This window comes from Mytilus galloprovincialis, chromosome 2 (assembly GCF_965363235.1).
Source record: "Mytilus galloprovincialis chromosome 2, xbMytGall1.hap1.1, whole genome shotgun sequence".
In the NCBI taxonomy this organism is placed as follows: Eukaryota; Metazoa; Mollusca; class Bivalvia; order Mytilida; family Mytilidae; genus Mytilus; species Mytilus galloprovincialis.
The window spans coordinates 32,368,382-32,495,289 of record NC_134839.1 but is presented as its reverse complement, the minus strand read 5'-3'; the positions used below and the strand labels follow the sequence as shown (position 1 = coordinate 32,495,289).

The 126,908-nt window shown below is 31.8% G+C and overlaps 3 protein-coding genes across 8 annotated transcripts; 2 read left to right on the top strand and 1 right to left on the bottom strand.

Annotated features, from left to right (window-relative positions):
• Positions 1-34,689: 34,689 nt before the first annotated feature.
• LOC143063393 (nuclear receptor subfamily 5 group A member 2-like) lies at positions 34,690-71,054 on the top strand. 3 transcript variants are annotated; one of them, XM_076235522.1, is made up of 8 exons: positions 34,690-34,813; positions 36,998-37,108; positions 56,659-56,787; positions 57,405-57,545; positions 58,061-58,725; positions 63,742-63,846; positions 64,435-64,588; positions 65,619-71,054. In XM_076235522.1, the coding sequence occupies exons 2-8, from the start codon at positions 37,009-37,011 to the stop codon at positions 65,864-65,866; spliced, it is 1,542 nt and encodes a 513-aa protein (XP_076091637.1). In that variant the 5' UTR covers positions 34,690-34,813; positions 36,998-37,008; the 3' UTR covers positions 65,867-71,054. The 3 variants fall into 3 exon arrangements, with proteins under 3 accessions (XP_076091637.1, XP_076091636.1, XP_076091638.1); XM_076235521.1 differs by lacking the exons at positions 34,690-34,813; positions 36,998-37,108 and adding an exon at positions 52,843-53,090; XM_076235523.1 differs by lacking the exons at positions 34,690-34,813; positions 36,998-37,108 and adding an exon at positions 53,982-54,099.
• A 25,507-nt stretch (positions 71,055-96,561) lies between these two features.
• Positions 96,562-107,404, bottom strand: LOC143063392 (uncharacterized). 4 transcript variants are annotated; one of them, XM_076235518.1, is made up of 10 exons: positions 107,309-107,404; positions 105,390-105,706; positions 102,596-102,763; positions 101,957-102,129; positions 100,878-101,048; positions 100,484-100,596; positions 99,597-99,654; positions 98,338-98,568; positions 97,712-97,844; positions 96,562-97,200 (listed from the first exon to the last, which is right to left on the bottom strand). In XM_076235518.1, exons 2-10 carry the CDS (start codon positions 105,695-105,697, stop codon positions 97,110-97,112), a joined length of 1,446 nt encoding a protein of 481 aa, XP_076091633.1. In that variant the 5' UTR covers positions 105,698-105,706; positions 107,309-107,404; the 3' UTR covers positions 96,562-97,109. The 4 variants fall into 4 exon arrangements, with proteins under 4 accessions (XP_076091633.1, XP_076091634.1, XP_076091632.1 ...); XM_076235519.1 differs by having other exon boundaries at positions 107,320-107,403; XM_076235517.1 differs by lacking the exon at positions 107,309-107,404 and adding an exon at positions 106,992-107,145.
• Positions 107,405-113,092: 5,688 nt separating this feature from the next.
• LOC143062211 (membrane metallo-endopeptidase-like 1) lies at positions 113,093-115,505 on the top strand. Its single transcript, XM_076233990.1, has one exon. The coding sequence runs from the start codon at positions 113,102-113,104 to the stop codon at positions 115,436-115,438; it is 2,337 nt and encodes a 778-aa protein (XP_076090105.1). The 5' UTR covers positions 113,093-113,101; the 3' UTR covers positions 115,439-115,505.
• Positions 115,506-126,908: the final 11,403 nt, after the last annotated feature.

Below are 126,908 nucleotides of genomic sequence, written 5' to 3'. Positions count from 1 at the left end.
ATCAAAAGATATATTAACACATGAACATACACTGAACGATAAAACTTGATCTATGATATGATATCAATACAAAATCAATAAAATAAGGAATGAGAAATTAAAGCAATAGTATTATATACCACTGTGAAACGTTAAACAATTTCAGAAAAAAAAAACAAGTAATATTGAACAAGCCTGGTCAATCAACTTTCTGCTAGGACACTGGTGACATAGTACTTTTAGTTGTAGCTGCAAGCTCTTAAATACCGAAAAAAAAATGGGGAATGCATATCTCATCCAATACAGTTGTTATCCATTCGTTTGTTGTGTTTGAGCTTTTGATTTTGCCATTTATTAAGGGACTTACCGTTTTGAATTTTAATCGGAGTTCAGTATTTTAACGATTTTACTTTTCATCTAAAAGATACTTTAATGTATCTGCTTATCCCACTTAGATTACCATGGAGTTTGGTGGGGTTCATGTTCTTCAGTGTTTAGCGATGTGTTTTGGGTTCTGTTGGGGGTGGGGTTCGTGTTCTTCAGTGTTTAGCGATGTGTTTTGGGTTCTGTTGGGGGTGGGGTTCGTGTTCTTCAGTGTTTAGCGATGTGTTTTGGGTTCTGTTGGGGATGGGATTCGTGTTCTCCAGTGTTTAGCGATGTGTTTTGGGTTCTGTTGGGGGTGGGGTTCATGTTCTTCAGTGTTTAGCGATGTGTTTTGGGTTCTGTTGGGGGTGGGGTTCGTGTTCTTCGGTGTTTAGCGATGTGTTTTGGGTTCTGTTGCGGTGGGGTTCGTGTTCTTCAGTGTTTAGCGATGTGTTTTGGGTTCTGTTGGGGATGGGGTTCGTGTTCTCTAGTGTTAAGCGATGTGTTTTGGGTTCTGTTGGGGTGGGGTTCGTGTTCTTCAGTGTTTAGCGATGTGTTTTGGGTTCTGTTGGGGGTGGGGTTCGTGTTCTTCAGTGTTTAGCGATGTGTTTTGGGTTCTGTTGGGGTGGGGTTCGTGTTCTTCAGTGTTTAGCGATGTGTTTTGGGTTCTGTTGGGGGTGGGGTTCGTGTTCTTCAGTGTTTAGCGATGTATTTATGGTTCTGTTGTTAGTCTTTTGGTCGTTTTTTTTTTGCCATGGCATTGTCAGTTTTTTTTTTGATTGATGAGTTTGATGAGTATCTTTGGTCTCTCTTCGAGATATTAAGGGGACTTATAATTTTGTATAACGAAAATTAAAATAACACAAAAATCTTGTAAAGCAAATAATATATAAAGAATCGAACCCAATTTGTTGTCCTAGTATGCAGCTTTTATTCTAATTAGAAAGTGTTTAATGTAAGACTGAAGAATATCATTTTTTTTATTTAAACCTCTAACTGGTTCATTATTTAACACATTTTACCTCCAGGCACTGTGAAAGATAGGGCATGTTAAATTTCTATAAATTTTAAAAACCGTCTATACATTATAATTTGTAAACAGAACAACGTGTCCACAACTCAAATATATATGTCTAATACATTGTTCGCTAAATAAAAATATCAAAAGTCATACATTTCATAATTTTCATATAGTCATACAATATGCGTGACTTGAATTTAAAAGAAATTAAGATATTCTGATCTGAAAAAGGAGACATCATAACTTACAAACGCGATTGCAAGGACTATTTGTTGGAACCATTAGTCCATTAAGCAAACGTTTGAAAGATGAATTATGAGTTGTCTAATAGCATACCTTATCAAAAGCGCTTTGACAAATACAACCATTAAATATTTGCACATAACAATCTGCTAAGCAAATCGCCGTTTTAATTTAGTTTGTGGTATGATTTCATTTCACATAATCTGCATATGGTTTAGATAATGGGCACTTCAAACCTTCATTAAATATTTGATTAAGACGTCAGGCCCACATCTGATGTACTTTTATTTGTTTGAGAAAAGTTAAAAAAACTGTTAGATATGTCATTAATTTTCTAAAACAAAATTAAGTAATGCGTTTACATTTTTTGGTAAAAATGTTTATTTAAACTGATTTTTTATGAAATAAATCAAATTTCGTGATTTTTAGAGGGATCCATTTTTTAGGCTCATTAACTAATAGAAATGTTATTTTTTTTCGAAATAGTTTTATATTACACATTGTCAAATGAAGTTTACTTAGCTAAATGAAATACTGTTTCTCAAGTCTTTTATTAAACAAAAGAGTGTACAATACTGTTACGACGTAACACTCTTTTTTTATATTATAATATAACGTTTATGAGACTGTTTATGTTTTTAAACTACTTATGAAATTTTCATATAAAAACCTTAAGATTTAATAATATGGAAGAAATGACAAACACATGACCGATCGGAGAATAAAATGTTGGATGTTTTTCTAGTAGCCGCTCTGGATACAGGTTTGCTTAATATATTTGTGAAAAAGTGGTAACAGCGAAGTTCCCATTTATGTTTTTAACTATGAACCAGATATGATAGCTATATTTCCAGATTAATTAAACTAAACATTTTTCCTAATTATATGAAATAATTAAAATTATTGATACTGCAATTCAATGATTTTCTATATGAATAAAAGGAGGTGTAAGGTACGACGACAAAAAAAAAAAACAAAAACAAAAACAAAAAGCATTTGTTTCTCAATTTATTGTTTATAATGATCTTTTGAGACCCATCCAAGATGGGTTGAAAGAAATAATAAAAATAAAAAGAAAAGTCCGTTTTTAAGTAGCAAAATCAAAATCTTTAACACATTCAAAGAATGGAAACATCTTTCATAGTTCTGACTACAGACATTTTCTTATCCATTGCTAGCTAAACCTTTTATATATAAAAATATTTTTGTTTTAACTATTTATTTATTCATTTCAGTTAATAATACTAAACAGAAAGTGTGTTAAACCTTGACATATTAAATGAAGGGAAAATAAAATAACAAAAATTATCGTAACCTAAAGTTAGCGTGCAATAAATTCCAATATTGCACTAGTGCAATAAATCTTAAAAATTCATGACGTCATCAACGACGAAATCTTACTTTAAGCCAATTTTAACTTTCAAATATTATATTACTATACAATAAAAGGGTTATTGCATGAATATTGGGGAATATTGTCCCTCGTAGAACATATATTGCACTCACAAGCTGGTGCAATATAAAATTCTACTCCGGACAATATTCCCCAATATTCATGCAATAACCCTATATTACCATACTCCAATGAATATTCATATCGGATATTCATTTTTCAGATGGCAAAATTATAAGCGCGAACACATCAAACCAATGGAAAACAACAGTCATATTCATTATTCGGGAAAGGCAGTGCCTTGTCTTTTGTTGAAAACTGTTTCCTGCTGATATACGATACTATTGTTGTTATCATCGACAGTGTCAATGGTGTAGATTTTTCTAGTTGCATAGATTAAAATTTCATTCAAATGTGAAAAAGTCAAATCAACATATACTTATTCAACTAATTTTATAATCATTCAAGAAACCTCTCGCCATCGAAATCATTTAACATATAGCTTATTTAGAAAAAACGTCAGAAAAAATAACCAACCACCTTTGAAAACTTTGATAATAAATAAAGGCAACAGTAGTATACTGCTGTTCGAACGTCATAAATCGATTTGGGAGAAAACAAATCCTGGCTACAAACTCAAACTGAGGGAAACAAATCAAATATAAGAGTAAACAACGAAACAACAAAAACACTGAAGTGCAACAAAAAACCAAACGACAATGCAACACACACAGAAACGAACTATTAAATTTTTATATTTAAGCCAAACAGTTTTTAAGGACCTGATTCTGATAAAGTGATATATAAGTATGTCAATGTTCAATTCATTAAACCAAATATTTTCTGATTTTCTGATTTGTTTCCTCCCTTTAAATCTGTTTTTTTCTACTTATCAAAATGCCTTCTATCGGAACACCTGAGCTTATCTTTGGTTTTTGTGTGTTTCATGTTGCTCAGCTGTTTCCATGTTGTGCTGTGTGTACTGTAAAGTGTCTTTTGGTTGTTTACGAATTTGCCATGCCATTGTCAGTTTGTTTTCGACTTATAAGCTATACTATCCCTTTAGTATCTTTTGATTCTATCAGGAATAGATTACCTTAGCTGTATTTGGCAAATATTTTAGGAATTTGTGGTCCTCAATGCTCTTCAACTTAGTTTTTTATTTTTGTTTATTTAAGCGACACTGATGAGTCTTTTACTTATGGTGCAAATATAACATTTTAATCCTGGTATCTATGATGAGTTTACTGTTTTTTAATGAGGTGAATGTGGGAACGGAAAATACAACATTAATGCAAAAAAAAAATATTTAGATAGTTGTAGGGCCTGGTATTGTAAATCAGGTAAATAAGCATTTGTAAAATGACGCTTATCTTTTCTGTGTAAAATTCAAAAGGTTGCAGCTGAAGTCAATAATAAAAATTGATGCTTTCTTCTTAATCACTTGGTTAACCAATTGAAAGAAATTTATATACAGATATATACTCCATTATACTAGAGATAACAATTGATTTCTTCCTTTAGTAATATTATTCAGATACACACAATATAAAGAAAATTTCAATTAATACAAAACTGTCAATTTCAGTTCAGAGAGGTGGCAATTTTACCAAAATATTTAAATAAATGTCTAATTTTTCTCTCTAATTAGTATTTTACCCAATTTATTATAAACATGGCTTTGTCTGGTCTGCGCAATTTATGGTTAGAATTTAAATAATTATGTAATATCCTAATTTCTAAATATGATATTTAAGTTAAACGTACTATTAAACCCGATTCACGATCCGTATCTTGGCATTAACAGCAAACAATACAATTTCAATACGGTAAAATTGTACTCATTTCAATAAATTTCTCATCACTTAATTGATTATCATCAAAGTTATCTGAATCCAAGCTTTTCATTAATTGGTCCACTTTAAAACGTTAATGGTATTATTTAGAATATTCCACTCCATCATTCACCTGGTACGTTTAACCGGAAAAGAAAAAAAAATATATAGGACAAGAGTAAATCAGTCAAAATTTATGTAACACTTATTGTCTATTTTTAGATCAAAATCAATTAGTAAGTAATTAAACTTATAAATACAGTTTATCAATAGACTGTGTAGCAATTAGATTAATGACGTTAATATTTATTGCCTAAGTATGAATGTAATTTAGAAAAAACTTAATATAACGTTGATCATTGTGGATGTGGGAAACCAAATGACATTCCCATTATTTACATAGGACATTGACGATCATAACTCTCCTGTTGATTGTGCTAAATGATTGGAATATCAGTGCATTTATCTCTCCAAATCTTTATATATCTATTATATATCTCCCGATTTTTAGTGGAGTTCGTGTTGTTTCTTATTTCTTATTCATAACTGTTGATGTAAATGTCCTTTGGTTTTATGAGTCTTAGTTTACTCCTTGGTTTTGATTGTTATTGTCTATGTTAACATACTTAAATAATTCATATATACTTCTTATACGTTCAGGTATTTCACATCCAATATTTTATGGAAATATTCTTTATAAAGCACAAAAATGTCAGTATTCACCTCAGAAGCTAACAAAACCTTTAAATAGACTTATTAAGAAGGGATATAGTTACGATACTGTTGTCAGGTCATTAAAGATTGCATATTTTGGCTTTAATATTATAGGGTCTTTGCATCGGAACTAAACACATTTATTCTTAATAAACCAGTTGTTGGCATGACACGGGTTATGTTCTTCTCATATATGTTATGATGGTATGATACTAAACCCCTCACGGGGAGGATTGTGCCTGATATTCATATGATGAAGACATCAATCAGTTTAATTGAGGTCCGGAGCTGGCATGTCAGTTAACTGCTAGTAGTCTGATGTTATTTATGTATTATTGTCATTTTGTTTATTTTCTTTGGTTACATCTTCTGACATCAGACTCGGACTTCTCTTGAACTGAATTTTAATGTGCGTATTGTTATGCGTTTACTTTACTGCATTGGCTAGAGGTATAGGGGGAGGGTTGAGATCTCAAAAACATGTTTAACCCCGCCGCATTTTTGCACCTGTCCCAAGTCAGGAGCCTCTGGCCTTTGTTAGTCTTGTATCATTTTAACTTTTAGTTTCTTGTGTACAATTTGGAGCTTAGTATGGTGTTAATTATCACTGAACCAGTATATATTTGTTTAGGGGCCAGCTGAAGGACGCCTCCGGGTGCGAGAATTTCTCGTTGCATTGAAGACCTGTTGGTGACCTTCTGCTGTTGTTTGCTCTATAGTCGGGTTGTTGTCTCTTTGGCACATTCCCTATTTCCATTCTTAATTTTATTCTGTTATCAATTTGATTTGATATGTAATTTCTCTTTTCTAAGGAATATCTACACGTTTCACCGCCGTTACGGTATGTGCAAGTGGATGTATTCTTTTTGCACTCTCTGTCATGGTTTTTGTCTAGAGATTGTCAGAGATCAATGCAAAACAGATATGCATGTTTACCCTTCACAGAGACGCCTGATCATTTGTGCATTCTCATTGATGAACCTTTTTAGTTTACCACTTATTTGACGCAATTACCTCTCCTGAACATGAATGATCTGTTTATTACTGATTTTGCTATAAAGATTGGTTTTGTACTTATGTGCGGTTTTCAATGACTGTTATTCAACCAATCAAGGATGAATCGAGAAACATTTGGCAACAACAAAACTAGTTTAGTTAACCAAATATGCATAATGACCAGAGCCTGAAGCTTTATATTTATGTTTTGTTTGATTTGGTATTTCGTTTGACTTCAAATACTGTTCTTCCCTGATTTATCAAATAGGGATGAATTGAAAACGTCTGTCTTTTTTTATTAGTTTTAACAGCAAATGGTCACTGAAATAATTTTGTTTTGCATCTAAATTTCATTTAATTACATTTTTTTCCAGTTTACTCTTTAACCAGGTTTAACCCAACATTTTCTTCGGAAAATGTCCATATCAACTGCAGAATAGGACAGTTATTTTCTATTTTTTAAATATCAATGTTTGGTAAAGTCTAACGTTTTATTTTATCAATTTTATGGACTTCTCTTTTTTAAGTTTACCTTGTAGTTCTGTATATTCGTTACTAATTTTACATACTAATATCTGTTTGTCATGGGAATGCTGATCCCTAAATTTTAATGTTTATGGTTTTAACATTCACTCTTACATGCTGAATAAACGAACTTTCATGTTAACAAAATTACGGGGGAAAAGGTACATTACTTTATTGGAAACTACTATTTATACATATGGTTATTTTTTAGTGTCCTAACAGTTTTCTTTATCAGGTAAATATCGATGAAAACAAGACTTTCACTTTTTGGAAAGATCGGTATTTGGACATTACCCTGTAGTAGTTTCCCTCACAGGATCAAATTTAAAAGTTGTCAAATTCTACTAGAAATTGAATAAAAGAGTGTTTATCATAAACTTAAAATCTAGTTTCACATTTTAACATACCTTGTTCTTACACGAATACTACGACAAGTTGAATATGTGGAGCTTGATCTGCTCACCATTCCGGAACAACTTAGTTCAACAGTGGGGTTGCTCAAAGTTTGGTTTTCTGTGTTTTGTTTTGTAAACTGTTCCATGGAGTTGTCAGTTTGTTTTCGACTTTGAAAGTAACTTTGATATCTTTCACATCTCTCATAAAATCCAATCGTTTTTGCTAAAGACATATTAGTAAAAAAAATATTAGTTTTTGACACAAATATTCGTCAAAGCTATATCAAAAGACAACACTAAGCATTACTACCACCATAAGTCAACAATGTCCTTCTGGTACATTTTTGGGATAATTAGACAAAATCAGTGTTTTTGGCATTTGTCAGGAGTTTATAGTTCGACGAAATGTTTTGAGACAAGCCAAATTATTGTTAGAAACCCTGTTTTTTGTGGGTTGTTCCTCAGTTTTTAGTTTTTCTGTTGGGATTCGTAGACTTTTATTTATCTTTCAGTCGTTTTTATTTTTTCTGTTGGGATTCGTAGACTTTTGTTTATCTTTTGGTAGTTTTTAGTTTTCATGTTGGGATTCGTAGACTTTTTTTTATCTTTTGGTCGTTTTTAGTTTTTCTGTTGGGATTCGTAGACTTTTGGTTATCTTTTGGTCGTTTTTAGTTTTTCTGTTGGGATTCGTAGACATTTGTTTATCTTTTGATTGTTTTTAGTTTTTCTGTTGGGATTCATAGACTTTTGTTTATCTTTTGATCGTTTTCAGTTTTTCTGTTGGGATTCGTAGACTTTTGTTTATCTTTTGGTCGTTTTTAGTTTTTCTGTTGGGATTCGTAGACTTTTATTTATCTTTTGGTCGTTTTTAGTTTTTCTGTTGGGATTCGTAGACTTTTGTTTATCTTTTGATCGTTTTTAGTTTTTCTGTTAGGATTCGTAGACTTTTGTTTATCTTTTGGTCGTTTTTAGTTTTTCTGTTGAGATTCGTAGACTATTGTTTATCTTTTGATCGCTTTTAGTTTTTCTGTTGGGATTCGTAGACTTTTGTTTATCTTTTGGTCGTTTTGAGTTTTTCTGTTGGGATTCGTAGACTTTTGTTTATCTTTTGATCGTTTTTAGTTTTTCTGTTGGGATTCGTAGATTTTTGTTTATCTTTTGGTCGTTTTTAGTTTTTCTGTTGGGATTCGTAGACTTTTGTTTATCTTTTGATCGTTTTTAGTTTTTTCTGTTGGGATTCGTAGACTTTTGTTTATCTTTTGGTCGTGATATGAGAAATGCACACCATTGGCTGTTATGATATGAAAAATGCACACCATTGGCTGTTATGATATGAGAAATGCACACCATTGGCTGTTATGATATGAGAAATGCACACCATTGAGTGTTATGATATGAGAAATGCACACCATTGGCTGTTATGATATGAAGTTAGTTAAGATTGAAAGAAATGGCCAATATTTGAGCTAAATCAGAGGCCCTTCCGCTTTTGCCAATAATAAGAAATTTTAAGAACAAATAAAATCCATAGAATTATTACAATATGTTAAAAAATGTTGAATGCAGTGCATTTGAACCCGCTAAATTTTAAAGATCTGAATTTTCTATTAATAGAAAAATGCAAATCATACAATGACAGGTATGTCAATGAAAAGACAATTGTCAACGGTCTGTTTTAGAATGTCATATGCACTCGTGCAGTATAAAGATAGCTACTTTAAAAAAAAAGTGATGCATTACCTTTACGTAAAAAATTTGTTATCTACTAAAATCCTCAAAATAGGTTCATTATACTATTGTGAAAAATTAAAAAATAATCCATATTAAATAATTATTACAATAATGAATTCGTAGTTAGTCATTTAATTGAAATCATTATTAATAAAAAACAATAAAATTTTTCGTCTAACGTTGAGAAAAAAATGATATTGATGTAAATTAACGTCTGTAAAATAATAGGAATTTTGGCAAATGGAATTTGTTTTAAAAAAGAATTGTAATGACTATTGTACCATGCAGGAAAACTATGGATCAATACGAATTCATTAGCATGAGAAATAAAAATAACAGAATGACAAATAGAGCTGTTTTTCTGTAAAAAGTAAAATGACAGAAATACCGAACTCTGAAGTAAATTCGGGGAAAGACACAAATTAAGAAAATGATTACAGCACAACGACATATTGGTGGAATGATAAGTACGGAACCACGTCAAAAGGAAAATGCCAAAATAGACTAAAACAGTTAAAGTTATTAACAAATATAAACACAAGAACACGTAATTAAGATGATAAACAAAGTCAGTACTAGAATCTATACTTCAAAAATACTTAGAAATTAAATATTTTAACGAAAAAGGATTATACGTTCATCAACTTTAGGCCCAGCAACTGGTGACGTTAAATAAAGTATGGGTAGCAGCTGTTATAAAACTAATTAATAAAAAACAAATAAACTCGTGTTGAAAAATGTGTTTAATAACACATGTTTTGTTTTTTACTTGTAGAGGCTTGTGAAATTTATTTAGTTATTCTTTCTCCACATTGTTAAATATGTTCTATCATTTTACTATATTTTCATTTTATATTAATATCAGAGTAAAACAGTTTAGCATTTTGAGAATACACGATTCTGTTTGTTTACAACATAAAAGAGAATTTATCCCAACATAGTAGTGTCCAATAATTTTGCTTTGAAGTATTTGTAGCATGTCACATACAAAACTTAAGATAACCTTTTGATACACACTTAACACTCTTCAATTATTATATACAATCACCCAATTAACCAAGGTGTGAAAACTTAAGTAAATTTGAAATAAAGTTATCAATATCTTCATATCATTTATAACTTTGATGTAAGTAACTATATATCAAAACCTCATCAAAGATACCAGTTTATTAGTTTGTATTAAAATAAGATACCATTATCAAATCACTTCAATTAAATTAATTTGAAAATTGATAGTCAAAATATTCGAAGGTAAATACTACAATTAAATACATAGAACTAGATAAATAGATATTACCTTTTAAATTCATTTTATTTCGCATGTGCTTCCGATAAAAATACATAAGTACTTATAAGTTAGAACGTTGACTCCAAACATAGACAAACATTGATTTACCTGTCATTCAATAAGGTAATTGTCAATACTAAATTTCCCACAACATTCAATATATGATGATTCCAATTAGGACTGTTAGAAGAATTTCTTTTCGAAAGAGATACATGTTTATATGAATCCTTTATATACAACAGTCAATGTGAGATGCTTGCAATGAGTTTCGTTTGACTTTATTTTAAGTAACATGCATATAATCGTGAGTACTTATGTTTTATGATATACCTTAAAATTCTGTGCATCCCCTCCCCAACCCCTATTTCTTAACATCATTTATAGCATTTACCAAGCAATAGCTTTTGAAAACCTATCAATAATTTTAGCTAGTTTTTTTCTCAACTGATCCTCTTCCATCTTATAGAAGCGATTTTATATTTTTGTTTTTTTTCTAATTTCACCTAAGTACATCCATTAATACATTTTTAATTGACTGTCTCAAATACTTTTTTTGAATTGCCCCTCATTTTCGAATTTGTTTGATGTCCAACTATTTTGATTCGAGTATCACTGATGAGTCTTGTGTATAATAAACGCGTGTTTAGCGTACAAAATGATTAGCCTGAGTTTTTACTTGCCAATTCTGTCTGCGTCCCCACTCTCAAAAAACACACTAAATGTATTCAGTTTTTAATCTAACTAAACTTCTATGAATATAAAAAGTTAAAACAATATTGGCCTTACATTCTCTCGATCCTTGATGCACAACATAAGGTCATATCATTTCATTTATTGGAAATATACCATAGCTATATATCTTAATCAGGGAAACATGAATTGTTTATTAGTTGTAATTAGCTTTTAAATAACTTTCCGGAACTGTGAATAATCTAAGATCGAAAATTATAGGAGTTTATTTATAATTTATTGTTTTGATTCATGCCGATATTTCGTAAAGGCAATAGTAGTCCACCGTTGTTCAAAGGTCAGAAACCAATTGAGAAAAAAAAACAAATCCGGGTTACAAATTAAAACCGAAGGAAACAAGCCCTTTCCAAATGTTTGTTTCATGTTGTTCTAATTTTGTGTTGTTACGCCACTGAAACAGATGGACCCTGGTATGAATGAGCACTTACACACCCAATTAACCACGTCAATGATTATTGCAAAATTTGCTTGCAATTCAGTAGTTGGTTTTACTTATTCTTATTTCATATTTTTTTTTTAATTGTATTTGTTTTGATTAAGCATTAATCAGCATTTATTTGTAAATCATAAGTACATATTTCACAAACAAGTCTTAACATAGTTGTCGTTTGTTAATGTGATTCATAATTGTTTATCACTTCTCGTTTTTTTTTATGTAGAAAAAAAACGTTGTTTTTCCGGCTTTAAATGGTTTCACACAAGTCTTATTTGGGGCCCTTTATAGCTTGCAGTTCGGTGTTAGCCAAGACTCCGTTTTAAAGACAGTAATACTAAGGCTTTTCTACCTCAGGCATAGATTACCTTAGCTGTATTTTGCAAAACTTTTCGGAATTTTGGTCCCCAATGCTCTTCAACTTCGTACTTTATTTGGCCTTTTTAACTTTTTTGGATTCGAGCGTCACTGATTAGTCTTTTGTAGACGAAATGCGCGTCTTAAGTCCTGGTATCTATGATGAGTTTTTTTTACCTATAATTGGTTTACTTTTACAAATTGCGACTTGGATGGAGAGTTTGGCACTCATAACACATCTACTTATATCTTTAAGAACTTGATTTTTTTATCGAAAAGATATGTTTAATGGTATCATATGGTGTTACGTGTCGGAAGTATTTTCGGTTTTTCTTTTTTTCGATTTAGTTTTTTCAAAGAAACTTCAACTGTTTTGTAAATATTAGGTTTGCTTTAATTTATTGTTTTCTTTATCCATAAAGAAACAGGTTATTATATTTATTTAACCTTTTCGTAATATTCACAATACAACAGATTAAATAAAGTGTAATTGTATATCATTACATTAACAGTCACGGTAATAATTGAAGTGTTTACATACTTTTTTGTTCATTTGAAAAATATGATGTCTTTTCTTTGGTCTATATCATCGTTCTGTAGATGACGGTGCATGCATAGAAGAGAACATATACGCTGTCGGCGTAACGGTTTCAATCCGTCCCCAGTACCTCGTTAACTTTAGCTTTTTCCTTCGGTAAACTAACGCCATGTCATCACGTATCTTCTCAGATCAACATTTGAAAATATATGATTTTTTTTTATGGAAATAAACAAAACATTTTGCACAATGATATAAGTAATAGTTACCAAAGGTACCAGGATTATAATTTTATACGCTAGACGCGCGTTTCGTCTACATAAGACTCATCAGTGACGCTCAGATAAAAATAGTTCTAAAGCCAAACGAGTACAAATTTGAAGAACATTGAGAGATTATCGAAAAAAAAATATTTGATTAACAAATGACACAAAAGCGAGATATGTACATGTAATAGAAACAAATATATAAAAAGAAGTCTGTTGGATATACATCGTTGGAACGCCAATCAACCAACAGAAACACAAAACGATATCTACAAGTCAACATTAGGTCTAGAAGATTAAACACATGCTATATAATTTGTAGAGTAGCTATTGAGTTTTTCATACTTGTACAGATCCAACCGGCGTTGTGACCCTGTGGCAATAATTTTTTTCAAATATAATTATCGTACTCACGCGCATCTTTAGTATAAAATTTTATTCCTGATTACTGTGATTTATCAAACTAAGAATTAAAGCGATAAAAATTCTTAATTTGATGTTTTGAGCACAAATTTTGAACTTTTAAAGGTTGGTTGCTGTATGCTCTGACCTGATTTAAAAAGTGAATCGCGCGATATATTTATAAAATTGATATTATTTACATAATAACGTTGTTAGTTTGTTGCATGATATATCACTTCGTATTAAATATTTTGGTCTATACATCGTACATGCAATAACCATTGTATTATACATGTTCTAACTACGTATGTAGTGTGAATGGATTTTGTTGTTATTACCCTGGTCTATATAATATCGTACATGCAATAACCAATGTATTATACATGTTCTCACTACGTATGTAGTGTGAATGGATTTTGTTGTTATTACCCTGATTAGATGTGCAAAATATATCAATTTGCTATTTGTTCGATTGAGCACTACCATTTTGAAAACTTTCCTTTCAATTCTTAAACATTTCCGGTGTCAACTGGTGCTGGTTTCTTTTTTAATATGTCAATAAACGACTAGGAACAGTTTCACTTTGATCTTTATTTGAAGAGTATTATTTGTACATATTCGTTTTAACCAAACAGAAACATTAATTAAAAGGAAACTTTGGGGTTTGATTAAATTCAACAGATGAGCACTTTAAAAACAAAAGGTATTGTTATTCTTAGACTGGTGTGTCTGCATTGTAAAATTGAATGAAAAGACATCTTAAATGATATTTTGTATCGCATAAGAAACATGTAAATACTGTTTCATATGTGAACAGAAATGCTTATTATTTTAGATATTCTTCTTGTTACTGAAAGATGCTTTATTGGCAATTGGGTGTGTATCTTGTAGTTTTGTTGAATTACACGATATGATTTGAATATATATCTTAACCAATCATATTATATACAAATATTTTTTTTAATACTAAAAGACTTTATTCAATATAACCGTTAACATATCATCGTTGAGCTTCAGATAAAAAGAAATATACAAATATGTATTGTAATCAAATCAAATCAAGTGAGAAGATGTCATTCAATTTGACTGTGTTTTCCACATTTCAAAATTACTGTCATTAAAGTGAGAGGGTTAGCGCTATAGAACCAGGTTTAATCCACCATTTTCTACATTTGAAAATGCCTGTACCAAGTCAGGAATATGACAGTTCTTGTCCATTCGTTTTTGATGCGTTTTGTTTGATTTTGCCATGTGATTATGGACTTTCCCAATTGATCTTCCTCTAAGTTCAGTATTTTTGTGATTTTACTTTTTACTATACTAAGCAAATTGATTTTAAGAATTCATTGAATGAGCTATCAAATAAGACCTAGGAGTTAATGTTTACTAAAATTAATGTTGAAAAACTTAGATTTTAATCCTATTCCAATGTGAACTTTCCGCATATTGGCAAAATGTTCAAATTTACAACAGTCAATTTAAGTTTTAAAAAAGGTGAAATGGATACTGTTGTGCTTTTGTTTTTTCTACATTGGCTAGAGGTATAAGGGGAAGGTTGAGATTTAAAACACATGTTTAACCTCTCCGCATTTTGCGCCTGTCCTATGTCAGGAGCCTCTGGGGTTTGTTAGTCTTGTATGATTTTTAATTCTAGTTTCATGAGTATAATTCGGAGTTTAGTATGACGTCCATTATCACTGAAATAGTATACATATTTGTTTAGGGGCCAGCTGAAGGACGCTTCCTGGTGCGGGAGTTTCTCGCTGCATTGAAGATCTATTGGTGGCCTTTGGCTGTTGTCTACTCTATCGGCGGGTTGTTGTCTCTTTGACACATTTCCCATTTCCATACTTAATTTTATTATTGGTCGATGTGAAATTACGCTGTATTTTTATCCCTCGTCTTTTAATTCTACAGTTGGAAGTGAATATAAAAGAAGGAGGCAGGTATGCTGGCCATATAGATGTAAATGTAGATCCCCGTTCTACCTTCAACAAAGATGAAGCATATAACGCATTGCAAGCTTAAACGTAGATCAATACAAACAGGAAAATCAACGACCTGATCTATGTACAAAACAAACAGGAACATCAACGACCTGATTTATGTAGAAAACAAACGAAAAACAAATGTGATACACAACAACAAATGACAACCACTGAATAACGGACTATCCATGTTACATGTGTAAACTACTGTTGCTTTGATTTAGCTATCTATGATATAACTTTGAAAGTGCTCGATGGTTGACGACTCATTATCCTGTGATTACATGAGGTAAGATTGTTTTCATTTCCACTAATAATGCATGCTGGTTATACGTCAGAGAGATAAGAACTCAACGACATTTCAAATAAGAAACATCTTAGTCTACGATCTGTGATCTTAAAAGCTTATCAATAAATACACTGACATAATGAGTTGGTTTTTACTTGGTGTGTGTCATATTGTTTTCTCTTTTCTTTTAAGCCTATGGTTTAGAATTACAGGCATTTCAAAGAGACACTGAATGAGATCGAAAGTGCTTGGTGGTGATTTATTAAAAGGACTTTATTATAATATGATAAAATTTATAAATTTATTGTTTGGTATCATATTAATTTTAATTGACGTAAAGTGTACATCATATTGGACAGAAATAGTACGTTCCATGTCTATTTAATCCTAATTTATAATAATTATGTCATTTATACCCATTGCTTGACAAGATGAAAGGAAAATATGGTTTTATTTTTCAACTTGAATAATCTGTGATTGAAAACAAGCTATCAACTCAATTTGACGAAATGGCAACTGTTGCAATTTCTATTGTGAAAATAAAAATCGCTTTTGTGTGAATACATATCAAATTATTGATAGATTTATACATAGTTTGTCTCAGAACTATTAACAAGCGGTCTATAATTTCATTTTATTTTTTTAAAGATCTTAAATTCTACACCTTATTATTTTTTCAGCATGATCATATTTTAATTGTTAATCAACTCTTTTCAGGAGTATTGGTTACTGTTCCAATTAAATGTTTTATTTATGAGGTATATACGTTTTTTGTCCTAAGAACACCTGATAAATGCAACTCCGGAAAGACGACTCGTGCGGTCTTTATCATTCGTTTACATTTCCATCATGAAGGGATATAAAGAGACATAAGACTAGACAAATTAATCAAGCAATCAATAATTATATCTTGAACCTGTATCTAAATTTGCGTTTGAATTAATAACTTTGTGTTTTATTTTTAATGTAGACACATAAATTATTTGCAATAACTCACTTACTTTTGTTATCGTTCTAATCAAGATGCCCTAAGATCAACCTATTCAATGAACGCTGAACTGCTCTTGTATTACCACAGTAATTTATTTTTCCAGTGTTGGATAAGAATAAGTAAGAAAAGAATATATTTTCCATTGTCTTTACATAAAATGATACCTGAAAGTGAAACTTTCTTACCAACAAAAGTAAAATAAAAGTTGGACATTTTCAAAAAATTATTCTAAAGACATTAAACGTAATGTTTTCAACCTTGACAATATTAATACAAATGCTAATAAAAATGATAATAAAACAAGCAATCTTAGATAAAGTTAACAATAGTATATCGCTGTTAAAAGGTCAATAATCGATTGAGAGAAACCAAATACAGGTTACGAACTAAAACAGAGGAAACACATCAACTGTAAGAGGGGAACAAGGGAACAGCAATGTTGTCAATATAATAGAATTTGATATGAATGCCATACCAGTGAAATGTTTTGCTAGCTTAAAGAACATATTCAATCCACCATTTTCTATAAAAGAAAATGCCTGCACCAAGAAATATGACAGTTGTTATCCATTCGTTTGCTGTGTTTAATCTTTTGATTTTTCCATTTGATTAGCGACTTTCCATTTTTATTTTTTCTCGGAGTTCAGTATTTTTGTGATTTTACGTTATGCATAGAAGCAAACTATTATATATCAACTGCCATATTCCTGACTTGGTACAATACAATTTGAGAACAAATGGTGGGATGAACCAATCCTCCCGCTTATATGACATGGCTTAAAAAAATATCGCTTGAATAACAACACTTAAACGGAAACACAAACACACGAAAGAACATTCATCCCAAATAACGGCAACAGTAGTATACCGCTGTTCAAAACTCATAAATCCATGGAAAAAAAAGAAAATCGGGGTAAAAACTAAAACTGAGGGAAGCGCATTAAATATAAGAGAACAACGACACAACACACACACAGAGAGAGAGAGAGAGAGAGAGAAACGGACTAAGCATAAGACAAAATCCTATGAGAATAACAAATATAACATCAATACCAAAGAAATGCACAAACAATAATGTAATAGTCGACACATTTTCCCCATTTCCAATCTCATTTTACAACATACAAACTGCAGAACAATGAGGATCTCCAGCTTTCTAAAAAGAATGACTTTGATTCAAAGGAAATTTTCTGAAACTGACATAATCAAGATTCCTGATTTTCTTGAATAGCAACATATTTATTACGTTTGGAGGACGGTTTTTTTAAACAGACAATCGGCATTCGTCTAGCCGAATTATTCCTTTATTCATACGTGAATTTCTTCGAAAGAAAGAAAAGTAGTAAGCAGATCATCTAACTATACTCCCAGCATATAGAAAACGTTCTCTCACTAAATAATTCAAAATTTAGTGACATGATTGGACGAATCTATCCAACTGAACTTGAGATAAGGGATATCAGATAGAGTTAAATCTACTTCATGTCTTGACTAACATCTAGAAAATGGCAATGAGGGTTTATTGAAAACAAAACTTTACCCGGCATACGTATAAAAAAATCTCCATTCCAGGGCTACTATCTTCTTTTATAATTTTCTTGATAGATTGTTGCTACCCACAAGGAGGCTTTTAAACCAAGAGTTCCATGTTGGGTAGATGAAATCATTCCTTCGTAAGTTTTATGGAAGCCATCACGATTTCTTTGACCGTTATGGAATGAAGGCAACAGTAGTATACCGCTGTTCAAAACTCATAAATCCATGGACAAAAAACAAAACCGGGGTAACAAACTGAAACTGAGGGAAACATTAAATATAAGAGAACAACGACACAATATTAAAATGTAACACACACACACACACACACACACACACAGAGAGAGAAACGGACTAAGCATTAGACAAAATCCTTTGAGAATAACAAATATAACATCAAGACCAAATACATAAATTTACCGTGACACGTCTTATAGTAATGTGAATTCACACTCTAAGGAATTACCTTTTAACAGATGATAACATATATGTTCCAAATGTTGTTATTACAGTCGTGTCTCCTTTTCACGAATTATACTCATGAGTCAGTATTTTCTGCATTGTGTTTTGCGAACTATTGTTTGTCTGTTTGTCTAAATCTTTTTAAGCCATGTTGTTGTCAGTTTATTTCCGATTCATGAGTTTGAATGTACCCCTGGTATCTTTAGATCCTCTTATATTACTAGGTATGTTCTAAAAGAGGGACGAAAATACCAGAGGGACAGTCAAACTCATAAATCGTAAATAAACTTACAACGCCTGGCTAAAAATGAGCAGCAACCCTCTAGCACGAAAAGCATGATAGGAAATGCAGGCACGGGGATTATCGTATCAATTTGGAAATATATATTCGGTATGCAGGTGCTACTGGAATGTTGCTACTTAGAAATGGAAAGTTCACAATTGGTAAGCTGAAATCATCTCTTTCGTGGTAAAGTTTTGGTTTCAATCGACCCTCATTGTCAATTTCTAGATGTAAGTCAAGATATGAGGCCGACTTAACTGTATCTGTAGTATCCTTTATCTCTAATTCGATGAGATAGATGCGTTCAAAATAGTCACAAAATTTTGTATTATTTAGTGAAAGAACGGCATCTATATAGCGGAAAGTAGAGTTAAAGGATATTGTTGACTTCTTTCCTTTCTTCCTAAGAAGTCCCTGTATAAAGTTAACCTCATAATAATAAAGTAAGAAGTCGGCAAGAAGAGGGGCACAATTAGTTCCCATTGGAATGCTGACAGACTGTTGAAAAACACGTCCTCCGGACGTAACGAATATGTTGTCAATAAAAAAATCAAACAACTTGATAATGTCAGCTTCAGAAATTTTTTTGTTTGAATCAGAGTGATCCCTTACAAAGTAGGATTTATCCCTCCCTAAGACAAGATACTTGTATCTACGCTGGCCATTCTTTTTATGAAACAAAGTAATAGCAACTATTTCAATTTTTCTTTTAGTTGGGCATGTGGACTACTTGTGTAAAGGGTAGAAAAGTCAAAAGATTTAATACTATTGCAAGATGAAGAGAATTAGATTGTATGTACTCTAAAAGATCTTTGGAATTCTTAAGTATTCACATCCGATTCACGCCACCTCTAGAATAAGCAGTTTCACAAAAACTTTGAAGCCCGTTTTTGATTGGTGATAAAACAGATGTTAATAATTTAGAAAGAGGTTTCGTGGAGCACTGGGAAGACCCAGCAATATACCGTTGTTTGTAGGGACACTTATGTATTCTAACATGAGCATCACATCGGATTGAATTAAACAACCTGTTGTTGGACAAGACGTTTTACAAAAACTACAATTCGACAGTTGATTCATAGTAACTGGACATAAAGGATTTTTTTTTTTAAATATGTCAATGAACTGTTAAAAGACATACGCATTGCAGTGCTTTTATTTTATTGTTGAAATTACGGTTAATATTGTAAATGCTTTTCATTTCATATGGTAGACAAAATACATATTCTTTCTTTGGTGGTTTGTTTGCCAGACTTTTAATTGTATTGTTTTATTACTCTAAGTGGGCTGACAATACCATAAATACATTTGACTGGCTAATATCTTAAATCTCGCGTCGTTTGTTTCTAATACTGCATATATTATTGTGTATAAATACGGACAGAAATCCAATGCCGCGTTTAGAGAGTGTGTTGCTTTCTCTGCATGTAAAGTACCATTAGAACAACTCTTTGAGAGATCCGTAAGTTGCCTGCTTAATTTCGATTCATATCCATTACAACCGTATTTTTACAGTGGCAGTAAAAAAAACCCGACCAGTATTCCAATCAATCCCCACAACAGGACATACAAATTGATAAATGTCATAAGGATATTGAAGCTGTGTTGGAGACCTGTTGGTGACATTCGGTTGTTTTTACTCTTTATTCGGGTTGCTGTTGTTTGACACATTCTTTATTTCCATTCTATTTTTACATTTTTTTTAAATAATTCTTACTTGGTGGAAAACTAGCCACAAAGTCAATCAATCAAGTCTGTCTAAACTTGATTTGCTTTTAGAGATTTATCAATACGATATTAGGCTGGTTAATAACTTATACCTTACAAATTCAAAAACATATATATTAGGCTCGTTAATAACTTATAACTTACACATTTCTATTTAATTTGTTTATTCAATTTATTCAGTTTTTTTTTTCTTTTTTTGTTTTTTGTTTGTTTTTCTTCAATTATCACTTTTATTTACAGTCTATGGCCACGTTAAACATTATGTTTCTGGTGTTTATCAATAAAAACATTGTCGTTGATCTTAGTCAACAAGGCCATACTCTTATCACCCATCTTTAATATCATTAGAATAGCTTTAAATAAAAAGTTCATGTCTAAAATAAAATATTACAGAAAATATTTTCCGAAAATAAAGATTGTTCCTACTCACTAACTATAAATACTAAATGTCAGATATATTAATAAGTCTAGGATCACAAATGAACATTTATATTTAGTAAGTAACACATTATTTGTTCGAATTATATATAACCATTAGGACAAGGACACCCGAATATTGATATGCACAGTGCGTTTATTATTATTATTAAATCTTATATTTCATAATAACAAGTAGATCTTTGTCAACAGCTTCAATATTTTTATAGATGATGTTTGATTATTTTTTCCAATCCCTTTACACTTTGAGCATCAAACTCTTTTTTGTTTTCTGAATAATAAAAACATGTTTACAATAGGGTCACAAAAACAGTAGCTAAATCAACCCAAGGTCCATTTTACCTAAGAAGTTAGAATGTTCATTACTTCGAATTAACGAATTTTTAACCTTATCAACGCATAATTTAAAGAAAACGCATGTTATAAATCAAGTCAGTTCGTAAGCACTGACTATCGCGTTAATCAAACAAGAACTAGCAGTCCACAAGCGGAGGGGGGATCGACCCATTGCTGGAAAAAAGAAAAATAACATTTATAAATTTTGTGAAAGAAGTTGTTACTTGTTACATATAAACCAACCAAAAATACCAGTAACAAAATTGTGTCCACCATACTCGAATTTAATGTACAAAAGACTCGCCCGATTTTTAAAAAAAAAATTCTGTTTATTTCAGGAACATTTAGTATCGAGTACGACAGTAAAAACCTGGCGATAAGTCCAATATAATAGTTAAACAGAAATGGAGTTGTCGTGTAACATATTTGTGGTAATTTTAAAAACAAATTCGTTCATTTCTAGTCAAATATGCTAGTTCTGATTAACATAAACATCGAACATTTAACTTATTCATTGAAAGTATATCATAGATGGATAACGGAACACAAAGTAAAAAGATAATGCTAGCTTCTTTTCAAGTTGTAAAATTGATACCAACAACTTTATAAAGAACACAAAATATACCACACATAGATAATCAAAGATCTATTACATATCTATATAGGTATCAGAATTTCACGCCGATCTTCAAATTAGATAATGTGCTTGACAATTTCATGATGTTTTAAGAACTAGTTAAATAATGACATATAGATCTAACCGGGATCTTTTATGATATGTGCATTCATTATATCGCCTATAATAAACTTTTGTCATATTGTAAAACATGAATACAACCATCGTTAACGAGATAGTTGGCGCATTTAGATTGTCAACTCATCCAGAATAATAACTTTCAAATCTTCAGTCTCGACCCGAATTCTTGTCATAACACAATTTGTGTAAATATATCGCGTAACAAAATGCTCATTTGACCTAATGACGCTGATTTAGAGATATGAATTATTAGAATTGTGATAATTAGGTTTAATTATAATGATCAAAATCTTAATTTGTAGATATTTACTTTAATTGGTGTCTTTATTGTCAGAGATTTTCATTCCGCCATCGTGGTTTAATCTTTAAAATGTGTATAGGAATGATTCATAAGCGGGAAGCATTTTTCAAATAATAAGTAATTACTGATTTTTGTTAAAATTACACGTTTGATCAAGCTGAGCCAGTTAACCTATATGTTAAAACAGATCAGTGTGCAAATAAATCAACATAATTGTTATAAGAATAAAATCAAAATAAAAACTCATCCCTTTTACCTTTAACCTGTTTTGTGGATTGGATATTCTTTTTTTGAGAGAGAGTATGTACTTTATAAAATAGTGACAGAAGGGGGACAAGTTGTCAAAGGAGTTAAAAATATTTTGTTAACAATTTAAAACTTGTTTCATAAGAACGTTTGTGATCTCTAGGTTAGGCGACACTATGCATTTTGTCATTGTCATATCAATCAATGGGGTTCATGTTGCTCCGTCTTTATTTATACTTTTTATGTCCAAAGAGTTTATTTACGGAATGAATGTACAAAGTAGTAACTGTTAATAAATGGATACTTTTTCAAGTTAAATGGTTACTCCTCGTCTATAATGGTCTTCTGTATCTGTTGTCATAAGACTACCGAAGTTTTATAAATTTGTATCTTAGGGTTGCACTTGATTATTACAAGTTGTTTAGCTTTTGAAATTTTACCCCCTGAATACGGTTTGGATTGTGTTGCGCAAGCTCCATTTTCTACATTATTTGATGTGTTGATTATTTGGCCACCATGTTGTCTGTCGATATTTGAATTATTTGTAGAATATATCCTTATTTGGTAAAAACCCTAGAAAATGTTCGAGAAAACTATGAATTATCACTTGTAATAAAAAAGCAACCTTGATTGAAAAAATCTTATACATTTTGAAGACTGTTGGCATTTGAAAATTACAAAAGTTTTTCAGTGTGATAAAAAGTAGTTAACAAGGCTGTTAAACTGACTTATCTAATTTGACAAAACAATCTGCTTGAATTCTAAACCAGCTGTCAATTTCTTCAAAAGGATGAGGTTACATGAACAAAATATTTGGTTAAAGTTTATTGATAAGATTACGACTAACGTAACTCATTTTGAAAACTGTGATGGAAAAAAAATCTTTTCAATTTACAAAAAGATCATGTTTTTTTTCTTATTTGAAATATAGTCATTTGTTTTCAGTCGATGCTTCCTAAATATTGGATTATATCAGTTTATCAGTTTTTTTGAATTGTTATGATATAATTACATCATATGTTTGGGTTGATTGGGGTTTAACAGACATTTATAACCCCGCCGCTCTCATTACGTGTCTCCAAAGTAGCTCGTAGTCCATGCTTCTTGTTTGTTGATTTCTGTTAATAATTGATTTTCGTCAAAAACAATAAAATTATTAGCTTTCTTTGGAACCGCTTCAGTGTTTTGCCCATCGGAAATTTTCAGCTTTCAATAAACTATAGGGTATTTTTGCTTTTTTCTCAATTGATTTATGAATTTCGAACAGCGGTATACTACTGTTGCATTTATTTAATGCTGAAGGTAACACGTTGATCTGAAATGATGTGTGTAAACTTATGTGGTCTTTGTTGTAAATATAATAAGAATACTGGGATAAATTCTAAACGGAAAGTTTCTACGCAAATGGCAAGACATTTTCTTATGTTTGACATGCAATTATTAAACATCGCCTAATTTTCATGGTATTATATGCAAATACATTTGCAGAACGTAAATTTGTGAAACTATGTATATTGATTGCCTGTTTCTTTTTTGCTTTCATATAGCTTTTATTCTTGTTTTTCTTTCGCTTTTCGTAGGTAGACTCGTCTTGGTGATCAAATCGAATTCAGGACTATAAACATATACTAAGAGTATTAAGGACTATAAACATATACTAAGAGTATATATGCATGTTATATAAGATCACCACAATTTTGCTGCTCATTTTTGTGTTTATTATTTTGTGTATTGTATGCTATTCTTTTTCCATTAATCATTAGTTTAGCACATTTTTTTTTCATCATGGCATTATCAGTTGCTATCAACTTATGAATATGAATATCCCGGTAATATCTTCAATCTGTCTTTTAAGATGGTATGGGTGTCTTTCGCCATCTTCGTTTGTAAATAACAGAGAACATAAGGTCTAGATTTTCAATCAAATTAGAAAAATTTGATGAGGAATGTAGATAACTAATCTGAATTTTCATTTAAAAGAAAAAAAAAATAATTATCAATTATAATACTTTTACAAGCGTACATTATTTTTACCTGATTGTTAATGTTTTTAAAATTAGTATTTTAAGGGAAGATTACTCCGAAATAGTGCATTTCTGAAGGAATCTGCATGAAATTTTGCTATTTTATATTAAAGCCGAAAAAATGCACGATGACCATATCTTTTCTTTTGATATCCTCAAAGCATTTCATAAAAGCTATCTTCTCTTATTTTATTTTACAATTATATCATTTAGTTTAGCTTCTAATTAAAAAATGTTTTTTTCTTGTATACTCCATACAAAATATGTCATTTTTCACAACCTGTAGCTTAAGAAAATGCTCAGTGACCTATCAGTGATGCCACGTTTCGTCCCCGAGGGTATCACCAGCCCAGTAGTCAACACTTCGGTGTTGACAGGAATATCAATAATGTGGTCATTTTTATAAATTTCCTGTTTACAAAACTTTGAGTTTTTCGAAAAACTAAGGATTTTCTTATCCCAGGCATAGATTACCTTAGATGTATTTGGCACAACTTTTTGGAATTTTGGATCCTCAATGCTCTTCAACTTTGTACTTGTTTGGCTTTATAAATATTTTGATATGAGCGTCACTGATGAGTCTTGTGTAGACGAAACGCACGTCTGGCGTACTAAATTATAATCCTGGTACTTTTGATAACTATTTATTATATTTTTGAACATATAACACACAATATAAGCTATATTTTGGCAAAATATGAACAAATTCTATCATTTTTAATTTAGACTCCCATACTACTTTAAATGCTGTAGATATTCGAAGATGTTCTTATATCTTATAAGTATTAACAACTTACTGTAGATTTACATTAAACTTTTCAAATCAGTGTAGTAAACCGTTTAAATTTCCATCCTTTTCCGTTTCTTCACTTAAATAGCGGTACATTTTGTTAATTTCGACAGTTTAAAAATCCCTCAATGTAAATATTGATGGTTTTAATTAGTAAGTACATCAATTATATCAGGCATTACTCAACCGAGGAAGAATCAAACAAAAGTTAAGCAATTGACATGTAAGTCTCCAGCTGTAATTAATTGTGGCTTTTTTTATCTGATAGAAAAAAGTTAAGCCAAAGTTATCGTCTCGTTTTAAGATTATATCAAAAGAAATTTTGATATGTCACAAACTCCACAGGGGGCATATGTTGTAGACGATGAGATGCCTCGAGTACCCATTTTAAAATGTAGTCCAAATTACTTATTCTGAAAATTTAAATGTAGCAAAGGAGGAAAAGTGTGAGATTTTGCAAGTTAGATCAGAGCTTTACAATTTAAAATTAAAGTCAACATTTGTAGAAGAAAAATGAACGAGACGGGCTGTTTTAATTTCTGAGTTCATATGTAGTAATTCTATACCATTTTATTTCCTCGCTGTGGTTATATTGCTCATGGGTTGACTTGAAGTTTCTTTCTTAAGCTTTTGCAAGTTAAGTTTACATATACAATACATGTATTGCAGGCTATAAGATTTGTTTCATTGAACTATATGTAGTAATAAATGATATTGTTAAGATAGATTTTAGAAACAGTAGTTTAACGATGCTCAAATCTAATAACTCGATTGAGTGTGTGATACTTTTAGCTTCCTTTAGATATCATATATTAGGAGCACGAGAGATCAACTGGGACATTAACAGACTAGACAAAACTATCTTATGTGAAAGAGGGGACGAAAGATACCAGAAAGAGAGTCAAACTCATAGATCGAAAATAAACTGACAACGCCATTGATAAAAAAGGAAAAGACAAACAGACAAATAATAGTACAGACGACACAACATGGAACACTAAAGACTAAACAACAGAAACCCAACCAAAAACTGGGGTAATCTCAGGTTCTACGGAAGGGTAAGCAGATCCTGCTCCACGGTAGTTCACTTTCATGAAAAGTGAAGTTGATTGTTGGTAAGACATACCTGTAGAGGATAACATTGAAAGACAGTTGACAAGACCCAGCAAACAATACATATCATATCACATAGAAATGACGAAACAAACAAAAAAAAACAAGTCTAAAGATGCTTGTATCGATATCGATTAAAAAAAATGAGGATGAGATAAAATAATTTAAAATAGAAAAAAAAAACGTTTTGACGCTGCAAATGACCTTCGTCAAAGTTTATCTATTTAAATAAAAATTACAAGTGTGAAATAACTCATATACATATAACGTTTTAATGTGTAGATCATCTTCAGTTTCAAAGTACGAACAACTTGATTTTTTTTATAGTGTTTAAGATTAAAACACAATGTTGACTGCTGTACTCTTATTTTAGACATTTTTACCAATAAGGTCTTTTTGTTTTGTTCACACATTAATTCCATTTTATTGGAATTTGATTCGACTGTTATACAATCCTGGTACCTTTGATAAGTATTATACAAATGAGGGGTTTTGCTAGCTTTAAAACCATGTTTTATCCCCTTTTTTCTACACAAGAAAATGTCTGTACCAAGTCAGGTATATGGCAGATGTTTTCCATTCGTATGGTGTATTTAAACTTTTAATTTTGTGCATTTGATTAAAGACTTTTCTTTTTGAATTTTCCTCGTAGTTCCGCAAAGCGAGCTTCTTATCATGATAATTGTATACCAATAATTTGTTATTGTTGAGTTCGATAAACATATGGATTTATCAACAATTTAAAACATGCATTAAAGCATCCCATAATTTCAACAAAAAACAGAAAATAAAATGTTTAGATAAAATACCGCCCTTTCGATGTGTACCACCCAAATAACATTAAGAGAAGTGGCACACGCTGCCACAAGTTATCTCGGCAAACATCAGACACTTTTCACTTGATCGAGATAAGATGTCCGCGCGATAAATAATTTCTACATGATAACAATCTTTTCTACTTTCAATTCTATTTAAATTTTATCCTGATTAGACATAGTTGTATTCATATCAATCTAACTTTTACATATGTCACAAATCTGTTTAAATGTTATATTTTCGGCTTTGTTTACCGAATAATTTAAAAGTTATTTTTCAACAAACGGTTCAAAAAGGAAATTATAATGCTTCAATTATAGATTATATTTTTTTTCTTACTTTTGTATTTCGACAAATCATCGCTAACTTGTTCTGATATGTTTTAAAATAAAAAAAAACACTTTGCACTTGAACATATTGTTACAAGATATAAGATAAACGTTGAAAATAAGAAATATTGGTGTTGCCGTCTCTTTCCGCCTTGACTTTGCTATGAGATGTGAGCTTTTGAAACTTGTAACAATCAGTCTTGTAATACAAAGGTTTTATATTCCTAGCAGCCTAAGTCAAAATTTCTTTTTGAACTCGATTTTATGTAAATAATTTAAATACATCATTTTTTACTTTTCCTGATTTAAATCCAATTACGGTTTGTTTACCGATGTTAAAATCTCATAAAGTAGAACACATTATCTGCACAATTAGAGAGCAGACGACTACACTTACATCTACATTTCTGAGACCTCAAAAACATCTGGCTAGTGTTTGAAGACCCTGACAAATCGTATCGGTCATTCAATTCGTAATAGCTTGATATTTCTGATTTTATATCAATTTGATTCTGAATATCACTGCTACCTACACCTTAAGGTGTAACACCACTAATTCGGGCCCGGCCAGAAATCACATACCAGAAAGTATTACATATTTAACGCAAAATAGTCCCTACGCATGAGTGTAACTTTCAAAATATGTAGGATATTTAGGTATTTTGGCATCAAATGAAAGCTGACGGACTGGTGATCATTGTAGAACACTTTTGGACTTTAAATTTTAAATATTTAAAAAACTGCATCACATTTTAAAAAGAGGTTACATTTTGTCTGTTTGTCAGATCTGAAGTACCTGTTTTGGTACATCCGGAGTTCCGGGAACCAGTTCTTTCTAATATGCTATTAAAGGTATGTTGATTTTTTCACTAGAAGACACTATACAGTGTTGCTTTGACATGCAATGATTGCCACTTTATTTGAACTTAAAATGAAAGAGGTGTGCCTGCTTGAAAAAGAGGAATTTAACATAGAAAGCAATGGGACCATGAATTAGTGGTGTACTTCCTGAACATAGTTCGAAATATGGACTGTAAGAAATTTTTAACGATTTTACTATCATTTTATGTTTTTTCGGTGCTAAAACTCACAATTCAATTTATTTGATATTACTCGTTTTTCTCTGTTTGTTTAAACTGTATTTTACTCTTTATATTCAGTGCACCATCACGACTTGGTTGTCAGCTATGGAATATTTTCCCCATTATCGACGGATATGTACCAATTGTCGTAACCATAATCCTTACTACATCACAACGGGTTCCATATATGGAGCGGAATCTGGTTACCATTGCGGAGATCCTCGGATCACTCCCGGTATTTTTGTAGATTTTGTGTTTCAAGTCTTCAGATTTCTATTATGCGTTTTGTTTAATGCTGATTGTCTTTTGATTGTGTTTTTTTTTCTTTTTTGCCAATGCATTGTAATTTTTTTCTACTAATAAGTTTGACTGTCGCTGTATATTTCATCTCTCTCTCATATATTATTTATAATTTAAAATGAATGAAACGGCTTTGAAAAAACCCAGTATACAAGTGTATACCGTAATGTTAGTATTTGTTTTCTTCCTTTTTCCTTTTTTGTTGTTTTTTTTTTTCATTAAAATTCATTAAATGCAAAACAGTCCAAACAACAACGCTATTTATTCAAACTATTTGGGATTCGAAAACAGAATATTTATCAGTGAACCAACCTCTTCGTTTGAACATGACTTGCAAATAAATTTCTACAAATAAAAAAACCTTGGATACTGCACTGAAAACCTTATTTTTATCATGAATGCCATAGTATTCGGGATAAAATGCTTTGATCGTAAGAAAATAAACGTTGGATGTCCGTAAAACCATTTCGGTGAACTACGATTGACTAGATCAAACTCGATGATAGCTACTGATTACATTCAAAGTGGACAGATTTATGATTTAAAGTTCTTATATTTGTATGAAAAGGTGCAAAATTTGCACCAATGGTGCACAATGATATTAGTTTTTAAAAAGGCATTTTTGATACAATGATAGCTTAATTAGAAATTGATTTATTACAATCGTGACATGATGTACAGATCTCTAAAGAAAATAAAGACAACTAACAGGAAAGCATTATCATCTTAGTCCTTATGTTTTTACTTTGAACTTTGTGGTCCACTTCTTTATTCATATCAAAATTAGAATTAAATTAGTTTAAATAATAACTCCCGTCAATGATAAAACCCTCTTAACATACCTCAAGGTGCATTGGTATGAATTCATTGAGTGCGATTTGTTTCTCTAAATTTGTTTGTAATAATTGTAAATATTCCTCGATTTATGAATGGACAAATCAAATGTTTTCTTACGTTTAATTGAAGACCATGGTATGGATACCTTGCAGCGAACTAGTACAAATAAATAAGTAACCATAGTATAGCAAATAAATTCACATAAAAACTTCCAATTGATTTGTTTAATCCTTTCTTTGTAAAATCATCTTTTTTTTTAATTTGAAGTTTCAGAATGTGCTAGCTACTCTCAATTATTGTAAGATAAATAGTGTTATATGTATAAGGTTCTTACAGTGTGTTTTTTTACTAAAGTAAAATCGCAAAAAATACTGAACTCTGAGGAACATTCAAAACGGAAAGTCCCTGATAATTGTTCTTGTTCTAATCTAGTTTTAAACCTTTGAGGATATGATTGTTAGCACTGGTATCCAATCTAGATATCTATAAATTATTTTTTTCGAATAAATAAGGATTTTCTACCCCGGAACATATTGCCTTGTCTTTAGTGGCAACATTTTTCGAAATATTTGCTCTAAGGTGCTATTCATCTTTGTACTTTTGCATCTTTGTTATTCGAGCGTGAATGATGAGTTTTTTGTGTACGGAACGAATCACGGTTGTACAAAAGTTTAATCCTGGTATAGATGTAGGTCTCAAATCTATGATGGGTTCCAAATATATGGCATATTCCTAATCTATGGTAAATGTGACGTCATGCCATTCCAAATCTATGGCAGATTTGTACTTGTTTGACTTTATAAATATTTCGATATAAACGTCACTGATGAGTCTTATGTAGATGAAACGCGCGTCTGGCGTACTAAATTATAATATTGGTACCATTAATAACTATTTACAACCTAATCTATGGCAAGTTTTGTAATTTTCTAATCTATGGCGGATTTATGTTATTTTTCAAATCTATGGCAAATTTTGTACAAATGGAAAACAATGCAGTTCATTTTCGACCAATGATTTGTCTTAAGCAAGCGGACTTTTACAACAACGGGAGCATCTCTATAATCATTAATGAAATAAACATTTCATAATGGTCAACCAAGAAAACATCACATTTTGTCCCTCTTCGTAATAGTTGGTCACATCTTCCTTTAAACTACCCGCAAATATTTGTCAGTGAAATACCTTCATCTTGAATAGTGTTTAAATCTATGAGTTCCGACATCGTTAGCAGCGACGAAGATGTAATATGGCGTTATTCAATAGTGAAGTTTCATGATAGTCTTTCTTCCAGATCTGCCATAGATTTGGAGAAAACAAAGATTTGCCATATATTTGAGTTGTTTGGCATTTTTAACGTCACATTTGCCATTTATGAGGAATCTGCCATAGATTTGGAACCCGCCATAGATGTGAGTCCTACGTATATAACGAGTATATTATATTATGTTCTGAATGTTTTGAATTTATAGTTAAATATTCATTCAATTGTGAGAATAAAACATAACTCAAAGAAAGATTACCAACATAATGGCTAAACGAACTAGTTATCAAAGGTACCAGGATTGTAATTTAGTATGCCAGACGCGCGTTTCGTCTACATAAGACTCATCAGTGACGCTCATATCAAAATATGTATAAAGCCAAACAATAACAAAGTTTATGAGCATTGAGGATCCAAAATTTCAAAAAGTTGTGCCTGATACGGCTAAGGTAATTGATGCCTGTGATAAGAAAATCCTTAGTTTTTCGAAAATTTCAAGGTTTTGTATACAAAAATGACCACATCATTGATATTCATGTCAACACCGAAATATTTTTCCGGAATTGTAAGGATTGCAACATTCGTATTGGTCATGATGTAAGAAGGTACGAATCTTATGATAAATTAAAACGTGGAAAGCAAAACGTGATTGCTGCAATAAATTGAACATTTCCAGGGTATTAAGTGTCGGTGACGAAGTTTAGCGCAAGTCCGTCTGTCGTATCATGATGAAGTTTGCTTTTTCCTTTAAAAATATGATTCCATCTTTGCCCAAAACAGTCACCAGAATCATTTTATTCATCAAATCATTGTAGAATTTTACTCCCTGGAATTTTGCTGTTACAGGGAGACAAATACTTTATGTGTAATGTGTTTTAATTTATTTGGCTTTGGAGTATGTTAGGAGTCATAAAATTGAGAATTGAAATGAAAAACCCGACTAAAGAGCAGACAACAGCCGAAGTCCAACAATGGGTCTTCAATGCAGCAAGAAACTCCCCGCACCCGCAGGCGTTCTTTAGCTGGCCCCTAAACAAAAATCTATACTAGTTCAGTGATAATTGCCGTTTTACTAAACTCCGAAATATACACAGGAAATTAAAATTAAAAATCATACAACACTAACAAAGGCCAGAGGCTCCTGACTTTGTACAGGCGCAAAAATGCGGCGGGGTTAAACATGTGTTTTTTTTTTTTTAAATCTCAACCCTTCCACTATACCACTAGCCAATGTAGAAAAACCCAACACACAACGATACGCACAGTAAAACTCAGTTCAAAAGAAGTCCGAGTCCGATGATAAATTAATTAACAAAGGACTACTAGCATTTACTGACATATTAAAAAGAAGCTGTGGTATAATTGTCAATTAGACAACTGTCCACAAGTGACCAAAATGACACAGACATTAACAACTATAGGTCACCGTACGGTCTTCAACAATGAGCAAAGCCCATACCGCATAGTCAGCTATAAAAGGCCCCGATATGACAATGTAAAACAATTCAAACGAGAAAACTAACGGCCTTATTTTATATAAAAAAATTAACGAAAAACAAATATGCCAGTTCCAAACCGTACTAACACTAACAGCGGATGTATATCAAATTGATCTTACAGTAACAGCAACAGTTTAAGCTAGTTTGGATTGGCTCTCTTACAATTTCTATTATAACTACTAGAGTGAAAGATATGAGAGCTCCTTTTCCCGTTGAAACCACAATAACTCAATGCAAATTAAAAACGTAGTCATGATAAAAGCATATGACCAATATAAGGACATGAATTGTGTACAAGAAGTATTTTTTTAAAATATATAATTTGCCAAATAAATACCAAATCGCTTACTATAGATACTATGTTGCTGTAAAAAAAAGTACTAGTGTGACTTTATTCGGTTTAAAAAAAGATCCTAAATAATAATTGTTTTAATGAAAACAATCATTTCACTTTTTAGGATATTCGAAAGCAATGTTGACGGTCATCAACAAAAATCCTACCTTTGTTTTTTTTTTTAATACAAAACCGACAGAAACAAAACGCAAACCAGTATATCGACAAAATATTAAATATATTAAGAAATAAAATAAACTGTTTCTGCGTTTTTCTACTTTACATCACAATGGTTATGATATCATTTTTAAAAACTATATTAATTATGTATGTGCTTTTCATGTTCATCATTACTTTGTGATTTATATTTAACCTCAGTATATTATATGTGTCATACTCTTGCATTAATGAAAATAATATTAACATCAGTGATGCAATCATTTGTTGCAAATTTTACAATCATTCGGAAAAGTACCTTTTTCTACTCCAATGCGTTGATAAGTTAAGTTTGACAAATCTATTTTTTTATTGGTTTGAATGCCCTTTAACTTTACTGAGTATGCCTTCCAACTTGCAGATTGCAGTCGTGTGAATTTATCATACGCCTGGTATTTTGGCAGCAAAGATTAAGTAAACAGTAAGGCTGGGTCGTGTTATGGAGATATATATGTTTTAAGTCTTGCATAGTTTTGGTGATTTTTACAAAATTCCCCTGAATTCCTCCATTTATTCGCTGCCCTTTCAATTTAAACTGGGTTTAATATATCATTTTCTGCATAAAAAATGCCTGTACAAAGTCAGAAATAAGACAGTTGTTTTCCCTTCGTTTGACGTGTATGAACTTTTAGTTTTGCCATTTGATAAAGGACTTTCCGTTTTAAAATTTATTTGGGGTTCGGTATTTTTGTTATTCTACTTTTTTATTACTTATATTTTTTAATGTATTTAGGGTTTTCTGGTATCAATCAAGTGAAAAGTGAAAATATTTTTTTTTCAACTTCATAGATTATAAATCATATAGTTTTGAACTATGGTTATATCTCCGTGGGTCAAAACTGACTTTATATTTCTTACTCATTTTGTTTCAATATTTTTTGTCCTTAGTACAATAGTACAATATGCTTTATTTCAAAAACATTCCGTCACATTGACATGTGAAACAAGAGGTAAATACATACAAAATACAATCACATACATCAAAGAAATAAATAAAACAACTTAAAAATGAAATTTAGGCTTCTTGAATTTAAAAAAATCTGAAATTAGTATTTTACGTTCATATTAATGACCATTAATGTTTGTAAATGATTATTTTTCAGAAAAAAAATAACATCAGTAACGACTGAACTTCTGGGTGAGATAACAAAAAAATTAAACAAACTTTATGAAGATTTGCTTCGTTAAAGATGATTTAATTAGCTTCAAAAGAATGAATAAGACTTCTGTAAATCCATTACCCTTTAAATTGTGAAATTAAATAATGGATAGAAAGAGAAAAGAGAGTGTCGGTCGTCTTATAAGGTATGCTATGATTAAAGTTTAAAGCTTTATATGTGCATTGACTGAACGTTAACACTCAATTACCCATGTCATCACTGGCATATCATTTCAAACGATTCATTTTGTCAACTTGTAGAAAAACTCGGTGGAGCATATCTTTAGATGATGTGAGGGGTGGGCACAGATTGATGTCACTTTTGTTCTGTTTTGTCAATATCTTGTATTGAATGGTCACCATGTTTTCATTGGATAAAATTACAATCAGTATTTACAAAACGTATTTGCGTAAAAATTAAATATCACTCAACGACACGAGGTTCTAGTTTGAGCCTCTAGAATAAGTAAGTAGTCATGTTACTGTTAACGTTGAATTGATGTTTGTTTATTGTATTTGAGATGTTATTTTTAGAAACGACAACTTCAATCTTAGTTTATAATATAAGTTAAATGAACTCCTTTTTCGAAATAAAATCATTTTTTTAATAATAATATTAAGATATTATCAAATTTACAGCAATGGAAGTTTAATGATGTTCAAGCCTCGTTTATTCATTTGGAATATACAAATCATGATTAAAAAAAACACATAAAGATACAAAGTTAAATAAGTGTTGAAATGTTTGAGACAAGAGTATTATTTTCATTGTACTAACATTTAAAACAATTTGTTGTGCCTTACATCATGTATTGGTAGTTTGCATTATTCATTTTCTGTTTGTATAATCTTCTTTTAAATTTAATGTAAAGCAATGACAACTTGTGCATCACGTTTATAGCATATTTGCAAATATCACTTAATAGTGTGTGTGTGTGTGTGTGTCTATATGTATACTGAATTCAAATACATATAATGGACATTTTTGTTCATGTAATTATAATGCACATTAGATAGTTTCGGTGGCTGGAGATTGGGTGTTGAAATTGGTCTTATACTATAACCACGTTATCTTGAAATAAAAATCAGTTATTTGCGTTATTTCATTATCTTTTAAAGATGAAATGTAAACTCATTTTACAAAACTTTCCGAAATAAGAAGGATAGTCTACCTCCTAAATAGCTAACCTCATCAGAGATTGACCTATTCGAATTTTATTTGACCTTTTATTCTTTCTATATTCGAGCGTCACCAATGAGTCTTGTGTAGAAGAAACGCGTATTTGGCATACAAAATGTTAAGCTTGCAGGGTATGTAGGATAAGTTTAATTAAAGTGACAGCCCTTTTCATATAGGCGAAACACTGACTGATATGCACATAAGTATAGCGGCTTACAATATAAAATGTACATTTAATTATTACTATCAAAATACATTTAATGTATATGTTTCAGTAATTGTTTATTTTTAGATATATTATATAATGTTCAATAGCCGTCCATTAAAGATACTTATCCTGAAAAACTTACAATTTCAAAAAGTTATGAAACTTACGATTCATTATAGCTCTACGGTATATAATAACAATACTGTTTATTGATTTTTTTGGTACTTGTAATTTCGATATCTTTTATAACGTTATTATAGTGATAAGTGTAATTCTTTATTTATTTTCATTGTATTTTTTTTTGTGTTTTTTTTTTATAAGTCAATATTTTTTTATTTAGATAATTTAAGGATTGCGATATTAATTCTAATACGGTTAGACCTACATATCTATGTATGCCTATTTGTCATAATCAAAAAATTTGTCAGCTGGTGTCTTATTTTATATTTTAATGTTGTTTGTTTCTGGATACATTTTAGAAATTGGTAGAATTCAATTCATCCATACTTTTCTATACCTAAGACAATTAAGTGTTTGACCAATGGTATAGACACCTTTATATCGTTAAAGTATGCATGTTGCCCATTTGAATGTCGTTTTCTTGTTAATTTCAATTGGTAGCTGTCTCCTTGAGGTAAATCCCACATATCATTTGATATCACATCATATAAAATCATAACAGTTGTATATTTTTTACACGGACAAAATTATTTCATTCAACTCATCATACTCATCAGCTTAACTTAAATAAAAGTAATTCTACGTCTATAAATAGTTCGAAACAAACAAATTATAGTAATCTTCCACAATCTGTGACAATAATGGATGCAGAAAATAAATAGGACCAGTTACCACCACTTGGCATTTTTGCATTCATATAGACTTTTAATTTATTTTCCAGCGAAAATCGGTCAAATAATATCAGTTAATAAAAGCAGTGATTTTTTTTCTAACGGTCACTTTATAATCTAAAAACTTCTATAACACAAACAAAAACTCCATAAAAACAGTTATTTGAGAAAAATGAAAATGTAGAATTTTTTTTTCGACCCATCCTCTAGCGTACCACATTGTAACTCTTTTAGACGCTACAATTTGCATCAATTAAAACTCCCTTGATAACTCAGGTGACTATGGGAGATCGTATGTCTAAATCACACGTTTCAAAAATTCGTCTAACAAATTAGCACCTTTCAAAGTCAATAAAAAGACAAGAATTGACCAATTTCCGACATTGTATTTGAATGTTTTCTTTTCAACAGCAGCCGATAATATGCCGGAATATTTGACGAATTATCCCATGACGTCATTGACACTGGATGCTATAGCGTGCAAAGAAGAAGACGCAGTCGTAGTCGACTATATTCTCAAAGGTACTAGTTAAAATTTTTACTTTTATACTTCAGTCGTTACATAATATGCGATTGTTAACCACATGTGTAGCAAACTTTATTTATAAAATATTTGACAATTTGAGTTGTAGCGATAATAGTAAATCAGCTATAACTCTATAAAGACAAAAAAAGCTGACATCTTACCCTTGAACTATTTATTATCGGGTTTATACGTTTCCGAAGCTACTTATTTTTCAACCCATAATTTGTATTTAAAACTTGTGTCATTTTTTTGTTTTTGGGATAATTTGGATCATAAAGCTGTAGTTACATAGTCATGGTTTTGGGAAATGAACGTCCTGGAAAACCATACGTCGGTACCTCATGTGCTCATAAAGGGTAGACAGCTCCTACTCCAGGTTAAACAGTTATCATCGATTTCTCCTCTTTTTTTTAGAGTTAAGTTTTTTGTAATATTTTTAAATGTTATATGTAAGACATTAGAACTTAAAAAAGGCATAACAAGATAAACCAAATTTTCAAAATTCAACTTTGCCTGAAATATCACAAGTAAATCGTTGTTTTCAATTTTAAAAGGAAAGGTATTGAAATCAACTGATTGTTTCAATTTAGCACTCTTTGTTAAAACAATCGGTTCAATTGCAGGTCATTTTCTTTGTATTTTGTACGACGCTATGTTTAAAAGAGACATTTATGTTGGTGTTGCTTGCCATAAAACTAAAAAACTTTTTAAAAGCAAAACCTATAAGTGTTTGTATTCTTTGAAATCGAAAAACAGTTTTTGTTTTAATTCTTTTCCTCAATTGAAATAAAAATTTCAACTCTCTGGTGAGTCTTATACGTATGCTTCGAACAAAAAACTGTCCTATTATAATTTAAAAAAGGGGGTAATGCATTATCAAATATTGCTAACATTTTTGTTAAGACCGAACGTAAAAAATTGCAACCATTTAATTATAAACATTTCAACTAAACGTTGGCCGCCATAATTTATCTTGATTTCAATCTTGTAGTGTCTTTATAGACCAATAAATGATATAAGAAATAAATGGCTCTATAAATATATGCGTATGTGTACTCTTTTGGAAAATATCAAATTGTCAATAAATTAAGATACTGAGTAACAACGTCTTAAAATAAACTCATCATAGATACCAGGATTTGAAAACGTTTCTCAAAACCAGGTTCAACCAACCATTATTTTCTTAAAGTGTCCTGTACCAAGTCAGGAAAATGGCTATTGTTACATTATAGTTCGTTTCTGTGTGTGTTACATTTTAGTATTGTCTTTCTGTTGTGTCGTAGTTCTCCTCTTATATTTGATGTGTTTCCCTCAGTTTTAATTTGAAACCCGGATCTGTTCTCAATCGATTTATGAATTTCGAACAGCGGTATACTACTGTTACCTTTATTTGTCAAACATTCAGAGTACTAATAAACAACTTCCAAAACATATTAATTACAGATAATTACTTTTCAATTATTTTGACCTTTCCCTTTCTGTCTCATACGGCGAGACTTATCAAAAGTGCATGATAATTTCCAATGTGATAACTAACAGTTAATTACTTCCGCTTGTTTTTAATAAAGGGATTATAATAATAAAGATGATAGAGTAAACATGTATAAGTTAACCTTGCGTTGGTCAAGTTTAGAGGCGAAAACAATAATACGACAAAAATTAATTTTCAGAATTGATAAAAATTAAAAATATATTTTCGATTTCTTTTACAACTGAGTTATTAAGCATACAATTTTGCGTGCATAAAAAACACTTCCTATTATACTATCATAAGATTTAACTTTTTCATGAATAATTAGAGTTACAAGTAGCGATAGTCATGGAAAATGGATAGGTAGCGATCTAATTACAATCGCTTAACATATCAACAAAATCCTTTTAATGACAGTTTTGTCTAAAAATTTGGAATCTATGTTTCGCAAATACTTCTCTAAGATTTTTTTTTAAGAAAGAATGTTAGAATGTTTATGATAATTTATAGTCAAGACAGTGCATTCACAGCCAGTGCACACATACAGCGAATTTGCCACTAGTGAATTATCGTATTCGTATCACTTACATTCTTGGTCAATCTCAGGAAATCTAAGAACTAATGGTGTTTTTTAAACCTAAGAAAAATTAAGGAATAAAAAAATATGTAACATTAATTTGATTCTTCTTTTTGGAAGCTTTTACTCCTTTGAACAAACATGTTGATCGTTTCCAGCAAAAACAAAGTTCAACACATTGAAACCCAAAATTAATTCCTTTGAATATTAAAGTATTTGGAGAGCATGATACATTACATTTGTGTTATGGCTTGTTGTATATTCCATTTAAATATTTGGTTAATTATACCAATGCTATATATACATCATAGTCAGAAAACAAATTTTTATCTGTTTTCAAGACATGATAATAAAATAGTGAAGAATAAGTGTTGAAATGAAATGCTAAATATACAGATGTACACTTTAAAATATATATATATTTTATATTTTTGTTCTGACTTATATTACTTAAAAGCACTGCAATGTCAATTCTAATTCTATGTTCAATCATTATATTGTTATGTAATGATATGTCAATAGCAGTCGTTTATTTACAGCTGTATTACATCATTAATTATAAAAAAATTATGTTACCATATTTATCCAGAAAATATAATTGTTTGCAAAAAAGCATATTTATCTGTTTGTACGAATTATCTGATAATAATTCTGCCTGTTGGTGTTCTAATATTTAATGGTCGTTCAACAAATTGTAGGATGATAATTGCTTGATTTATATGTTCGAACTTCTAAAATTCTGCAAAACCATGAAACAAAAATCAATATCATTTCAATAACTAAAAATTGAGATGTTTTGTTAAATATGATTGCCTTTTAGTTGAAGTTTTATTCCAATGATCAAAGTTCTTTAGTAACTGGTATCTGTCATATTATATAACGCCAGTGACAGATTTATTTCATTACGTTATACTAAAATTGTCATTTAAATCCGCGCTTCAAACATAGATGGGCTGTATTCACCATAAAGATATCGCTTGGATAGAATACATTCAATGATTGATGGCACTATAAGGTTTTGCCGTTCTAAAATAATAACTTTTTAATTTCAATAAACTATTAAGTGGAATTTGATCACAATTTTAACAAGAACATGATTTAATTTCTCAGATTATTACGCTTTGGTTTTCATACATACAATTTTCAACTCAAATCAACGAAGAAACGCTTTAATTAGAAACGTTAACAGTTCCATTTCATTTTATGTGTTTAATGTGAAAGGATTTTCCTTTAAATTGCAAGTTATAATAAAGATCCTACTACCTAATGATACGTCTTCGAATATCTAAGTCGTTAAGTCTTTTATTTGACTTATCCGGTTCTCTAGGCCAGATCAGCTTTTCAATCTTGTTTGTTTACGTCCTCATTTTACCATATGAACTTTATTAACAGCATTGATAAGCTCTGACACAAATAATGCTCCAACAGTTTTGAGGTAGAACGACTGAAATTGAAATTGTAAATAACCTTTTTGATTTTTAATTGACATTAAGATTTCCAGACCATAAAGTTTTTTTTTTCTTTTAATATTATGCCTTAAGTTATTGATATTTGGTATTAAGGCACACCATCTGAAAAATCTTTTAGAAATCAGTATACTTGGAGGAAGCACCACAAAATATTTTTCACTGAATGAGTTTGTAATCTATAGTTAAAGTCATTTAGCCTTACATTTTACAACGCCAAACGCGTGTTTCGTTTTTATAAGAGTCATCAGTAGAAAAAAAAACATACAAAAGTGTCTTGGAAAAAGATCAAAACAAAACGTGCGAAATCGGAGTGAGGCAACCTCCATGCTTTGGTAAGAAGGGAAATGTGTGCTTATATCGTTTCCAATTAAAAACTATACTCTTAATAATTATTGGGGATTCAACTCTAACAAACAACTTCCATAAATTGTTCTTGTTTAACATTTCAATATGCTAATGTATCTTGCACCTTCCCTTGTCCAATTACAAAGTTAATTTGAAAAAAAATAAACTTTTATATTGTTTGAAATTTGACTTCTGATAGGATAGATTGCTCTTAATAATGACAATACCACATCGTTAATCAAATCATAGTTGATGGAACTGATTTCATACATCATAATTAATTCCATACAATTTACAAAAAAATCATAAAATTATGAAAGTGCGGAACGATATTAAATTCTCATTACTAATATCATCACAAATGACAAAGCTCTACGTCACTATGATTGAACATGCAATAAATATTCACAAATTTGCATATATTATCTAGGGTTTAACTGACAGCGAATAGACATACCCGACGTTCATTTACAATCTAATAAAGAATCATTTGCCTATCTTATCCGAGTGTCAATTTTCAGGTTATCAACTTCTAAATCGTAATAGAAAAAGCGTCAAAAGTCTTTCATTAATTCAATTTATACCTAGTTTGTCTTATTGCAATTTAAAAGAAAGTTAAAGGAGTTCTTAATGTCTATTTTCACTTAAAAAAATAAAAGTACAACTACGAAAACACGTATTTATTTATCTGAAACAGATTGTATATCACAATTACGAGCAATCACCGATAAATGGTTTCAAAGTTTGTTATAATTGGACAAAATTTACTTTTAGTAGCAAAGGTTCCGGTTAAATTAATCAGAATTACGACCACCATTTACTCCATTTTCAGTAGACTTACTTGTTTCACAATTTGTACCGAAGTTTTTAGACATTCGATTACAGGTAAATTGCATTATTATCTTTTGTTTGTATTCCTCTGGTACCATTGTAAATTTAACAGAAATTAACTACTCGCTAAATAGCAATGTTTTATGCTAAAAAGCATGTTGCTGCGAAATGACACTTTAACTTACAATTTTTAATCCAATTAAAATGTGGACATTATTCTTCTTTATCAGTAAAGAACAGAAAGTACCATAATAACACATGCTAACAAAACAATGATATATACTCGCTGCTTTGTTATATGATACATGTATACAAAAATAATGAAAGCATATTTCAACATGGAAATGACATTATTGAAGTTCGATTGAATAGTCTAGTCGGGTCTTGAATGAAAGGCGTTCTATGAGCTTAAGATATCAAATAACTGTTCGTTTACTCACTTGTATCGAATGACACAGTGAAACGCTTTTCATCAACGCAGAATTGATTACTCAAAAGACACCTATCAGATAGATATATTAAAACCAGTGAACTAGAATGAAAATATTTGTTAAAAGTTTTGGCCATGTATTGATAGAAAAAAAAACCTGTTAAACCTTAGCTTAACATTGGGCATATATTAGTAACGCTTTATTTATGAAACTAAAATTGAAAACAATATATGAAATAGGTTTTTTCAATCTTTTGTCACTACCTACAACAGAACGAACATTTTTTAACTTTGTTTACTGTGAGCGAATGTCCAAGCTGTAATAGGTATCAAGTTACAGTTAATTCATAATACGATTCGAAAATTCTCAACCAATCTTCAACTTTTGTCTTTCAAAACAGTCCGTTCAGAATTCATATCATATTTAACTGTAGATAACCTAATAAGATATAATTATGTACGCCAGACGCGCATTTCGTCTTCGTCTACAAAAGACTCGAATCGAAAAGGTAAATGATTTATCATTATGTTCAAAATTATTTTGATGAATCGAAAACCAAAAATAATATGTTCCCAACCATATGTGTGTTGACCGACTTACATTGTCCATATGCAGCCTTGTGTTTATTGATCTGCTAACAGTAGGCTACTATCTAAATAGTAAATATTATTTTATTGGGTAAATAATGCAACAATGCAAATCATTTCTTAAATCAGAAGACAAGTTTAGATAAAAATTATAATTTAAACTGAAAAAAGTAGCATGCCAACAGCTTGACAATATGACAATATGACACATAAGACGCTAACATTTTCTTTAAAAAATTATTGACCGACCCAATATCTATTCTATCTTCTACGTCAATGCTTATCAATTTTTAAATAGCTGCCCATCAATAACTCTTGTCTGATTTTAGCAGATTTCTTTTATATTAAAGTTCGACATACAAAAAATAAAAAAATTGTTGATATATCAAATCATTAGTATTGCCGGAAGCCTTTAAAGTTAACTATACTGCGTGCATTTTGTGCAGTGTTGAAAGCCGTACACAGCCTTTTAGTTGATAGTTCATATGTTCGCTGTTGTCCTCTTATTGTTGATGTGTTGTCCTCAGTTTTAGTTTGTAACCCGAATTTGTTTTCTCTCTATCAAGTTATAACTTTTGAACAGCGTTATACTACTGTTGCCTTTTTTCCTGTCAGTGTAACTCTTTATTCAATGTTTGATATCCAATATATTTTCATGCAATTTTCGTGTTCAAATTTTGTCATCAGACTTTGAAAGTCCTCAAAAAAGTCCTTTGCAAATCTTGGGGTAAGTTTGTTATTCTTTAACAACAGCATATTCCTCAAAGATAAAAACGAGAGCGAATATATATTTCCCCCGGATTGCCCATTTTTTCAATCTTATACTCGCAAATCAACATATTTAACGTTATTTGATATGACAATTATACCAATTTTTATGTATGAAGACTTTATCTTGTACAGTTAACAATTAGACATCTGATAACTCAAAACCATCTGCCACAGATCTTCCTCCTCTTAATACGACCAGTCAAATGCTGGTTTTCCAAACACAAAGTCAGAGCAAAGCCAAATTATACATAGGAAAAAACTGGGTTGTAATCTGCGATTTTCAAAAATGATTGTAAAATGAAGTAATAGAAATTCTTTGTATCCCAATTCATGGAGTCACGACGTTATATATCTTTATATGAAACGGTTTAATTATTATGATACACCAAACCCCGTATTCTCAATTAAGATTTATGCAATTATAAAACATATATAAAAATGATGAACAAAGGAGAGGTTAAACCTTTGTTTACACTCAATTTTTAAGAAGGAAATATATAGAATACTGTTTGATATCAATACATTATATTTCTCTCCCTTTCCCTATTCCATGTATATAAATAACTGTTATTTTAGGGTTGATTTTATCATTATAATAACTGTTTTTTTTTATTCTGATCTTCTTCCCTATATTAAAATTACAAATATATTGAACCCTATCAGATTTTAGATTTTATATATAAAAATTTTAAAACTATAATTAGAAACCTTTCTTAAAGTAGACTTTAGAAAGATAAAAACATCAGTTAAAAATTAGTTTTTATCTTTAAAATTACATTCTATTGACATGATGTCTTGATAACAATCTGCTGATTAATTATGTTGATTAATAGACCATCAAGTGCGCCTGCTTTGTGTCAGCTATAACATACACTACAGGCGACGAAAACTAGTAACCCAATATACGAAAGGGAAACAAAAGTTTGAAGAGATCTTCATTCTGATACTGTTGACATCTTAGATGTTATTGTTTTTCAAATAATGATAAAAACAAGAGATTTAAGAAAATGAAAGTCTTGAAAGTCATGAAAACAATTAGTATCCGGGCAAAATGTATACAACCTCCTACAAAGCTTTTAAAAAGTAAGTCACAATAATCTGAACTCCGAAAGAAATTCAAAACGGAAAGTCCCTAATCAAATGGCAAAATCAAAAGTTAAAACACATGTAAAATTTAAAGTCAATTCGACACATATGTAGTCTTTAATTTATACCAGTTTCAAGTTTTCCGGCTTTATGTTAGTGAAAAATTCTTTTTTAATGTACATACTTTTACTGTTGAATATCAGTAAATACTATTTCAACCAAATAAATACATTTACTGACATGTATATGTATACTTGATGACATGGTGTCCATGTTTAAGTATTCAGGTTATTGGTTTAATATTAAAAAAAAATTAGTCAATACACTTTTTCAATATGTGATTTTCTGTGTAAAGAAAAACTTGTGTTTTTAAAATGCTTTTTACGAAGTAAAGTAACGGGTGTAATGGATTAAATCAATATTTACTTTTTCATCCATATTTATTATTTTGTAAGATATAACCAGTATTCAAGATTCAAAATAACAAGCCGTACTTCCTTTTAAGTTTTAATTACTTATAATAATGTTGTCATCGAAATTGTAAGGTCTGTGACCTATATTTGTAAAAATAGTTTTAAAGAGAATAAAGAAAGTGTTTTGTATTGATATATCAATTATCAGTGTGTAATATAGGGTATCCCTTTTGCTCTTTACAAAATACATTTTCAATTGCTCTTCTTTTCTACTCTTTGGCACACATAAAAGTGAAGTAGGCGTGGTTTAAGTATTATCAATTTTTTCGCCAAAAGGTTTGTAAAAACATCAGAGAGAGACCACCAGCAACAGTTCAAAAGGGTGACTATATCGTGTGTTCAAGTGTTACCACTTGTACTTAAAATCCTCTATTCCAACTACACTTTAACTCACTACAAAGTCAGGAAATTCTGAACAAAAAATTCTTAAGTCCAAAACATCAAATATAATTCAATTTTATGTATTCTTTAAATTAAATTATATAGTCTCGAGCTTTTTGTGGTTGAAAACAAATGTAGAGTTAAAAACAAATTAAAAATCTTTATAAGACTTTACTCCCTCAAAATACCATAATATACATTTATGTGTATCCTTCTTTCGTTATAAAGAATATAAAGGTTTAAAAGACATTGAAATACTACTTATTATTTTCAAATCATACTTACTCATACACAGTTGTGTATTTGTCTAGAAACAATCAAATTTACATTTTGATTTCTACACAATTCCCAGTCTCATTTTGATTATTATCATTAAATTTTGCAATGGTCATTGTATATATTTACACAAAAACAATAGAAGTCAAGACTTATACCCTTTCAACAAACAAAAATGATATTAGAATTTTTGACTTATGTTATTCAAAAGTAAGATAACAAAACACAAAAATACCGAACTCCAAGGAAAATTCATACCGGACAGTACATTAACAATCGACAAAATCAAAAACTCAAACACGTCACACCAATGTAAAAAAAAACTCGATGGCGGGTCAAAAGAGATCCAGGGTTTCAACCACACCTTTTTTTTTCGATCAATGCTTTTGAAATGGGACATTGGTTGGAACCCATTTTTAAAAAGGATTGATCCGCACCTGCAACTGTGATATTTCTGACTTGGTACACAGGCGCTTCCCCATATTAAAAATGATCGTTTAAACTTGGTATTATATAGTTTTTTTTTAATTTTGTATCAGTTTCACAAGAAGGAAAACATTTATGTTAGTAGATGATATACACGAACATTAGAAAAATTATTGGACAGCATGTATGTTTAATATTTAACAGCCTCAGTGTTGCTTATTAATTGAAAGATTGAATGCTAGTGTCCCAGTGATCACAACATAACACCGATTCATTCCTTTCAATTTACAAAAAGAGTATGGCTTTTGTGTAATTTCAAGTGGATATCAAATATTAAAGTAAACTGTATTCAAAAGAATATATGGGGCTTGTTTTATCTTTTTACATAGAAAATGTTAAAATGATATCAAAGTAATATGGAATTTAGAAAAAAAAGTATTGCACCCAAAGCAGACCACACACTTTGTTTAAGATAATTTTAATGTCAAAAATAGAATTTTTTAAAATGACAATCGTATTTGTCATTTTGTTTCTTGATTTTTCGAAATGATAAATTTAAATAAATACGGAACAATACGAAACCTGACCCCATAATAATTATTGCAAACCCTTTTCTTGAATTTATATCTGATAAAAAATATTATTAGAAGTCTGTCGGTGCGGATTACGTTTAACTAGGAAAAAATGAAAGCGTTATTTTTATCAAAAGATTTAATCAAAATCAACAGAGTGGGAGTACAATATGTATATGTACATGTCATGTATCAGTCAGCTGTATTTCAAATTTATAAAGATATGTCCAATAAAGGCAACAGTAGTATACCGCTGTTAGAAAGTCATAAATCGATTAGGAGAAAACAAATCTGGGTTACAAACTAAAACTGAGGGAAACACGTCAACTTTTAGAGGTAAACAATGTAATAACACAAACACTGTAGTGCAACAAAAAACAAACGACAATGCAACGCACACATAAACAAACTATAAGATAACAACTGCCATTTCCCTGTACATTATTATTTTTTAAAATATATTAGTGACGTGATGTTGACTGTATTGACGTTGCCATTTTTTTTATGTACTACTGCAGCAAAGAAAATTATATTGATATCGTTGATTATACCATATGATACATGTTCTAAGTCAGGAATATGACAGTTGCTTTCCATTCGTTTGATGTGTTTGAGCTTTTGATTTTGCCTTTAGGCAAGAGGCTTTGCGTTTTGAATTTTCCTGTGAATTAGGTATTTTTGTTATTTTACTTTTATATCTTTATATATACGTAAAGTCTGTTTGGATATAACTTTATTTTACAACCTTATGCTGCGGACTTTTTTCATCTTCCGTATTCGCCTTCCGACATTATAAAGATTTATAGAAAAGGGTCGCTGTTTGCCATTTCGGTTGATCGTTTTGTTGTACATATATCATAATATCATAACTTGTATATCAGACTTTACGAAGTTCAAGGACGGAATCTATACCTAATTCTGTTTTAAATGTAACTAATATTTTTGTTCGATTTACAAATATCTGCGGGATACGACATTTTCAATTTAAGCCTCTTTTTATAAATATAAAATAGATGTAATACGTAGATATACCAGCTGCATATGTGTCAAGGATATGAATTAGGTAATATAGCTTTGAAAAGAAAAGTAAACAAATCTCATCTGAAAAAAATACGAATCATATGTTTTTTTCAAAAAATATTAAAAAAAAAAATTTATTGTACACGTTCGGTTTAAATGGATCTTGTGTTTGTATTTTCATATGTTCTATGACACAGATGGATAAATTTAATTTTGACAAACGTGATGATTTCAACTTTTTATTTCTCAGCAGTAACATGCCATCTCGTACAGCTCCTTCAGAGTTCTGAGGGAAAACGACTTAAATCGCCAATGATTTTAGTTACTATCATCGTGACTCGTTTGATCAATAATATTTGTCTCACTCATTAACGACACTATCTCGCAGTCTTGGATTTTTAGATACCAGAATAGTCGGCTGATCTGTAAATTTACCGATTATTTCGAAGTTTTTTACTCAGTGTTGATTCATATGACAAGCGATATATGCATTTATATACGCGTATCCTGTCGATGAAACCGGTCTCACTTCTTAATGTGTGATAAAGATTCCCGTTAGTTTTTGTTTTAACCATAATTTATATGCATATTTTAACATTTGAATAGCGGTAAACTACAGTTGCCTCTAAAACTCGCTTGTGTTTATACAATTCTTTAATTCAGAGTAAAATGTTCGCCTGAGACAGGTTTTAATGAAGGAAAATTCTATACAGATTCATATTAAATAATAATACAGTATGGTTATCTTTTTATCAAATGACGTCACCATTGAAATGAAAGAAAGACCACAAACCATTATCCTAATTCTTTTCATTGGTCCCATTCATGTTTGAATTGATAAATGATGATCTGATGATGTTATCTTTTGGTTATATTTTCAAAATCTGAATATCCTGATTTGTGTTCTTTAACAATGATGCATAATTTAATTTTACAACGGTGCATTCTTTTTATGTTTGAAAAGAATAATGATTTAATTTTAACAGCTGATGCAGCTTCTCCAGAAAAACGATAACAAGGGTTAAGAAGTTCGAAATAGGAATAATATCAGATAATAAATCTTATTGTTTAATGGATTCCATGTAATTAAATCAAACCACGTGTGCACAGAAAAAAATAATAGAAAGAAGTCTGTTTTGCTTGTTTTTGACATCTTTTAAAAGACAAAATTATATTTTATGAAAAAAAAATCTAAGATTCTAATTCTTTTATTTAACAACATAGATGCAGACTCTGTGGAAAGTTCGTCTTATAGATGAAAGCTTCGTACGCTCGTATTTCCTTCTTTAATTCATGAATATTTTCCGTTTTTACAATCTTACAAATACAAAGATATTATTAACATTCAATTGTAAGTGAACAAAGGGGAATAACTAGTCGTAAAAATTGTTATAAAAATCTCAATTTTCATATATTTAATTTCAAGTATATGGATGAAACATGCTGATCATTTAAAGAGTGCAAATTTAAAATGATCTGAGTGTCATGTTAAAAAAACGACCAAAAGACCAACAATCGTCTTCAAAACAGAACACTGAAAACTCAAGACTGAGCAACACGAACCAAACAAAAATCGGGGATATATAACAAGGGCTTTGAAAGGGTGACCAGATCCAGTTCTAAATGTGGCACCCGCCGTGTTATTCATAATTAGAAGCGCAAATTATAAGATAAGTCTAAGTAATGCAAAAGTTCTAGTTATATTAGTGACATTTTAATTTAACAATAATTTAAAGGGACTTACTTTATTTAGGAAATGGGGTATGGACAAACAATTACGGCTGATATAAGATTAGGTTAAACACGTATTTTAAGGCCTAATATATAAAATGAACGATACCAAATGAGTCATAACTACAGGAAAATCTGTCTGTTCGCGTGAGAAGACATAGTGATCATTATCACATTTTTGTCACCCTTATTAAATATAATTTTGTTTTTTAACCTATGTTGAGGATCGATGGTTCAGAAAAGAATAGATTTGATCAAATTGTTGGCTTTTTTACACCATTTTCACGGCTTTATATTGAGAAGTGAGAGGAAAATAGATAGCATTACAAGGGGTGGGATTTAGTTATAATTTGCCTTCTTTAGAAACACAAATTTAAAAGAAGACGGTCTTTAAAATATTTTCTTGTCACTTCTCATCTTTGTTGGGGATCTCTTTCGACCAACAAATAACAATGAATTATAAATAATTAACCTAATTAACATTCAAAGAGGATGCAATCATTCCCCCATGGTGAATCATCGCTCGATTATTTCCCGGTTTCAAATCTGTGATATTATTATGATGTCACAATTCCCGACAAGGCTCATTTATATATACTATAAAAAATACTATATAGCAAAAATACCGAACTCCAAGTAAAATTCAAAAAGGGTCCTTAGTTATTAAATAGCAAAATCACAAGTTCAAACACATCAAACTTATGGAAAACAACTGTCATATTCCACAAAAAAATTCAGAGTAACAACGTATAAAAGAAAATACTTTACTTGGTTGTAGAACAAGAGATCGACATCCGGAACGCTAACAAAAATAAAAATTCTTTGAAAACATGCGATATCAAACGAATCAAGTATAATAAAAAAAGGTTCAAAAAATTCAATTTTAGGCTTTTTTCGTTTTTTGCATTACACTTATTTTCGTGATTATTTGTTTGTCCTTCTTTCCTTTTTTGCGTGGTTTGTTTGTTATAAATTCTTCCTCATCGATAATCAACGATGAAGTCACTTTTCCTATCCTACGTATAACCGACCTTTAACTTGTAACACGTCTACAGTGTTATCCTCCTTCGTCTTGTCAGTTTGTGATTTTCGCTGCATGGGGTTGTATAATCCGAATAATTCAGCCCCTCCCAGATCTTTACTTTTAGGGAGTTAAAGTAATAATCGTAGATCGTCGGAGTATAACGACTGAAATATTCTGGTTAAGGTCAACATAGATTTTTTGCAAAAAAATCTTTATTAATATTATAATTTTCACTAAAGTCAAGTTATGTTTTACCTACTATAGGCTAGTGACTTTTCTGTTGATCTGATTATGACTAAAAGAAATTGTTGAAAACTACGTCTACGTCATTGACACATTAACAAACAACATTTACAAAACAATGTATCTTTTATCTGAACATGGCAAAATTTTACTTTTTCGTTGAATATCTAAAAATTAAGTAGGAAATTTTTTTTTTCATTAAACTACAGATTTCATTGCATCAAATTTTGTACATTTATTGTTTTTATTTTCGGAAGTGTGAATGGTAATGTGTTGTAACTGTTGACTCTTTAATATTGATCGAGGTGCATGATTTGTAGCGTTTATAAATAAAGTCAATCATTTCAGATTTGTTGCATTGGAATCGCTTTCAATTCTTACTTATTCTGTATTTTGAATTTTTTTTTTAATTCAAATATTTATTTGCATACAGAATAGTAAAAACATGATCCTGTTTTAAAAAGGACAGGAAAAATAGGCAAACAATAGGAATAACGGGGATGATATATAAAGAATAGAGAAAATGGTATAAATATGTAAGAAATAAAGTTATAAAGGACCCTGCATGCATAGTATGGCGTTCATTATCACTGAACTAGTATATATTTGTTTAGGGGCCAGCTGAAGGACGCCTCCGGGTGCGGGAATTTTTCGCTACATTGAAGACCTGTTGGTGACCTTCTGCTGTTGTTTTTTTCTATGGTCGGGTTGTTGTCTCTTTGGCACATTCCCCATTTCCATTCTCAATTTTATCCATCCACGTTCTCATAAATGTTCTCCGGGATAGCTCATTGCAGTTTAGTTATAGTTTAAACTATAACCAATACATCTATAGTTGATAGTACGGGACATAACTGAAACATCATACATTTTTCTAGAGCTAGCTTTGTCCGTGAGAGTTAAAACCTTATTTATTATAGTTACCAAAAAGTAACGAAGCTGTTCAATATTACCAGTTTAATTTTAGAAAGAAAAATGAAAATTATCTAGGATCAACAGTTGTTTGTAAACATTGTAACAATGCTAATACCAAAGCGTAGATTTTTGTTATTGTTTTACGTGTCCTCTCAGTATTCTATTGACTTCCTTATGTTTTCTGACAGTTAAGCAAATGTTTGTAGTAATAGGTGGTAGACTTTGATGAACTTCAGACACCTTCATTGCGATAAATAATGCAACTTTTATATAGTGTCAATAGTTCACTTTAATCCATGATGCAATGGTAAAGTGGAATGGCAAAAGTTTCAGCTCCATGTAAAGTGCAATTTAACGTTTGAATGATGATTGCGTAGTAACCGACATGACCCATAATACCTCAGGTTTTTTTTTTCTATAAAGCTTTGAATTACCTTCATTTTAAAACTTCGGATATTCCAGATCTTTTTGGAATATTATTTCTTGTTTTTGCTGACTTTTGCATATTCGTTCCTCAAGAGCCACTTGTAATATTTCTTAACCATGAAGTAGGCACTTCACTGTGCAGACGCTGGGGACACTGATTGAAATGTTTTTAGGTTGGGTTTTTTTAAGCTTTTTGTTTTGTTTTGCTAGCAGCAGCAACAGCCTTTTTTGCTTTGCATCTCCGATCATTTCAAAAGTTAAATAAAAAAATTTAGTTAACTTCTAATACCAAGATTTTCCCTGTAAATTAAAAGTATGTATAGAATTAGTTACCGTGTTTTTTTTTTCTTCTTCGGTGACTAGATTATTATGTTATAATTGTACCTGCAGATAAATTTGCAGTTATAGTTGTCAATAAAGATCAATATTGCAATCTATCGTAACGGTTAAGTACCTTCTCGTACCTTGTTACACCTTTTAATTGAATATCCATAAACATAAGCACTTCAATAATTTACCTTCCATTGTTCATGTCAAAATTAAAACATCTTATCAAAATATATGTATATTTCTTGATATAAAATGCTTAAATGCGACAAAATTTATTATTTTCGGTTTACTGACTAAGTTGTTTACTCTCACTGTCCAAATGTGTCCTACTTTCTGGACTGAGCATGCGCGTTGGTGTCTAGATCTATTTGTTCAGTACTAAAACCTCAGGTCGGATTACAGTTTACAGATGGATTGGTTTTTCTTTCCCAATATTTGGATGTCTTAATAACTAATTAAAATTTAATGAACGTTACTAAAAATGATTCAACATACGGAAAGACTTGATTTAGATATTTCGGCTCAAAATTCCTTATCGAATGGAGAAAATGGTGTTGAATCTGGCTCTACTAACGGGCCTCTCGACGTTGAAGGTAAGCAGGAATACAAATAATTGCGGCATCCTTATATGTTTTAATTTTTAGTTCAAATATTGTTTATTTCTATTAAATAATAGTTTTGGTATAAACATTTTGCTGTTTCATGAGTTGTCATTCAATTTTATTGGTTTTAAAACGGTTTTATCAGCGTCCAAATGTTCGCCGGCATAGATAAGTTTAACATGCGGTTTTCCGCGAGGTCCGCTAAGGGTTGAATCAGCTGATTGAAATTTATTTCGGAATCAGCATGACACATATGCAGATTTCATTTTTTTTTATGATTTTTTTTTTATTGAAGTTATTTTTGAAAACATTTCGTATAAGAAAATATAGTTAAAAAACATAATAAATAAAATTTGAATAGATGACATGAACATTCAAAATATTCAAACACAGAAAATTTCTAAAAGAATAATAATATTGGTCATGTTGTTTGGGGATAAATTTCTGGAATTCGTTGATATTTAGCTTTTAATGAATATTTATGTAGAATCTTTGATATTTTTTACTCATGATTAGTGTTTTTTAAAAGAATTGTATAATTTGTCGTTCATAGTTTATGACATCATTTGATCTGTTGAATTGGCTTATCTTCTGTGTATTAGAACAAATTTTGACTTTTTTAACAGTCTGAAATGAATCTCGTTTACAGTTTGTTTCATTGACGGTCTCTTGGTTATTTTATTTGTTTTGATTGTAGGTTAAATATAGCCCTTTAACTCTGAAATTGATCACTATTCCGATTAGATATATTTTTAAACCAACCTTTAAATAAATCTTATGTATCATTCTTTTTATTTAAAGTATTTCTTTTAAAAACAGGTCTATTGAAATGTTGGCATTTTATTGGTATACAATTTTGAATTATTTCCCTTGAGTGCAACTCTAAAATTGAAGGTGCCCTAATTATGCACTAAAATGGATGCTGTCATTATTTTGATGAAATGAAAAACTCAATATTTCATCAAAATGGACGAAACAGAGGAGCCAGTTAATTTGAAAAGTTAGTAGAAACGATACAGAATTGCTTTTACAGTTGCGTTTATCATAGATAACCTCTCCGTGAAACCCCAATGTGCTGTTTACACAAAGTAGTTCAGAGGTCGTGCCCTGTGTTGGTTGTTCGAGAGTACAATAACCCCGATAAAATAAATATTTAAACTTTCAACAAGTTTTCAATTAAGTATTTTCTGTTGGTTTAAACAAAATTCTTTTCATATCACACTGTAAGCCAGTACGGAAAATATTGTTCTTTCACTGTTTCTGCATCAAGCTGAATTTTAAACATGTTAAAAATAAAAGTACAGATAAATTCTACCACTAAATCTTTGTTCATTATGGTTTTCAGTAGTCCATTGAATGGACATTTTGCACATCTCATGGTCTGTTATTCCTGTTCTCCAATGGAAAACTCATTGTTGAAGGCCGTACGGTGACCTATAGTTGTTAATGTCTGTGTCATTTTGGTCTTTTGTGGATAGTTGTCTCATTGGCAATCATACCACATCTTCTTTTTTATATATATAAATGTTTTCCTTATTGCATGTATCAACATTTTAAGTGACTTATTTCCATACAAAGTCAAAGGTTTGAAATGCATACCTGCCAACTGTCACTATTTGCGGGGGATTTCCCCCTTGGAGGCTCCCAAATGGAAATTTTGAAAGTGCAATTTTCTCCAAAGTTTCAAACAAAACAATTAATCTAACAATGGCTATAGGCTTGTTAAAGTATGAAGAAGCCAAGAAACAATATTAAAATGTATTCGAAGGCCCCCTTGAAGGTTTTCTGGGACTGAGAGCCATTCTGCATGTAAAACCCCCATTGGCATTTTGAAAAGTTGGCAGGTATGGAAATGGTAATTTGGAGATTGTCTTATATATGCTGATGTTATGGGAGCTTTCACATATAGGAAGCCCATACAGATTTATTATTTTAACCCTTTCAACACTATACATGGCATATGCCGCAATGACGTACGTCGTTCGCCACTGCTATTTGCGGCATATGCCGCAGGACTCTTAACCCATTCGGTTTTCATTCGGGTTCTCTCTAATTTTTCCTCGTTTGAATCTAGGATATACAAGGTCTCATTTGCGCTTGAAATCCCGGCAATTTTTATAGTAAAAGCATGCAGTAGAAGGAAAATAGAAGGAAAATAAAAACAAATAGGTAGTACTTCATTTGCCACATCGGCTTAACCCGGGTTAGCCCGGTCAACATTTCCGCTATAGGCACAGTCACTTCCTTTGCTGTAAAATCAGCCGCCGGCGCACATAGGCATACACGGCCATCGCCGGTCTTCACTCACCGGCAAGCAATCAGCCGGTCATAAAAGTATGGCGGGAAGCGTAACTTTAGATTAATTGTCGGAATTTGAAAGGTGAAGATTTAATTTTTTTTTAATCAGACTTAATTATATGATACTGCATTGGTCAACTTTGCCGATAATAAATTGCCTTGCTATATTTTATTTTCAAGTTTACAAAATTTATGTCTGAGAAACGTTTTTATGATGAATAAGGCCTAAGAATAAAAAATGCATTTTATATTTATATTGTTAACAGGTTAATTTTTTATATTCCCTAGCTTAGAGAGAAAAACAGTATAAATTTGAACTCCTGTCGCCATCTTTATATTAGCCGGTTCCACTCATTTTATTTTCAGCCATATTTAACCAGGTCACGTGATAGGGCGAAGCGGGCATAGCCCAACCTAGAACAAATGAAGCAGCCCCAGTTTTTGACAAATGCAAATGGCGGAAATCGGAAACGAAGCTGTAAATATGGAAAATTTCAGCATTTCTATGGCGAAACTAACAACGAGGATTCGTTAAAAAGTTTCTTGTTATCTCAATGTGTTTATTACATTTAATTCGTGTGGAAAATATGATTTGATCGATCATTACGAGACGTAGAAAAAGGGGGGAAAACGGAGGTTGACTGAAATTTTTTCGGACGGAGCTATTTATTTGTGCAACGATTACATAATACGTTGTGTATGGTGCAATACGCTACTGAATCGGTCAACTGGTGTCCTTCTTTATTACATGGCAGATAAAACAACAAAATAAATGAAGACTAAAAGTAGTTTTTATTCAAAATTCAACACAAATGTAATTACACCTTTTACCTGTTAATTACCTGAAAATGCAAGTAACCTGATAAAAATTTCATTAAAATAATTGCCCAACATTACAGCCAATGCTCTCCTGAGCATTTTTTATGCAATAACTTTCTCTGTACATGTATCTCATATAATAAAAAAGATACAGCAGTCTGAAAAGGAAAATACTGTTCTAAAGAATGAACACAAAAAAATGCAGCAGCAGCCATTTTTCAATTTTTGTGTGTAGCGTTGAAAGGGTGAACTGGTAATGTTTAGTTGCTGTTTTGATTTATTTATTTACGTTCAGTTAACACATCCACTGTAGTAAGTGTATGCATATCCTCTACATCTGCCATCTGGATGACCAATTTCAGTCCCCCATTGAATCTATGATTTTACAAAAAATGTGAGTGTTATTGATTATTATAATGAGATAAACTTTTGTTATTTTTAGCTTCGTCCTCTAGTAATGACATGCAGTACTCTGGTGACCTGAAGTTTGGATGGGATGAGCTCTGTCCAGTCTGTGGTGACAAGGTCTCTGGATACCACTACGGTCTACTCACATGTGAAAGCTGTAAAGGTAAATATATTACTTGCAGACTTACAACTCACCTTTCTCTTTGACTGAGTTACGTGTTAGAATGAAATAGATATTTTGGTACATGAAATTGACATAAACTGTACAGGTAAAAATGAACATCAATATACACCTAATGACACATGTGACACAAGAATTAAATCTCTCAATTAGTTTTAAGGTGGTAGCTAACACTTCAGGGAGATAACTCTGTAAAGTCAGCTAAACGTTTTAATTACATTGTGTTGTAAAAGGAATATTAAGCTTCTCAATGATCAAAATTGGTGTTTGTCAAATTGCTATATAACCAGTGTAATTTTTCTGGCGAAACGGTTGGTTCAAAAAATTTTAAATTTTTATATTTTTGTTAAAGTATTTACTTTGACAAAATTTTATGAAAATTTAACGAGCCAAATTAATTTTAGCGAAAGTGTTGGGTACCACCTTAATTGAGCAAAATCTTTGATATCCCAACTTTTTTTTCTGTTATTGTACAAATTGTTCACATATTAAAATGAAGTAAGAAATGTTAAAATGGGAATTTTCCAAAACAAAAAAAATTGTAACCAAACTTGTCTATATGCTGTTCATTTATTTACATATAAACTTAACATTTTCAGGTTTCTTTAAACGAACAGTTCAAAATAAAAAGGTGTACTCCTGTGTGGATAATAGATCATGTCTAATCGACAAAGCACAGAGAAAGAGATGTCCTTTTTGTAGATTTCAAAAATGTTTGAATGTTGGTATGAAATTAGAAGGTAAGTTTTGAAATAATTACATCACTTTAGGCCAAATAAAAATATATGTGTGGTTCCAGTAACCCTACCGTCCCTACTATTTTGGCTTAAAAATCGCCTACCCTAAAGATTTTATTGTCATTTTTCATTAAGCACTGTAAAAGTCAGAATGTTGCTCCCATAGACTCAATGAAAAATAAAAAAAATACCTACCTACCTACCCTAACTTTTTTCAGATGTAACTGCAACCACACACACTTTTTTATTTGGCCTTAATACAATGTGAAAAATAAATGCTTTTGCACTTTTAATAAATAAGTCCTTTATACATTTGTTATAATATATGTTGTGTATTCAAAAGTAAACAGACTTCAGACATGTTGAAAGAAAATTAGAAGACATTCCTCATTGTTCCTAAATGTACATGAAATGCTAAAGAAAAAAAGTATTTAATAGGTTTTTAATGTTTTAATATAATTATTAACTTCCTTGAGTGATTTTACGAATTTGTATATTAAATTGAAAATATTTTTCAGCTGTAAGGGCAGACAGGATGAGAGGTGGAAGGAACAAATTTGGCCCTATGTATAAACGAGACAGAGCACTCAAGCAACAAGCCGTTAGACAACAGCAACAGATGCTGGCACAATGCCAAATACGACTACAGAATGGGATGACAAGCCCAGATGAGGATATTAAACCAGACCCAGCAATGTTACAACATATTTCACAGATGGTCTCAAACAGCATGGGATATAACAGCTCAAACATGTCCGGCATGCCATCACCTTCCATGCCTGATTCTCCTAACTCTGACATCAGCTGTGTGTCCTCCTCCCAGCCATCACCCATTACGTCACACCCACAATCACCATACACCATGACCCAGAACTTCCATCCACCTTCGATGATGCATGACCCCAGGAACCATTACTCCATGCCATCATATCAATATCATCACCAGATGGCACCACCTGTTATACCAATTGTGCCTCAGACTATTATAAATATGAAAGCAAATATGACTGATGAAATGGAAATCAAACACAAACTATTATCATTTCTTCATAATGCATTTGGTGCTGAAGATATTCTTAGTCAGCCAATCAAATTATTGCAGATGATTTGTAAACTGTCAGATCAGCTACTATTTCTAATGGTGGAGTGGGCCAGGACTTCTACTTATTTTAAAGAACTTAAGGTTAGTATACATTTAAATCATGGCCATACAGGCATACATTTTGTACATGTACATGTGAAGGTGGATTCAATTTAGGTTTATACTTTAATATTCTTAAGCTAGATTACTTTAAACATTTGTATGTAGTTGTACAACTGCAAGAGTATCCATTAAATTGTAAACAGATATACAATGTATATTACTGTTGATAATCAGCTATAATTGGTGCATTTTGCATAAGGAATCAGATCTAGTCTCATACTGATTACTTCAACTTACTTCTTTTAATGTGTGCATATATTTGAATAAAAAGAATTAAAGTGACATTGCAGTAAACATGATGAAATGTTGTGGATGCAAACTTTCCTGTTGATGTTAAAATGTAAGCAGACACTTCAGAATGTAATAAGAACATATATTTACATAGAAGAAGAAGATACACATGTATATAGAACATTTTATTTATTTGTTAATCCCATGTCATGTGGATTTGATAGATGGCTAATATGGATTAAAGAACTGTAGTAGTTAGCCCAGTAATTAAGTACACACAAGTTTAAAACTGCTGATCAACTTTACCAAATGATAATGTACCAAAATAATTAATAAAATATAATATATGCTGTAATAAATAAATGTATGTCTGTTTGATTTTCACAATTAATTTTTTTTTTTTGGGAGGGGGGGAGGAGGAGGTCATTCATATACATCATTTTTATCAGATTTATGCAGATTTATTTGCATTAAAATTGACAAAAAGGGAGTAAATGATAACCATAACATTAGATTTTGAAAAAAGATTTGATATGCAAATTATAGGATGTATAATATTATTTCAGATTATTCTCAATAAAAAAGTGTGATTTTTAACCGTATTTTTGTGACAAAAATGTCGGTTATTGATTTGGGGATGTACGCGGGGCGGCCGGGCGGCAATCAAATGTTGTCCGTGCATTAACTCATGAACCGTTCAACCAAAGCTTTTAAAATTTTAATATGTTATTACTGACAACTAAACGAAGGTCAAGTTCAATAATGGCAATTTTGACTTTTACCGTTCAGGAGTTATGGTTCTTGAAAGATTGAAAAATGGAGTTTCCAGTTGTGTCCGTGCATTTACGCATGAACTGTTCTACCAAAGCTTCCTAAATTTTAATATGTTGTTACTGATGACAAAATGGAGGTCAAGTTACATAATGACGATTTTGACTGTTACCGATCAGGAGTTATGGTTCTTGAAAGATTGAAAAATGGAGTTTCCAGTCGTGTCCGTGCATTTATGCATGAACTATTCTTCTAAAGCTTCCGAAATTTTAATATGCTGTTACTGATGACAAAATGGAGGTCAAGTTCAATAATGACGATTTTGACTTTTACCATTCAGGAGTTATGGTTCTTGAAAGATTGAAAAATGGTGTTTTTATTGTCGTGTCCGTGCATTTTCTCATGAACCATTCAACCAAAACTTTTGAAATTTTAATATGTTGTTGCTGATGACAAAATAGAGGCCAAGTTCAATAATGATGATTTTGACTTTTACCGTTCAGGAGTTATGGTTCTTGAAAGATCGTAAAATGGCGTTTCCATTTTCGTTGTTGCATTTACTCATGAACCATTCAATCTAAGCTTTTCAAATTTTAATATGTTGATACTGATGACAAAATGGAGGTCAAATTTGATATTGACGATTTTCACTTTCACCATTCATTGGTAATGGTTCTTGTGATATTGCCAGGACACAAATAAATGTTAATAAATCCGGTTTGCTGTCGTTGTGATAGCCTCTTGTTCTTGATAGAATATAAAAGTTCCTTCCAGTGGAAGGCAGTGAAAACTTTATTTTTTATCAAGAAAAGAAAAATCACACTTTTCCACCCCCAATTTTTATGGCAATAAGCAGGAAACAGGCATATATATATATGTTTTACCCTATATTTGTCACAACACTTGCATCTTGCATGTCTTGTAAGAAAATTCCATCATTCACATGATGTACAGGGACTACTTACTGTGAAAAGAATACATTGTCATAAATTACAATTACATACATATAATATTCATAAGTAGAAAAAAAAGTTAAGTTATACAAGTAACTAAATAATTACATACTTTTTTGTAAACACAATGGTGTGCTACATCAGAGTGCATGCAGACTCTAGGTGATAGATAAGATGTACAAGTAAATTTAGCTTTTAAGTACAACTGTACACAATGTACATGGGTAAAAGTACTAATATTATGTCTTTTTTTCTTTTTTTTAAAGAACTTTAAATGCTCTATGGACTTTTTAATGGAAATGGTTGTTATACGACCGCAAATTTTGAAAAAATTTTCGTCGTATATTGCTATCACGTCTGCGTCGTCGTCGTCGTCGTCGTCGTCGTCCGGCGTCCGAATACTTTTAGTTTTCGCACTCTAACTTTAGTAAAAGTGAATGGAAATCTATGAAATTTTAACACAAGGTTTATGACCACAAAAGGAAGGTTGGTATTGATTTTGGGAGTTTTGGTCCCAACATTTTAGGAATTAGGGGCCAAAAAGGGCCCAAATAAGCATTTTCTTGGTTTTCGCACTATAACTTTAGTTTAAGTTAATAGAAATCTATGAAATTTTGACACAAGGTTTATGACCACAAAAGAACGGTTGGGATTGATTTTGGGAGTTTTGGTCTCAACAGTTTAGGAATTAGGGGCCAAAAAAGGGCCCAAATAAGCATTATTCTTGGTTTTCGCACAATAACATTAGTTTAAGTAAATAGAAATCAATGAAATTTAAACACAATGTTAATGACTACAAAAGGAAGGTTTGTATTGATTTTGGGAGTTTAGGTCCCAACAGTTTAGGAATTAGGGGCCAAAAAGGGACCCAAATAAGCATTTTTCTTGGTTTTCGCACCATAACGTTAGTATAAGTAAATAGAAATCTATGAAATTTAAACACAAGGTTTATGACCATAAAAGAAAGGTTAGGTTTGATTTTGGGAGTTTTGGTCCCAACATAATAAGGGGCCCAAAGGGTCCAAAATTAAACTTTTGTTTGATTTCATTAAAATTGAATAATTGGGGTTCTTTGATATGCTGAATCTAACTGTCATGACTGTGTATGTAGATTCTTAACTTTTGGTCCCGTTTTCAAATTGGTCTACATTAAGGTCCAAAGGGTCCAAAATTAAACTTAGTTTGATTTTGACAAAAAATGAATCAGTTAGGTTCTTTGATATGCTGAATCTAAAAATGTACTTAGATTCTTGATTATTGGCCCAGTTTTCAAGTTGGTCCAAATCGGGGTCCAAAATTAAACTTTGTTTGATTTCATCAAAAATTGAATAAATGGGGTTCTTTGATATACCAAATCTAACTGTGTATGTAGATTCTTCATTTTTGGTCCTGTTTTCAAATTGGTCTACACTAAAGTCCAAAGGGTCCAAAATTAAACTTAGTCTGATTTTAACAAAAATTGAAATCCTGAAGTTCTTTGATATGCTGAATCCAAAAATGTACTTAGATTTTTTATTATGGGCCCAGTTTTCAAGTTGGTCCAAATCAGGATCTAAAATTATTATATTAAGTATTGTGCAATAGCAAGTCTTTTCAATTGCACAGTATTGCGCAATGGCAAGAAATATCTAATTGCACAATATTGTGAAATATCAAAATTTTTTTTAATTAGAGTTATCTTTCTTTGTCCAGAATAGTAAGCAAGAAATATCTAATTGCAAAATATTGTGCAATAGCAAGATTTTTTTTTAATTGGAGTTATCTTTCTTTGTCCAGAATCAACTTAAATCTTTGTTATATACAATATACAATGTATATTCACTTTTTACTACCAACTGATAAATTAAAATAATCTTTACCATTCAGTGATAACAAGCAGTTTTTTTACATCTTAATATTTTATGATGTATTTAAATGAGTAGTTATTGTTGCAAACTCCATTAGAAATTTTAATTGAGATTAGTTTTGGAATAAGGGAAAGGGGGATGTGATTAAAAAAATTGGGTTCAATTTTTCTCATTTGAAATTTCATAAATAAAAAAGAAAATTTCTTCAAACATTTTTTTGAGAGGATTAATATTCAACAGCATAGTGAATTGCTCTAAGAGAAACAAAAATTTTAAGTTCATTAGAACACATTCATTCTGTGTCAGAAACCTATGCTGTGTCAACTATTTAATCACAATCCAAATTTAGAGCTGAATCCAGCTTGAATGTTGTGTCCATACTTGCCCTAACCGTTCAGGGTTCAACCTCTGCGGTCGTATAAAGCTACGCCCTGCGGAGCATCTGGTTTTTTAGTATAAATTAGAAATACATTTGTCACTGTCATGATTGAAGACAGGTACAATGTACCATAAAAAAAATATAGTTTTTGGGGGAGTTCAGTGTATTTAAAATTCAAAAAAATCTGGACCTTTAGATTTGCATATCAATATGAATACACAAAATATTTGTCAAGCGTTTTTTTCATACACATTTTGTACATGTACAAATGATGTATTGGTATGATTGCACACACTTTCTATTCACTCTATTCTACATACATGTAGCTGTAAGTAAAATTAGTTACATGTATATAGCTGTTCCTTGATTTAAATCTTGCATTGTCTCCTAACAAAACAAAAAGATTTTTAGAAAAAGATTAACCATGAAGATTAGAAATAGAATGAATGACAACCTACATGTAGCATATCTCATGGAAGCAAACAAAATGAACAAACAAGTAGATGTCCTCATTTCATGTTTTATGCTGAACAGAACTTTCATTCAGAAATGGAAATTTGATGTGTTTATAAACATTTGTGTGTTGTTGACAGTTTGTGTGTTTGTAATGTTTATGTACAAAAAAATGTAAATTTGTGTGTTGTTGGCAGTTTGTCTACTTTAAATTTGAAATCACAGACTTTAGAAACAGAAACTGTAAATTTTGTGATCCCTTAGCAGTATATAAGCAATATATAAACAAAACTGTAGTAGCCAGTTTGAATTTTCAGATCTGAGCTAAATCATAGTTTATGGAATGTGTTTATATTTTTAGGTTGAAGACCAAATGAAACTATTACAACACAGTTGGAGTGAGATTTTGATATTAGACTTTGTACATAGACTTGCTCATGATACATGGAGTGGGGAGGTATTAATGGTAAGTTCATTCTCAAAGCATGTTTTCAAAAAAAAATATTTAGTTTTTCCATATGGATTTTAATGTTGACGTGAACTGATTTACACCATTATAAAAGACTTTCTGAAATAGTTAAATCTGGATGAGACAATTTTAGTTAATGTGAAGTTTACCATTTAAAATGTTAAAAAGAGTAACATTTGTACTGTGGTAACAATCAAACATTTATGCTTTCTGAAGCTCATATAATGTTAACACTATGTATAAAATGTGACTAAATGAAAGAGATGGAATTGGTATTGATTTCAAAACATTTATAAAATCATGTTAAAAAGGTAAGGAATTAAAGGCAACAGTAATTTACCTTTATTCAAATCTCATGAATTCATTGAGAAGATACAAATCAGGGTAGAAAAACAAACAGTTAACTTCTAAAGAAGCTGCACTGGGTTTGTCAACAGGTTATATTATTAATTGATGAACAAGGACGGATTAAACTGTACATGAAATACATCATACACAAACGTTTGGATAATCCACTACAAAATTTTCCATATTAGGGAAATGGTCTGTATGGGACTCATTGTAGATCTTTTATTTCTATTTTAGGGAAATGGTCAGCGACTAAATATAGATTGTTTAGATAAACTAGGATTATCAGACTGTAAAGATAGGATAAGAGACATGGTACGAAAAATGAGAGAATTGAAAATTGATGTCAACGAATATCTTTGTCTGAAATACCTGATACTTCTTAATCCAGGTTAGTCTACCAGCTGACATTCTTTATACTGTAAAATCTTAACTGAATTTATTATGTTTATGAACAAAAAGTTACATTGAAAAGTACACAGGGAAATACACAGGACAAAATGCAAACAGTACCTCTTTGTATGAGGATATCTTCAAAGACAATTCACCAACAGATTAATTTTTTTTAACTGCTAAGTTGTTTTATCAAAACTTGCAACATAATTTATCAAAACCAGGTATAACATTATCTCTATTGGAAGATTGCAACTAGAGAACACCAATTACCCCTTATAAACTGGTATTCAACTGGTTTCCCATACATTTTTTTCATGAAATGGCCCTTAAGGAGGCTCGCGGGTACAAAAATTTCGGCAAAAAATTAAACATTTGTTTTTTCATTATAAATTTAATTTATTACACTATTAGTTATAACTTTATGACAGGGTACAAAATTCAACCAAAAAATCGATTCGGTTTGGCCCCAGATGACTTTTTAAATGTTTGTCATTGAAAAAGCTCCAAATTATCTCCCTTTGGTGAAAAAATGCCATTTTTTTGGCTTTAAAATTGATATTTCTTTTTTAAATCATTGGTGACCTATACTTTTATCCTTGTTTTCAAATAAGCTGTACATAAACTAAATATTAGTAAAATTTTAGCGATTTCTGTAATTTAGTTCTTTTTTTTATTTCGATATTACCTCTATTTCCCCTATTAGTTCAACAGAAAAAAAGGACATGTATGCTTCTTTCGGAGGCAGATTGTGAGCTTAAATGAACGGTGACCCCATTTTTGTATTTCATTTTTCTATTAAGGATATGATAAAGTTCATTTATAAAAAAATATAGCGAAATCTTATATTAGGGGGGGAAAAATGATTTAGACCCACGAGCCCCCTTAACACATTTATTTATGTACTTTTTGCCTTATAAGTATATTTCTATAAGAATATTTATATATGATGTTAAAGTTGTTTCCTTGAATGAAGTAAACATTAACAGTAATGAGAAGTAAATATTTTTATGATTATTTTATTTAAGATGTCCCTGGACTTGAAAACAGACAACATGTGGAGCAGTGCCAAGAAAATATCAATGCAGCATTAATGGAATACTGTATTAACTTTTATCCAAGTTTAAAAGACAAATTTGGCCAAGTGCTTCTACGGCTACCAGAAGTTAGGGTTATAAGTATTCGAGCAGAAGAATTTCTTTACTACAAGCATTTAAACAATGAAATTCCGGACCAGACTCTTTTGATAGAAATGCTCCATTCAAAGAAAAAATAGTGATAAATAAATATATATATATAAACTAGATTAACTTGTGCCATAGACAGGTGACTCTCTATAAAATCAGAATATTGGTTACCATGGTTATGGTAAGAAGCTCCGGCAGCGATATGTTCAGAGAATGAAACGTGTACTATGTACAACTGGTTTGTGCAGATGATGACCTCAGAATGAAATCTTTGCAATATTCATCTTAATTCATCTGTATTTTTCTGAAGTTAGAGCCTATTTGATATTCATGGCCAGTAGTCTGAGAAACGTAAAGGAGCTTTTCAATAATAAACAGGGATAAGGGATAGATTTTAGTTCAAATAGATTAAGCATTATTGTGAACTATTTACATATTTTTCAAAAGGTTATAGTTGTCCTGAATATGTCTGAAAACTTTGTGTTCAGTCTGAATTGTAAATTTCTTTTCTTTTTATATTGGTGTATATCATTCTTTCTGTATAGTTTGTCACATGAAGTTTTTATACTGTTTCATGGTTTCCTCATACAGATAAGCTCAGGTTTTGACTTTTGATTTGACCTTGGTCAGAAAATGTTATATTTTTGTGAGAATGCTGAATTAGACAGGTCAAAAGACAAATAACGTTTCCATTATTCATACATATATTGTTTATGATATATATGTATATTTTGTTATTGACGTGCATTTATGCATAAGATATTTCTTGCAATTGCATACAAATGGAATGAATATTCAGGGATGTAAATTTCCTTTTGTTAGTTACAAGCTTTCAAAATTTGTATATTCCCCCTCCTGAAAAGTTATTCAAATCAAATATTATACTTATAAAATCACATTTGTCTGTACATTTCAGATAATGCATTTTGTTGTGGTCTACCTCTTGTAATTAAAGCTCATAAGAATGGTTTTTCGAGCAAAAAAAATTATGAAGTCTGAATTCTTTTTATAAAACTAAGAATAGGTGAATTTTTTTTTATATCAGTATCAATTTTGGTTTTATTTTGACAAGTATAAACAAAACACTCATTAAAGGTTCATGAATGACTATTAACATTTTCAGCAGAATATCAATAAAGTGATATATTGTTAGTCTTTCTGGTCAGATCTTCACACATGTTGTCCTTTTCGGAGTCTTATATTAAAAGTCCTTTTTAAAGAGATTTTATTAACAACTTTTGTTTCCTGTTTTTCTTGAGTTTCCAGATGTTTGTTGTTCAATACTTGTTAATTATGTTATATCTTTCATTTTTCTTTTTTTAAGAACGAACATGTGATTAATTTGGATAGTTGTAAATATCAAAGTCAACATTGACATTATCTTTAGTGCTAATTTCACACGTGTCGCTCAAATGTGAGAAGAAGTCATGAAGTAAACAAAGTTATGATTCTAAAAATAGAAATATTTTACTTCTTTTACCTGTTTACAGTGGATTCATTTTGTTTGAATATTAATAATGTGCCACCTTTTGTTTGCCGCCTTTTAGAAATAACTTGTTATAAATTTGGATATTTCTAAATATCAGTCAACCTTGACATTATCTTTGAGAATACTTTCACACGTTTCACTCAAATGTGAGAAGACCTAATGAAGCAAACAAAGTAATTATACTAAAAATAGAAACATTTTACATCACATCCTGCAGATTGAAGAAGAAGTATTCCTGATACTTGATTTCTAAAATTTGGCCATGTTAACATAACTATAATGAAATCCTTGAAAATAAAAACCCTGTGTATAACACTGGATCCACAGTAGTACAGGCTTACACCAATCTATCCTGTTGATTACTTTAAAATGAATTTGATCAAAATATTGGCCTACTTTTGATATTTTTTTGCAGATTTTGTTTGGAAAAATAATTAGAAAAGGCAATACAGTCACTTTACAATGTTTTAAATCAGTTATCATTGAAATTAAGTTCAGCTTTCACTCTTTTCATTTTTTTTGTTACAAAATTTTGCTCAAATAGATATTTTTTATGTGCAACAACAGTTTATGGAAATAAAACATCTTTTATTGATTTTTATGGTTTATGCATATGTCAAATTTATGTATTCTACATATGTCAAATATAAATGTCTTTTTGACTTACTGACGATGAACTACCAATAAGTAAATGACAATATATGTATACTGTGCATATGTTTCTATTTAAACAAAGTTCAAGGTTGGGCTAGAAATGTTGAGGGTTGGGTGTCCATGAATACATAAATAAAATTCAAAATATGTAAAAGAAAAGTAAAGGAATAGATATCTCATTAAAAGCCGTATTATCTAAGAATACCAAGTAAAAAAATAAAATAGTTGTGCTGATATTATTACTTTAACTCTTTAAGTCAATGAAGTTTCTATATAGATATTATATTTGATAGTCATTGAGATTTTAAAATTGAAAGCAAGCAATACCTACCCTTATCTTAGGACATTGGATTTCGATTTTATTTTTTCATTTGAATATTAAAGATACATGTACATGTACTATATATACTATGTACTATATAAAACAACGCATATATTTACCATGATGGTATTTAAGTTCTTTCAGGTTGTTTTTTTTTATTCTTATTAAGATACAATTAATTTAAATACTCTACTGCTATGATTCTTTCTTTGCTCTCTGTTTGTTATTTATAAGAGGTCCACATGAACCTTTTTCCCCCTATTTTATTATGGGAATATTTATATGGCATGTGGAGAAAGTGACTTAATATATGAAGGTAGCAAATATCTTATTTTATCCATAGAAATGAAAATTTTTAACAGTAAAGACTTAATAAAATTAAAATGTAAAATAATAATAAAAAGAAAAGAAATTAATATAATAGGTCTCATCAGTATCAATTTTAAAGAGAAGACTTAATTTAACAGATTTATTTTTTTACATGATCTAGCCATGCTTAAGGTGATATGTAAATCTGAATCGATAGCATTTTATTTGATGATGAATATCATGGAATAATTTAATTGTAAAGAAGGGCGTATGTTAATTTATTGTTACTGATTGAGTAGTTTTTCAAACAGTGCTAGATATTCAAAGGCGGGGAAAGTAAGGAAAATGTTCTTTCTCTTTTTAAGAAGACCCCTTTTAGTTTCAAACATCTGTAGCTATTATTAAATTTTCTTATTACATACATAAGTGCTGTTTCATTCTCTTTTTTGCATTTTGATAAATATACCCATATTATGAAATAGGGCAGCAATTTGTATTGCAAAATTATATGGGATGTTTTTCAGACAATCTTGGTGATTTACTTTCTGATGAACATGGAAAAGTGCTACACATTTTGTTATTGCATCACAAATGTTATATTTTTAAGAGATATTTTTAATTTGTTCTATTGTTAATTATTTCTAAGAAAAGTGCTTTTTATCTTAGATTTTTATTTTTAGATAGCATTTTAGCTTCATTTAAACTAATACAGAATAAGTACTAAAATCATGTTTATGAATTTTCCTGTGTAATTGATATTTATGATATATATATTTTTGTGAATTTATAGCATTTCCTTGATAATAAGGAATAATTGCATATAGATTCATTTTCAACATTATATTAAAGTTAACATTTTAGAATTTCTCTTCATGATAATATAATAATGGTTATAAAAAATCTTGAAAATTGTGATCATTTAAAATGAATTCACACACAGGTTTTAAATTATTGAGCAAATAAGCTGATTGCAGATGCATAGATGAGGATGAAATCATTTATTTCTCTAGTGTGCTGCTGTCTATGTATAATTTATGTTATTTATAATCAGAAAGTGCTTATTGTTTATTTATTATTCACTTGTGATCTCATACCTTCATAAATTGTGAAAAAGTGAATTTATATCGAACCTTTCCATCTGTTATGATCAATTGTATATTTATATGAATATTCATGAAAAATAATAGTTCTGTGGAAAAGTAGACATTTAAAAGGACAAGTGACAGCACATAAAAACTTTCACAAATATAATAAGAATTCCCACTCATTTTGAAACTTCTCAAAATATTTTTATGACAGTGCACTACACCGCCTTAAAAGATATCATTGTAGGTTTTTGATGACTTATGATAGGCACATGTTAAAAGGATTGACAAATCACAGTTTTTCTTCAAATAATACGAAATTATAATAAAAAAGTTATCAAATTAAAGCAGGCTTTTACAGCTAAGCATTTTAAGGTGAAACTAATTAGATTATAAAACACAAAAAGCAGTCTCAGTTTCAAAAAAAATATTTTTGTGTTACTCGTAGCAAAATACGATTGATCATATCAGATGTGTACTCATTGACTTGTTGTGATGTAGATGATGTAAATATAACAGTAACTAGTGCCATGTTTTTATGGGGTCATTACATTTTATATATATGTGTGTGTATGTATTACATTTTCTTGTTATTTTATAAGTATGATTGTTAAGAAGGTTTATGATGTATTTATAGAAATGATGAAATTTTTATGACACATCAGGTGTATTTTAGGTGTATTTATTATGAAAATATCATTTAAGAGTTCACAAACATTTTCAAAATTATAATGATTTAAGAATTTTATTACATATTATTTTTTTTTTGCTTCATTTTACGTCTATTTCAATGTATATTCACACAGATAATTTGATATTATATGTTTTTGCCATCAACATGATAAAATAGACTTTTTTGAAGAGCATTTTGTCTGATCTCGCTTGTTTAAGGATGAAAGAAGAGTTCATTTATGATGTGAAACTGGCAGTTTTTGCAAGGATTTCAACCCCCAAAAATCTAAATATTCAAAGATCTAAGAAAAAAATTGTAATTCAAGATTTTAGTAATTAAACCTAATAATTGTTGGCACTCTTTCATAAAATCATTTTTTTTTCTTTTTAAAAAATTTATAGGATATCAAAACCTAGAAAAAAAATAATTGCAATCATCTTCTAGTCACAAAAATTCTATGATGCAGATATACTAATTAGCCTTTTTACTTTCAATTTAAAGTTATTAATGGGATCTTAAAATTGTAGTACATATATATTCTTATGACTAGATCCTTTTGATAAATATTTTTATTGTGAAAAAAACCCAACTCATTCCATTTTTAAGTTTGTCTGTTTAATTAAAGTTGAAAGTTTTAAGCCAACTGCTCATCTACAAATATATAAAATGAACAATTGTGATTGGTTAAATCAGATAATGTTAATAGTTATGTTGTAAACAAGGGAGACAAATTGGCTTCATTCATTGAGAATTGTATATTGATAATAATATATATATTGTTGATTGTACTTTGACTGAGTCTTTAACAAGTAGAGAAATATTACTAATGTTTTCAGATGTAGCATTTATAATGTGTACATTCTCTTGTTAGACTTGTTAATCCAGAGATTCTCTGGAGAAATCTAAACAATAAAAGATAAAAAAATAAAAATACAAAGTTGTTTTGTTTTCATGAAGAAAAAATATTTTACATTCACTTGAGAGATGTGTGAAGATGTTGTTATGAAACACTTTTACCACACACAAAATTCTTCACTGTTCCTAGAGGTATAAGTCTATTGGCTATTGTACAATTTTTTGTAAACAAAATCAAATCGTGAAAATTTCATTTTCCATAATCCTGGAAAATTGGTATCATCTTTTGTCTTGCTTGATGGGTCAAAAAGCGAGACATAGGTATGCAGTTTCTGGCGAAGGTGGCGGTGTTGTCAACAATGTGGGAAAAATTTGGTTAATTATATAGGGAATCATTGAAGCATGACTGGAGCGGGCCCCACCTTAGGAAAAGTTCTGGATCCGCCACTGGACATATCTCTGTGATAACAGTTTATTATTAAAATAAATTCACAGTATGGATGTTTAAAGCACCCTTAATGTAAACCCTCTATTAGCCATGGTCTAGAACAGGCAACTTGTATACATATCTGCATATGTCACCCAATAAGCTTACTCATTTGCTAGTCGGTTAGTCATTTAAATAATGACGTTTGCCGTTAGGAATCTGCAACAGTTGTACAAGGGAACTGTTAAAAACAACTTTTAATTCCTTTACAAAAATATGAATTATAAAGCCTCGGTCACACCTTACCGGATAGCACGAACGGACGCCTAACGGATGGAAAAAAAAGTTGTTCGTTGACAAAATTGTTATCCGTTGAGAGTCCATTGATGTACTGACCAAATAAAACGGAAGTGAAACGGATGCATAACGGACACACACCAGATATGCAACATACGAGAAACGGACATGTACCAGACAGAACGGATGTTGAACGTACATCCAACGGACGAGTACCGCATAAAACTGACACCTAACGGAAGCATACCGGATAAAATGAATGAACAAGATATACAGAAAATCAAGGCGACAATAATAATACATGTAAATTGCATATATATTCAAAATGTTTCTGTGTAACTGGTTTTGGTTTATCCGTTCATCATCCGTTATATGTCCGGTAGAAGTCCGTTTCTCATCCGTTCAACATCTGTTTTATCCATTTAACGTTCGATAGAAGTCCGTTGGTGAATTTATCTTCCAGACCTCCAACAGATGTATAACGGACACGTAACGGAAACGAAACGGACGAGTACCGTACAAAACAGACGCCTAATGGATGTTCAAGGGACATTTTATCTGTTGGACGTCCATTCAAAGTTTTGAACATGCTCAAAATTTTCCATGGATAAAACGTATGCTTAACGGACATGCAACGGATATGGACGGATGTGTAACGGATGAGAACAGACGTCTAACAGACATGAACGGATTGAAAAGTTATCTGTTAGGCGTCCGTTCAAGCTATCCGGTAAGGTGTGACCGAGGCTTAAGAAATGATATCAAATTCTGTGTGTTGCATTTGTATTGCTTTTCATTGCTTATTATTGGTTTTGCTGAAAACGGGGATATCTTTGTTCTGGTTGGATAAATGAATTGAATTGTGGAATGATATGCAATAAGACAGAATTTACTAAAACTAAGAGTTTAAAATTAAAGATAACAAAAACCGAAAACCATACTTATACTATAGCTATATGAATATGAATATTCAGAGCAATCAAATCATTTAAATGTTAAATTATAAATCAGTTAACTTTTTGAAAACCCTTATTGATCAGCTGTCTACAAAAAAAAATCATTAAAGAATGAAATATTAGTCAAGACAAAATAATGTAATATTTACAAATTAAGCATACACAATATTCTACAAAAGGATAAAAAGTATACATTATCAGATACATTTACACAAAGAAGCAAATCAAGGTATGAATAAAAACACTACCCACAAATAACGATATTTAAGATACAATAGTTCACTGCAAGGCCTTAAACAATGACATTAACCCATACATCATAGTACCGAAAACTACAAAAGTCCACAACATACAAAATGGGCTTATCGATTATTTTACATTAAAAAATCAATGCATCCATTTATTTTTTCGTGAATCCTGGAGGACTGGCAAAATGTGAAATCGTATTTATGCCATTTTAAAACTTTGATGAAGGTAAATCACTACTGAAACATTGATTGAATTATTGAATGTCAGTTTTACTATTTAGAACCTGATACAGTCACATTTTAAAACATTAATAAAAACAAGAATAAATTAGAATTTATAGTAATATAACAATAAATACAAAATAACTAGCACCAACCAAGAATAATCACCAACATACATGATCCTGAGGTTGAACAGGCATATTCCAAAAGAGCGAGATGAGACATTTTTGGAAACCTTACTACAGACACCAGTAGAACATTACTGTTTTCTTTAGAAAAAAATGTCCCTCAAGCCAATGGGGTCAATGTGGATTAATGGTTTGTGAATCCTCCTATGATGATAAATAATTTTTGCGCCCTATAATGGTTATCACTGAGGTATGAGGCTTCCAACAATGATCAATGGTTTGTGTGCCCTAAAACGGTGAACGATCTGTGTGTGCCCTGCAAAGGTGATCAATGTTTTCTGAACCGTCCAAGTGTGATCAACGGTTTTGTGCTTCAAATAGAGATTAATAGTTTGTATACCCTCCAATGGTGATCAATGATGTGTGTACCCTCCAATGGTGATCAATGATGTGTATACCCTCCAATGGTGATCAATGGTTTGTATACCCTCAAATGGTGATCAATTGTTGTATACCCTCAAATGGTGATCAATTGTTGTATACCCTCAAATGGTGATCAATTGTTGTATACCCTCAAATGGCGATCACTGATGTGTATACCTTCGATGCAGGATGATAAATTAATGTATAATTTCTAATGGTGATCAAATGTTTGTATACCCTCCAATGGTGATCAATGGTTTGAATACCCCCCAATGATGATCAATTGTTTGTATAATTTCCAATGGGGATCAGTGGTTTTAAACCCTCTAGTAGTAATCAATATGGTGTTTACCCTCAAATGTTGACCAGTGTTTCTTTAACCTCCAAAATTGACTTACCTTCTTATGATGATCAGTAGTTGCTTTGACCTCTAAAAGTAATCAATGGTTTATGTGCTATACAATGGGGACATACGTTTCACGTGCCCTCCAAAGATGAATACGGATTCCGAAGCCCTGAAATATTGAGTAATGGTTGGTGTGGTCACCTGTAGTGATCAATTGTTTGCGTACCCTCAAATGGCGATCAATAATTTATGTATCCACTAGTTGTGACCAAGAATGTATGTGCTTGTCTCCAATTAATTTTAATGGGTTGTGTCATTTTTGGTGACGAACGGTTCAATGATGACCAATCGTGCTGTCCTGTAGAGATCAATGGTTTGTATACACTCCAATGGTATTCAATATAGTTTGTTTCCTTTCCAGTGGTGATGCATGTTTTGAGTGCCCTCGAATCTTAAATCAACTTCATTGAGGTCTCATTGAATGAAAATCATGGCCGCCAGAGGAAATCTCAGATACTGATAAGCCAAATAATTTAATTTATGTTATTTCATATAACGTCATTTCTGAATTATCGTCTCCATATATCTTTTTTAAGATCGAAGGACTGATTGTGTTTTTTTTTTTTTTGTTTGATTTTGTTTTGCAAAAAGACCGTTGTTTGTCTTTTAGTCATTTTTGTCTTTTTTCTATTTTTTCGCATGTAAGTAACAGATCGTAATGGACTCATTGGTTTGACTATCCCTTTCATGTAAGTAGCAGTTCGTAATGGACTCATTGGTTTGACTATCCCTTTTATGTAAGTAACAGTTCGTAATGGACTTATTGGTTTGACTATCCCTTTTATGTAAGTAACAGATCGTAATGGTGTTATTGGTTTGACTATCCCTTTCATGTAAGTAACAGATCGTAATGGACTTATTGGTTTGACTATCCCTTGCATGTAAGTAACAGATCGTAATGGTGTTATTGGTTTGACTATCCCTTTTATGTAAGTAACAGATCGTAATGGTGTTATTGGTTTGACTATCCCTTTTATGTAAGTAACAGATCGTAATGGTGTTATTGGTTTGACTATCCCTTTGATGTTAGTAACAGATCGTAATGGTGTTATTGGTTTGACTATCCCTTTCATGTAAGTAACAGATCGTAATGGTGTTATTGGTTTGACTATCCCTTTCATGTTAGTAACAGATCGTAATGGTGTTATTGGTTTGACTATCCCTTTTATGTAAGTAACAGATCGTAATGGTGTTATTGGTTTGACTATCCCTTTTATGTAAGTAACAGATCGTAATGGTGTTATTGGTTTGACTATCCCTTTTATGTAAGTAACAGATCGTAATAATGTTATTGGTTTGACTATCCCTTTTATGTAAGTAACAGATCGTAATGGTGTTATTGGTTTGACTATCCCTTTCATGAAAGTAACAGATCGTAATGGTGTTATTGGTTTGACTATCCCTTTCATGTAAGTAACAGATCGTAATGGACTTATTGGTTTGACTTTATTTGGCTAGATTAGATACTAAAAACATTAATTCATTACTAAAAGAAAGTTATATACGTGAACATAAGTAACACTTTGTTATACTGGGAGTATATAAATAGTCCACCTTCCATCCAGTTGGTGTGTTTGAGCTTTGATTTTTTCATTTGATAAGGGGCTTCCAGTTTTGTGTACTTTAAATAAACATCTTTGCTCACGACAAGTATATGCTTAATCCACTTTCCATTCGTTTCGTGTATTTAAGCTTTTGATTATGCCAAATGGCTTTCTGTTTTGAATTGTCCTTAAAGTTTTTGTTATTTGACCTTTTTAATCAAAGATTCTACATTTCTAAGAAATGAAAATTGATACACAAAAAAAAAATCCTTTTAAAATATGTAAGACGTAGAAAACCTAAGACTTGGATTAAGAATGTTTCAATCAACTTTTTTAGAGTTACTTGGAAATCGAATAATAAAATGTTAAAACGAAAATAACAAATGTTTTCTTTATGCCCGCGTCACACTGTCCCGATTGTAAGTTCGTACGAAGTTGGTCCCGATCTCGTTAAAATACCAAAAAGTGACCGAAGCAAGTACGATGAATAACGAAGTTTTTACGATGGTGCCGAAATTATATACGATAGCAAAAGATGGACATACGAAGGTTAACCGAAGACGGGTATATAAGCTTCATATCTCAGCCGAAGCCTACACGACGGATCACGAAGGCTATACGATGGATTACGAAGGTTACACGATGGATTACGATGATGGCGCGATGGCCATACGATGTCTTAAAGACGTCAGCTTACGGTGCATTTAAATTATATGCCGAAGGCATCACACGTTTTAAATTGTTTGATCAATATTGAATATATATTATATTGTACATTTAATTTCTGGTTTAATCACAAGACGGAAGACCGTGGGCTTGAAGGGTAAAACTTGACTCTGAGTCTCTGCATATAATGCCACCAAAATCAGGGAGAGGGAGAGGAAGAGGAAGAGGGAGGGGTATGAGTCTAGCAGAAAAGTACACGACCAAAAGAAAACTGAACTGTATAATGTGTGCACTAGTCTGAATAATCACCCATAATTATGCTCATGTTTACTGATCTATCTTAAAGGTAAGGGTAATGGGTTCGTTGATCCCTTTTATTCAAAAAGAGCTCTTTCCAGGAGAATATCATATTAATATAGACAAAAGAAAGGATGTGGGGAAAGCAACAAATGTGGCAAAATATGACATATAGAAAAAAAAATGGTTATAGAGTAAACATACGTGTCACAACAACTCGGACGATACATAAAAAATCAGAATAATGAAGAAAAAAGTTGGTTTCCCTATATACGTGTACTTGCAGTGTTGGTGTACGAGGCGCGATTATGATTTTCATTATGTTACTTGGTATGAAAAATTGACAAAAAATAATATTTTACTTGTAAAAGTAAATCCTGAGCCTGTAATAGCTGCTCTTCTTGTTTCATTTGAATTAATAGAAACAACGCTGTCGCCTTTCTTGTTCTCATAGAATCATATGATATGAGCTCCATGTTTTGTGAACGTGTTTGTTAACTGTCGTATTAGACTGACCAGTGCATATCGCGCATGGCACTTTAAATGTATTTTAGCGCGAAAATTAACTTGCATATAGCTGGATTTATTGCCGTCGTAGTTCCATCTTGTCGCCTTCGTTCTTTTATTCGATGGAAACACGACGGGATTACGAGGTCTTCACGAAGTCGTGTTGCCATCGTAAGACCTTCGGGTAGCTTCGTGATTCATTCGTGTAGACATCGTAATGTCAAAACTGCCCGATGGAAACGATGGAAACACGAATGCAATACGATGTTCAAAGATGCATTCCCGGTGACATTACGATGGTGAGGATGGTGATATGAACTCAATATGAACCCTCAACATCGGACGCACCTTCGGGAATTTTTTAACATGTTAAAATAGAACCCTTCCCGAAGTTGTCCCCGAAGGCTAGAAAAAGTGGCCGATGGTTCTTCGATGGTTAAAGATGGCACTACGAATAGCCCGATCTGGATACGATCAGTCCCGATTTTGAAAATTTCCATAATCGTTTTGCCATCGGCGTAAAAATCGGGACAGTGTGACGCGGGCATTATAAAAACCTGAATGGACAAACAAGACCAAAAATTTGATCTTAGATTCCCAATTGAAACTAGACATTTATTTTCGAAAAATAGAATCAGTGAACATAAACTCATCATAGATACCAAGATTAATATCTTATGTTAACGCAAGACGCGCGTTTCGTCTACAAAAGAATCATCAGTGACGCTCGAATCAATGCCTATTATACTTGTAGAAAAGGGCATATTTCTGAACACGAAACCAAAGAGCATTTCTAAATGCGAAAACCATAGAAGATGAATACCACTATTTCTATTTTTAAAATAATAAAATATCATGAATTAAACTTTTTGATGACATGTAATAGATAATCCTATATTAGCAAATCTTTCAGGTACTGAAAAAAAAGTAGCCTTGCAATATTCTTTAAATTTAATCCAAAAGGGAAAAAAACAGGTTCTTTCATGACACAGCCTTTGGAGCTGAGGACAGGTGATTTTGTCATCTTGCTTGTGTTAATAAAAAAATTATTCATAAAGGTCCATAGTTTTATTTCATTATATCATACTGTATTATACATAAAGTTCAAGGGAACCAATTTTCGCAGTTTGACAGGAATTTGAATGTTTAGTCTTTGTTTTTCGCGAAATTTGCAAAGGTCCATAGTTTTAGTTCATATTATTATATGATAGCATATGTATACTTAAACAAATTTTCGCAGTTTGACTGGACTGTAAAATTTTAGTCTTTGTTTTTCACGAGATATTCAAAGGTTCATAGTTTTATTTCATTATATAATATAATAATGTGATAACATGCATAAAGTTCATGAAAAACCAAGTTTAACAGTTTGACAGGACTTTAAATGTTAGTATTTTTTTTCAATATCGCCAACGTTCTTTATCATCTTAATTACAAATAGTGTTCTTTTATTTGTCTTTGTATTTTTTGTCTTTTACTGTTTAGTCATTTTTCATAGTACCCCTTTGGCTTGGTTCGGTACCTATACATTCCGTAATTGTTTAGTTGTGCTATGCTTAATTTTTGATTTTCGTGTTTTTTGTTTTTACTTGTGTGCTTTGTCTACATGCCTTTTTGTTTTTCTTTGTTTTTCTTTGTTTGTTTTTATAGAAATTAAGATTCAACACAATGTTGACTACAGTACCTTTATTTTGACATTTGTTGCCCATTTTGTCTGGTTGTTTTGTTCACACATCGTTGTCAATAAAATGGAATGTTATGCGACTGCCATAAAAGTCAGAGGATTAGCTAGTTATAAAACTAGGTTAAATTCACCATTTTCTACATAAGGAAATCTCTGTAGCAATTGGAACTATTGCAGTTGTTTTCTATTCGTTTGATGTATTTGGGCTTTGGCTTTTTTCCACTTTATAAGGAATTTCCGTTTTGACTTTTCCTTGATATTTTTATTTTACTTTTCATCTGCATCTTCAAAAGTAAAACTCAACATTAAAAGGGAATAACTCTATTAGGAGTTTAGTGACAATTTATGTTAAACGAATTCATTCTTATGACGGTACTATATGTCATGTTTTGAACAGGGTATACTACTGTTGCCTTTATTTATGTTAACATATTTGTAGAAATCATCCTGATGATAGTTTTTCCTAAATTAAAGTTTCTATGTCTCTATTATAGCTTGTACGACTTTGCCAAGCCCCCCCCCCCCCGCAGAGCTATAGAAAAACAGTAGATTAACAGGTGTTACACTGACTCTTTTTATATGATATACGGACTCTTTTTAGTTGTTACACGGTTGATACGGTGCTTTTTGTCCGCAATTCGCTTTTTGTCCGCTTTTGCTTTTTGTCCGATAATTTTGCTTTTTGTCCGAATATTTTGCTTTTTGTCCGTTGCTTTTTGTCCGTTTTGCCTTTTGTCCGATTATTTTACTTTTTGTCCGAAACTTTTGCTTTTTGTCCGTTGCTTTTTGTCCGTTTTGCCTTTTGTCCGATTATTTTGCTTTTTGTCCGAAACTTTTGCTTATTGTCCGTTGCTTTTTGTCCGTTTTGCTTTTTGTCCGATAATTTTGCTTTATGTCCGATATAAAATGTGTATATTTTTGGCAGGTTTCATTTTGAACTTCAAAATACCATGTCCTTTTAGGAGTTAAATACAGACCATACTCACATTATAAATGATTTGTACATGAAATTTCATGTCTTTTACAATATATCGCATTACCTCTAAAATGGCTCGAAGCACTAATATCCTAGACCCGTAGGTGTTGGTGAGCAGAGGGCAAGGGGAATACTCTTGTATATCCCTAAGTCTAAAAAACAACTATTGAAAGCTGGCTAAACTAAGACATACTCCAGGTAGGCCATTATACCAGAAGAAGAGGTAGTCAAACCCTTATAAATGGCTTATAGCACTTATGTCCTGGATCTACACGAGTTTATCAGCAACGAATTAAAAGGGGCATGAGTTTCGCCGGTATATCACGAAGTAAAAATAAAACTCATTATTGCCAGCTCTTCAAACTAAGAGATTCTCCACGTTGGCCATTATACCAGAGGTATAGGTAGGCAGTGCCTCTTAAATGGTCCATGGGCCATGGCACTTATGTCCTCGACCCGTACGAGTTGGTCAGAAGAGGGTAAGGGGAATACTCTAGTATATCACACAGTCCACCAAAAATAGTGACGGCTGCCCAAACTAAGACATTTTTAGGTGCGCCCTTATACTAGATGTTGGAGAAGTCATTCTCTTAAAAATGGCTCATAGCACTTATGCTATAGACCCGAACGAGTTTGTCAACAATGAGTTAAAAGCGGGATGAATTAGCCCGGTATATAACGAAGTTGAAATAAACTGTTGCCCGCTGGCTAAACTAAGAAATTATCCACGCGGGCCATAATATGAGAGGTAGAGGAAGGGATTGTCTCTATAAAATGACCATGAGCACGTATGACCTAGACCCGTACGAGTTAGTCAGCAAAGTGTAAGGTTGGTACCCTAGTATATAATAAAGTCGAACTAAACTATTGCTGGATGGCTAAGAGATTCTCCGCGTGGGCCATGATACCAGAGGTAGAGGTTGTCATTGCCTCTAAAATGGCCTAAATCACTTATTCCCTAGAGAAGTACGCGGTATCATCAAAGGGTTTAAAAGGGAGTTGGAACCTCTGTTTACAAAGAAGTCGAAATAAATTATTGCCGGCTTGCTTAAGTACGAGATTCTCCAAGTTGGCCATTAATCCTAGGTTAAATGTGTGCATTGCCTTTTAAATGGCTGATAAAACTAACGAACTAACGCCCTAGACCTGTACGAGTTTGTCAGCAAAAGGTTAAAGGGGGGATGCGATGTTTCTTTTTACAACGAAAATATAAATTAAGCCGACTGGCCTAACTAAGAGATTCTATACGCGGGGTATTATATCAGAGGATGAGGTAGGCATTACCTCTAACATAGCCATAACACGTATGTCCCAGACACGTGTACGTTAATCAGCAAAGGGTAAGGGGGGTACCTAAGTATATCACAAAGTCGAAATAAACTATTGCTGGCTGGCTAAACGAAGAGATTCTCCACATGGGCCATGATACCAGAGGTAGAAGTGGCCATAGCCTCAAAAATGGCCACTTATGCCGTAGACCCGTACCAGTGCTTCAGCAAAGTGTTAAAAGGGGGAGGTGGTATCTATGTTTACAACGAAGTCGAAATGAATTATTGCCGGCTGGCCAAACAAAGAAATTCTCCACATAGGCCATTATAACAAAGGTAGTGGTGGACATTGCATCTAAAATGGCCCATACTTCTTATTCCATTGATCTGTACGAGTTTGTCAGCAAAGGGTAAGGAGGGTACCCTGGTATATAACAAAGTCGAAATAAACTATTGCCGGATGACCAAAAATAAAAGATGATCCACGTTTATCATGATACCAGAGGTAGAGGTGGGCCTTGCCTTTAAAATGGTTTATAGCACTTATGCCAGCAAAAGGAAAGGAGGGTATTCTAGTATATCGCAAAGTCGTTATGAAATATTGCCGGCTGTTCAAACTACGAGATTCACCACATGGGCCATGCTACCAGAGGTATAGGTGGTCATTGCCTTTAAAATATCCTATAGCACTTATATGGCATATACCCGTACGAGTTTGTCAGTAAAGAGCTAAAATGAGGAGGTGGTACCTCTGTTCACATTAAAGTCAAAATAACTGTAGCCGGTAGGCCAAACTCCGGGATTCTCTACGTGGATCATTATACCAGAGGTAGAGGTTTATTTCGACTTCGTTGTAAACAAAGGTAACACCTTTTATTTTTAACCCCATGCAGGCAAAATCGTACAGGTCTTTGGAATTAGTGTTATATGCCATTTTAAAGGCAATTACCATATCTATCTCTGGTAAAATGGCCTACGTGGAGAACCTCTTAGTTTGGCCAGCCGGCAATACTTTATTTCGACTTTGTTGTAAACAGAGGTACCATCTCCCCCTTTTGATTCATTATTGTCAAACTCGTACGGGTCTAGGGCATAATAAGTGCTATAAGAAATTTGTATGGCAATGCCCTCCTCTATCTCTGGTAAAATGGCCTACGTGGAGAATCTTTTAGTTTGGCCAGCCGGCAATTATTAAAGTGTATTTCGACTTCGTTGCAAACAGAGGTACCACCTTACCCTTTTAATTCATTGTTGTCAAACTCGTACGGGTCTTGGGCCTAAGTGATCTGTGCCTTTTTTAAGGCAATGCCTACTTCTACCTCTGGCATCATACCCCACGCGGAGAATCTCTTGGCCAGCCGGAAATTGTTTATTTCGACTTTTTTATATACCAAGGTACTTCCCTAACCCTTTGCTGACTTACTCGCTGGCTTATCCTTTATTGTAAGTAAGTAAGTTCAATAAATATAAGACTATATGCCAGGTCTTTCTGACAACCAATTACAAACAAATTGGGGTTTATGCAATTGCTCGTAGACTGTATACAGTTGACCAAATAATCCACAAATTCCGCAAAAGGATCTTTTAATTATAGGCCATGTCCATTTAGACATTAAGCAACAAAAGCCCAGCATGACCGATGCATTTGTCTTTAACATCTCCGATATTGATTCCGCGTGGCCTTCCAATTGACATGAGTGTCCATTGGTGTTCATTGTTAAACCTTTGGAGCTATATCAGTTTGTGTGGAAATTAAGAGCACGATGACCTTCCCTTGGTGATAACAACATGACCAACAACCATATCGTGTGTTACCAAAAGCCGTCAGCGATAGTCACACCGACAATTTGCTACCTTCGTGGACAAAAGCCTGGCTTCTTGCTGGATCCCAATTAACATCTAGTGTTGTCACTACCATTTGCTGTAGAGATTTAGTTGCACAACATAACAGAAACATTCTTTGTAAATACTCTATGTTGATATTTTGACATTTGGATGGTTCATATACCAATTGTAGCCGAAAAATGATAATGAAACATTTCTGTTTAATATCGATCTATTGTTGGAATTGTAAATTTTCATATTCAATTTTTGTTTGTTTAAAGATGACCGTTTTAAATAAAGATTTTAATTTTTTAAAAAGCAAGTGTTAGACTTGTGCTTTTATTGCCACTCAGTTCATATAACCTGTCATTTTAGTCGAGCCTGTAACTTTTGTTGCAGAAAGCTCGACATATGAATAGTGATCCGGCGGCGGCGGCGGCGTAAGTTAACTTCTGAAAAGCTTAATATTTTAGAAGGTGGAAGAATTGGATGCTTCATACTCTGTATATATATGCCTCATGTTACGAAGTTTCTGTCAGTCACATGTCCAATGTCCTTGACCTCATTTTCATGGTTCAGTGATCACTTGAAAAAAAAGTTCAGAATTTTTGTAATGTTGAATTCTCTCTTATTATAAGTAATAGGATAACTATATTTGGTATGTGTGTACCTTGCAAGGTACTCATGCCCGTCAGACAGTTTTCACTTGACCTCGACTTCATTTCGTGGATCAGTGAACAAAGGTTAGAATAAGTTTTGGTGGTCAAGTCCACATCTCAGATACTATAAGCAACAGGGCTAGTATATTCGGTGTATGGAAGGACTGTAAGGTGTACATGTCCAACTGGCAGGTGTCATCTGACCTTGACCTCATTTTCACGGTTCAGTGGTTATAGTTAAATTTTTCTGTCTTGGTCTGTTTTTCTCATACTTTATGCAATGAGTCTACAATATTTGTTGTATGGAATGATTGTAAGGTGTACATGTCTAGCGGGAAGATATCATCTGACCTTGACCTCATTTTCATGGTTCAGTGGTCAAAGTTCAGTTTTTGAGTTTTGGTCTTTTTATCTAATATTATATGCCAAAGGTCACTATATTTGGTGCATGAAAATATCTTATGATCTATATATAAGTCTCCCAGGTTTTATTTGACCATGACCTCAATTTCACGGTTCATTGCACAGTGTTAAGTTTTTGTATTTTGGTCTGTTTTTCTTAAACTATAAGTAATAGGTCAAGTATATTTGTTGTATCGAAGAATTGTTAGCTGTTCATGTCTGTCTGGTATGGTTCGTCTGACCTTTACCTCATTTTCATAATTCATTTGGTCTTTGTTTAGCTATATTGGTTAATGTTAAGTTTATGTGGCAGTTGTAATAAATCTTTATACTTAGGGCTATCAACATAATATTAATGATGAGTAAAGTAGGCGAGACATTTCAGTGTGTGCACTCTTGTTTAAATGTGCTTATTTATCCGAGTCCTGGACTGCATTCCAGTGGCTTTCATTCGTTTACTTTTGTGTAAATTTTATACAGATCAGTATTTTTTCAAATGTTTTACCAATATTTTAGCTGCATGTAACATCTTGAACACTCAGAACAGCAAAACAAAATTTAGATTTCAGAAATAAATAGCCTTTAGTCATCGACGAATAGCCGATGATTTCAAGAGTTGTTTCCGTTAAAGGATGATTCCTTTTTTTTGTGCAATACTTGCTCTTTCGGAGGCTCGAGGGTAATTTCAGCAAAAATTTTATCATTTTTGTTTTCATTACAAATTTTATTTATTACACTATTAGTTATAACTTTATGAATTGGCTCAAAAATCAACACAAAAAATCGAATGATTTTGGCCTCAGATTTATTTTCAAATGTTTATATCACTGTAAAAGCTCCAAATTGTCTCCCTTTAGTGCAATAATGACATTTTGTTTTGGCATTAGAATTAAAATGTCTTTTTCAACTCATCGGTGACCTATAGATATTTTTCAAATATGCTTTACGTAAACTAAACAGTTGTAAAATTAAATCGATTTCTGTAATTTAGTTCTTTTTTTATTTCGATATATATATCTCTCTATTTCTCCTATTAGTTCAACTTAAAAAAAGTACCTTAACAAAAATGGTTGCTTCTTTCGAGGGCAGATTGTGAGCTTAAGTGAACGATAACTCCATGTTTTTATTTGATTTTTCTATTTAGTATATGATAAAAGTTCATCTATAGAAAAACAAGCAAAATCCTACATGTATATTTAAAAAATAATGGATTAATACCCTCCAGTCCCCTTAACGACAAAAAAAAAATAAATAGAACATTACGTTTAAGTATCACCTACAGTATTTACAACCTCCATTGGTGATACATTATATGTATTTCTGCTGTTGTTTTATATAAGTTATTGTCCTGAATAAACATCTTTATGCGTTTTTGCGTTTTTGCGTTTTTGCGTTTTTGCGTTTCAGTTTTTATTGTGAAATTTCTTCAATCAGCCAAGACAAACTTTAAATTTCGCCTTAATGATGTTTTCGCGAGAAATCCATGTATTATTATCGAATTACTACATTTAATCATTGTCTAGTGCCCTAAAATGAGATTTTCCGAGACGCTGGGTTTGAAATGGGATACCCTATTTAATTTAAACAATATTTACAATCTTTTCAAAAAGATGCAGATGGGAATTTTCGTTCCTTATGAAAGTGTTCGCAAGGAGTTAAATTATAAACTCCTTATATGATTGTCAAAAAGCAACTATTAAGGACCCCCTTGGAATAAAGATCTTCCAAGACAACGTGTTCGAGAGTTTGAGTTTAATACATGACTTTTTAAAACTTAATGGACGGAGCAGGATTATCTTACTCTTCCAGTTAACCATGATACATCATCACAGTTGCATTGGTTCTTGTTGCTCAGATTTTAAATTTCAATGATTTCGTCCGAGACCACAATTGTCGTCCCTTGATTTTCGTTATTAGTCCCTAGTGATAACAGTGGGTTACTTGCCAATAATTTTTATACCCCTTCCAAATTTATTTCTCCTTGTTTAATGCCTCACATTGTAAGTAGGAGGGGGGGGGTGAAATTACACTGTAAAAAAATTTGGGTCCAGAATTTTACAGGAAAGTAGTGATTTGGTCCAGCTGAAAAAGGTTAAAAATTAGAACTTCGGAAGCTGTCAAAAGATTTCAAGACACCCTAAACACAAAATTGTCCATATTTTGAGTTAGACGCGATGAAGTTTTCTATAATTTTGATATAATTTGTCCCAAAATTAGTACAACACACTGTAAAAGTTTCATTGAGAAAGCGCAGGTGGGATTTTTTTAATTTTCATTTATGTTCTAAAAGAAATGCACTACCAATTAATTGTGTTTTCGGACCATTTGTTTTGTGGACTGTTGTGTATCTTGTTGTTTTTCATTCAGCTGCGGCTTTGTTGGTTTGTTTCAACCCTTTTTAGTGTGATTATCCTTTGGTACACTTTGCCTCTCTCTTATATATGATATCACAATAATTATATATATGTAAGCGTTCATATACATTTATATGGATACAATATTGAATTAAAATAGATATAATAATTAGATGAGTGAAAAAAAGAAAATGAAGTAATAATTGTACGTGTGAGGAGTTGGCATTCTTATGAAAAAGAAGATGTGGTATTATTGCAAATGAGACAACTATCCACAAAAGACCAAAATGACACATACATTAACAGGTCACCGTACGGCCTTCAACAATGAGGAAAGCCCATACAGCATAGTCAGCTATAAAAGGCCCCGATAAGACAATGTAAAACAATTCAAACGAGAAAACTAACGGCCTTATTTATGTCAAAAAAATAAATGAAAAAACAAATATGTAACACATAAACAAACGACAACCACTGAATATACAGGCTCCTGACTTGGTACAGGCACATACATAAATAATGTGGCGAGGTTAAAGTCTTTTACACTAGAAATATTTTAGATCTTGTTATATAGACTAATTCTTATTCATTCTGGGCGTAAGTTAGTCTGTCATCCTCAAACGTGTGAGCAATGGTGTACGTACACCAATTTGTAGAATACATGGGATATTCAAAGACTTAAACGAACGTTAAGTCTCAGAGGCATGACTTTTTATTAGTTGTTAGTGGCTTTGAAATAGCTGTCAGATAACTGCGAGTACTCTCAGATCTGTTCATTGTGACTTTTTGTGTCGGGATGTATAAGTACCCGGCCACGTCCACTTGTATTTGTGTCTATCTGATGAGTTAAGCCTTGTTCAACTGATTTTTATAGTTTGTTCTTATGTTGTACTGTTATACCACTGTCCCAGGTTAGGGGGAGGGTTGGGATCCCGCTAATATGTTTAACTCCGGCACATTATTTAAATCTGTGCCTGTCCCAAGTCAGGAGCCTGTAATTCAGTTGTTGTCGTTTGTTTATGTGTTACACATTTGTTTTTCGTTCATTTTTTTTACTTAAATAAGGCCGTTAGTTTTCTCGTTTGAGTTGTTTTACATTGTCTTATCGGGGCCTGTATAGCTGACTATGCGGTATGGGCTTTGCTCATTGTTGAAGGTCGTACGGTGACCTATAGTTGTTAATGTTTGTGTCATTTTGGTCTTTTGTGGATAGTTGTCTCATTGGCAATCATACCACATCTTCTTTTTTATATGCTCGAAACTAAGAATAGTTTAGAAATTTTTCAAATCAAATAATCCTTGAGTGATGGTTTCGTTATTGAAATTCTAAATTGATGTTTAACCGCGCTAAATATTATATATGATAATCATACGAATAAGTCAGGAACGAAGTTTCAATCTGTAATTCAATAGTTGTTGTTTGTTTCTGTATTTGTTTGTCGTATAGTGTTTTGTAAATCAATGGTTTTCTCGTTTGAATAGTTTTATCATTATGTTAAATGGTGTCGGCGTTTGCTACATGTGGAAGTGCACACATTTACGACATGTTATTGCTTAAACGCACAGTTTCTTCTTCCCGCTAATAATATATAGTCACCATTTGCACTTATATGCGAATGGCCGATTGACAGTCGCTCCAAAATATTTTGCAACATTTCAGTTAAAAAAAAACTTTTTTAAGTCTGGTAATATTTTCGTCATATTTCCACCAACTTTATTTTTCTTAAACATTACAAATATTACAAATATAACAAACAAACAAACTTCATTTTTGGAACACTATCACAAAGTTTACGTAATACATGTGTAGCTATTTATTTAGATAAACTGTATTAATCCATACATTTCGGAATTATTTAGCAACTATATCCAAATGACGAGGAAGTTCGAGGTTATTCAAGTAATAAGATTAAGGAAACTTTGGTTAACACAACAGCATTTTCAACAAAGTAGTTTATTTTTGTTTGACAAACTCGAAAAGAGGGGGGAAAGTAATAAAATGGTTACTTAAGCATTTACTTAATTTCTATCACGAAATAAATGCGTTTAATATTTTAGATACAGATACAATATAGTGCATTCGTAAATGTAAAACACTTTTTAATAGAAAATTTAAAAGAGATACATCAACAGTGTTTATTTTAGAATTGCTCAAGTCTGTAGGGCTTATTCCCGATTGTCCCACTTTTTTTAAATTAAGAGCTCATATTGTCCCACATGAAAAGTTCTGACTGGTCCACATTATTTTATGAGGCGAAATGTTCTTATCCCTTGTTAGATTGTCTCTATGGTTTTGTTTCAGATATATAAGCCAAAATCTACATTTTATGCGATGCTCTTCTTTTAGACATTGCGGCCATCTTAATTATTGGGCGGGGTCATCGGATACTTTTTTGAAACTAAATACCCTAAGGATGATTTTGGCCATGTTTGCTTTAATTTTGCCAGTAGTTTCAGAAGAGAAGATTTTTGTAAAAATTAATGACGACGACGAATAATGAGAAAATGAGAAAAGCTCACTTAGTCCTATGGTCCAGGTGAGCTAAAAAGCAAAACGGACAAAAAGCAACGGACAAAAAGCAAAAGTGTCGGACAAAAAGCAAAATTATCGGACAAAAAGCAAAACGGACAAAAAGCAACGGACAAAAAGCAAAAGTATCGGACAAAAAGCAAAATTATCGGACAAAAAGCAAAACGGACAAAAAGCAACAGACAAAAAGCAAAAGTATCGGACAAAAAGCAAAATAATCGGACAAAAAGCAAAAGCGGACAAAAAGCAAATCGCGGACAAAAAGCACCGTATCACATGGACACTTTTTATGAATAGAATCACTCGTGCATGATCAGTGAGTTCATGGACACTTTAACTTTCAATTAGATTTGAATATTTTGGTTCATCGACTTATTTCCTGTCTTTTCATTGAACAAAATATTTACGTTAGCATCAATATATTTTTCAAATATTTACAGTAAAATACTATTCATATCAGTACACTAAGGGATTAGACATTTAACTTAAAAAAAAAAAGGGGGGGGGGGGTGTATGGTTTCTCCTCAAAAAGATATTTTGATTCCAAATTTTATGAGAAAAAAATGTATTATGGTCAAGCAGATGACAAATGTTTTGCATGATACTGATTTTCCGAATACCTTAAATAGTGTTAATTTAAACAAAAACATTTGGGTGATGGCGTTGAAAAGTAAATAGTTGATATACTCAAAAAAGAACATACCGCCCCCTTTATAAACAAAAAATATTCGGTCAAAAAATGTTTTCTTCAATATATGGACATGAATAGTATTTTGGACAATGCTGGAAGTAAAGAAATGATGATACTGACGTGTATATTTCAATAAAAATAAGACAGGAAATAAGTAAATAAAAATCAAATCTAATCAAAAGATAAACTCCCTATCAACTCACCAATGCACGATTGATCCAAAACAAAAAGTGTTCATGTAATACACGTCCAAATAAGCAGCAAATCTAGAAGAAAATCATTCAACTTATGTCATCAATTTTGGGCGGTAAGCTGTGATTGGATCATAATGTAACTCGTGTTTAATCTCAACCAACAGTTGCAGATCTAGAGACGAACATGCATTAGAAAAAATAAAGTATATGCCTGAATATATATAATATTAAGACAAAATCATTTTTTTCATTAACATTTCATTCACTAATAACCCCCCCCCCCCCCCCCCCCCCACTACTGAATATTAAATTCATGTATTTTGCAACAAACGCGCGATTTCTACGATTTTAAGGGGGGAATGGGGGGATGGAATGGCACATCCTGCCTTTCCTTGTTTCATCAAAAATAAAGATCACAGCCTGTTTATTTTGAAATGAATTAACCCCCTCCCCCTCCCCGCTTTCCGTTTCATCCATAAAAATCAAACATTATCCTATTTACCACTAAACTATTTCTTTAATATATTACTTTTTTACGAAGTTGCATTTTAAAAAGTCTTAAATGTGTACATGTAACATTCATCTTTTACTTGAAATGGTTCCTTTTTCTCACATTATTAGATTCCTGATTTGTTTTTTCTTGAAAAAAAATCTCGGTTCAAGGGAAATGAAAAAAAAATGTGTTTATACTATAACTTACATTTACTGCTTTGTGGCTATCTAAGTTTCTCAAATGTTTGTCTTGCAAAAAGCATTATTAGTTTCTTGAAACGTCGTACAAGTCAAATAAAAAACAAAAGTAACAAAAGAAACAGGCCGTTAACAACCAGCCGAGTAGTTTTTCTGCACTTGTAGTCAGGTCAAGGTCCTCGGCGATCAGAAAAACTATCTGGTAACGGTTGTTACCGGCCTGTTTCTTTGTTACCTTTGTATTTTATCTAATACTTAAAGATCATAGGCAAAACCAAATATCGTCATTAAAGGGTAATTAATCTAATTAAGCCAACAGAAGATTTCGGCTATGTTGAACTATTTGTAGTTCCTGTCTTGCTGATAATATTTTTTTTTTTTACAATTTCTGCCTATAACACAATTAATGAGCAAATTTATAAAAAGAAAATGGTTAGATTTATTAATTTTAAAGAGGCTCGGATTCTTCCTCCATCCTGGAGATTGAAATAGCAGATAACACTGGTCTAGATCTTAAATGAAATGTGCAAATTTTGAGAGTAGTGTGTAAATTATGTGTAAGACTTTGGATGTAGATATAGTAAATTGTGTGTTTTATCATAATTGCGGCTGTAATTTCTCAAAAACACCTTATTTGTGTTTGATTATTTTTTTTTTCAACTTTGCCAAATAAGGGGAGATAGCTCAGATGAAGTAGTTTTTATAATAAAAAGTGTTGTAAATTTACCTATTTTAATCTGTAGCAAGAAAACAATTTCGGTGACCCCATTTTTTTCCTTCTTTTTTTTTTTTATCTGAAAGCTTGTTCTAAGAGCTCAAATTTGGTAATAACAGAGACAGAAAGAAAAAATTTGGTCTTGCTTTATGATAAAATATCCGAAAAGGTTTAAAGGGTTATAAAAAAAACCACCAGATTATAAAAAAAAGTAACGAAACCATAGACAAATATTTTTTACACTATTTAAACCCACTGGATCGATGCCACTTCTGGTGGAGTTTTAATTCCCCGAGGGTATCACCAGCCCAGTAATCAACACTTCTGTGCTGACATGAATTATCATTGATATGGTCATATCTATAAATTAAGTTACTGTTTACAAAACTTTTGAATTTTTTAAATGCTTAGGCTTTTCTGCCTAAGGAACAGATTATCTTAGCTGCATTTGGCAAAACATTTAGGAATGTTGGTCCTCAATGCTCTTAAACTTCGTACTTTATTTGGCCTTTTTAACTTTTTTGGATTCGTGCTTCACTAATGAGTTTTTTGTAGACGAAACGCGCGTATTGCGTAAATACAAAATTTACTCCTGGTATCTATGTTCAGTTTGTTTAGTAAATGGCCAAAATCAATAATAAAAACTGACCAAATTCTGAACATCATTCCGAATTAAGACAGGGGTTTTCCTAACATGAGTAACACGGTGAGTCCATATGTGGAACAGAATCTACCTATACTTTTCATGGGCACCTGAGATAACCCCCGTCTATTGTGAGATTCGTGTTGTTAAGTCTTTAGTTTTAACGTTGGGTTGGATATGCTGGTGTTTTGTCAACATATATGTGTTCTTCCTAACAGAAGTTCCACTGGAAACTTATCATGATGCCATAATATCTGTTCATATTAGAACAGATATTCTATAACCTTAAGCTTTGTTCCGTAAGGAACAAGTTATTCCAGTGGAAAAACAGATACTGAATACTTTTCCACTTGGAACTTATATCATAATGGAACTTCTATTTCATGACAGTCTTTTGGAAATTTTCTATTTTTTTTTTTCGTCTTATGAGGTTGAAGGTCATTTTTGGTATTTTCATCTTCGGTTTTATTCATTAGTTCCATCATATACCCATCATATCCAATAAGGTAGACGTAAAACTTAAATGTATTTTTGATTTCACTGGAACTAAGGTGAGTTGTAAGATCCATCTAGAAATCTGCTCTGTTGATAAATCTTGTTCGGTGTCATAGAGGATACTGAGGGGTTTGTTGTTGATAGAATATGTGCGCAGTTTGAATTTTGTTTCGACTGCCATATTATTTGTTTGTGTGTTTCTCTATTCTGCATGTCCTTGTGTGTGTTTCTGCAGTATTTCTGTTATTTCTGTGTGTTTTAGACGTAGATACAAGTCTTAGAGAGGGATAAATCCCACTTTGTAGAGGATCACTCTGATTCAAACAAAAAAATCTCTGAAACTGATATTATCAAGATGCTTGATTTCTTGATTGACAACATATTTGTTACGTTCGAAGGACGTGTTTTTCAACAGACTGTCGGCATTCCAATGGGAACACTCTGCGCTCCTCTACTTGCCGACTTGTTTCTTTATTATTATGAGGCTGACTTCATGCAGAAACTTCTTAGGAAGAAAGATAAGAAGTTAGCAATATCCTTTAACTCTACTTTTCGCTATATAGATGATGTTCTTTCACTAAATAATTCAAAATTTGGTGACTATGTGGAACGCATCTATCCATTTGAGCTAGAGATAAAGGATACTACAGATACAGTTAAGTCGGCCTCATATCTTGACTTACATCTAGAAATTGATAATAATGGCCGGTTGAAAACAAAACTTTACGACAAAAGAGATGATTTCAGCTTTCCAATTGTCAACTTTCCATATCTAAGTGGCAACATTCCAGCAGCACCTGCATACGGGGTATATATCTCCCAAGTGATACGATATTCCCGTGCTTTCATTTCCTATCATGATTTTCTTGATAGAGGCTTGTTGCTCATAAGGAAGCTATTAAACCAAGAGGTCCAAATGGTGAAGTTGAAATCATCCCTTCGTAAATTTTACGGACGCCATCACGAGTTGGTTGACCGTTATGGAATAACCGTTTCACAAATGATATCGGATGTGTTCCTTACGTCGTAACTACAATCCCCTTCTCTTTCATGAATGTGACCTACCGAATTAGACTATTTACCGGATTTGTTATCACATAAGCAACACGACGGGTGCCACATGTGGAGCAGGATCTGCTTACCCTTGCGGAGCACCTGAGATCACCCCTAGTTTTTTGGTGGGGTTCGTGTTTTTTATTCTTTAGTTTTCTATGTTGTGTCATGTGTGCTGTTGTTTGTTTGTCTTTTTCATTTTTAGCCATGGCGTTGTCAGTTTGTTTTAGATTTATGAGTTTGACTGTCCCTTTGGTATCTTTCGTCCCTCTTTTAGCGATATACTTTCATAAAGCGCAAATTTTGCCATGCCAATTAACCAGGTTCAACCCACCATTTTTTCTTAAAATGTCCTTAAAGAGTCAGGAATATGAAGTTGTTTCTGTTCGTTTCAATGTATGTTGGTGTTTGTTTTTGTTGCTGTTCGGTGTTCATGTTGTTCCTTTGTTTTCCTCTCGGTTTTGGTTTGTAACCCTGATTTGTTTTCTCTTGATCGATTTATGACTTTTGACCACCGATATTCTACTAATGTGTTTGTTTATAGATTTAGAATTTCTACAAAAATAACTGATAAAAGTATTGCGCCTATTATAATAAAATACCACGCTCTGTGCACATTGAAAATTTGCAACTATACTTTGAATGTTCCTAAGGTGGCCTGTTGCAAGGCAAAATGTCTGTCTTGTCCAATATATTCATTTTTTTCGGTTGCAGTCCAAATTTCCCAGACCTTCTCGACAAACTGTATTTATTAAATGACCTACCTGTTGTATTTACTGTTAATTGATTATCGTCAGATCATGTATGAAAAATTTGCAATTTAAAGTTAGGCAATCAATTCTAAATGCTCAAACTGTATCTGCACAACCAAAACGGTTTTAATGTAACAAAATAAAAACAGATAACAACCTTATTCGTGAATAAAATGCTTCGTTGAGCGCAGCCTGATACAACCACACAGGTTGAACCCTGAACAAGTGTGGCAAATTTGAACACAATATTCAACCTTGATTCTGTCTGAATTTGGATTGTGATCAATTTGTTTACAAAATATAGGTTTCTGACACAAAATAAATGTAAAGATCTTACAAATCTATTGCACGATACTGTGCAACTAAAGATTCTTCTTGAAATTGGAAAAAATTTAATCTCCTTTAAAAAAATTGGAACCCTCCAATTTTTTTGAATTCCCGCCTTGGAGCAATTACCCCTACAATCAATCCCAGCCTTTTCTTTGTAGTATGGAACCTTGTAGTACGATTTCAGAGAGATCCATATTCTTAAACAAGAGTTAATGTCTGAAAAATTGAAAGATGCTTGTTTTGGCCCCTTGTTCCCCCATGAATTGGACAATTACCCCAAAACTTAATCCCAGCGTTCCTTTTGTGATATGAACCTTGTGGTACAATGTAGGCGCGATTTATACACTTACACACAACTTATTGTCCAGAAACTACAAAAATGCTAGTTTTTGGCCCTTAATACCTTAACTGTTGGTACCATGACCCCCACAATGAATCCAAACCTTCTACTTGTCGTATTAAACATTTTGGTACAATTTCAGAGCAATTGAAATACTTATACACAGGTTAATATCCTGAAAGTAGAAAAATGCTTGTTTTGGGGCCCTTTTGGGCCCTTAATTCCAAAACAGTTGGGACCATCATCCCCAAAATCAATCTCAACCTTCTTATTTAATTATTTCATAGAGATCCATTCACATAAACTTAAGTTATTGTCTGGACACCAAATGTGTCTTCAGACAATGCAGATGACGACGATGATGATGCAGACAACGACAACATCATACCATTATACAATCTTTTGTGTACAAATTAAAATTTTATTTTAAAACTATTAGGTCAGGAACAGTGAAAACTAACCTATTTAAAATGGTGATGGCAATAAACATGACAGACAAATTAACTTTGTTTTCAACAATTTTAATAGCGAACATTGATAAATAGTCATCAATATTAACAAATAAATAAAGATACAGCTGAATAAATATATATAGTAAAAGTATATATCTCAAAAAAACATCAACAATATTGTCTTTTTTATGAACACACAAAAAGAACATGGACGGTTCAAGATTTCTTTCTATAAGATTATATCAATTCAATAAATTGTCCAATAACATATGAGGACCAGAAACACTGTGATATGTTACACACAAAAAAAAAATACAAGACAAAGATCTATAAATAATCAAGAACTCTATACATGCAATGACTTTTATAGAGGAAGATACAAGTTTTCATTAACCCCCAAATGCTATGAATATTTACCCTGGTTAACCTTTTTCTTTTTAGGCTTAATAAAACTTATATCCTACCTTCTTTATTAAATTAAATGTTTTATTTTTATAATAAACTTGAATCATTATGTCTTTGTTGATTTCTTGTATTTCAAACTTTATACCGTATGATATATGTCAATGAGAAAGACTTCAATCAGAGAAAGTTATGAAAACTTTTTTTTCATTCGGGAGAGTGAGCAGTATTCCAAAATGTGTGTATCCCCTTATGTTAAAAGGGGATACAATCCAACACTTTTCTTTATCTGTGTCTAACCTAGAAAGCAGTTATTCATTCTTTCCTAGGGGATTTGGTAATGTTTCTGTAAGTGTATTATGTTTCATTTATCATTTTACAAAAGACAAATAATCTTCGCATATGATTCAAATATATTGCAAATTTTCTATAGAAGACATGGCAATTAAAAGTAAGTTCAAAATAATATTAAAATTGTAATTGTATCAAATCTTTGTTCATAATAAGTACTAGACTACTGTTGGATAAATTGATAAATGTTTTTAAAAAATTAATGAAAAAATATGAATCCAACTATTGCAGGAATGTGTCATTCATCAAAACAATCTTGGTGCAGATGATGTGTTCGGTTCTTTAAAAAAAACCTGACTAAGAATTTTGAAGTGAATTATTGTGGCATATTGATATCATATAACAGTTATTTATAAAAAAAATTGAATTTGAGAGACATCTAAAATAAGGGTGCTTGCATGTGGTGTAGTATTTTATGACTGTCATATATTATAACTGAAAGACATTTCAGAGACCTAGTTACAAAAGAAATACCTATACAAAATGAAAGAAATCCATGATGAGAAATATTTTGATTTTAATACTAAACCATGTACTAATTTACTTATTTTAATGATCTATTGTTGTTCGATCCTAAAATTTTGATGATGAATATGTCATAAAGAAATTGCACATCTTTTTTGATGATCATTTACATTAAACCATAGGCTTTTTAGGATAATTGTGATCTTCTAATAAAAGCATAAAAACTAAACCTTTTTTTCAAATGATTTGAAATGAATATTAACCATGTTGAATTTTAAAATCGTTATTTTTAAGAAGACAAATAATTTTATGGAGACAAATATCATGGTGACAAATTAGTTTTAAGCTGTTGCAAGCCAGTGTCCACAGATAATTATAGTTATATCATTTGGTCTTGTCAATGCAACCTATGATCTGTATGTTCTTTGAATAATTATTTTTACGTCTGTTTTTAAAAAAGCTATGAACAATTTGTACATCAATAATACAATTCACATAATCTCTCTTCTATTATTGTTAGTCCGAACACGTTTTGGGTTTACTTATGATACATATTATGATATAACACATCCCCAGCCTGCAGCAGTATCAACCTCAGGTGCTATTTCTGGTGGAGGTTCTGAAAACTCACTTGGGAAGTAAATTCTACAAAGTAAAGATGAAATGTGCTCAGTTAAATAAAACTCATATCATTTACTCTCACAAAGTCTTTTTTGATAATATGATCATGAGTACAGATTGTTAGAAAACTTTATTCTAAAGAATAGAGTTCAAGTCATGTACCAAAATTGAAATAAATTAAAACCATATTATTTTTATATCGTTGAATTTAAAAAACATTTTCAATAGCCTTTAGTAATCCTGATATATATCAACATATTGATATATTTCTCTAGGTTAGTTTTTGATACATGTAATAATATATAGTTAAATAGCCATAACGGTATATACCATTTGTCATTTCAGGGCCTTTCATAGCTGACTATGCGGTATGGGCTTTGTTCATTGTTGCAGGCTGTACGGTGACCTATAGTTATTCATTTCTGTGTCATTTGGTTTAATTGTGGAGAGTTGTCTCATTAACAATCATACTACATCTTCTGTATTATATCTCTTATGAAGTGAGTATATTGAATGATTCTATTAATAAACTAACCTGAAGGTACTGAGCTGATATCTACCATTGGTACGTCTGACAGATTTATCTACCTTGTCCTCAAGGTTACCTACTGATTCTCCACCGAGGTACACTTGGTACTGTATTGTTTCTACGGAAAATGGTGGTACTCCTGGAAAATTAAAATTTTCATTTAAAACATTTGTATTCTATTGTTAATTAGTTGACTTATAAACAAGATAACATAATGTTATTTTAAGTAATTATAATGCTTCATAAATACAATTAAATATAATCAAATACAGATATTAATAGCTGGTCTGTTAGAGAAATTAACAGAATTAAATGAAATGAAATACAAGAATTGCCTGGATATCCTAAATTTTCTGTAAAAACAAGTTGTTTTTTTTTTTTGGGGGGGGGGGGGGGTTTGTTCAGGGTTTCATATTTTGGTATGCTGAGTTCTTGAATAGTTTATTGAATAATAGAATTCGCTCATTGGTTAATTTGATGAATATTGTCCAGTGACCTTAAGTTGTTTACATCCCCTTCCTGGTTTGTGGTAGATAGTTATCTCATTGACAATCATACTACATCTCCATATTTTTTTTTATATCTAGCTGTTAATTATATATATATAAGGTCCTAAGTTATACTAAACTTACTAGTATAATCCAGCCATTTAATGGTCCTCTGCATGGTTTTTGATACACTTTCAAACAGCTTTCCTTCCCTCAAGACAGGTACAAAAAGTCTGGTGTGCAGATTCAATGAGGAGTATGGCACTTCATCAGATTTCTGTTGGACGTAAAACGCTCTCAAGACCTTTGCATATCTAGATTCAATACCTGACTTTTCAGTGGAGCAATTTTGTGTTGCATCTAAATGAGCTTTAACTGCAAAATTTGTAAAAATATTTATGAGAAAACATTTCAACATTATACATATAAAAAAATATACACAGAAAACATGTACTAGGTGAGTTATGTAATCATTTCATAAGGAATAAGGAAACTTGTATTGAAGTTTGAAATAATTTGCCAGAGTCTCTGCATTTTTCTTCTCTTCTAAAGTCGCCGTCAGCTGAAATTCGTAGCGGTTATCGGTAAAAATAATCTAAACTATCAATCGCGTTCACTCGAGATAGTTTTTCACATTCCATTCATAAATCGCAAAAAGAAAAACCACTACTGACCTACTTTTTAAGTGATCACACTGTAATAATCCTGACCTTCACATTTTCCAGAATATTTTCCATTGTAATTCCGCCATCTTCCTTTCTATGAGGATCATTTGTTTACATATGACATTCGTCACTGTACGCAGTTTCCTGAAATGTTCCTTTCATTGATGTGATAAGGTTTCCCGCGCTTTATGCAAATTTTATGAAATTGAACTCCACGGAAACACTTCCAGTAAAAACAATGGCTGATTCCACCATTCAAAATCGTCTATGAAAAAGTGAAGGTCAGGATTATTACAGTGCGATCACTTAAAAGGTAGGTCAGTAGTGGTTTTTCTTTTTGCGATTTATGAATGGAATGTGAAAAACTATATCTCGAGTGAACGTGATTGATAGTTTAGATTATTTTTACCGATAACCGCTACGAATTTCAGCTGAAGGCGACTATAATATATGGACTCTACTCTTATGTCAGATGTACTCTAAATTTTCTTTTTTAATTTCAAAAGTTTTCCTTCATCTTTCATTTGATGTTGTCCCATAAGTATCTACTTTAAATTCTCTACTTCCCTTATAAATTCATAAGAATAAAAAAGTTTACTGGTATGTCTATTTACATACGGCACACATTTCTAGTATATGAAGTAAAAATAATAACTTTTAAAAAATCTTGAATTTGGTTATCTTTTAAGCATTTGTTAAATTTTGATCTTAACTAATCATATGTAACACTATACTTACCATCTCTGCTATAACTGACTACAACATTAATACTCTGTAAATTTACAACTCTTATACCCTGAAAAACAAAACAAAATTATGCAAATATGACTTTAAAATATGTCTGCAACATATTTGTTTTAACAGAAGAAAAAAAAGATATTTCTGATGGAATTATGAAAATTTCATGACAGTAAGTTATGTTGTGCTGATACACTGCTGTCCCAGGTTAGTGGGGTTGGGTGGGGAAAGTGGTGTAAGCACTCACAAAGATGTTTAACACAGCCACATTCTTTATGTGCCTGTCCCAAGTCAGGAGCCTGTAGTTCAGTGGTTGTTGTTGGTTCACGTCTGTCATATTTGTTCCTTGTATGTTGCTTTGGTATGAATTAGGCCACTAGTTTTAAAACTCCCAATTGCAATAACCAAATTTTTCATGTACAGGTCTCTTATAGCCAACTACCAGGTATGGGTTTTTCTCTTTGTGGTAGGTGGTACGGTTAGCTATAAATGCTTACATCCACAATTTAAACTTTGGTGGAAAATTATCTAATTTGCAATCATACCACATCTCCTTACTTTCATTAGAGATGAAATTGAAAGTATGTTATTTCTTTTATTAATTATAAATCTGTACAAGGGGGATAATTGAAAAGGAAATGAATTTCATCGTCACTTGTAAATAAATTTGGTGTACATATCATTTGAAATGCATTACATTACAGGACAGAATCAATGGATAAATTATCACTGGGGGGACTATTCAGTCATATACTTGAAATTGTATCAATATGCACTGAACCACCTATTTCAAGCTTATAATAAAATTGCAATAAATTCATTTATAACAAATCACATTAGATACATGTATGTCATCCTACATATAAGATATATCAACAGTCACATACCTTTTGAGATTTCAACCAATATCCCATTTTAGTTACTACATCTCTGAATGGTCCAAACTTTACAACAGTAGAAAAAGGTACATGTTGCATGCTAGGTTGTTCATCATGAAAACCTAAAAAAACAAAATAAATAATTAATAGAAGGGTATCAATAACAAACTAACAGGATAATAATAAAATCTAAAAGACTGAGGATCCTTAAACAATTGAAAATTATGGACCTAACAATAATATGAAACTTCAGATCATATCGAGTTTGGCCTTTTGATTTTTTCTACCATCAATGGAAAATGAATGCATTTGGTGTTGTAAGCAATTTAAAAAAAATAACAGCAGGCCATTTACGTCTCTTTCTAATGATTTCTTCCCTGTGTTCTACAAATTGAGAACTTACCAATTTTTACATATTCAGGTTTACCAATGATGAAGTACACTCTGACTGCAGATATTTTCACCATGTTTTCTGTTCCCTTTTCTTCCCAGTATGTTTTGTTAGGATCTACTGACATGGAACCAGTTGACTCATTCTCATGAAATTCAATCATTTCTACATTTAAAATTACACCTAAAAAATAAATTCAAATGTTATCTCAATATATATATATATATATATATATAAGTACGTCTGAGTCAGTGACAACCCTACAACAGATGTATCCATCGGATCGCCATCAATGATGGTGATACATGGCTGTGTACATAATGTATATACAACTCGTCTAAACATCAACCCAACAATGTTAGATCTGTAAATTTGCTTTCGCAAATTTTTGGTTCTTCCCCCGCCGGGATTCGAACCCATGCTACTGTGATATCGTGACACCAAATCGCCTGCACTGCAGCCGTCCCGCTAGACCACACGACCACCTGGGCTCTCAAAAAAAGAGCTTTCGCTGGCCGTGTGTTACCTTTCCACGTCAGTTTTAATCTAGCGGCGTACTGCAGTACATGATATATAAGGCATGAAGATGTTATTGTTACAGACCAGCTAAATTATCTATAGTAAAGGATCCTACAAATTAATGTAAGATACAGTCACAGAAAATAATTATATTTATAAGTACGTCTGAGTCAGTGACAACCCTACAACAGTTGTATCCATCGGATCGCCATCAATGATGGTGATACATGGCTGTGTACATAATGTATATACAACTCGTCTAAACATCAACCCAACAATGTTAGATCTGTAAATTTGCTTTCATTATAACAGTCACAATATAAAAATATATACTGCTCCAGTCAATTATATTTTTCAATTTCCCACTGGACGTTGAACAAACAAAAATCATCTGTTTTCAAATCTGAGTAACATGAATTCACTTTGCATTCAGGTGATATTCTGTTTGTTATAGCTAGCTTGCATTTCTGTAAAATATTGACAATGAAATTTCCAATAGGAACTTCTTTTACAGCTAAAACTGTACCACTTTTACTATGAAGTTTTGAAAAAAACTATATCCTAGATCTTACCTGGTAATGGTTTTTTAATGAACTGTTTATTGAGCTGTTCAATGGAATCATGAATTGTACTATTAGATGATGCAATAACATAACTATATTCATCCAGTTTCCCCGGTAACGCTGTAGTAAAACCTATCTGTGCTACAGGTAAAGTGGAATTCATCTGTGGAACTAACCATAACCTGAAAAGCAATGAAAAATTCAGTATTTAATTTAAGTAAGGCAATGATTAGAAAACTTGATGGATTATCTCCCTTTCCATATAGAAGCATTGAATTCATTTAAATGAACAGTTTTTACTATTTCCTTCTTCCCTGAGAAAATTATGGCTATGACAAATCTTGACAGTTAAATAAACTAACTTCTAAAATATATTTGTAGCAGTTTTCAATTAATTCATTCTGAAGTTTAAAGATATTTATAAATAAAGTGAATTAAAAATATTAAAATTCTTTTAAAATGAATATCTGTGAGCATTCAAGATAAAAAAAACTTACTCAAACATGCCAACTGAACATGCAAAATAAGACAAACTAAAAAAACCAGACTAGTGTTAGATTACAATTGTGTGGGGTAATTGCTTAATTGTTTAATGGTACTTCTCCTTTATAAAAAAATCACAGACAAAATACTGATATAAATATTTACCTTAACCCTGATAAATATCTGTTGAGACCAAATGCTGATTCCATATACACAGGGTCATCCTGGTCAGAAGTAAAATCATTCTTTATTTTAAATGTCACCGTTTCACATTTCCACAAACTGTATTCTGGGTTTAGTGTAAGCCAGGAATTGGCCTGTTCAATGATGGAGCTGTAGAAAAAAGCATATTGATGCCATTACTTACATGGTTATTATATCTTAAATTAATAATTAACAGCAAGTACCATTGTGGATTCATTATCATTCATTGGATACTGATGTTCATTGCTATAGATAAAGTAGTCTAAATCATTATGACATCTTAAAAGGCTATTATACTTTTTGATTTGACGCCTACCAAATGTCATAATTATTTGCACAAATGTAAATTTTTAGTCAATTACAAATTTTCTATCAGGTTGTACTCAGACTTTGACAAAACCACAAAATCCCATACTGTAGATTCCTTAATATTTGTTAGACTACACTTTTCTTGGATTTCGTGGGAACAGGGGAACCACAAATTTAATTGATCAACTTAGGCCAATTAAAATTAATTGATAGATTTTCATCCCCGCCCGCCCCTCTGAAATCTTCCCGCCCCGATTTTTTTTATTTTTGAAAAAAATACGATTTCCGGATTTTGTTCATTTCCGTTACCGGTAACCGTCGATGATTTCGTTTCATGTAAAACTTCTTTTTCAAATTTCGGTTTTCGTATTTCTTAGCGTATTCTTCCTGAATGATTATTAAAGTCGATATATTCTGCTCATCTATGATGACAACATCATTAACCGAGAATAGTGATTGATTACGAGAAGGGCGTGAAATAATCGGGTTACGAGTAATACGCTGTGTCAGAGACATATGTCTCTGGCTGTGTCCAAGAACGCAAATCACCGTACGGTCACAAATGACACAAATGTTTGTGAGTAAAACACCTTGGATTTATTTTATTTATGTAATGACTTTGTGTCAAGAAATTTGGACTGTGAATGAAACCCAAAAGCGTTAGAATCGTGGAACACATTTGACTTGAATAAAGAAATGAACACAAGCATGAACTTTTTAGATTGTTGACCCTAGGATTTGTATAGTACTATACAAATCCTTGGTTGACCGTATATATTGAGTTAAAAAAATCAACAAACATACGCATTTTTAATTTATTAATTTATAGCAAGCTCTTAGATTTTGATTTAGCCTTAATTTCGTTTTTTTTTTAGAAATAGAGAAAACATCCTCTGTCCCAATACATATTTTTAAACACCCTGGCACTTGAAATTTCTAGGAGGTGAAATTCTCGGGATTTTACCTCAAAATCTATGGGAAAATACAATTTCTAATTCCAATTTAAAACCAAACAGTAAAAGAAATCTCAAAGATGTTTAAAACACATGTCTAGTATGATAAGGAGATTTGAAAAAACGATCTCAAATTTAATTTAAATGATTCAACAAAAAAATAATTGAGTTTTAAGTTTGTGTACTTTTATATGGTAAAACCCGAGGATTTGCCACCGCTTCAACTCCCACGATAGAGTCATTAAACAACTTTATGTTCTACATTATAATTGTATTTGCATCTTGCATATTAATAAGGACCAACCCTATTATTTAAACACTGTTTGAGTTTTCATTTTATGCTGTATTTTACGTACCTGTGTTGCATACCAATGCATTTGCTTCATTTTATTCGGACAACAAAACATTGCTTAGAACATGTAGAAAGCAAAATACATTTGATGTAGGTAATCCAACTGAGGAGAACATTTCTCCACATTTCTGCTGTTAACTATAAATTAGGTTTCTAAAGCGGCAATTACATGTAGCACAGTTGTTGCCAATCAGAGATATATATTCATGAATTTGAAAAAAGTGGCACTAGCATATGGAGTATATGCGTCTCAATTGATACGTTACTCTAGAGCTAGCTTAAAGTACGTTGGTTTTGTTGAACAAGGAATACTACTTTCTCAAAAGTTGCTAAGACAGGGCTATGAATCAATCAAATTAAGGTCATCACTCAAGAAATTTTATGGTCGCCATCATGAGCTGATTGGCCATTATGACAAAAGTGTGTCAGAAATCATGATCTCAGTGATATTCTTCCTCAGTCATAACAACCTTTCATCATTACCGAACTGAACATAGAAATAACATGATGGGTGCCGTATGCGGTGCAGGAAATGCTTACCCTTCCGGAGCACCTGATTTTGCTCCTGGTTTTTAGTGGAGTTCGTGTTGTTTATTATTTATTATTTATAACTGTAGATGTAACGTCTTTTGGTTTTATGAGTCTTCGTTTACTCCTTGGTTTTGATTGTTATTGTCTTATACACGATACCTTATGCATGTATTTACATGATATAAGCTTATTATTACACTTGCCGATATGAATAAAACATGACAAGAAGGTTTCATATGAAATAAAATTTAAAAAATAAAATCCTCCCACCCGCCCCATTTTTTTCAAAAAATTGGATGAAAATCTACTTATTAATTTTAGTTGGCCTTATTACAAATTTTCTAAAGGAATGTATGAATACTTTGCCAAATCCATGAAATAAAATATCAACAATAGGCACTTAGTTTTCCTCAAACTATGAAAAATTGGTACCCAAGAAAATAAAAGAATTCACGGCGGCTAACCCTCTTTTGTTTGGTTAGTTTTCATCATATATTTCTTATTAAAGTTCTAGAATTCAACATTATTTCAGATTTAAATAATTCTTTGGTTTATAGTATACCCTATCAGATTTTTAGATTTTTTAGACAAGCTTAATCAAAAGACTCACCTAAAATCTGAAAATGTTGGATCAGTTGCAATTTCTGCATGAGTTTTCTGAGGGAGAAAATCCACATATGTTAAAGGGGGAATTGTTTCTTCAATTGTTCCCTCCTCAGAAAATACTGGATTATTGATGCCATTTTTCTTCTGCTCATTGAGTGTTTGTTGTGTGTCTGTGGTCTGTTGACCCTCTGGCTGGTCAGGGTCTGATGCATCACAGTTGATTTCCAACACAGGGCTATCATTTGTTACACCACTATCAAGCTTCATTTCTCCTACCATGTTAGGTAATTCAACTTCTTCTTGTGTAGCCATTGTATTAATCTGTAATCAAAAATGGTATGGATCTTACCAAAATTAAATTAATTTCCAGTCCCCAATGACCAATATTACAGCAAATTATAGTTAAAACAATTACTTGGTTGGGAAAATTTTTTTTTTAATAAATTTCCAGATTTTTTTTTATTGCTGCATCCCCCCTTTTTCCCTTTATTTTTCTTTGCAGACCTATTGCCACCATTTTCAAAAAATATAAAGTAACTGGTTAATTTTTTGTATGTTGATCAATTTATATCATATATAGACAATAATAGTGCATTGACTTGACATATCAACGATATAAGGATGAGGCTTAGAAACGGGGAAATGCGAGGCTGTGCCTAGCATTTTCCCCGTTTCGGGCCGAATCCTTATATCGTTGATATGTCAAGTCAATGCACTATTATTGTCTTTATACTGCAATCAAAAAAAAAACATTTTCAATTGTTGTTTATTGCGTTAATGTTTAATTTATTTGATTTAAATATTGAGGAAAATCCCCCTTTAAAAAGGCCTTATTATCACACAGACGGAGAAATATAAAACATGATGAAATGTACATCATTACCGCAATCAATGATGAACGAATTCGTTGCAGACTAAAATATCATCAATAAACATAAAACATAATGATTTATAGGTTGCAAACAAAAAAAAATTAATAAGTGAAATATGTTTTCCCAAAAATTGCAAAAGAAACAAATTTGAGTCGTTAAACGCATCATTGTTTACATTGGAAACAAGAACAGGTTGAAAAGGTCGTATGAATAATTAAATATAATTTCGACAATTTCTATTTAAATATTCATGAGGAAAAGTGATATCAGGTCAGTGACGGTATATGGCATAGAAATATACAGTCAACGCATTTTGACTGCTCAAATAGAACGAGTGCAGTATAAATAGACATTCATAAATTGAGAACAATGGTTAATCATTGTAATGTAAGAGTAAAGACTCATAAAAATACAAAACCTATTATATTTTTTGTAATAAAAGAATTTTTGCCTTATTAGATCCCTTATCAAAATATATGTTCCTTCTATGTTTATAACTTCCCTATCTGTTATTGTATATATTCTGTTTGAAATTTAGATGTTTATAATAGTCAATAATAAAATATTAGACACAAAACATTGCTTATTTTGTATATTGAATATTATGTGATACGTTTAATATTAGATTATACATACATGTAACTATCAGCTGATCATACACGTTTATTGATGAAATAATAGTAAAGGGAATTTTAAACTAACATGCCATTCATTAGAATATCAATTCTACTCACCGTTGCTTCTCTCACTAAAATAACTTGGCTTGAATTACTGGGACTTTCGGACGTGTCGTTTCTTATCATGTGGAAGTATTGATTTATTAATTAATCTCTCTCTTTAGATGTGTCGTAACTGGTCAATCGTCCACGCGTAACCAACAGTGACATATAAACAATAACAATACCCCCTGATTAATCAAGCAAAACACACGTTTATTTTTACCTGAGTTCACCTACAAACACTCGTATATAGTTTTATTTAGTTGTTTTGATTTGATGCAATTAACTCTGGATGTTTGAATAATTATAACAACGTTTTATTGTATGTTTACCTGTTAATTACCTGTGTTCACTGTCATGCAGAGACTGCACGTTTTCTTCTTATTGTTTACATTGGTTGCATCGTGGAAAGTCTTCAGTTGTTAATAAACCACACGTTACAAAAAGCGCTTTGCTGACACAAACTTATTATATATCGGGTCACAAGTGAGCCTCCACAAGTTTAAATGCCCTCGCTTTTACAAACCTACAAAAAAGGTGAACATCGCTTTATTAATAAGAATGACAGGAAATCAGAAGGGTTAAGCCTACATTGGTCACAATCAGAGCCAACACCACTATAGACAATAGACAATATTTATTAGCACAAACACATTTACATTTAATGGTTATGGCATACAAAATAAAGACAATTAGCTGACAAATTATATGACATATAATTCGACAGTGTAATTCATATAGGTCTTTAACTGAAGCTTATTAATATGAAAGTTGGTACTTTATTTAATAATAATATATCAGATATGTATAATAATAGTAAAGCATGTGTAAGAATTGGAGCTTCTTCTCTCACTGACCCTTTTAAATTAGGCGTAAGACAAGGAGACAACTTGAGTCCTCCATTATTTAAAATTTTTATAAATGACTTCCCATCTTATCTTGACTCCTGTCTGGATACAGTTTCCCTGCACTCAGAGAAATTAAATTGTTTGATGTATGCGGATGATATTGTGATTATGTCAACATCAGCCACAGGGCTTCAAAGTAGACTTGATCAGCTAGAAAAATATTGTGCTGACTGGTGCCTGAAAGTTAATATTAGAAAGACTAAAGTCATAATTTTTAATAAGGCTGGAAGGAAAATTCAGGAGAATTTTCGACTGCAGAATAACTTGATTGACTGTGTCGCTCATTACAAATATTTAGGTGTTCACTTTACTGCTTCTGGAAGTTTTCATCTAGCTAAAACTGAACTTTATAATAAGGCTCATAAGGCCTACTATAAACTTAGAAAGGATTTTATCAATTTGTCTCCTGGAATAAAATCTTGTGTTCATATTTTTGATCATACCCTTAAACCCATTCTGTTATATAATTCAGAGGTATGGGGAGGTTATAATGTCTCTTGTAATAAATTACAGCCTGTCTTCCTTATTTAATCTTGAAAATATTTTCAAAAATCTTAAGTGTGAGAATCTCCATCTTAAATTTTCTAAATTTATACTTGGTGTACACAAAAGGAGTGTCAATTTTGCTGTATTATCAGAAATGGGACGTTTCCCCTTACATTATGATATTGTAAAGTCAATTGTAAAATACTGGTATAGATTTGAAAATCTTACAACTGAATTCAGTCTATTGAAAGATGCTTATAAATGCAGCCAAGAGCTTCACAAATCTAACATAACTTCTTGGTTCTCATTTATTAAAAAAGTATTAGAAGTTTTTGAAATTAAACAAGAAGTAAAACATTTCGGACAATATAAATTTTTGAACATATCTAGTAAATTAATTCACACTAAATATATTAGCAATTGGTATGCTAGCCAAAATAAAGCTTCTGATGGAAAACTGTTTAATTATGTAAAATTTAAGCAGAATTTTGATTATGAAAATTATCTTTCTTTAATTAAGAACTTTGATTTTAGAAGATCTATATGCAAATTACGTATTTCTGCTCATAAGCTTCAAATTGAAGTTAGTCGTTTTTCAAATATTCCACGAAATGAAAGAATTTGCAAAAAATGCTCCTCTGGCTGTGTTGAAGATGAAATCCATTTTTTAACTAACTGTGAAAATTTTAAATCAGATAGAGATGCTCTCTTTGACTTTGTTTGCCAAAGAATTTCAAATTTTTCTATACTTGATAATCAGCATAAATTTATTTATTTATTAAACTGTGAAGACAATCAGGTCCTTAATGCTGTTGGTAAATTTATTAAAGTGAATATGAGTTAGTAATTGTATTGAAACTGTATGTAAAAAATTGTTTGTATCTATGTATCTATGCAAATCAATATTCTTTTGCCTTATTCATGTATGCTCTATATGCCCCTTGTGGGCCCTTAATTGGAAATAAAATATGTTCTGTTCTGTTCTGTTCTATGTCACGATTATGAATGCACAATTAACTAATAGAATTACGATGCATTCATTCTCAAATTATTTCTCTGACGGACTGAAATTCAAAACGCTCTCACACATAACAGCCCCTTTCCCCCATAAGATAAGATTAGATAAGATATATGTTATTTCCAATAGAGGACCCACTAAAGGCATAACTAGTACATTGATTTTTTTATCACACAATTGCAATAGACAATAAACAAAAATAAAAATAGAAATACGTTTGACAAAAAACATGAAATATAAATTGAGTTAGTAATACATGTAGTCACATATCAAAACCTGTAAATTCAGTGATTATTGACCATGCACCAGAAGCAGCATCTCATCCATTATAGAAAAAAAAATCGAGTTAAGTCCTTCCTCGTGGCTGATGCATATGAGAAAATAGTATTGTTGTTCATATGCAGGCGTCAACAAGGGCAGGTGCTTAAAGGACAGTCACACTCAAGCCTATTCACAGAGAAATCTGAAACATTTAAACATTTTACAACACAAGCATAAACTAATACTTTGAAAAGAATTACTATATTATAGTCCTCCTTGTGGTTGAATCACATAAATAAGATTAATATGTAGCAATCCAAATGCAGGAGCCACCAAGAGCAGGTGCTTATTTAAAAGGATAAAGTAATATATTGTAAAATTTCTGTGTTAAAATATTTGAATTTGGACAGCCTCTAGTACAACCTGTCCCAGTGCTTTAAGAGAAAAAAGAGAATTCACAAAAAAAGCACAAACAATGGTATAAATTACGAGTATTTTTTATTTTGTTTTATAAAAGCACACATTTCTAGAGATACATTTCTTGTGTCAATTAAGCGCCTTACACATTTTGAAGATTATCATGAGGATTTAAAAATTATGACAAATTTTAGTAATATATTCAACTGAAATGTTAGTTTCATATATTAGAAGAGTCAATAAATTTAAATTGTAACTTAGTATGTACATGATCCTGAAATTTCTGTTTGACCTCTGGAGTCTATGACTATGCATGTTGAAATAAGTTCCAACAGTTAAAGCCTAATGCCAAATCCAATTATAAAAAATTAAAAGTTCACATTCATTTTGAACAGTAAAAATGGACTGAGACCAACGAGTCGAGACAAGAATTCATTTACAGAATTTTCGGTATTATTTCTAAAATTGAGAATGGAAATGGAGATTGTGTCAAAAAGACAACAACCCGACCATAGAAAAGACAACAGCAGAAGGTCACTAACAGGTCTTCAATGCAGCAAGAAATTCTCGCACCCAGAGGCGTCCTTCAGCTGGCCCCATCACAAATATATGCTAGTTCAGTGATAATGAATGCCATACTAAACTTCAAATTGCGCACAAGAAACTAAAATTAAAAATAATACAAGACTAACAAAGGATCAGAGGCTCCTGACTTGGAACAGGCGCAAAAATGCGGCGGGGTTAAACATGTTTATGAGATCTCAACCCTCCCCTTCTAACATGTTTCAGTGATATTCTGAAATATTAATACTTTACCCAGCGTTCAATTCATATTTCTGAGGATTCGACCAATTTGTATATAAAATTATCCTTTGCAGTTTAAGCTTGACAAATTGAATACTAAATGCAGCATATTTACAGAACCACACCAGTCAGTCATGGTATTCAGTTTCTTTTCAGACTGATCAGAATTATCTTTCATCATTAGTGTGTTGTGAGTTACTGAAATATCTGTATTACTATTAATGTCTGGTGGACAATGTAAACAGTCTCCACCAGACAACACGACATAGTTATAGATTTTAAAGCTGCACCCTCCTGCTTGAACCCACTCACGGTGTATATTTCGGAACGCTTGCTTTCAGATTCGATCAACAGTAACGATTGCTTTCATATACGCGTAACGCTTGCTTTCAGATGTTTGTTGGCAAAAAAGAAGGAGACAGGTGATAAATATGAATATGCTTCAATCTGGTGGTATTTGGTGTTTTTTTGTTGTATCGAACGAACATTAGAGTTATTTCACATGATAGAAATGTAACGCATGTCATTTTGAAAGCTAAATCAGGTCGTAAACTGTCCCACAATCGCAACACTGCCACTAACATTATAAAAGAGGGACGAAAGATACCAAAGGGACAGTCAAACTCATAATTCTAAAACAAACTCACAACGCCATGGCTAAAAATGAAAAAAGACAAACAAACAACAGCACACATGACACAACATAGAAAACTAAAGAATAAACAACACGAACCCCACCAAAAAACTAGGGGTGATCTCAGGTGCTCCGGAAGGGTAAGCAGTTCCTGCTCCACATGTGGCCCCGTCGTATTGCTTATGTGATAACAAATCTGGTAAATAGTCTAATTCGGTAAGTCACATTCATGAAAGGGAAGGGGATTGTAGTTACGATGTAAGGAACATATCCGATTAAATTTGTGAAACGGTTATTCCATAACGGTCAACCAACTCGTGATGGCGTCCGTAAAATTTACGAAGGGATGATTTCAACTTCACCATTTGGAACTCTTGGTTTAATAGCTTCCTTGTGAGCAGCAACCCTCTATCAAGAAAATCATGATAGGGAATACAAGCACGGAAATATCGTATCAATTGGGAGATATATACCCGTATGCAGGTGCTGCTTGAATGTTGCTACTTAGAAATGGAAAGTTCACAATTGGAAAGCTGAAATCATCTCTTTTGTCGTAAAGTTTTGTTTTCAACCGACCCTCATTGTCAATTTCTAGATGTAAGTCAAGATATGAGGCCGACTTAACTGTATCTGTAGTATCCTTTATCTCTAGCTCGATGGGATAGATGCGTTCCAAACAGTCACCAAATTTTGAACTATTTAGTAAAAGAACATCATCTATATAGCGGAAAGTAGAGTTAAAAGATATTGCTAACTTCTTATCTTTCTTCCTAAGAAGTTCCTACATGAAGTCAGCCTAATAATAATAAAGAAACAAGTCGGCAAGTAAAGGGGCACAGTTTGTTCTCATTGGAATGCCGACAGTCTGTTGAAAAACACGTCCTCCGAACGTAACAAATATGTTGCCAATCAAGAAATCAAACATCTTGATAATATCATATTCAGAGAATTTTTTGTTTGAATCAGAGTGATCCTTTACAAAGTAGGATTTATTCCTCCCTAAGACAAGATACTTGTATCTACGTTGGTCATTCTTTTTTATGAAGCAAAGCAATACGAACCCTTTCAATTTGTCTCTTAGTTTGGAATGTGGAATACTTGTGTAAAGAGTAGAAAAAGTCAAATGTTTTAATACTGTTACAAGATGAAAGAGAGTTAGATTGTATGTACTCTAAAAGATCTTTGGAATTTTTAAGTATCCACATCTGATTCACGCCCCCTCTAGAATAGGCAGTTTCACAATAACTTTGAAGCCCGTCTTTGATTGCTGATAAAAGAGATGTTAATAATTTAGAAAGAGGTTTCGTGGAGCAGGGTATCCAATACAGTGATAGAAGATCCAGTTCTTCATCTTTGGTTGAAATTCCAAAGGATATCTGCACATGTACGTTGGTGTAATCAAACCATCAAACAATGTAAGTCAGGGTTAACACATTTATTTGTGTAAAAAGTTTGATATATTAGTACTTAGGAGTATACCATATTTTTATACCATGACACTCGTCTGATTTGTAATGGATCGACGATAATAAAACCTTCTCAGTCAGTGTAACATTGACAGATTTTTTATTTCCGTGTATAATGTGACTTGTCTTGCATGTTTCATAATCATAACGGAAACATGTTTGTATATTTTTTTTATTTACTTTTTGCATGTAGACATGTGGGATGTTATGACTCCATACAAAATGTTCACTTTGGTGACAAAAACATGAATTCAAATGTACGTGCCGAAGTACCGGGATCACATTGCTGGAAAACTCTTGTACAATCCGGTAGCGTGCAACGTTTTGAAAACCAGTTTTCCGTTTTTAAAAAGGACAATAAAAATAAAATGTTTCAACATGAACAAAATCATCAGCAAAATCCAACTATGCAACAAACAGTTGCGGAGACTGTTCTCAAATCTATCGATATGAATGTGAACCCGTGTGATAATTTCTTTAAATTTGCTTGTGGTGGTTATATTAAAGAAACCAATCCATCAAGCGGAGATCAATGGGCTTTTAGCAGACCAAGGAATAGAATCAGAGACGCTGTCAAGGCGGAACTTCAAAGTATCGTTGAACAAAGTGACAAAATTCCACTGAAAAAAGCAAAACACCTTTTCCAGTCATGCATGGATGAGCAAACCATAGAATCTCGAGGAGTAAAGCCTATCCTTACATATTTGTCTGCCTTGGGTGGATTGCCTGTGCTAGGAGCATGGGATGATAAAAACTTTGATTATATAGACATGTTAGCGGCAACAAAACCACATTTGAAAGACTTTCAATTTCATTACCAGATGTCTGGTGTAATTATTGGTGTGACAGTGCAAAAGGATTTTGGTAAAAAAGGTCCATATGTGATATATTTAGACCAGCCTCGATTAGGACAGTTTGACTTTACTGGATTACCAAACCAGGAGGTTTATCGGCTTGGGAGAAACAACTTGTACAACAAGGCTTATGAAGAATATTTAGTAGATGTTGCAGTTTCCCTGGGGGCACATCCTGACATCGCCAAGAAGGACATGTGTGATGTTGTAGAATTTGAAACTGCATTAGCAAACATAATGTTATTTGAGGAAGAGAGAAGACTAGTAAATATACGATATACTAAGATAAGTATTCTAGAAATGTCAATTAGGTATCCGCAAATTGACTGGCTACAGTTTTTAAGGAAAATTCTATCCGTAGCGAATATTCATGTATCTTATCAGACTAAGGTTGTCCTTTGGGCTTCTCCCTACTTCGATCAGTTAAGCTCAATTCTTACTAAAACATCAACAAGAACTTTGGCTAATTACATTTTATTCAGAGCGATTCAGCCTTTATTACCAAGTATAAGTAAAACTCTACAATATATAAACCTTCGATACATTGCGACTGTCAACGGATTAAGTGAACCTACGTTACCACCAAGGTCTGACTTTTGTACTGATATAGTTATTGAACAGATGGACTGGGTAACCAGTCGAATATTCATAGAAAATCAAACAGATTCTGATCAAACTCTCGCATACGTAAACGAGATCAGAGGATACGTTCGGTTTGTTTTTACAGATATGATAAGTAAATCAAAATGGTTATCAGACGGAACAAAATCACAAGTCCTTAGAAAAATGCAATCAATTGAAGATAAGATAGGATTCCCAGAAGAAATTTTACAGGATAGTTTTCTCGATTTTTATTATCGACATTTTGATATGGGAAAATATTTTTTTGAAAACATGATGGAATCACTAACAGAAAATTACAAAATTGTTCTATTGAAACTTATAAACCCACCCAAGAATGAATGGCTCCTCCGTCCTGGGGTAGTAAATGCATGGCATAATTTGGCTACAACATCCATTGAAATACCATTGGGAGTAATAAGTGACCCGTTCTTCGAAAACTATTATTCACCTGGAATGAATTTTGGCGGCATTGGGTTTTTAATTGGACATGAATACGCTCATGGATTTGATGTTATAGGGATGAAATTTGACTGGAACGGACTAATTCGAAGATATTGGTCCGATAAATCTGCTATTAAGTTTGCCGATAAAGCTGACTGTTACGTACGTCAATACTCGCAATATTATATACCGGAAGCAGATTTATATGTTACAAATGGGAATAAAACATTAAATGAAAACATGTGTGACAATATGGGCGTAAAAGCAGCATTTTATGCATATAAAAAATTTCAGCGAGATAGAAACATAAGTGAGAAAGTGCCAGGACTACCGTTTACTGAGGACCAACTGTTCTTTATAAATATGGCAAGAGTATGGTGTTCTAACTCATCACCTTTATTTATAAGAAAAGTGCCTTTAATTGACCACCACACTCTCCCTAGGTTAAGAGTGATTGGTCCACTACAAAATAGCCAAGAATTCGCATCAACGTTCCAGTGTCCAAGAGGTTCATTTATGAATCCCATAAACAAATGCGGGTTTTGGTAGACAGTTTATATCAGCAATAACATTCATAAACAAAATATCTATTTATATATCATTATAATTAATCAGTTACAAATAAAATAATTAGATTATAGCTTGATTTTTTCCTAACAAATGTTTCCTCGTCATAATTTGTTGCATCACATCACTCTTAAAGAAAAGACAAGTTTCAGCTCTAAAAATTAACTACGTAGTAACCAATAGATCAAGAGAAAGCAAAAAAAACGGTTTACAACAGAAATCCATCGCTATAAAGTCAGGAGCCATATTTCACGTTTTCTCGAGGCACCCAGAGGGTCTTATATCAAACTGGATAGCACATCCTTATTTTTACGGAGATGATGTTAACCATGTTAACCGTACCCGGAAATTTAGAAGCGATCCTGTTACAATCATCGATCCTTTAAATAAACTTATTCAAGAAGGTTACCCATTCAACACTGTAATTCGATCTTTGAATATTGTTTTTTATTAGTATTAACATTGATTTTGTTGTCAGTAAATTAAAAGCAAACTGAATATTTTTGTCATATACATATATGTACATTTGTGGTTGTACAATCAATCGTTACCTGTGTCTTGACATTGCACAGGATTGTGTTTTTCTCTGACTGTCTATGACGTCTTGTCACTAAATATTTTTTTATTAGTTGCTATTGGTTTTGAACTACCTATCAATAACTGCAAGTACCCTCAGATCTGTGTGCTTATTTTTGTTGTTGAGATGTACCAGAACCCGATCACGTCCATTCTGTGTTTTTGTTAGATGTATTACTATTTGTATCCATCTGATGAGTGAAGTCTTTTTTCAACTTTTTTATTGTTTGTTCTTAGTATGTACTGTAAAACCGCTGTCTCAGGTTAGGGGAGGGTTGGGCACCCGCGAACATGTTTAACCCTGCCACATCCTAAATATGCATGTCTCAAGTCTTGAGCATGTACTTGAGTGGTTGTTTATTATTTTGTAAAGTTCTTGTGTTGGTCTATTGCACCACATTCTCAGGATCAGGTGCGGGATGGGCGCCCACTTACACGTTTTAACCCCGTAACATTCTGTATGTGTCTGCCTGTTGTCCCAAGCCAATAGCCTGTAATTCAGTGGTTGTCGTTTGTTCCTATGTTACATATTTATTTTTCGTTCATTATTTCGTACATATATGAGTCCGCTAGTTTTCTCGTTGTAATTGTTTTACATTTGTCACTTCGGGGCCTTTTATAACTGATTATGCGGTATAATGAAGACCGTACGGGAACCCATAGTAGTTAATTTTTTTGTCATTTGGTCTCTTAAGAAGAGTTGTCACATTGGTAATCAAACCACATCTTCTTTTTTTATATTGTACGGACTTTACAAGTTATAATTTCTACAAGGACGGAATAGTTCTGTAAATGCTAATAAATCATTTACTTTGGGTAGGGCATTGCAGTGGAACGATGAGTAATAAAGTTTGTTGTAAAGTTAATTTTGTTTCAAGCCAGGTTATAATTTTTCTATAGGTTAAAATAAAGAGGTTTTTTTTATCAACGCAAACCAAAACGCTTCTATATAAATCATCATGTATACCAAAATTAAAATTTCGCTCGTTCCCTCTTCAAAAGACATATCAGGGACATTAAAACATAAAACCATACCTTCAGACAGTTTGTCATGTCGGGCAATTAAGTTTAATGACATACTATACGGTATGGGAATAGCACATTGTTGAAGGCCAAGCGTTTGTTCACATCTAAGACATTTAGTACTGATGAATAGTCACTAATGCAATTATACTACATCATCTTCTATTTTCATGTTATAATTTTTTTTTTGTTTTGCTTACTGCTTCATAGGTTTAATGCAAAACAGCTGATCTTTCATTTTTTTCAAATATAATGCTAGATAAAAAAAATCATGTACATACTTGCATCATGCACATAGTACTTATGTGAAATGTTATTTAAAGGGGGCAAATGGGTCATGCCACGAAGATTTAAAAGTTATGAAACTATTTTATCTAACTCCATGTTTATAGACATGTACTGGAAACAGGAGTTGTAATACAAGACTGGTACTTAATCGCAGCTCCTCGATCCCAATGAACCAAATATCTAGTACATTGCGACAATTTGTAATTAACTAAACTTTGAAATACCGAAAGGGAAACAAGTTATTAGATATAAATGATTTTCTTTGTAGTAAAATTCCCCTTCTTGGTAAAAACAAGTTTGCATCATAAAGGTTAATGTCACAGGGGGGGAGGGGTTGATGGTCACTTCGATACTTCTTGGAAGGAGTGTGCCATTTTTGTTATATGATATTTTGATATACAAATGTAAAAATTTATGCAAAGTCATTTGATCATGTTTGCTCTTAAAAGCTTGTGAAATAAATTGCTATAGGTCATACAAAATAAAGACTAACTATAAACGACCACATTAAACTTGTTTTATGACAAACGAAAGCATTAAACGTCCTACATTTTTTTTCTAAAATAAAAAAGGCTACATATATAGATATAGACAATATGTGGTATGGGTGCCAATGAAACAACTCTCCATCCAAATAACAATTTATAAAAGTAAACCAATATAGGTCAAGGTACGGCCTTCAACACGGAGCCTTGTTTCCATTTTTGCAGCATGCCACTAGGTTACGGAAAAGAGAAATGAAAAACTTATTTATCTGAATGTACATATTTATTTCATTCTCCTTCTCTTTCAGTTTAGCAAATTAAACCATTCCAATCTGAATTATTGTTTTGGACATTTGATACCTTTTTAGATAAACTGTGTGACCATCATATTCAGGAAATCAATCCGCAATCTGACTATTCAAGACTCTTGTACATTTAGAAAGCATTCTTATTTAAACCATTTTGGAAACTCGAGTCAATCTGACATTAAAGTGAAAAAAGGTAACACGTATAAAAGACAACACGGAGGGAATACACACACACTAATTTTGGTACAGAGGGTTGGCTGTGGTTTATCAACAGCCCCACTCATCAATTGAGTTTTTCAAAAATTCTACCAAATACAAATATTTTGTAAGAAAATCATTACTAATTAATATATTTCCAAGCTATCAGAACTGTTGTGAAGATGAACCACATCATCTTTTTCAGTTGATATCAATGTATCAGTTGATAAGTGCCTAAAACAAAATTACGGGGCTATTCAATGTAGAAATTTTGATTTACTGAAAATTTGAATGAAACTTTAAAAATAAATAAAATTCATCAGATGATTTTACATACACATGTACATATGTTAATTTGTAACTGTACATACTTGTAGCTTTGAACGTTAAAAAGTAAAATTACAAAAATACTGCACGCCGAGGAAAATTCAAAACGAAAAGTCCCTAATAAAATGGCAAAATCAAATGATAAATAAAGGCAACAGTATTATACCACTGTTCGAAATTCAGTAATCGATTTAGAAAAAAAAGTTCGGGCTACAAACTGAAACTGAGTGAAACGCATCAAATATAAGAGAACCACCACACAACAGAAACACAACATTAAATATATCATACACAGAAACGAACTATAATATATCAATGGCAATTTTCCTGACTTGGTACAGGGCATTTTAAGAAAAACAAATGGTAGGTTAAACCTGGTTTTGTGACATGCCAAACCTCCCGCTTTAAAGGCAATGTTAAATATAACATTAAAATGACAACATTACATGACAGGACTACAATACATGGGAGCAAATATAGGACAGAGAAAAGAAAAAAAAACCAAAAAACCCACACGAATAATAGCCAACAAAAGTTACCAGTTTTTAAATTTGGTACGACAAACGTGTGTTTCGTCCACAAAAGACTAACCAATGACGCTCAGATGAAAGTTTGAAACCAAAACAAGAAAAAAGTTGAAGAGCACTGAAGACTAAAAGTTCAAAAACGTTGTAAAAAGTTGTGACCATTACGGCTAGGGTTATCTGCCTAGGATAAGAACATCATTATTATTTAGAATAATTCATATATTTGCAAACAGTAAATTTTATAAAATGACTGTATAATAGATATACATGATAAAATCGAAGTGGTGACAAACTACAGAATTAAAACGGATTCATTACATAAAACACCCTAAATACCAGCACATGCAAATACACAGCTGAGTTATCCAAAGCCAGTTCAGCGCTCAAAGTGACGTCACATTTGAATTTCTAAAACGATATCCCAAAAATAAGAAAGAATTTTGATAGAATTCGAGATCAGATTTGTAAGACTTGTATAACATTTATTGATAACAATGGAAATTACAATACTAATTAATATCAAATTGTGGTAGTGATTAGATAATTAATTGTATTATCTAGCTATGTCGGTGTTTCTTCTGAATCAAACTGTTAACCAAATATATTCTGTGTAAATTTCGTTGATCCAACCCAAATCTAATAAATTAAATGGATGATTAATCATCTTTACCATACCACACGAATACAACAGAAAAAACTACAAACCACAAGAAATTTGACAAAATCCGATGAGAATAACAACTATACCATCAAAACTATATACATGAATTTGGGATGTCCTTAGTTAGTTTGGACAAAGATACATCTTGTGGATCAACCAATTCGTGATGGTGTCCGAAAATATTACGGAGTGTCATTTTTAATCTGTCCTCTTCGTAACTTTTTTGGAGCAGTTTCTGTGTTAGGAGCACACTCTTGTATATGAAGTCCGTATAGTGTGAACATCCACGAGAATAACGTATCAATTGAGATATGTAAACACCATACGAAGGGGCAGAGGGTATGTTACTGCTGAGAAATGGGAAATTTATAATTGGGAAGATGAAATCATTCCGTTTATCAAAGATTTTCGTGTGAAGTCGTCCATCTGTGTCAATATTGAGAAAAAATATCAAGGTATGAAGCAGTCCTTCTAGTAAAAGAGGTACGAAAGATACCAAAGGGACAGTCAAACTCATAAATCTAAAATAAACTGACAACGCCAAGGCTAAAAATGTAAAAAGACAACAGACAAACAATAGTACACATGACACAACATAGAAAACTAAAGAATAAACAACACGAACCCCACCAAAAACTAGTGGTGATCTCAGGTGCTCCGGAAGGGTAAGCAGATCCTGCTCCACATGTGGTACCCGGTAAGTAGTCTAATTCGGTAGGTCACATTCATGAAAGGGAAGGGGATTGTAGTTACGATGTATGGAACATATCCGATATCATTTGTGAAACGGTTATTCCATAACGGTCAACCAACTCGTGATGGCGTCCTTAAAATTTACGAAGGGATGATTTCAACTTCACCATTTGGAATTCTTGATTTAATAGCTTCCTTGTAAGCAGCAACCCTCTATCAAGAAAATCAGGATAGGAAATGCAAGCACGGGAATATCGTATCAATTGGGATATATATACCTCGTATGCAGGTGTTGCTGAAATTTAGTAACAGTAGTATCCTTAGTTTCAAGTTCATTTGGATTAATGAGATGTAAATATTGGCTGAAATACGGGTTTGTCTTTTAGATTTTTTTTAATGAACTTTGTTTCATACGAGTACAAAAACAATTAGTACCCATTGGAATACCGACTGTCAGTTGAGATATGAATCCTCCAAATTCAACAAATATATTGTCGATCAAAACGTCCAGCATTTTGATAATATTATCGTCAGTATATCAACACATCAAACGAATGGACATTACATACATACCGGTCTTTATTTTTCTATAAATAAAAATGTGATTATATCATAAAGTCATGTTCCCTGGTGTCAACTACGTTTAAGTTACCTATGTTGCTACTTTTTTATATTTTGAAACAGATATGATAAGGGCATCAACATAAACTCATTTACATGCACAAATATATTTAGCTTGAAATGTATCATGCTATAATGAAATAACTAATTGTCTAACAGAAAAGACGAAAGCTTTCATCTGGATACATAACTAAGTAGTTAATTTGGGGCTTCTTCGAAAGATTTTTGCATAGCTATAACCCGTATGTTTGCACCACCGCCATTTTTTTTACGTTTAAACTTATTATGTATGTTTTTTTATACCTTGCTGCCAAGGTAATGGATTTTTTTGAGACTGAAACAAGTAAGAGGGTGAGTCAGCTATAAAGCCAGGTTAAATGCACCATTTCAACATAAGAAAATATCTGTTCCAATTAAGGAATATGACTGTAGTTATTCATTCGTGTAACGTGTTTGAGCTTCTTATTGTGCCCTTTAGGTTTAGGTTCTTCCCCTTTATATTTTCTTCGCAGTTCAGTATTTTTGTTATTTCATTTTTTTGTAAGAAACAGAATGGTTTTTGTTTGTCATTATTGTGACTAAGATAATCACACAATTTTGACCGTAGTATCCCAATTTTCGTCATTTTTACTACTACCGGTAATTCCTTCTACTACTAATATGATGAACTTCTATGCGACTGTTAAACAAATGGGTTAGGCTAGCAATACAACCAGTTTGATAATATACCAAAACAGGAATCTAATAGTTGTTTTCCATTCGTCAAATGCTTAAATTTCAGATTATTCTTTTTTTATTTTTAACAACAAATAAATATTCTTTATTCTTTAAATTGCTTGTTACAACTTTACTTCATTGTCCAAGCTTCAATAAAGTATCCCTGTGAAATACTTTCTGAGTATCCAGGAAAATACACAGAATATAATAAAATATAAACATTATTTTTTTCCATCAATTAAATCAATCTTTTTAACTTTATAAAAAATACATTTTACAATATTGTTTTGTTCTCATTCATAAACCTTCGTAGCTCCTTTATAAACATAGCATACACATCTAAAAATTTCAGTTTTTGCTCGGATACATAGTACGACTTGTAAATACAAAAACCTAGTATTGTCAAGAAATAATTAAAACCGTTATACCCTTGATCTGATATTTTGTATCCAAATACTATATGTTTTGCTAATATCTTGTTTTGAAAATTAATTTTTGCTAGAAGATAATGTACTTTCTCCCAAAAATCTTTCAAAAACGAACATGTAATAAAGAAATGCAAATAATATTCTTCTTTTGTTTTACAGAAATTGCATTTACAATGTATCGTTCTCAGATATTTTCCACTTTAATAGTAGCTGCTTTGTAGGAATAATATACTGAAGCAGTTTCCATCTGAAATTTTTTAACTTATTTTCCTTTAGAATTTTAAATATAAAATCGTATACAAATGATTCATGTGGTACGTTTTCTAATTTTAAATATCTTGTCGAAACGTTGATACCGATTGGCTTTATATATTTTTGATCTACTAAAGTTTTATAGAATATTTTATTGTTGATATCTCTTGTTTCAATTTGTTTATTTTTCCATCGTAATTTAACCTTACATATATTGATTATACTCTTAACGGAGTTTTCTTTTTTTTTAAACTTGCATCCATTCTTTTGGGATGCAGGATTTTAACATTTTAAACTCTGCAATCCAATTTGTTTTATTAATTAACTTTTTTTAAATAAAACTTTCGGATAAATTTCCTTCAAGATCAAATATGTCGTTAATATACACCAATCCACCTTTAATCCAGTTCGGGAAAAACAAGCATTTGTTGCGATATTTATTATATTTATTTCCCCAAATAATCTGTTTTCTAATATTAGAAAAGTGATTAGAAAATGTTGATAAACCTCCTCCTGTTTTAATCCAACTTGAAATTACTTGTAAATAAAAATCGGGTATTTTTCCATCTATTGATTTAATATTATCTAAATGCATGTTAAAGATAAGAAAGTTTTTACCAAACTTGTTAAAATATTTAGTAGGAATAATCTTCCAATTCGGCAGATTGGTTGTTGTTAATTTAGAGACCCATGAGGCTTTCAGTGCTGTAAAATAACTGTCAAAATCAATCATTCTTACCCCCCTTTTTTCGTATTCGCCAATAAGTGTGTTTCTTTTTACTCTGTCATTTTTTCCTTCCCAAATATATTTGAAACAGCAGCTTTCAATTTCTTTCAAGTAGATATCTGGAACTTTGCACGAAGTAGCCAAAAATGTAAATTTTGGTGATATCAAAGATTTTATGATCAATATTTTCCAAACCATTGTTAATTTTCTTTTTTTCCCATGTTTTAATTAATGATTTCATGTTATCAATTTCAGGTTACCAATTTAACTTTTCACATTGAAGTCTATCATGACCAAAATAAATGCCTAAAGCTTTGACGGGTTTGTCTGTCCAGCGTATGCCCTCAATCTTATCTACGCTGTTTAAGCGCCCGAATCCAAATTCTTCTGTTTTATTACGATTTAGCTTCAACCCTGAGAAAGAACCAAATGTTTCAATTATATTCATAGCTTTAGATATATCTGATTTTAAACTACAAAACAGTGTTGTATCATCAGCTAATTGCGATATTTTGATGCTATGTGTTTTATTATCTATAGTAATACGAAAACCTTTAATGTCTGAGGTTTGCCTCAATCGCTCGGCCAAATTTCGACCGATAAAACAAAAAGTAAAGCCGATAAAGGACACCCTTGACGGATTCCTCTAGAGTTTTCAAAAATTTCGGATACCCATCCATTATTTATTGCACACGTCTGTATTCCCTTATATAATGTTTCCACCCATGATATGAATGATTCATTAGAACCAAAATGTTTAAGAACACTTAACATAAATTCCCATTCCAAAGAATCAAAAGCTTTTGTAAAATCAACAAATATTATAGCCCCATCTATTCCGTTTGATTCTGCATAGTCCATTATATCTTGGATTTGCCGTAAATTAAATTCAATAAAACGATTTTTACATATCCGGTTTGATCTTCATTAATTGATTTAGGAAGAAGTTTTTTAAGTCATTGCTAAAACATGAGATAGTATTTTCAAATCTACATTTAATAATGATATTGGACGATAACTGTCTAAAGATAATGGATCATGTTTTTTTAATAATAAAGTAAGAACACCTGTTCGTTGTGTATATGAAAGAAGTTTTTCCGGATGTCCCTTATTTAACCTCCCCATCATAAATTTTTAGAGTCATCTACATTTATCTCCCTTTCCATAACAGTATCACCTACATATTTATACAGCAGATCTTTATCTGGAGCCGTGGTTTTATATAATATTTTATAATAGTTTTTAATCATTTCTAAAATTTGGTCTTTGTTTGTTGTTACCTCGTTATTTTCATTTCTGAGTTTGTTAATAGATTTTTTTACTTGTCGCTGTTTTTCTAATTCCAGAAAATAAGAATTATTCTTTTCCTCATGTTCTATCCATTTCTCCCTTGATCTAATTTGAGCCCCCTTTGCTTTATATTCATAAATTGTGTCTAATTGTAATTCCAATTGTTTTATATTATTTGTTAGTGTTTCATCTTCGTTTAATTGTTCATCTCTGATTGTCGTTAAGTGTTCTAATTCGCTTTCTAATTTTCTTGTTATCTCCCTTGATAATTTCGATTTTCTTTTACATTATAGAATAGATTCGTCTCTAATTTCAATTTTTAGATTGTCCCTTAAATAATAGACGGATATCGCCACTGTCACTATTGAGTATACGATTTTCGAACTGATTAATACTCTGTCATTTTCAAATGTAGAAAATGGTGGATAAAACCTGATTTTAAAGCGCTAAACCTCTCACTTTGATGACAATCTCATCAAATTCCGTTATATTTACAGTGATGCGTGAACTAAACAGACATAATAAATAAAATAGTCAAAATATGGGTACAGCAGTCATCATCGTGTAACATTTTTAAAAGGGAACAATTTATCAGAACACAAAAAAACATCTATCTACAAACACATTGATTCGCGTGTCTGACGTATTGAAGTATCTGTATTACGTTTTAATGTAAAACAGTGTCCACCAGACAACACGACATTGCTATAGATTCTAAAGCTGTCACACGTTACTTCTTTCAATCATCAGAATCTGCACGTCATTGTCAACAAACTACCAAAAAAATGGAAGTCTGGGTTCACACATTTATTTGTATAAAAATTTATATATTAATGCTGAGGAGTATATAAAGATTAAAACATGGCTTTTTTCCATTTTCCGCTGGATCCAATACACTTAATGGCTATTTGTACGTCATTACTGGACATCACAAAAGTTCCCGTAAATTTGACGTCATCATAAAGATATCTGACTTCACAATGGAAAAGTAAACAGACGATACTGGAAATACTAGAAGTAACTTGCACGAGAGGCATTATTATGAGTTTTGTGCACGAGATGCCTCTAATATTGGTTATCAGCCTGAGTGGGAAATTATGGCTTGTTTACTTCCGCTCATTACACATATGCAAAAGCTATCATATTAATGCTAAGCATATGATAAATCATATTTATATACCATGACTCTCAACTGTTATGTAATAGATCGGCGACAATAAATTCTTCTTCAGTGAAACATTGACAGATATTTCATTTACGTGTAAAATGTGAAATGTCTTGCATGTTTCATAATTATAACGTAAACATGTTTGTACATTTATTTTATTTACTTTTGGTATTTATGTATGTGGAATTTTATGACTTTAATCAGAATGTTCACTTCGGTAACACAAATATGAATTCAAATATACATGGTAATGTACCGGTGTCACCTTGCTCGAAAACTCTTGTACAATCCGGTAGCGTGCAACGTTTTGAAAACCAGCTTTAAATTTTTGAAAAGGACAATACAAATAAAATGATTCATCATGAACAAAATCATCAGCAAAATCTAACTATGTAACAAACAATTACTGAGACTGTTCTCAAATCCGTCGATCTAAATGTGAATCCTTGTGATAATTTATTTGCTTGTCGTGGTTATATTAAAGAAAACAATCCACCAAGCGGAGAACAGTGGGCTTTCGGCAGACCACGGAATAGAATCAGAGATGCTGTCAAGGAGGAACTGCAAACTATCGTGGAACAAAGTGACAAAATTCCACTGAAAAAAGCAAAACACCTGTTCCAGACATGCATGGATGAACAAACCTTAGAGTCCCGAGGAGTAAAGCCTATCCTTAAATATTTGTCTGCCTTGGGTGGAATGTCTGTGCTAGGATCATGGGATGATAAGAACTTTGATTATATAGACTTGTTTGTGGCATTAAAACCACATTTGAAAGACTTTCAATTTCATTACCAGATGTCTGGTGTGATTATTGATGTGACAGTGCAAAAGGATTTCGGTAAAAAAAAAGAGGTCCATATGTGATATATCTAGACCAGTCTCGACTAGGACAGTTTGGTTTACCAAATCATGAGGTTTATCGCCTTGGGAGACACAACTTGTACAACAAAGCCTATGCAAAATATTTAGAAGATGTTGCAGTTTCCCTTGGAGCACATCCTGACATCGCCAAAAAGACATGTGTGATGTTGCAGTATTTGAAACTGCATTAGCAAACATAATGTTATTCAAGGAAGAGAGAAGACTAGTAAATATTCGATATACTAAGATAAGTATTCTTGAAATGTCAATTAGGTATCCAGTAATTGACTGGCTACGAT

Coding starts and splice junctions, on each gene's coding strand:
- LOC143063392 (XM_076235517.1), bottom strand. CDS start 107,060: ATGATAAGAAACGACACGTCCGAAAGTCCCAGTAATTCAAGCCAAGTT. Junction 105,707..106,991: donor TTTTAGTGAGAGAAGCAACG/GTGAGTAGAATT, acceptor TTTTGATTACAG/ATTAATACAATGGCTACACA. Junction 102,764..105,389: donor CCAACATTTTCAGATTTTAG/GTGAGTCTTTTG, acceptor TTTTTTCTACAG/CTCCATCATTGAACAGGCCA.
- LOC143062211 (XM_076233990.1), top strand. CDS start 113,102: ATGTTTCATAATCATAACGGAAACATGTTTGTATATTTTTTTTATTTA.
- LOC143063393 (XM_076235521.1), top strand. CDS start 52,979: ATGATTCAACATACGGAAAGACTTGATTTAGATATTTCGGCTCAAAAT. Junction 63,847..64,434: donor GGAGTGGGGAGGTATTAATG/GTAAGTTCATTC, acceptor TTTCTATTTTAG/GGAAATGGTCAGCGACTAAA. Junction 64,589..65,618: donor CCTGATACTTCTTAATCCAG/GTTAGTCTACCA, acceptor ATTTTATTTAAG/ATGTCCCTGGACTTGAAAAC.